The sequence below is a fragment of the Trematomus bernacchii genome, unplaced genomic scaffold (genome assembly GCF_902827165.1).
Source record: "Trematomus bernacchii unplaced genomic scaffold, fTreBer1.1, whole genome shotgun sequence".
Classification (NCBI taxonomy): domain Eukaryota; kingdom Metazoa; phylum Chordata; class Actinopteri; order Perciformes; family Nototheniidae; genus Trematomus; species Trematomus bernacchii.
Genome location: NW_022987662.1, coordinates 4,676 through 144,834, shown reverse-complemented (window position 1 = coordinate 144,834; position 140,159 = coordinate 4,676). Strand labels below are relative to the sequence as shown.

Genomic DNA, 140,159 nt, shown 5'->3' with positions numbered 1-140,159 from the left:
CTCTGTTTTTTCAAGGGCAGATTCTGTGAGAACAGCACCATCTACAGGCCTGGCATATGTACTACAGCGTCTCCAGCGCTTTCGAACGGCAATGGCCCTGGCTGTCTCCTCCTGATTGGTGGAGTTGGCCCAATAGCCGTAGCGCCACCGTCCTGACGTCAGGACAGTGTTCAAATCTGGATCAGTTTTTATCAGATCCGTTGCAGCCCCTTTTTTAGAGATTTGGGTATGGAGGAAAATAGAGAGGGTTGTGTTTTCTGACACTTGGTGAGTTCCCTGGAACACCGGGACACATATTCATGTATAAAAGACGTACAAAAGTGCATTTTGCATGATAGGTCCCCTTTAAATATATAACGCAGATAAAAGTTAGTTGATCATTTAACAATGGAAAATGATTGGTTGATTCTGATTGATTCTTAATGTTGAATGGTTGGCCTTTCAATATCCAAAACACCAAATATTTACAAGTTCGATCATTACAAATGGGTTGATTTGCAACTTTTGCTTATTTTGTGTCGACTATAACTGAATATGCAGGCTTTTTGAATATTGATACGACAAACCAAGACGTTTTAATGACAGAAATCGACATGGGAAAGAAGAAAAAAGATTGGAAAATACGTGCAGCCCTAATACTGTTTACTGTAGAAAAGTCAGTAAAGGAAAGACAAGGAGGGAATATGAAATCCGCAGGGTATTAAAACAATGTTATCAGCAATGTAAACCAACTTCATGTTACCTAATGTGTCTTCAGAAAAAGCAGAAATATTCATTTATCAGTTTGACTTGAAGAGCTTCTTGTACATTACTGCACTGCTGTGATGATAGCATGTAAGTCAGTGTGAATGAACTCTTCTGCTGCCAAAACCTCCTGGTTGCTAATTGCTTCTGTTACAACCTGCTGACTTCAGACCGGCTGAGGCAGGCGTGACAACATGAAAACACTCTGAGACACGCCTCAGGCCAAAACGTTTGCCCACTCTCTCTTCTCTTTTGTCTCTTTTCAAAAATGGTAGAAGGAATTTTCTGGAAAGCTATTCTTCGATAATATTGTGATTCTCGCATGAACTTGAATTGCACAAATGTAGGACTGTATCCGTCTAGTCAGTTAGCATGCTCATTTAATTAGATGTTGCTGCAAGACAATACATAGACTTCTCTGACCTTACATCATCACTATAGGATAGCGCTCCAACACATTGTACGTGAAGGGGCGGGACATCTTTAAGCGGTTGACCAATCACAACAGAGCCGGCCAGCTAACCAATCAGAGTAGACTGGGCTCTGGTTTCAGACAGAGGGTGAAAAGAGGTGCTGCAGCACAGGCAGTATGAGAAAAATAAAGAGCTTTTTGAGCATTAAAGCATGGAGACATGTCACAGTAGAGACACTACATACAATTATTAACTTGAAAATGAACATAATAGGCACACTTTAACACATAAGACATTAGACCTTGATATAATATACCAAGTCTAATATACTCAGAGTCTACTTCCTGCCTTCTAGCGGTCAGCGTCACTTGCATTACGCGGTTTTAAAATACATTATTTTTCGAAAAAGCAGTGTTTGACATTTTTGGTCCTCTACCGAAACACTGAGATATGCCGACTTAATGCACATCCAGACAACAAGATAAACAGCCGAGGACCTACAACATACGTGTCCTGCCAGATCTGTGGAGCCATCGCTATGCCGTGTGTGGGGAAATGTCATTGTTCAGCGCCTGGAGCAGGCATGTCAGACACTATACAGATCTCCCTTTGTTTGGCTTATCCTGACAGGACTAATTCATCACTGTTGGCTTAGCCTTCAGCACGAGCACCACCACCGCAACATTTCCACCGGATTAATGCTCGTACGCTTTTCCACATCTCCTCTGGCTTGCTCCTTTCCTTTCTTGCATCCTTTATGATTTTCCTTTTGTTGCATTCTCTGTTGCACTCATCTGCACTATGTACATCATCTTTTTTTATATATATATCCTGCTTACTTGAAGTAAACGGTTATTTTGTGTTTTTTTGTAAATTATTGAGTGTTCTTGCATTTTAATGTGTGAGTTTTTTATACCTCGGGACTGTGAGAAACAGTATGTCGATATTTCTGTGTGTTCAAACATATTTTGAGATTGACAATAAAGTTGACTTTGACTGTTAACTCCAATCTTCTAGTATCTTTCTTCATTGTGTCTTAATGCTTTCCTTTTATACTCAGTCTTCACTTTGTTTACATATTCCTGCTCATCCTTTTTGGGCCCATTGACCTTTTTCCACATTATTCTACTGTACCAAAGCCTTACTACCATTGTGATAAAATGACATTATTTACACACAATTAAATACTTAATACACAATGTTAGTACAGTTGGGGGTTGGAGAGAATCAGGGGCTACAGGGTAATGTAAATTGGTTGTTTTGTTGGGTGAGTGTTAAACCAAAATAAATACACAACTGTACACAAAGAAATACATAATCAGTGCATTGCTTTGCTTAAAAACACTGTACAATTAAAGGATAATAAGGATTAACATTTTGCCTTCACATTTTTACATTGATATTTTATTCTTTCTTATGTTTACTCAAATAAAAATTATATGAACTGTTATTTAAAGTCATATTAAGGCTAATAAGACTTGATGTTTGCTGCTGCCATTAAATAAATCAAATACATTTCAATATCTTACATTGTCAGTTTTATTCTTGTATTTTTGTCCTATTGTGTTTAAGTGTTTTTTCTTGACTGTTTTTACATGTATTTCAAAGTAATCCTGATGTTGGTAGTGTTTTTTGTAAAGCACTTTGAATTGCCTTTAGCCAAAATGTGCCATATAAATAAACGTAACTTATAGAAAAGCCATTTATCTTCAGGTTTCGCTCACTGAGCATCTGATCTACTTAGTTGGCGACCAAGCTCATAGAATTACTGTGTATCTCTCTAGATGCAGTACATCATCTCTGACCTTATTAACGGTCCCGTTATCTGGGTTAAACTGACGCTGATGTGTGTATTACATGCATACAAGCATGCTTTTCTCCCAGGCTACTAAACCATGATGAATGGAGGATTATTGTTGTTCTCCCTGCAGATATACATCTCCTGTCATTATGATGAAAGCATGGTGAATAACAGCCTGTGCCCTCACTGTCTTCAGTATTGATGACCCAGCATGTCTACTGGGAGACAGCGATGCATCTTGTATGATAAGCAGATTTGTTGAGGAACATATAATCCTTTTAAGGCCATATTCATATTGTTTTTCCAAGACAGACATCACAAGTAAAACAGTACAAGGATAATACCGAGGCACAGACAAGAAAAAACATTTGAAGTATGGGGTGAGGGAGGTTTTAAAGTGTTAATTGAATTACGCAGTGTCCACACGGCAGCGTGCGTTGAAGCTTGCCGGTGGGCGTGTCTGAAACTCGACCAACAACCAATCACATGAATCTCCCGCCCCGGACACACAAGCACGCGGTTTGATTGGCTAGAGCTTGTACTGGCATATGATTTGATTGCTTGACGCTTCCGTCGAAGCTTCAAAAGTTGAACTTTTCTCAACTTTTGAAGTGAGCAAAGCGAAGCGACGGAACCACAATGCAGTTCGGCAAAGCGTGACGTCACCCCATTCAAAGTGAATGGGAAGAAGCGTTGAAGCTTCAACGCACGCCGCCGTGTGGACGGGCCGTGACATGCATGTTTTGTTTTCAACAGGTTGAGTATCTAGAGCAGGGGTGTCAAACTCAATTTCATCGTGGGCCACATCAGCATTATGGTTGCACTCAAAGGGCTGGTTGTAACTTTAAGACTATATAAAAATATATATATAAATATTTAATTATATAAAATAATGTATTATATTACATTATTGCCTCTGCATTGGATTATTATCGGATAGGGTAATAACTTAAGTATTGCAAGTCTCTTCAGTGAGAAAGTCAAAGTGATTTAAAAAGAAAAGGCACATTTTGAAAAAAAAAGTAAAATTTTGATGAAAAAAATAAAATTTTGAAGAAAAAGAGTTAAATTCTGAGAAAAAAAGGCATATTTGAGATGCATTGTGGGACATGTAGTTTATGGGCAACGTGCTTCTTTAAATCGGCCTGTAACCGTATAATAAACATATTATATGCAAGCTCTTATGGGGCCACATGAAATGAAGTCAGAGGCCGGATTTGGCCCCCGGGCCTTGAGTTTGGCACCCCTGATCTATAGGAACACAAGCATGCACATCAGTACATTGTTCTCTATAGACATACATGTATTGACTTGTTGTCCTTATTCTTGATGGAGTCTCAACACGAGTCTCAAAGTATTCACCCTGTGTGTCAATATGAGGCCAAGAGTGAATTTTATGGGTCCAATAATGTCTTTTATTACAAAGAGAGGCGGCCATGATCATTTGAGTCCATGCAGGAATGACCGAAGTGTATCCCATAAACTGTGACCTTCCCTATCCAGATATGACAGACAGGAGGGGTTCAGATCTGTATTCATGTTTAAGTTCATGTCTGTGTTTGTGTTTGACTGCCAGTAGAAATATTGGTTATAAAAACATTGGAAATACCACACTCAACACCTCAGACGCACCGTGTGTTTTACTTCAAAAGAGGAGCAATGGTCAGAAAAAAGTGCTGCTTGAGTTTTGGAATAAAAGTAAAGAGGGTGCTTTTCTCTCGAAGGCTCAGTGAGGATGCGAGGCAAGGCAAGTTTATTTATACAGCACCGTTCAACACAAGGCAATTCAAAGTGCTTTACAAAAATGAAAGACATTAAGAGCATTAAGAAACACATTATGAAAAGACATTTAAAAACACTAATTTGAAAGCAAAGATACATGACTTAAAGCTACAGTGCAGTGTGAGATACACACATCTGAAATGTTTAGCTTTGACTCAATCATTGCTAACTTTTTAGCAGAAATAGTTTTCTTTGACCTCACTTTCTTTCTACTTTCTTTTTTAACTCATCCTTTAGTTATTTCAAGTGTTTCATGCTAAACGAACCCCCCTTTGGAACATTATAATAAAAAAGAAGAGTTATTACGTCACAGCGTATACTTCAGCGGAATATCAAAACAGCGGCCCGGGGTGCAAAACGCATCAATGACAGCGACCCTCTACCACACAAAACATTAACAACACCATTTATATAAACACCTATCATAACAGGGCACCCACAGCCAAGTAACAATTAGAAATGAATGAAGTCGGCACGGCGGCCCACATTGAAAATGACTTAGGCCTACCTTTGATGATCAAATCACTTAAACACAAAGTCCATCCTCCTGTCCTTTTGGATGAAGCACTTGATGGCGGGGTCATGCAGCTGATCCTTTGCCACTCCAATTTATCATTGTAACTCAATCTTGGAAATGACTCGGTTAGTAATTTCGCAACGATGTCATCACTATCACTGACATGAGCCATCATGAACAAACTTATGCTAATCATAAATCTATCGATCATAAATCTATCGATTCGATTTATGATTCGAAAATAATAAAAGTAGGGTAGACATGTGGATATTATCCGGCTGAACAAAACGTGCATTTATCTAACAGGTTCGTTTTCCACAGACCTTATTTCGAGCTATTACATCCATGAGAAATCCCATTGCTTTTCTGTCGAGGGAACCCGAGCGCAGCTTACTTCCGGGTTAGGACGCATCACTGCACCACATAAACCTCACAGCGGGCGGAACTTGTCATAAAGTCCGCGAAAATAAAGCCCACCCATTTAGAGGGAAGATATGATTGGTCAATTGTACTGTCATTTGACATTACTCTCTCGTTGAGTTACTATAGCGGGCCCTCTGTGAATGGGGGGGACCAACAAGCTCTCCCGTCTTCACAGTAACTCGCAGAGACGGCATTTAACCCTTCACATTCCAACAGAAACTGAACAGGCAGATTCGAAGGATTTATTTATTTGGAAATGTTATTTTAAATACAATTAAATCAAGTTATTTTGGTAAAACTAATGAAAAATGTAACAAAAAAAATATATAAAAATTAATATTTTAAAAAAAATTTTTTTTTAATGTTTTCTCACAGAGGGCCTAGTGGACTCTGACGGCTCGCCACTGTTATAATCTGACCCCATGGTACCTGTTAGTTTTCGCCAAAACTATTCCTCTTTTAAATGCACATTAGTGAAGTTTAAATTGTCTTTTCTAGGACTTTTTGGGTGTCCTCCACGAACCAGGGTCTTGAAACCAAAACGGCACACGTAGGGGACTTTAACCCTCCTGTTGTCTTCGGGTCAAATCTGACCGATTTACTACTTTCATCAATCATAACTTTTTTGTTTTACATTCGATTGCATTAAGGCTTTATGATATCCTTCACAGTAGACATTTGAACATATAAAATGGCTGATCACCACTTTCATTGCATTTTGGATGATTTAGTCAACTTTGTAACATCCATGGTGTTCCCGGTCAAAAATGACCGCCATAAAGAAAAGGAATTAGTAACCATCCGGATCAGATCAAACACACACACAAACACCCACACCCACATACTCTAGATGTGTCCCCCCCCCCCCCCCTTATGTGCCCAATCCCCCCATGTTAATCACACCTGGCACACACACACACAGAACAATTTGACACATTTCCCGCTCTTATGTGCCCATCCCCCCACATGGATCACACCTGGCACACGCAATACATGTTCAGTGTCTAATCTTTGTATATTTACTGCAGTTGTTCATGTATACCAGTAGTCTGATACAATATTTACAGTTTGAAAGGGTGTTAAATGAAATTTGGTGATGATTAATGGTTTTTGTGTTAATGTAATAGCAGTTAAAACAGGACCGGTCAAATTTGACCGCGAACACCAAAGTAAGGAGGGGGGAAACGAAGACAATAGGAGGGTTAACCACCTACGAGGGGACTTTAACCCCAATACATGATGCAGGGTAATGTTACCAACAGAACATTTATCCAAAAATCAACTCTTAATCCAAGTCAAGCCTTTGAGGAGCAAGTAAGAGTTGAGTCTTAAAGAGCCTTTGTTATGCCTATGGGGTTTTTCCTTTCCTGTATATAAGTTTGTGTGAATGTAAATGGTCTGTAAAGGCTAAAATCCCAAAGTTATCTGTCAAAAGAGGTACAAAATACAAATAAGAACCTGAAAATTAGCATTATATGTCCTCTTTAAGTCTTTAATCATAGGGTTAACAGGTAGAACTCAGTATAATGTATATGGTATCATGTGTGTTTATGTGTGTGTTTGTTTTTATTCTAATACACTTTAACTCAGGTGCAATAGGCGCTTTCACACCGGAGTATTTTTCCCGTATACTTTTCCCAGAAATAGTTCCGATAGTTCCTGTGATGTTGCATTCACACCAAACATTTTTTTTTCTTTTCGGGAACCTTTTCAGTCCCTGCTAGAGAGGTGGAACTTTCCTGGGGGAAAAAAGGTTCCAATTTCTGATTGGCTGGGCGGATTGCAAACCACGGCCCGTAAAACTCTGAAAAGTTTTTGTGAAGCCGCCATTTTATTTCCTCGCATTAGCATTATTAGCATTAGCATTAGCCCAGCGCACAAACGCAGAGAGACTAACTTATGGCAACACAAAATAAAACGTGGGATCGGTGGAGTGATGAGGAGGTGTTGGCGCTTCTGGCGATTTACCCGGGGCTTCGGGTGGCGATTTACTGCCACCCGAAGTCCCGGACTCCAGGGGGCTCCGGGACTTCGGGTGGCAGTATACGCCGTGAAGTTGTTTGCGGCCTGCCAGTAAACCCAAAGCAGAAGAAGAAGAAGTGACGTCAGCGGCTTCATTTGCGTAATCCTCCCTCAGGGACTTATTCCGGTGTGAACGCGATTTACTAGATAGTTCCGGGGAAATAAAAGTTCCGGGAACTATTCCTGGGAAAAGTACTTGGTGTGAAAGCGCCTCTTGTCTTGTAAACATGCTTCTGTAACACAACTATTTCCCAATTTGGAATCCATAAAGTATATTGTATCTAATCTAAAACAGTGTTTAAAAGCATGCAGGTGTTTATATGTGTTTTTCTACTTTAAATATAAGGCACGTTGTCATTTTTTTTAATGTAATTCATACAAAGCTACGAAACAGAGCCATAAATATCACATATTATAAAACCATAATCTGTAATAACAACATCTCATAAAACACATTTGCTTTCTTTCTTTTCTCCGTCAACCTTGAAACCACCCCCTTTATATTAAATATAGCAATGAAGACCTTGACACAACATAAACACATGGAATAGGATTATTTAAATGAGGTTCATGTTGCAGCATGTGTGTGTTAACCTATGTAAATACTCTCTGTCTGCTTTTATAAACGCTGCCTATTCTACTTACCCTATATTTATAGTTTCATTAAATATCTTTACGGTTCCCCACATGCCAATTACAGCTTTGATAGTGACCATATAAAACCAACGTTAATGAGGAATATGCTGTTTGTTTGTGTAAACACATTTTCACAAATCAGCAGTTAATAAGGGGGAACTTCTCTCTGTGTATGCTGATCATTATGTTGTTTTAGCACACTAACCAGTCATTGAACAGGGAAATGTCACCACTTTGCTTACTGTCAGTTTGCATAAATCACATTTTGTGGATATAGTATTATGTTTATCCTATCTGCTGTAAAATAAAAAGGCTTTGCTTTGTTTTCCAAGAGGAAAAGCAACAATCAGTAGACCTTCAAATTATCATAAATCAGCAGTTGGGCGATTTGCTGATCAACAGAACATATTTTGATAGTTGATTAAATGACAAAATATCAATACTTGCTACAAATGGAGATTTTGCTGCCTTTTTGGGGACATATATATATATATATATATATATATATATATATATATATATATATATATATATATATATGTATATTTCAAAATTTGAATCTGGAAGTTTGACAAAATAAGCTATTTGAATATGTCCAGCAAATTTCGGACAAAACCTTTATAAATAAGACGAATAAATAATTCTTACTTAATTCACTTTTTTATTTGAATGTAGATTTCCGACTGCAGTTGTTTGACCTACAGTCTGTTCATTTAATTGAAACAGCATAGTTGCAGCTTTCAACCATACCATAGGATATGAAACATAGCCCTGAATTAAAATGAGAAATGGGGGAACTTTACTATAATTCAGAAAACAGATGCTGTGCACATCTTTTCTGCGGCCAGGGCAGCTTTTTTGTACAGTGTTGTCTCCTTATGTGACGTAGATCTTATTGCTGCACGTAATCAAACAGCTGGCTGCTTTAAAGGTGCCCCATTATACTGTTTATCATCAATATATTATAGGTCTCAGATATATACAGAACATGTCTCTGAAGTGTTTGGCTCCAAACACTAAACAGATCATTGCAGCATCCCATAATCCCCTCTGTTTCAGCCCTGTTTCAAAAGTGCTGATTCTCTGTCTGTTACTTCAGATGAAAATAAGGAGCCCCTCCCCACGCCCCTCTGAGAGATATTTGGTTAAAAAGAACACAATGGTGCTCTAGGAGGAGATTCAGGTGATAAGGTGGGGGGGGGGGGGGTTACCTTGGTTGGTGATTGGCTAATGGTTACTCAAGCCAACACATCGTTATGACATCATAAAGTGGCCAAAATCTGATCAGCTCATTTTCAGACAGGTTTTTATAGAAATGGATCAGGACAAAAAGAGAGAGAATCTTTGTTCCTGAAACTTTCAGAGTCTCTTTCCACAGAGGGGACACATGTTGATGTAGAAGAGACATGAAGAAGAGGGGACACATGTTGATGTAGAAGAGACATGAAGAAGAGGGGACACATGTTGATGTAGAAGAGACATGAAGAAGAGGGGACACATGTTGATGTAGAAGAGACATGAAGAAGAGGGGACACATGTTGATGTAGAAGAGACATGAAGAAGAGGGGACACATGTTGATGTAGAAGAGACATGAAGAAGAGGGGACACATGTTGATGTAGAAGAGACATGAAGAAGTGCATTTTGCACAATAGGTGACCTTTAAATAAAACACAATTACCTCAATGTTTCCAGCTTTGGTTTGGAAACTAACTCAAACAGCACCTGCATGAAAAGTGCCTTCAAACACTTTCTCATCTGAGCACCAAATGTGACAAACGCCTAAATTAAAGAGACATGCCGTCATAGTAGCTGTCATTTTAAACATATGTTGAGTACCTGCAGACGCTATATGTGCGTGTTTAATGCTGTTTTAAGGCCTTCCTTTTTTTCTGATAAATTAAAAGTTGTCTGAAGTTTTTGGAAGACGATATAAATTGCTGCTCATTGGTTGTATCTGACAGATTCTTGACTGTTCTTATTACAACTTTATGAATTCATACTTAAAAGAAAACCATCAGGACGAAATCAACAGTGAAGGCAATAAGAGAGGAAAGAACATGAAAGAACGGCCGAAAAAACTTCAAAGCAGAAGATAAAAAGAAAGGAGTCCTGGACAATTAATCTGAGGTTATTAACAGACGCTTTTTGTGCAGCAGTGGGGTTTTGAGAAGTGATTTAAAAGATTAAACAGATTTAGCAGTCAGAGATGATCAGGCAGGTTCATTTAAAGCTGAGGGAATTTCTTTGTGTTCCACAATGTAAAGTGAATGTGATCCTGGTCGGGAGCTGTTTGCACGAAGAAGCTGTCAACTTTAACCTGTTAAGCCCTGAGCCTGTTTTTCAGGTCTCAGGCTCGAAAATGACATTCCCAGAACAAATGACCATATCTTCCCTTCTAAAAGGGTTAAATTAATAATCTTTTTTTTCAAAGTAATGATAAGCCTGTGAGTTGGATGTAGAAGAGTCAGAATCAATATAGATGTTTTTTTATTTTAAAGAAAATTCAGATTTTACATAGTAAAAAACTGTAAATTATAGTGTCCGTTAATTTGTACTTATAGTGAAAACCACCCTTGGATGATGGGTTAGTAGACTAAAAGCTTTAGGAATCCAAAATACAACATATAATAAGTACCCTGTATCAAGATTGATGCAAAACAAGTGACATTTGACATTTTTAGAGATATTTAGCTAAAAGAAACCACTTCTGGGGTCATTTGGGTGGATTTTCCATATCTCTGGCCCCCCTTGCTCGATTTTGATGGTTGACACCTCTTTCTGACCGTTAGAGCCAATAGAATCGAAGGGGGAGTCCCCCACACACACACGTTGTGAAGAGAAAAGGTGGGGGCTTCGCGCATGTAATTTTCCATCAGAGTGAACCTATCTCTAGCTTTGACATCTGGAAACGGAAAAGCAGTTTTAATGCTTATGGATTATCAGAAATCATTTCAAAGGGACACAGACACATTAGATTAACCTATGGATTAACTTCAGCAGCGTTGTTATCATTTTAATGCCACCTGTTTTGATGTCCGTTTTTGCTTACAACGTCGCAAATACGTATAATTCAGTGGTAATGTCAGTGTCAATCGATTCTGTGTCACCTCATGATGTGAATCGATGTGTTGGATGTGGAGAAAAGATAAATAATAAGGTTTTGTGAGTGATATTCGGTGCAGTAAGGTGTTAGTGTAGTGATCACTGATTCATACACTGGGGTTACATAATTCAATCCGGGAACTACAGGTTGGGGGTATTGTTTCCGCCCGGACATATATGTTGACGGTACCTCCGGGGTACCTACTGTGTGTCCTCCTCTTTCACTTTCTCTTCTCCTCTTTCCTGCAACCCGACAGCACGTCGATTTCTGCTCTCCAATAAAGAGAGATTTGCAACTCTGATACACCGCCTCCGTCTCCCTTCTCTCGGCACTACATTGGTGACCCTGACATAAGTCTCGCGAAGGATCCGAGACTGACTCGAACACGGCAAGAAGCGCAGCTTCTCTCGAAATGCCGGAGATTCTTGGAGACGTCCGTGGCTGCCTCGTGCGCTCGGACTGAGGCTCGGTGCGCCCCACGGAATGGCTGGGAACGTCGCTCACCATTCCCGCTTCGTCTCGGCACTGGAGGGCAGCAAGCCTTCCTGCTACGAGGAGACGATGCACGACCTGCTAGGTATGGAGGAACCCGACTTCTACCTCGTGGGGCTGTTTCTTCGGGACATGCGGCTGCATGTCCAGGCTGCGCTAGCTAACACGGCTAGTGTTGAGCCCCACGCTTTGGCCGAAGAAGCTTGCCGGTTCTTCCTGGCCGCCCGGCGATTTACCCCAATGGTGCTTGCCACTGCAAGCTGCAGCACCTTCCCTGGTAAGGGCACGCCGCCTAGCAGGGGCTCCGGGGACGACGACGACAGCGACTACCGGCCGTCGAGACCGGCTGGCCTCGACGGCTAACGACAGCTAGCCACGACAGCTAACGGCTAGCTGCTACCAGCGGCTAGCGACGACTGCTAGCAACGGCTGACGATGTCTAGCAGCTACCGGCGGCTATCGACATCCGACTGTTTTTTTTTTGTTTTTGTTTTTTGTGGTGCCGGAGAGGAGGTTTGATCAAGTCTGGTCGGCCTCGCGTGGATCCTCTCGCTATTTCGCCCACCTGTTTTTGATCGTGGACGGGACGACCATTTTTGAGCTTTTTCTGGTGTCTGAGAGGAGGTTCGACCATGTCTGGTCGGCCTCGTGTGGACCCTCTCGCTGTTTTCACCACCTCGACGGCGGTTTCGGACGTCACACGGTGGCGCGCTTCTGGACCCCGTCTCGCCTCTTCCCTCGCCTCGGCGGTTCCGGACGTCGCCCATGCCTTCATCGGCCCGTGGGTGGCGCGCTTCGGGACCCTGCCTGGCCTCGCCTCTTCCCTCGCCTCGGCGGTTCCGGACGTCGCCCATGCCTTCATCGGCCTGTGGGTGGCGCGCTTCGGGACCCTGCCTGGCCTCGCCTCTTCCCTCGCCTCGGCGGTTCCGGACGTCGCCCATGCCTTCATCGGCCCGTGGGTGGTGCGCTTCGGGGCCCTGCCTGGCCTCACCTCTAACCGCGGCTCACGGTTCGCCTCGACGGCGCCCCGTCTGGCCTCTCCCCTGTCCACGGCTCCTTCCTCCCGAGGACTTCGTGCCCGCCGCCGCTGTGCCTTCGCCTGCGGCCGGGCAGTGCTCCTCCCTGCTGGGGACCACCGGGTTTTTTTTTTTTTTTTTTTTTTTTTTTTTTTTTTTCACGCCCGTCCCCTGGTCTCGACACAGCGACCCTGCTTTCTGCGGCCCCCTGACGACGGCCCGTTCCGGCCCGCCGCCCGCCCTCCGGTGGGGATGCCCTCGCCTTCGTTGGGGCCCCTACCCTCTCCTGCGGCCCCCTTCCGACGGCCCGTTCCATGGCCCGCCCTCCTCGGCCCCTGTGGTGCTTCCTCCCGACGCGAGGATTGTGTCCATGGTTGAATTCTGGGAGGGCTTGTGTAGTGATCACTGATTCATACACTGGGGTTACATAATTCAATCCGGGAACTACAGGTTGGGGGTATTGTTTCCGCCCGGACATATATGTTGACGGTACCTCCGGGGTACCTACTGTGTGTCCTCCTCTTTCACTTTCTCTTCTCCTCTTTCCTGCAACCCGACAGCACGTCGATTTCTGCTCTCCAATAAAGAGAGATTTGCAACTCTGATACACCGCCTCCGTCTCCCTTCTCTCGGCACTACATTAGCATGTTTCGCTCATTGCTAATTCAGAGGCTCAGTGTTAGCATTGTGGGTTTTCTTTTGAAAAAAAATAAAAATGATCAGTTAGATGAGTTTCTTCCCGTTACATGGATATAAAACATTCATAGTTTTATTAAATGAACATGCCCTCAGACACTGTTTCCTGCAAGATGTTGCGGCAGTACCCCGGTACCGGGGTCTCTCGGGCTTAACAGGTTAACTGAACAGAAAAAAAATCTGAACAAATACTTGAATTATCTATGAAATTGCAATATTGACCTCACCTCCCCCAGTTTGTTTCAACGCCGTCACGCCATACCATTTACCCTCATATGAAAATAATGGATCAGTCCATGTGTCATCTGCATTGAGGGAATGACATCACAAAAGCCTTCTGAAGAAAAGGCGGCAAAGAAAACCAAGGGTGAGTATATTCACTTACCTATATTTCATTTTTTTTATTGCCAGATTAAGATTGAGAAGCTCAAAATGTCAACTCTGTTACATGAATTACTAATAGTAAATCATTGTTTATAAAAAAATAAACAATAGTTTTGCAAAATATTACAATGTTGTAATGTCCTTAACTTCCATGTGGTGCCATATCTTAGCTAAACAAGGTCTCATGGCTACTTTTTGTCAAAAACTTCAACCCCGTCACATTCAACCCCGTCACATTCAACCCCGTCACATCCAACCCCGTCACATCCAACCCCGTCACATCCAACCCCGTCACATTCTTTCAAGGAAATTCCTAGTCATTATTTGGATTTTTTTCCCTGAGGTGGGAAAATGAGTTTTCTCAAAGGTTTAAGTAGTCCACTACCAGATGTTATGATTAAAAATGCAATATTTTTGGTTTTACTTTTCAAAAATGTAAAGACCCAAAAGGCACCCGATTCAGAGAATCACCCAGATGCACTTTGAGTTTAAAGAGGATTGTGAGCATTGATGAGAGCAGCGCTACGTCACTGTCTGGTAAAATGATGGTCCCGCCCCCTTTTCTGGTAAAAAATAAACAAAGAATCGACGTCAAGCGATATTTTGATCATGCCCTAAATGCTGCTGTGTCTTGTTTTGCATGTCAACCACAAGAAAAAGCTGCACATTTAGGATTTTCTTTACTTTTACTTAGAAAACAAAAACGGTGAAAGAAGAGATTTGTGTCTCCAGGCTGTCCACAGAGAATCATAAACAATCAGACCCAGTCAGTCAGCTTATGAGGTTAACATCAATCATCAAAGTAGTGACTGTAAATGCTGCATTCAGATATAAAACAAGTAGTCTCCATGTTAAATATGAACAGAAATCTTAGTTTTATTGTATCTCATGCATAACAACATTTATGTGATGACACTGTACATAAACATAGTGGCCCATATTTATCTTTTCTTATCCTTGAGGGTTTTTTCACTCACAAGTTGAAGCTTTCCATCACGTCTCCTTATCTTCCTTATAGTTCCCTCCTGTCTCTTACACTTTCACAACGTTATCAATTTGCTTGTTTTTTTTATCAGAAAACAAAGCGGGTGAGTATGACAAGGACAAAGAAGTGTGTGTATGTGTGTGTGTGTGTGTGTGTGTGTGTGTGTGTGTGTGTGTGTGTGTGTGTGTGTGCGTCTCCTTATCTTGTCTCTCTAGTTGTACACCATAGGTTATGTATTACAGTTCACTTCCAGTTTTGAGGGGTCAATAATGAACGTTACCATTATTAATATACAATAAATCATCTTTGAGTCTGCCTGTCTGGTGGAAACAATGATGTAATCTTTGGAAAGGCAATGAGATGTTTTACTGAACGAGTTTGGAGGTCAGACGGTGCTAATCTAGACGATTCTTGTGAGGCACTTAAAAGATGTTCAAAATAAGTCATAGAAAGGTTGAAAAGATAGAAGAAACCACAGACTTTCCCCTCACCATCCACAGCTTCTTACATGATGGCTGAAATCAGACCTTACATAAATCAGCTGAATGTACTGAACTATTATCGAAGCAGTACCCAATATCAACTATCAATGTTTAACGAATTGATGAGCTTACATTGACTGCTTTCACATTTTTGAATGTTGTAATCATCCCTGGTCAACGGGCGAAACATGTCCACTGAATCAGGGTTAAAAATACTAAATAAAAACACCAGAAACTGGAATAAACAACTATTTGGATAATCAATTAACTGCTCTTTTAATTACCACACATTCACTGGTTCCTACTTTCTCCTTCAATGTGAATATATTTGCTTCTTTCCTGTCTTTTGCATCAATAACTAAAAATGTTTTGACTGGACACAATCAATCGGAAGATATCACTTCAACCATTTTTCTACAATATGATTAACTAATTGACTTGAAGAGAGAGAGAGGATGATGAAGAGAGGAGAGAGGAAGATGAAGAGAGGAGAGAGGTGAGAGGATGATGGAGAGAGGTAAAGAGGTGGTTTAAACTTTCACAATTCAATCAACAGATGACATTTGGACACATAAGCCCCGTCTGTAAGCTTCCTTTGTTTTCAGAACATCTCAAATATATGATCACATTAAATCCTGAATAACTTGCAAAAGCTCCAAATCCTCAATGACATTTTCTGTTTCCTGGAAAGTCAGAACAACATCAGGTACGGCAGGTGTCTTCTCCCCCTTCTGTTTAAAAACTGCAGGAGTTTCTGCTGAAATCACAGCGGTAACCCAACACCAACACCAATCGCTCCATGGCGCTACAGATTTGTCAAAGTCTTCTCTGTCACACTGCGGGGGGGGAAACCAGAGAAGCATGAGGGAATGTGAACTTCAACAAACTATCAATCCCACTATCTTTGGGCTGTTCTCATGTTTGATTCATAGATGCAGCAGAAGTTCAAGACTTACACAACAAGCAGAGATCAGACGATCTAAAGTTGGAGCTGGTTTGAAACAAGAACTGTATCTGAACGAAGAAAGATTAAAGTTCAAAAGACTGTGAGTAGGTATTTAATGTATCTTCACAGTTGGGGGACTGATTGAGAGCTTCTTGCTTTTTTGGTTGATTTATTGTCTAGTCAACTGACACTAAAATAGATTACATTAGCGAGCAACTCATTATTTAAGTCAATTTCAAACCAAAATGCCAATTATATTAAAGGTCCCATGTCATGGCCATTTCTACTGATCATAATTCCATTGTTGAGGTCTACTAGAATAGATTTAAATTGTTCAATGTTCCAAACTCACATTGGTTTCTCATATAGCATCTCTGTATAGTATGTGTATTCACCATCTGTCCTAAACGCCTTATTGGAGCTCCTGCCCCCCCCCTCCCTGTGAGCCCAGTGTGCTCTGATTGGTCGGGACGTTGCGAGGCTCGTTGCTGCGAGCTGCGGATAGGTTTCCGGGTCGGCGATACAGCGAGAACAAGCGAAACTCATCCTGAGCACACACAAACACTCACAGCCGAAGTAAAAACAATAAGTGTGGCTTGATATTGAGTAAGAAAAAGGTTTATAACGCTGTGAGAATGGGTCTGCGGAGAGCATTTCTCCGCCATCCCAACTCGTCTATTACCAACCAGGGAGCTCTATGCAAGTCAATGGGGACTCCCTGTTAGTTAGCCAAGGGATCCTGGTGTGTGAGGTGCTCCGTGGATTGGTCCATTTGGGCCAATCCGGTCATTTGTTGTTGATTTGGGTGTTCACACGTCAGAGAACCCAGGAAGCAAACAATGGAAAATGAGAAATCTCCAACGAGGCGTTCTGGGGCAGCATAGACAGGTCTTTTCTGTGTTAGAGTTTTACTCGCTACAGGGTGTACTTTGAGGGTTTGTGACTCTGCAGACCGTTTACATGCATAAAAACCTTCATAACACACAAGGGGACGGGTAATAACCGGAAAAGCATGACATGGGACCTTTAAGCATTTTTGTGATATCACTTTCCTAATGTTCCGGTTTTCTTAGTCTTTCATGACATTCATTTGAATCTCTTTGGGTTTTGAACCGTTATCAAACCAAATTAGACTTTTGTAGACTTCACCTTAAGCTCTAACAAGTCAAAACTATTTTCCAATGTTTTATGGACCACATTATTGATCGGTAAATCAAGAATATAAACAACTGATTAATCAGAAATGGTGATATGTGTTCAGTGATGACGTTTATTTGGGGGTAGCATCTTCTTGGTTACCTCAACAAAAAACCAATTGCATTTTAAATTATTGCACAAAGTCAGATCTGTGGAAAACAAATGTTTATTATATATTTTCACATTTTGATCAATGAGTTAGTCTCCATGTGTTTCAACAACTCTTATGACTTCTTAAGGGTAAATGCAATTGTTCGAAGTAAAAAGCTAACGTTAGGCTGGAGTAACTAAACAGTCACATGACGTCACAACCTAAAGCATGCTCAACAAAACATTGACTTTGAGACAAGAGAGCGCTAAAATGCTGACTCATTACCGGGTTAAGGACTCATTCCTGCACCACTTTATTAGAGGTCCTATAAGCGAAGAAAACCTGAAACTGCTAATAGCATGAAGTTACAAAACATACAACTTTCCATATTTAGACAAATATTCGGATTCTGAAGCAGAAATCATAAGCGAGGACTTGTGTGTGGCAGCGAGGGAATGATGAAGAGAGGTGAGAGGATGATGAAGAGAGGTGAGAGGATGATGAAGAGAGGAGAGAGGTGAGAGGATGATGAATATGGAGCTGAAGAGGGTCCCAGGTGTATTGCTGCATGGCAGGGGAGGACAAAGGCAGACAGGATGATGAAGAAAGGAGAGAGGTGAGAGGATGATGAAGAGAGGTGAGAGGATGATGAAGAGAGGAGACAGGATGATGAAGGGAGGAGAGAGGATGATGTGTGATGATGGGAAACAGGTGACAGAGCAATAGAGGGAAATAGATGACGGGTTGAAGGAGGAACAGAGGCCTAATCACTGCTGGCGTCGATGCCCAGGCCCCGAGCATATTTTGATGCAATATTCAGCGATAGCACACGCAACCATGGCAACAGAGAAATGCATCCCATCGTTACAAATTCAGACGCAGTAGGAATCTGGTTTTCTGACAGGAAATCTGCTCCACACAGGGGGCGACGATGAATAATGAATTCAGCATCAGAAACAAAACTGTCTCTGCTCAAAAAGCTGCTTCATGTAAAATAAATCTTCTTTTTGGTGGAAACATGTGAGAGTCGTTCCCGAGTTGGTGCTATAGCAGAAGAAAGAAAGTAGAAAGTTAACCGACAGCGCTCTATTCATTTTCTTTAATAAGTTAAATGCCAAACATTCACTTGATGAAGGCAAAGATGTAATTTTTCTTTTTGCTGTACCTCATGGTAAACTCAATTTCTGATGGAAAGAAAAATAACAAAGCTAGCTAATCTGTAAAATATCTACTTTATTTGAGTTTATTTTGCACTTAAGTTAGACTTTAAACAAGCCCTATTATTCTTGTTGGGGTTTTCCCTTTACTGTAGTGTGTTATATATACGTTTTTGTGCATGTAAATCAGGGATGGGCAAATGGCATGCGGCCCACACCTCCTCTTTTTGCGGCCCTCAGATTAATTTATAAACAACGTAATTAATAAAAAAATATATATATATATTTTTTTTTTTTACTTGTAGTACTGATACCGTCCACTAGACTCCTAGTTACGTCGCGAGCTGCGTACATGATTTCGTTCGGCAACCAAATACCGCAAAATAATCTGTGACGCGTTTGTGTGTATTGTGTTTGTTTCCTCGGGGAAACACTCACAAGAAACACCGGCTGTTGTTATGCCTGCTGTGACGTTAAGTTACTCCGTTCTCCGCTTGTAATTATGCCGTTACAAGCTTCAAAGTTGTATTTATCATCTGAATTTCGCGAAATAAGTTTAATATTCTAAAAACCAAGACTTTGTTTATTTGAAATCAGATGAAAACAAACTGTCACGGACCCTGCCGTGTTATCTGATTACTATACGCTTTTCATTCATAATGTCAGCGGGAGGGAGGGGGAGCGGCGCTGAGGAACAGCAGAGTGCGGGTTGACAGGTGTCTGTGTTGACATTCCCCTTATTGTGCCTCAGCAGAGACAGGCGGCAAGTGTCTTAGGTTCAAGTTAGACAACTAATGTCTGGGTTAGTGTTCATGACTTCATGTTTATGTCATCTTAATGGTTAATCTCAATGCACACACATTTCCGTGCTTTCCAATAGTTTAACATTGTTTTATTGCACTGTTAAATAACCTGTTCAATACAAACATGCCACTTGTAAACATTAAATAACATTTCTGTGAACTGATATTTGTTTAGTGAGCTTATTACAGGATGTTCCCTGAAAGATTGTAAAATGTCAATGAAGATGTCAGACTTAGTATATTTGTTAATAATTACAATACATGGAATTTGTGTGTGTGCTAAGAGAATCTGCGGCCCCCTGGTGGCCAGTACATACATTATGTGGCCCCCACCACCATCCAAGTTGCCCATCGCTGATGTAAATGGTCTGTTAAGGCAAACATATTGCTGTGTTACTCTCAAACACACTCTCCTCCTCCCCCTCCTCTCCTCCCCCCCCTGAAACACCTCATGACTCTAAACCAAATCAGTGTTTGTGAGAAGGGTGTGTACTTGCAAGGTCTGCAGACGTCATAGAAAGCAGGTTCAATTCCCAGACATTGATACGAGGTGAATATCACGGAGGACACAAAACTGATTATTTCTGCAGCTCGCGTAGACACCCAGCTATTCTTCAACTTTGAAAGCTTGTACTTCACAGAAAATGTGCTGTAAAACCTAAAAAACCAGCCGCTGTGAAAAGGGTAACTCATTTTTAAATCAGAGAAAAGGAGAGCCAGGCCTGGGAATAGAAATATATTTTGCAGTAAGAGTGAATGCATGTGTATTTATTGCCTGGCTGCTGTGGGCCTTGTGTGTTAGCAGGAGATATTGTGTCTATTATTGCAATTGCTATATTGAAAGCGTAGTCTAAACGCCCAGCCTACCGATTACTCAACTGAAAAATGAATATGTGGATTAAATGCTTTTTTGCTTTTCAGCAGGGAAAGCCGAGCGCAGAATAGACTGGAGTGTGAAATCCCAGAATTGGAATTTAATAGGAAGAATTCAGCTTGTTTGGACAGGCAAAGTGCATTTGGACATTGTGTGTTTGCCCACTGTGACCAAGTTTATTAGCAGGAGTTTGTGCAGAGTAATAAAAGTAGAGATCCGTGTGCCATAACACGCACTGAACCAGAAGAGAGGAGGGGGAGGGGGAATAAACATGCAAACACACGCAAACAGCAGATTCATAAAGCCTCTGAACATGCATGCAAAGACAATAAAAGAAAAACACATGAATGCTTACACACACAAAGTTAAGTCCATGAAGTTTACACACGCAAGATCTACCTACATGCAACCGGCGTAAGATAAGATAAACCTTTTTTTATCCCCGTCGGGAAATTCAGATGATGTTGCAGAAAAAGCAATAAGAGTGAACCACAGGATAGGACAGGTAAGACTTCACACAAGGATAATTAGAATAGCATAATGTCTGGGTGATATATCAATGTTATATGGAATGGATATCCTCTTCATTTTTGGATACCGTAATATCTGGAAAAAATGCTTCTCCAAAAACAAGTTAAACAATAATGAAAACAAGCTGTTTTCACTTGAAATAAGTACAAAAATCTGCCAATAGAACAAGTGAAAATTAGCTTGCTAAGATTTCTTGAAATAAGAAGGGATATTTAGATGAATCACATCTTGTAATTAGCTGGGAGAACTCATTTTGAACTATATTTGACCAGAATCAGGAGATGTTGTGTTACAATATAAGCCGTAAATGCTCAAAAGTGTTCTGTTTTCTGATGTTAGTTGGTGATTTTCTAATAAATATGTAAAGAAATATGCGTTTCATCGGAGATACAACTCAAAATAAGATTATTTGACTTAACAAGATGATGCATTGTCTAAAAACAAGACCCGATATCTCACTGCGGTGTCACTTCGGAAGTCATGTCTTATATCAGGTGGAGGAGAATAAGAACCCAGACACGACGGCGTTTGTTGCTACGTTTGTAGGACTTCCACAGAAGGTACAAAGCAGCAATAGTTGTTATATCCTCCATAGTCAAGGACAGAAATAACCAAAACGATCTTGCATGGAAGTGTAAACAACCTCAACTGTCCGTCAACGGCGCGGCGCGTCAACGGTATGTCTGTTTTGAATGACGCGATAAAACAAACAGCAAGCCGCGGTGAAACTTGAGCGATGCTATTATTTGCATTGCGTCCGGTGTGAACGCAGCATTACAATATCGTCACAATAATCATTCTTAAACATTGTGATATTTGATATACAATAATAAGATCGAACATATAAATGAACAACGGTTTACCATCAAACAGATATGATTAAATATGAATATAAATATATTTCCGGTAGGTAGAGCAAGTTATATGTGCATACGGTGCAGGTTGTTGATGTTTTAAACAATTTAAAGTGGGGGTCAAGCCTATATATTGGAGCTTAATGGCTTCTGTCACAAGATTGATGGAGAGAAAGACAGATAATCAGACAGACCGTAAGACAGAAAGACAGAGAGACAGACAGAGAGGTGGTAGTCGGGGGACAGAAGGGAGCGAACTGCCTGAGAGACGGTATCTTTCTGAGAGGTAAAGCAGTGAAGGCGCTCACCCAGAAAACAGAAAGTGAAAGGTGTGTTAGAGAGGGACGGTGGATAAAAGGTGATCCTCTCTCACTCCCAATCCCCCAGTGGTCACACAGGCCAAAATAAAAGTCTGAGTGCTGAGGCAGGAGGAGGAGGGGCCGCTCACCGCTGAAGTGTCTGCATTGTTGACATCTACTGTAAGTAGAAAGAAACAAAAAGGAGTGTGAGGCTTTTCAGCCAATGTGCAAAAGAAGTGATGTTTCAGGCTTCGAGACAACAGTCTACTCACTTGCTCTCCAATTATCACAATTAATATCAATAATAGTTCAAGTTATTTCTCATTTTATTATAGAATCAAATCAAATCAGGTTTTATTTATATAGCACATTTAAAAGCGATTTTTGGTCGAGCCAAAGTGCTGTACATTACTACAATCACAATAAACGACAATAAATTACAACAGATATACATAAAAAATAGAAGATAGGTTGCAAAAGACATTAAACCATGAGATTGTATTCAGAACTATTTCAACTATACAGAACAGATTACTTTGACCAGAAATAGCTACCTGGTGGAAATGACTTAGCAATACATAATCCAGAAAAGAATAGCACCCATTTTGAAGTATTATGTCGCCCCACACTAGATGATGAGATGAAATGATTCCTGGTGATGATGTTGAAGTATGATTGATTTGATTTTAATGATAAGAAAGTTATGAACTAAATTCAGAAGCAAATGTTACTCAAATAAAAAGCCTCAGTGTTTAACAAACGTCTGCACCCTTTTGCTTCTTGTCCTCCATCACCAGCCTCACAGCAGGTGGTTTGCGTGATAGAAGAAGAAGAAGAAGCCATTTCTTCTCATGAGGATTACTTCTGTTTTGGGATATGCTGCCTACTACGACTGATTTCCTCTGAGACCGCATATTTCCAAGCATTACAGCCAACCACCAGATGCTTCTATATCAAGCCACTCATGCACATATACATCTGAAAAATGACATATGGCAGAGGAAGGATAATCATAACACCATCAATTCTGCTTCCCCGCGAACAATTACCTTTTCTATTCATCAAGATCCAAAGCCATTTGCTTGTTCAGACAGAATCAGCCAGGGACGGAGAGGACGCCAACACAGACAGACAAATGATGTAAGCTGCGGATTACGACTGAAATAATTGTGCCCTTTGTGACTTCAGCTGCTTCTCATTGCATACTCATTGATCTGGATCGCTCAAAAACAATAAACAAACATCTGACTCTAGGAGACATTTCGGAGGAAGAGTGAGAGAGAAAACTGGCCTTCTTAATAGCTTCTTCAAAGTGAATCAGTGAAGCAAAGTGACTTTACAGCCCCAACCCTCCCATTCTGCAGAAAATGTGATTTTCACAGAGAAATGTTTCCTATAAAAAAGGAGTTGTTGTTTGTCAGCTCTCATTAAGGCAGACAGATTTTGTCTCTTCCTGGCGTGGCAAAGCTGTGATCAGTGTTGCCGTGTTATACATGTAAATACTGTCACATTGCACAAATGGAGAGGATGTTTCCTTGAAAGCCGAACAGCGTTCCCTACATTTAATGAATTATTTAAAGCTACGAGGCCAACATGACGTGTGCAGCGCTCAAATATAGGTGCACTGAATGAGATTGCATGTACACTGGCAATCAGAGAGACATCTGCGAGTGCAAACAGTGAGAAGTAAGCAGATGTATAATAGATGTATGTAAATCTAATTTGTGTGGCAGAAGAAATGCATTGTACCTCTGAACTCTCCCTGTCACAAAAGCACAGCGGACGATATATAATTCCAGACATGTGCAGGTAATATAATTGTCCCTGCAGGAGCTCATTCCACAACATAATTGTGGTGTTTCCATAAAATCCCCACGTTAAATAAAGAGATTCCCCGTTGTGCGAGGTAAACGCTGATAGGGGAAGGGGTTTCTCCTCTCCTCTCCTTTTTGGCATTCTTCCTATCACTGCTCAACATAATGTGTAATTACTGCTAGACTGAAACGTACCCGGGCAATTAGTTTGTAGTTTAGTTAAACTCTATTGGTTGCCTCCATCAAGAACATTTGTATGGAGATTGTTTTTTCACCTACCTGTCTAACAATGACATTTTCAGTTTCATCAAAGTCATTTTAAAAAACAGCACAATGTTCACAAGCTTTGTCTGTTATGCTTATTGTGGTTTTCCCTCTTCCTGTAGTTTGGTGTATATGTTTGTGTGCATGTAAAAGGTCTGCAAAGGCTAACATCCTAACCAATCAGAGCAGACTGGGCTCTGGTTTCAGACAGAGGGTGAAAAGAGGTGCTGCAGCACAGGCAGTATGAGAAAAATAAAGAGCTTTTTGAACATTAAAGCCTATAGGCACAAAATACTAATATGAACATGAAAATGAGCATTAATATGTCCTCTTTAATATGTGAAGCACGTTGCACTAAAGGCCATTCCAGGTCAATTATGTCACAAAAGGGATTTTCCAATCAGCTGTCAAAAGCCAAACATGACACCGATACGGACGCCAACATGAACCCAATGACGAGCAGTTTGTCACCGAGTAATGAACACTGTTGACGCAGTGATATATGAATACCTCCATCATCTCAGAGACAATCATGGCAAGCTTCCAATTCTGATGTATGACTAACATTGACCACAAGCATTGATCCGATCCACTGTTCATTATTTTTGTACCATTGCTTTGTGTGTAGTTTCTCTAATATTTCCTCTGATCCTCCACCCCCGCCCCACTCCTCACAAAATGCCCTTTGAGACAGGCGCAGAGATCTTTATTCATTATCATAATCCCCTGGTCATGTCTCCTGAATACATTGCCATTTGAAACCAAGCATGCGTGCGTCATTATAATAGGCCTTACCCTGAAACTAAAAAGTTAACCGAGGAAAAAGGAGCAGAGTCTGAAATGTGGCACGTTTTTCTTTTTTTAAATCCAATCCAAAGATAAAACCATTTACAAAATGAATAGTCAGTTTCAGAGAAGTGCTGGTGGCGCTTATTAATCAAGACGTTTTTCAGGATGAACGATTCGGGAGGCTTAGCGATTTTTTTCTAAGTTATTAGAAGAGGGGAATGACTCTCCATACATATACAGTGATACTTTGTGATGATCCCAAATGATGTAGACTAATACGGAATCACATCCTCACTGAAAGCTAGTCCTGAAGGAGCCAACGAAATGTCAGACACATTTAGAAACAGCCAATTGAGCTATTACAGAACCACCGGTGATAACGGCTGGTTTGATGAGATCTCACTTGGCATGCAGGTCCATAAATTCAGCAGAGAATTACATCCACATCCTTCAGCGGAAAACTTTATGGTAACCTGACGTGTCCTGCAAGTCAAATGAATAATCTAAATATCACAGTTACATTTCATAGGCTAGACTCAAGGGTAGTCCTTAGTATAATTTAAAGTACCGTTGATTTATATTAACATGTATGATTTATCTAAATCTAATATGTCAGTGAGATATACTTATTATACAACGCTACTCTACTTTTAGCTTTGGCATCATTTCATTTGTGGATATATAACGTTATCAGAAAAAATTAGGTAAGAGTTTTTGGTCGAGCAGGTGGATACCAAACCAGAGTTTAAAAAAGGTAGGTTAAGATCAGATTTAGATTCTGCTTTATGTACTCTTCATGTGTAATTAGGCAACTGTTGATGCTTGGGATTTTCGGGGATTGTAAACCCCTTTATGGCAAATCTTGAACTATACAAACAATGTCCCGATCCGATCACGTGATCGGGGATCGGAGCCGATCACGTGATTTTCAAAAGATCGGAATCGGGAGAAAAAAATCGGGGATCGGGAATTTTTTTTTTTTTTTTTTTTTTTTTTTAATAAAATATTTTTATTATTTTATTTAATGTTACAAAACAAAAATGACCATGTTCACATCTTAAAGTCATCCTGAGGCCTTAGTTTTGGTTTAAAATTACACAACATCATGTATGTGTTGCTTCTTTTGGGCTTGTTTTCATAGACCTGGTTGCTTATTTCTCTCAAATCTGGCAACAGAGTGGGCAGGGCGCAGTGTCTAAGGCCCTGGCCCCACGATTTTATGAGGCCAGAAAAACTGTGAATTAGGACCCGCCGGCCGGTACTAGGCCAAGTGGAAACGCAACCAAAGACGGGCCGCTGACGTCACAGCCCTCTTAAACCGGGCTGCGGGCTGTAGTGGAAACGCGCCATAATAGTAGCAGTAAGCTAACGAGAGGCTACGTTCAGCTGGTGACTCGGGAGTCGGGACAGAGAAAATGTCAGGAGTTTGGAAGTATTATAAAATTGAAAGCGAAGGCAGTGTAACAGCCAGATGCAATGTTTGCAAGGCGGAGGTTCCGCGTGGTGGAAAGAACAGAGCTACGTTCAACACGACCAATCTAATACGCCACCTGAGAAACAAATACCAACAACAACACGACGAGTACACAGCGGCCACTCAGGTAACGGCACTGAAACAACCAACACTTTCAGAGACTTTTAAAAGGAAAGAGAAACTGCCCCAGAACAGTGAAAAGGCCAAAAACATAACAGCCAAGATAGCTGAATTCATCACGTTGGATGACCAGCCGTTATCTGTGGTGGAGAACGTGAGGTTTAAGGGACAACTTGAATGCTTTTTTTCCTTTTTTTTTCTCTTAATGCATTGCATAAAGATCGGATCGGGAAAAATCGGTATCGGCAGATTGTCAAAATCAAATGATCGGAATCGGATCGGGAGCAAAAAAAGGTGATCGGGACATCCCTACAAACAACATTAAATTGCTTTTTTTCCCCAGTCGCAATGTCCGGTTTTAAGGATTATCAGCTCGTTTCGGAGAGCTTCTGAAAAAATAAAATCAAGGCACCTGTAAGTAATATCTTTAGTTTTTTACCTTGATTACTAATGCGTATTATGCGTAATGTACACCTAGTTTTAATCAGTAGATACAGTTAGTTACTGTAGGGTATGTTAGCCCTGAGGTAGGATTAGCTGAAAAGAGTCCAGGAAGCTTATTTACAAGTTAACAGCGTGTAATTAAACAATGATACGATGATACAATGAAATTGCAAGAAGGTCACAGCTGTGCTCTTCCTTCCTCCGTTGGCGTGGGGCATGGATGTATAATAAGAACTGGATACAGCGTGGGAGGCGGGGTCTCGTTCTTTCCTATGAGAGCTGCTCATTGGCGCATGAAGCCAAAATGGCCCAACTTTTGAGAGAGCGAAACGTCAAAGATTACCCGTCATGCCTGGCTGTCAGAGCAGAAGAACCCGTATGTGCGCTCACAGAGCATGCGCCCCTTAAGCCCCGCCCCCCGAGCTCCCACTCTCCGCTCAATAGAATGAATGGAGAGAGAAAATAAATCTAGATTCGGCTTTGAGTGCATTTTACAACTTTAAGGACTGAATGATTCTAATAAAGGCTATCAAATAGTTCATACTGGGTAGATTATTTAGTTTAAAAAAAAGTATCCGCTGATTTACAGACGTCTCTTTCCCCATGTTAGTCAATGGGAAAAAGTCTTTCTGGGCCCAGGGACGTCACGGACTGATACGGAAATTGTAGTACCGCCATTTGGACACAACGAATATTGGGCATTCGTTGTGTCCAAATGGCGGTACTACAAGTGATGTTTCCATCACATGTTAAGTCTTCTCCCATTGGTCGGCGTTGACGGGGGCGGGTCCAAGGCACGTTCTGTTCTTTTGATGTTAGTTTTACAATATTCTAATATCTGTTGGTCATTTAAACATTCCCTAATAATAGTATTGCAGTGTCAATAAGTGAGGGTTAAAGACAGTGTGTTTAGTGTGCAACACCACGTGTCATTTATCCTTACATTCCCGTACACAAAACATGATATTAGCTACATGCTAATGCTAACCGGAAGTTGACAACATTTACTCGCGAAAACCGGAAGTCGAGTGTTTGAACATCCGGTTTTCAGAATAAAGCAGCTTTAAATTAGAACAGTGTGTTAATTTAAAGTTACAGCACATAATATTGATTTTATCTTCTTACATTACCGTGCTAATTGAACAGGCTCTGTTGCCTACTTCCTCTGCAGCAACTTATTTTCTCCATCAACCCTGATGCCAAATGAGACAAATTCATCTTCAACAGTCAAGCTCACATTACTCCCTGATCATTAAAGTGGGGGGAAATGTGTTGAAGCATGGCAGAACCTCCTTTGCCAAACGTAATTGGTTATTGCATGGCTGACACATCTGCATGAAGGGAAATTATTTTTCTTTTTCTCCTGCCCGACCCCTTTTCATATGTTATGTTCTCGCTCTGCACCTCCAGCTACCGTGTCCCAGAATGCACTGTGCAGCAAAGTGCTCACTTCCTCATATGAAATGAATGGAGATGGAATTGGTCGTTTGCCAGGTTGTGTTGCGTGGTGTTCACTTTACAGGTAATGGCCGTGGCTGTGATTGATTCATTTTTGAAGACGTTGTCATTGGTGACATTTTCAGCTACAACCTCCAGTGCGGAGACATCATACTTTGAGTCCTTTAAACAGCTATGAGAGTCAGGTAATGGCCCGATGCAGATCTACCTGGGCAGAATCCAATCGCAAGCAGAGCCAGAATCTCATTTAGTGTAATTAAAGCTTTAAAAAAAAAAGGGCCTGAATGTGTTATATATGTTCGACTCAAGGATGAATCCATCTTGGGCAATTAAAATATCGTAAGGGTAGAGTCCTTTAAAACTGAAAAAAAGGTGGCCGTGTAGATGAGGGAATGATGTAAAGAAGGTTGTAAAGCACAGTTAAAATGTGCTTTATTATAGATTTCCCCATCTCCTGAACATAGCAAGTCATATGTCGTCGTGTCACGTAGTTATGAGCGACTGATACAATGCTGAAAGGTAAGCATGACCAATGGAAGAAATGGAGAGATAGCTTCAGAGGCTTAGTCTTGGTATGGAGCACAACACAGATCTACAAAAACATCCCTCTGCATTTTTCATGTATTATTCATATTTCTAACCTTACACGCAAGACACAAATAAATGTACATTATACAATATTGTTTGTTACAGACCTGAGATGAAAATGGCTTTAAGATAATGAGACTTGGAAAAAGATTATATTTTACATAGCTCATAGTCAGATGTAAGTTTATTGTCCATTTATCAGTAAATGTCTGCTTTTTGTCCCACTTACATATTAAGTTTTCATTATCTGACTTCCAAATATTAGATTTTTTTATTACATTTGATTGATTTATTTTTCAAAAGGAGAAGGATTCCTCTCCCAGGACGGACTGATTTGAATTAGACATTGTGTTTATCGGATAAACAACGTAATAAAATGACAACATAGACAATAAATGAAAAAATGATAATAAAAAGGCTGTGTTTTTTGTTGTTGCTTTCTTGATTTGGTCTGGACATGAGTGGCTTTGATTTGATTGGTTCCTGTGTAACAGTTAATCAGGTGATTGTTGAGTTGGGATACGTTGCCTTCTCTGCAGAGCTTCCTACGCTGAGAAAATACTGCTAGCACTCTGCAATCTATCAAAGTGTATGAGGCTAAATGCACACACAGTCATGTCACGTACACTTAAATGCTGCACACACACACACACACATCTGGGACTCGGCCCGTCGCCAAGCACAACTCTTGTGACTGTGTGTGTAGAGGTTAAAAAACCTGAATGCAGAGGGAGCCATCTATAGGGGGGTTCCTAATCGCCACACAAAGGGCTTCTCTTGGTCTGCACCCATCACATTTCACTTTGTGTGTAATGTAATCTCTTTAATATCCCGGTCAGTCCTTTCAACCCCAGAAATGCTTAGACAGACGTTTTTACCATAATTGCCTCATAGATCAGGGCTACAGTATCCAGGTGCTGCACATCAGCCAATCACAGCCTCAGATAAGAGCTAACGCTGCCTCTCAAGGTGAGTGTATGCATGTGTGTGTGTGTGTGTGTGTGTGTGTGTGTGTGTGTGTGTGTGTGTGTGTGTGTGTGTGTGTGTGTGTGTGTGTGTGTGTGTGTGTGTGTGTGTGTGTGTGTGTGGAGGGGGAGGGGTCAATTCAAAACAGCTGTAGCTGCTGCTGGATGTCAGGCACCGTTTGGCCCCCCTTAGCTGCTCGGTTTGATAAAATCTGAACTCTGTAGTTATGTGCCCTTGATTTACATGCTATCTCTGCCCAGCTGGGCCTCTTTATGCCTGTCAGGAATAGTGAGGTCATGAGCTTTAACCTGTGAATATTATTTCTTTAAAAAAGGGCTTTTTGGGTTTTCTCTTTACTGTAGTGTGTTGTGTTTTTGTGCATGTAAATGTTCTGCAAAGGCTAAAATCCCCGGTTGGAACATAGTGACATCCCTATGTAACACTTGCGCTTCTATTGGGTAGCGCTCCAACACATTGTCCATGATAAGCTAAGGGGCGGGACATCTCTGAGCGGTTGACCAATCACAACAGAGCCAGCCAGCTAACCAATCAGAGCAGACTGGGCTCTGGTTTCAGACAGAGGGTGAAAAGAGGTGCTGCAGCACAGGCAGTATGAGAAAAATAAAGAGCTTTTTGAACATTAAGGCATGGAGACATGTCCCAGTAGACGCACAACAATATTTAATAAAGATATCATTTATTTTATTTAAGTACTTTATGTGTCATGTTCTACAGTTCACCAAAGGCACGCTATTGTTCCTGTGTGTCAGAAATCAGCATGTCAAAGAAATGTGATTATTTGCCATCTGAAAAGTGAGGTGAGCTCTGTTTTGTAATATAACTTGACCACATGGAAAGAACAGGAATGGAGGTCTTTGGTGTAATGATCCCGACATCATTACTCAGTCGTGGGTTTCTCTCGCAGGTCCAGATCAATGTGTCATACAGTAACTGCTTTCTCCATGCTTTTTAAACCTCAGCATTTCATTCTGCACACTGGCAGTCTCAAATTAAATGATTTAGTCCACAGAGACATAACCCTGCTGGAACAGGGCTAGCTAGGGATTTTACAGGTTCTGAAAAACTGTATAAATCAGGTCTCAGATGTCTCGCTGCCAGGTTCTAGGAACGACCTTGGGTATGGGATACTGTATTTAGAGTAAAGGCATTTAGCTGAATTTACAGCCACAAATATCAAAAGCTAAGAGGAAGGATCAGGTAATTAAAAGGGTACATACAAAGCAATTAAGAAAGTGTTGGAACATTAGCAGCTGTATGTGATTTCACTGCATGAAATACATTACTATATAATTTAGAAATATGATTGAGCAGTTCAGCAGCAAGGCAAAGTTGGACATATGTGAGTGATAGAGCCGTTTAACTGAAGTATGGACCAAAGGAGAAATAATGAAGGGAAAATTAAGAACGTATGTGATGTACGCAATTTAATAATGCTTCATTAATTATACACTAACGCTGAAGAAATGATATGACCAGCTTCTGAGCTCCTGCAGGGAGAAAAATAAACAAAACACCTTTTCTCTCTTGGTGTATTTCTTAATTTTTGTGTTTCTTTCAACTTCCTCTACCTCTGATTTTTCTCTTTGTACCTTTATTTTCTAACTCCCTAAGTACTTCTCTTAATTTGCATATCTCCCCTTTTTTCTTTCACTCTCATGGCCCTCTTACTTAAATGTCTATCCTCCTCAATTCACTTTTCATGCCTCCTTGTCTTTCTCAATCCAGTGTTGAGAAGGTTAATCTAAAGTGCTCCAAAACGTCCTGCTCCTATATCCCAGCTCTCCCACGCATACATAGAAATGCATTCACTTGATCAAACATCAGCAACTAATTCACCCAATTCCATTGAGAGTTCCCTCTATAGGCTTCATCTACAAAGGCGCAAGATTACAGTTGCAGACACCGCCTGATTGTATCGCCCTCGCACCAACCTTGAGAAAACTAATTGTAAAACATCAAGGTGAGAGAAGCAGTTGCTGCATTTGCAATGAAGGCCTGATCCAAGTCCCCGGACAGGAGAGCAGATCTGCGAGGATTCGGGGGGGGATATACGCCATAAGGAGAAGAGGAACAAGATCCAGATGCCCACTAGGTCAATCGAAGGATAACATGGAGTTAAGAATCGGCACCGTCAAGGACGTCTAAGTGAAATCGATTTCTGCGAGTCCGATCTAAGGGAATTTGAATCGACAGCTCCACTGTGGCTGGACTCAGCAGAAACTTGCAGAACTGCTGGTTTCTGAGTTTTTGCTGCAAGAGTTGTGTAGGCAATTGGGGCAAAAAAAGCATCCAGCTGGGAGTGAATTCAATACCTGCAACTGTACAGCTGACTAAAAGATAACACTTGGTTTTTTTGCACAATCATTCCTTGTGAATCCAAACCTTAATAAAGAGGATATATATACTGCTCATTTTCAGGTTCATATTCATATGTAGTGTCTCTACTGGGACATGTCTCCATGCTTTAATGTTCAAAAAGCTCTTTATCTCCCTCATACTGCCTGTGCTGCAGCACCTCTTTTCACCCTCTGTCTGAAACTAGAGCCCAGTCTGCTCTGATTGGTTAGCTGGCGTGTTGTGATGTCCCGCCCCTTAGCCCATCACGTACAATGTGTTGGAGCGCTAGTCAATAGAAGCACGAGTGTTACATAGTGATGTTTTTATGTCACAGAAGTACACAACGGAGCCCAATGGAGGCCTTCTGTATGTTTTTGAAGCACAAATTGAATGTTTTCTGTTGAGTTCAAGATGTCTAAATTGTCCAATTGGAAATGGAGTAGGCTTCCCATAAAAAAAAGATTTGTAGCCTACCGTATCTAACCTTTTCTGGCTTATAAATGTATGGGTATTAAGTTCCTCTTGTAACAGCATATTCTGTGTTAAATAAAGTGAAATAAAAGTCCAAGTGTGACTGGGCAGATACAACATCTTTTATAAATCAAATGTAGATTTTACCATTAGGAAGGTGTAGACTAAATATAGGATCCAACTTAATCCTACAATTAAACGTTACATCTTTATCCTGAGTGTGAAGGAGCCAAGAAAGAAAACATGTCACTGAAAAAAGGTGTTTTCTTAAAGTAAACGTTTAGTAAGTAGTTTGCCCTTTGCTGAACGTCATCCTGTCTTTCTCCAATGTTCTCTCCATAGCTGTTCTATCAAATAAAAAGGCACAAAAGGCCACAAAATAAATGCTGTAGTTCAAATGATGATATTAACTCAGCATATTGTCTGTAGCTTAATTTGATTCCCAGAACAACCCCGAGCCCGACCTCCCAGCTCTCACTGTGCCAGGACTGTTTCTTTGACTTTGGCTAACACAATTCCAATATCTGAGGGCACTTAAAACCAGATTATGCTTCTCCCGCTTTCCACAACAGAGCCTGACAGTCTGATGCTAAGTAAGTTAAGTGATTTGCTCCTGAATTAATATAGTCGTTGAATAATCTAATTAGTGTGCGCTTACAACGACTGTCAGACTTTGTTAGAGTTTCCTCCTCCGCTCCCAGAGGACAGGAGGTTGTAAGCCATAAGACACACAAGGAAAAGCAGGGGTATTAATCAAACACACACCTGCATTTCATGGACCCATTTCTCATTCCAAGAATCATGCACATAAATCTAAATGCACTCGTTCCCAGTTACTTATGGTGCACTGGTATATTTACAGTGAAGCTGAAAGGGGTCAAATACCCTACCACTTCTATAAATCACCACTCTGTTGACATAAACATCAGTTTTTCAGGGTTTTGTAAAACACAAAGCACTTTCTCTTGTGCTGTTCTGAGGCATGGTGCAAATAAAGTTCAGGCACCAATTAACAGAAGTGTTTAGATTTCATTGCATTAAGGCTTTATGATATCCTTCACAGTAGACATACACACACACACACACACACACACACACACACACACACACACACACACACACACACACACACACACACACACACACACACACACACACACACACACACACACACACACACACACACACACACACACACACACACACCACACACACACACACACACACACACACACACACACACACACACCACACACACACACACACACACACACACACACACACACACACACACACACACACACACACACACACACACACACACACACACACACACACACACACACACACACACACACACACCATCCCCTTATGTGCCCACCCCCCCCACATGGATCACACCTGGCACACGCAATACATGTTCAGTGTCTATTCTTTGTATATGTACTGCAGTTGTTCATGTATACCAGTAGTCTGATACAATATTTACAGTTTGAAAGGGTGTTAAATGAAATGTGGTGATGATTAATGGTTTTTGTGTTAATGTAATTTGACCGTGAACACCAAAGTAAGGGGGGGGGAAAACGAAGACAATAGGAGGGTTAAACTTCTGTATGTCACCAGACACGATGTTAAATATGAGGAAAGCGCAACAAAATATGAGCAATTGAACAATGTGACACTGCATGACTAAATATATTCTATTTTAAGTGCTGCTAGGTTTAAAATCGTCTGAATCTGGTTTTGGTTTTTAATGGACATAATGTCATAGGAAGTCAAAACTCCTATGTTGTTTTTCACAAGCACAGATATCCATGAAGAACTATTTCCATTATTCAGTCGACTCAAGATGCTTTTCAACAGGAAAACAATGAGATTATTCTCCTCACAGACTTAGGAAACTTGTGTCTCTACTTTCTTAAACGCATGCAAGGACACCCTTCAAGGTGAGGAACAGTCCGCGAGAGGAATTTCATTAAAACAAAAAAGGCAATTATTATGTGAGTGTAGGAAGCATCATGTGTTCACCCCCTGCTGCTGAGGTCACACATCAACATCATGACCCGTCCTATTCATTAGGGCCCATCAGGGGAACTTCTCTGGCATCACATTCAACTTTTCCGTTGTTTAAAACGCACGGCTGGAAAGTAAGATGGAGTAATTGGTAAAGAAGTGAGTTGGATATGTGAAGGATTGTTTGGAAAGAATATTTAAGTAGCCCACAGAGGTGTTGAAACTCCTTCACATTAACTCAGTATGTCACGGTGGCTCCAATACAAATGCAAAAGCTACTGCAGCGTAAAATAACTTTTATTTGTCTGAAACTTACCTGAAAAGAATTACAAGTTTACAAGTCCCCTCAATTGAACACATGAATAGACAATAATTGTCAATTTGTTAACTAGAAATCTGTCAAGTCACAGCATCTCATCATTTATAAAACTGCTCATACTACCTGTTAAAGGTCCCATGTCATGCTTTTCCGGTTATTACCCGTCCCCTTGTGTGGTATGAAGGTTTTTATGCATGTAAACGGTCTGCAGAGTCAAAAACCCTCAAAGTACACCCTGTAGCGAGTAAAACTCTAACACGGAAAAGACCTGTCTATGCTGCCCCAGAACGCCTCGTTGGAGATTTCTCTTTTTCCATTTGTTTCTTCCTGGTACCAAGTGACGTACCGACAACCAAATGGACCAATCCGTGGAGCTCCTCACCCACACACACTCACTCAGCCTTATCTTTTCTCAGCTGCGAATCCACGATACTCCGCAAAGGGCGGAGCAGCGAGCCCCGCAACGTCCCGCCAACACGGCACCCAGACCCCACGCAGCATTCTCATCTGTTTGTCATTACTGCTGGTGTCATTTTCTGGTTGCTATGAAACGCAATTGTAACACATTGGGCTCATTGGGAGGGGGGGGCAGGAGCTCCAACAAGGCGTGTAGGACAGAGAGTGAATACACATACTATACAGAGATGCTGTATGAGAAACCAATGTGATTTTGGAACTTTGAACAATGTAAATCTATTCTAGTAGACCTCAACAATGGAATTATGATCAGTAGAAATGGCCATGACATGGGACCTTTAATACTGTTTATACTTGATCTTTTCATATCTATCATATTTATATACTTATATGCACTATTACACTGGACTTGCTTGTGTTGCACTTCTGTTAAGATGCTTACTGCATTTCAGACACTGAAATAAAGTGATTTGAAGGGTTAGAGTTGAAAATGTTGCCTGAAGTTGTCCAGATTGCTCATAAAAGCAACATGAATGTTGTTGTTTTGCTTTCCAACGGTCAGCTGGTTGCAGATACTCGTTAAAACATATATGTGTTAAGTGAATTGAAATGGAAATATGAATTGCAATAGCCTCAGAGACCCATGTCCTGTGTCTCTGAGACAAGTTGATGGAGTAGGATTCAATGAGCAATCTAAAGCTACAACTGTAGGCAGCGCACAACAAGGCAATCCAATACAGGGCTGCTGTTACTGCCCGCATGGATGGATGATTGTATATTTAGCAGACGTGGCAACAAGCTCTCTACCGTAGAACACACACACACACACACACACACACACAACCAACCGTTGCAGTGATGTGTTGAGGCACACTACCACAGCAGTATTTTTTATTATTTAGAAAATGTACTCATTTGTCTTTTTCAAATGTTTTATTTGAGTTTGAGTTTGCACATCTATAAACTAAACAATTATTAAAGATATGATATGTAGAAAAATACACTTTTAACTACACTCGGATACATACAAAAATATAAAATGAACGGGAGAATTAGCATAATATTTTTCTTGCATTTTATGTATTTGTACTGCTATGTGTGTACATTTCATTTTCTTAATGTTTCATGTGAGGGACTGCGGATGGAAAGTAGCTCAAAGCTAAATCCGGCATATTTACACTTGGCATATTTATTGTTTTAAGTGTTCTTTAATGTGCAATGTCCCTACCAAATAAACGATTAAAATAAAAATTAAATAAATATGTCCTCTTAAACTTCTGTATGTCAACAGACACGATGTTAAATATGAGGAAAGTGCAACAAAATATGAGCAATATTAATAGAAATCCACATACGCACTAGGGCTTACCCGAATATCCGAATATTCGTTCGTTGGAGTACTATTCGGGTTTCAATTTCGTTTTTGTTTTTTTCACACTGTAGATGCTGGAAAACAGTTGCAGTGAGGCAAACTACCACAGCAGTATTTTTTATTATTTAGAAAATGTACTTTTGCAGAGGATTTCCTGGCCTTTCCGGAGGTCCAAACCTCCACCCTCAAGGTCACCACCACCCTCACATCATTTGTGACAACTAAGATGAAAGAGATGTGCTGAAATACCACTGATCTCTGTAAGGCGGCATTTTAGGCTTGACAATAACTCAGAAAGACTGCTTTGTTTTTCGCTTTGCTCTGTGGATGTGCCAGTAGCTGTTTGGACCATCGAAAATAGAAAAAGACTTTGATGGAAGCACGTGTAAAAACTGCTGCTGGCTTTGCCCAGGCCTCAATTTGAGCAAAACTGGAAAAAGAAAGCTCAAAAGCAAACAACTGGAGGAAGGAAATGTTCTTACTTTTGGGGATGAGTCCAGTTATTTGATAGAAAACCTCTCTCAACAGCAGATTGAGGATTCCCTGCCACTAACTTTATGATTCTCTTTTTGCATATTTTCCTTTTTGTTTATTTGCTGGTCGGGGGACGATAAAGCTTATTGAATTGAATTGTGCTCTCAAAACCAATACCATCAGACTCCAGCGAGCAGAGCGACTTTATATTCAGTGGTGTCCAATCTTAAGCTGAATAAAAAGTCTGCAGGTTTTTATTCCAACTAAAAACACTTCGCAGTAAGTGATTTCACATTTTTTTATTTCCTCTCTACTTCAAGATACTAATGTGTAAAAATAGCTTCTACTGTCGAATAACGGCATCCAAACAATCACCACAAAGGCTTTGAATTACTGAATTACTCCAAGGACCACAAAAAATCTAGCCCAAGTTTGTTTATGGGTGTTTGGAGGTGCCTGCACATGATAAATGGAGGCGGTTCAGGGATTGTATAGCTAACAGACTTGTAAGGAAGTCTTTGGCCCATAAATCGAATGCCAGTAAATTCTATATCTTGTGTTTCTGTAGACTTAAAAAAAGATTAAAAAAATCAAGGAATTCACAATATCTTTTCATAATAACTCTGTAAAAGATACTATATATTAATTAACTGTTATTTCCTTGACAGAGATCTACAGTGGTCCAAAAACACATTGAGAAATCACCTCAAGTGCAACTACTACCAAGTAGAAAAAAAAAAAGTGTAGAAATGTGCAATAAAGGTTTTAGTTTTTACTTTGCATGCATGTTGTCCTTATGGGCCACCATACTGACCTACAATCTTCAAAGGGTGCGTTTCACTTCGGTTAAATGGATACCTTGCGTCCCTCACTTGCGTAGTTTCCCTGCGACTAGTCCCTCCCACCAGGGAAGCATGGAGAGACGCAGAGAAACCACGAGAAGCAGGGAAATGAGTTTTAAGAGCAATGGGACGTCGTTTCCTCCGGAGCGTCACGTGAAGCGACGTCCGTTTGTGATGACACAGCTGATCGTCTGACAGCAGCCAGATCAGTGCATGCGCTGCATCGTCCAATCAGTGAGCGATACACAGTAAGGGGGCGGGGCGAGTGTATGAGGATTTCACCGGAGGATGGTCTGGTAGTTCCTCGATTATCGCTCCTCCGTTATCGCTCCTCGATCCTCGGTCCTCCGGCAGAAACAAGGCCACTGGGACGCTACTCAAGATGGCGCAGACAAATCAACTTCCGGTGATACCGAGCCCGAGGAGCGAGGAAATGAAAAATAAGAGAAGGGAGACGCACCCATACACATAAACAAAGTGCAATGTCCTCTCCACAACTTTCCTTGGTTCTAATAAAAGACAATAACTAAAGAAACCAGCATAGATACATTTAGAATACATTTTTTTACTCGAACAAACCTGCAGACAAATTCACAAAACTTGAGTCCACAGTTTGTCTGCAGTTTTCTCTTTTCAGGCTGTACAAAGAACCACAAAACCTTCATAGAAACGTAGCCTTAGTGAGGCTTTAAGGACAGTAATTCACTAGCTGCTGATCACAGCATTCTCTAAAGAGCATTTCGAGATTTTCCCATTTCTCTCTGAAAAATGATAGGAAACCGTTTAGAGATATTTTGGTGAGTAAATTAAACTCAATCTGTAAAACCAGAGGGACTACAAAAAAGTGAGTGTTCCCATCTTTGCCAGTGGATAATACGCCCATGAAAAATGAGCTACTTGCCCAAATCTGTGTCGTTGCCAAATTCCTTTAAAACAAAAATGCAAATCAGTCAGTTTAGTCTAGTTTAGTGTGTAATTTGTATTCTTTGTAATGAGGACTGATTTAAACAAAAGCTGGCAACACATTACACACTCTGTTTGTTAGTTAGTTACACAGAAAAGCTTGAAAATGCCTGTTATATTGAGCATTATTTCTCCTTAAAACCATTGCTATGTTGTATAGAACACATCTTTGACAACTGATTATAATGAATGTGTTGGTGTAAGAACCTGTTCCATTGAAAGTCATCTTTACTCTGCTGTTTGAGGACTATTAGCTCAGAACTAATTAGCTGCATTGGTTTTTACTTACTTAAGCTTCATGGCCTTTTCCTATGGAGCTGTTTCCTCACAGTGAGCCTCTGGGATTTCCTTTCTCCAGTCAAGTGTGTTCGAGTCCAAGCAAGCGTTTTATGAAATGGAATTTGAGCTGGGGTGAAAGGGTTTTTTGTTAAAAAATAAAAAACGTTTTACTTTCAGATCAAAATGCCTGAATACCTCCCTGCCCAAATGCTTCAGTGCCACTCATCCTGCCTATGCAGAGCTGGAAACAGAATGAAATCATGATATTTACGAGGATATTGCAGTACGTTTTTCACTCTGACAGTATAGGGGGGAAAAACACACCAATGCCAAAATGCAAGTATGTCCTCTGCCAGGAGCAAAATAATCACATTAGTCTCTTTTCATGTCTCCTCCCACCACCTCCATCTCTGTCTTCTTTCCCACAGTCATTACGTCTCAATGATCCCCTCTCTCTCGCTGCCAAAGAGCCTCTCTCTTCAACAGTAATTCTCATTAATTATCCCTGCAAGCATGTCTCAGCGCCAGAGAGCCCGGGGGGGCGAGCCTCGGTCAGACCTCCCTGTTCCTGTTGGGGAGGGAACAGGCAGGAGGTCAGGCATCTTTACCTCCCATCACGCAGCAGAGCTGAACTTTATCTAAGAGCAGGAGCCAGATTTATGACTTGGGTCCACTAAATGTGGAGTGAGGTGTACATTTGAAGGAGAGAGTTGGTTTTATTTGGACTGAAGATACGAGCCAACACTGAGAGGTACCAATCAGAACTGAGAAATCTGTGTTAAAATCCACTTCTTGAAGCAAACAATACAACTTTGGGGTGCATTCTTCCTCCATGATCATCATTATCTGATATTTGTACAAGAATAAGAAGAATTGGGATGAAACCCTCTGTAATGGTCACACATGCAGAGCACACAGCACACACATTGACATTTGTGTGGGCAGCTATTGTACAGCGCCCGGGAGCAATGGGAGTGAGGGGGGAAGGGGGATGTCCGGTGCCTTGCTCAAGGGCCCCACGGCAGGGCAGGAGGTGGACTGGGACCTCTCCAAGTAGCAGTCCACACTACATACTTTTAAGTCTGTTCGGGGACTTGAACCAGCGACCCTACGGCTCCCAGTCCAAGCCCCTACTGACTGAGCCACTGCCGGACAAACTTAATATTCAGTTTTTTATAAATGAAATACTGCAGTTGTATTGCCCATGACTTGATTGAAGGTTATGGCGCCTTGAAACCATCTCAGAGCTGAACTTTATCCAACAGATGGAGGCCAATTCATGACCTCATCTGCCATAAAGTGGTGTTATGTAAACATTTGAAGGCAAAAATTGGTTTTATTTAGACTGAAGTTACCAACGGTATTTAGTAGCTTTTTGAATACATTTCTTTACTCTTTTGTGTAACGTATATAGTCGATTGATTGCACTTCCTTCTTAATATTTTACAATTAAATTGGATTCAAGTTGCTTTCGGTGAATTGATATGCAACTGAATGGGTTAAATTAGTGTTTAGTTTCATCTCATATCGATCGCAGGCCCTGAAGTTGAGACTGGTATCCTGGGAGACTTTTTGCTAACAGCAAATATTGTACCGTTTTCCAAAGAATAAATACGATCTCATGATGAAACTTGTGATTTAAACCCCCTAGCATCAATGCAATAACAATGAGTTGAGATATCAGAATAAGCATCAATAGATAAGAGCTTAAACGGGTACACAATTAATGCAACCCTGTAGTATCAAATAAACCGAATGTGGCATCAAAAGTTCCTACACTTGTACAGGGAGATGCTGTCAGACAGACACTATTTCAAATGAAATGCAGGTATCCACATTGCACTTACAGAGTATCTCTCGAGGACAAATGGTGTCAGAGCAGATAGTGGGATTACACAAACTACAAGGATCAGACAAACGCTCCCTCTAGACGAAATGAAAGATAACACAGAGGGAGCAAAACATCCGTGGAGGATTAGAGAAGTGTTAGCTCTCATGAGTATATGATGACACTCGGGATAATATAAGAATCCAATCTGCATCGGCACAGCTTCATAATCCGCCACCTTCCTGGCCCCTGTCCACCAGGCGGGGATGCTTTCCTCATTGCTATGACAACATTACATCCGCAAATACAAGACGTGCCTGAGAGGCCACAGCGTATCATTAGCGGATAATGAAAAATCCAGTAAGGGGAGGAGGGTCAGATTTGTATGCATTCAATGTCATCCTTTTTCCCCACAAAGGATTGTTAGATTGAACCACAAGTCATTTCATTGTCAGCCAACTTCTCCCTTATTAAATATAGAGCCAGTAGGATCTGATAAAGCTGAGAACAAGCTGCCGTGTGGCCATTCCTCCACAAAACACCTCCAGCCGCCGAGGGGGATGTATTATCTTGCGAAATGAGACGTATAAATCTAAACCCGGCAATCCACCTGATGTGCAGCGGAAGATAATTATTCAGTTATGCATATTAAAAATCACAAAAAGTTATGGCTGGGAGCAGACAATGTCATCTTGTGAAAGTATGCAACATTGATAAGCAGCAGAGGGCCATCAGTACATGGATATGAGTTTAATGTGAGCAGCGGCAAACAGAGGCTCAGTTTAGATGTGATTATGATAGGAATAATAGAAACTGAAGATGTCAAATTGGTCTGAGCTGAAATGTTTTGAAGTCGTGTGGAGTAAATAATCTCTCCTATGTGGGGCAATTGTCCTATTTAATTTCTCATGAAACAAATATGACAAATAAATCTGGTTATGAGTGTGCGATACATGTTTAAAACCAACATACATTCAACATGAGACAGGTTTACCGTGAGCAAATAGGAAACCTCTCAAGAGCAAAAGACTAAATGATATGAGGAAATGAGCCCCAAACTCTGGTCAGTTCATAACAAACATTCAAACATGGGTATATAATCACAATGTTAACAACATTGAGTGAAACAAGCCAAAAGCAAAAGGGAAAGCAGCAGGAAATAGAGATTTAGATGCAGCAGATGCCAAGACATTAACCATAAAAACAACCACATCACATTGCACAAAAAACGTAAGAAAAGAGCCAAAACATCAACTCTGAATGTGCACTTTAGTGAGAGCAAACACTCACCTGGGTGAAGTGTTAATCTTCTGTATCCAAGTGGAGATACATGCAGTGTTAGGCTGGAATTAAAGCATTTGGGGGAAAATGCTGCAACATCTGTTCAACCCGTATCACATGTAAACACTTGTGCATGATTGTAGAGTAATCTTATTTCACTCCAATGAATATAAGCAGTTTGAAAACATAATGCATTTCACAAGCTGAACAACCAGCAAGAGAAGTATTCATTTACTCTCACAACCAATGAAAACAAAGCACATTTTTGTTTGCAGATTATCTGACAGCAGATGCCAACTATAAAACAAATGCAGTGCAAGACGGGGATACAAACATGTGGGGAAATGCTGCATAACCTGTCCAACTGAACAAATATCACATAATACTTGTCAGGGAATAATTTGCCCTGCATGTCCTCTTTCGCCCTCTGACGCAGATGCCCAGCCCTGGGCAGCATGCTATCTCCCTTAAGGAGGGGCTGCCCTAGCAAGTTCTTGTTGTTACCAGTTCATGACCGGGCAACTCTCTGTCAGAGATAGTCATCGTTGTGGGACACCTGGAACACATCCTTCTCTGGGTGTAGATGACCCCGAGCCATAAGCGACAACAAATGTGATTCAGTGTCCTCAGCTGTTTAGTCTATCTATGGAAGAATGTTGATTATTACACTCTGAACTAGTTAAAACCTGGAGCTACAGGAGGGTGCTTCAGAATTGATTGTGGCATCTCAACAGTGTGGTCAGACCGTGGCCCGTGACATGTCTTGTGAATTCTCCGGCCGAAGCTCCAAATAAACCGTCAGTGTTTGCCATCAAAGCTCCAGCTCTCCTCGTGTCTCTCTGAGTCCTGACTCCTATTGCTTCAGAAGTTTCCACCACAAATCAGCGTTTTCATTTAACCAGCTCAAAGCACCGTTTATCACAAGCCAAACAACCAATAAAAACCCTGCAAGCATTTCATTCACTTTCAATACCAATGAAAACAAAGCACATGTTTGCAGATTATTAGAGTGCAGATGCAAAGACATAACAACAGATCTGAGAGAGTGAACAACAACCAGTCATATGACACAGCATAAAACTGATTCAAACAAAACATCCGCGTTAAATGTGCACTTGTTTAATAAAAGCAGGAAACACTAAGCTTGGTAAGGAGATCATTTTCTGTATCACAATACTGAAAGCATGCTAGGATAGACTGGAATTAAAACGTCTGGGGAAATGCTGCAATACCCCTTCAACTCTAAAATCACGTATACTTAAAACATGAGTTCTCATATTTCACCACAACGCCTCACAAGCCAAACAACCCGCAAAAGAAAAAGCTAAGCCACTGCAAGAATTTGATTTCTTATAAATACGAATGAAAACAAAGCACATGGATAGAAGGACAGCAGTATAATTGTGCGGGTTATCAGACAGCAGATACTAAAGCTTAAAGCACAAAGCACATATTTGAGAGCGAAACAACAAGCAGCCTTATGACAGAGCAGAAAACAGATGAACACAGCCACTGTTAATGTACACTTCTTTAATGAAAGCAGCAACACTTACCTTGAGGAGTGCCAACACATGCAGTGATATACTGGGATTAAAGCATTTCAGGAAACATAATATATATATGTTTAACCCATTTCACGTATAATCATATTTTACAACAATGTGTATCACTAACATGATAGCATTCATAGCATGGCACACGTTAAACAAACAGCATCTCAACCACAAAGCATTGATTCACAATCAATACCAATAAAAACAAAGCACACAGGGCTAGAATCGCATCAGGGTCATTTTGCAGATTGCCTGGGAGCAGACTATGCCAAGAAGTAATGCACAAAACACATCTGAACGAGCCAATCAACAACCAGAAATCGTCCTCTCTTACTGTGCACCTGTTTAATGAATGCAGCAACAATGTACCTGACAACCAAACAACCAGCAGCAGCTCAACCACAAAGCATTGCTTCACAATCAATACCAATAAAAACAACATTGATAGATTTGCAGGATCATTTTGCAGAGGAAACAGACTTAATATATAAACTATAAAACACATCTGAGAGATCAACCAGCCGTATTACACATCAGAATATGATCAAAACACTTAACCCTTAGATGCATAAGTGGGTCGTTTTTCGCTTCACTAAACTAGCTTTCTTGCAGTAAAAAATACAAAAGCTTGGTCAAAGCATGAAGAAAAAACATAGCATCAGAGCTAGCAACAAATGAGTCCTACCTGTATGTAGTCCGTCAGTTTTGAAGGGTTGCATATTGTTAAAGTCCAGCTTCATCTTTCTCCAAATTGTCCCGACTTCTTGCTCCTCGGACCACGTTTCATGCACTTCATTGTAGCGAAGAAAAGTTCATTTTAAATCCAACTTGTGTTGAACTCTGCTAGCTGCAGCATCACCATGCTAACGTTAATTGTTTTGCAACTAATTCAGTCAATTTCACCTCCAGCCAGCTGTTTCTCCAACTTCTTCAAGTTCTCGGTTGCTTTAATCAAGTTTCCACGAGTCACTTCCTCTTTGTCATCAATTATCAAAGCCTAAATAATCCTTAAATGTTCCACCAGTAAAAGGTAGCAAAAAATAGATGAAGACCCTGTAGTCGCTCGTTAATTACCTGCCTCCTCACAGGTGCGGCAACAAGCTGCAGAGGAAATGCCCGGATGTAAAAATAATAGATTAAGATACAATGATAAAAGTGGTCTATTAGCTCAAACTGCAACATTTATGCATCAATAATTAAAACCCAACATTAAAGTAGACATTTTACTGAAATCAGTCAATTTTATGTTTGGTACTTATATCTATTTTTGATGCTAATAGCCTACTTTCAGGTGTTTCCCTACTAGAAAACAACTGGACTGCCTGCTGTGAAGGTCCTCGGATGGGTGTTATGGTAAAAATAATATCAACAGTGTTAAAGTTTAGTCATTTAAATGGGTTGCATTTTGTACACACAGATGTTCAATTGTGTCATGGATTTGCCAAAAAGTAGTTTAGAGTACTTGATGGGGCTTTTAGGTTTTTTATGGTTAACTAAATTTGAAATTGAGTTAACCATCAGTCAGTTATAGTTAGTTTAGTTTTTTAGTAACTTGTAAATCAACAAAAGGAAATAAACTACTAAGTAAAAGTGTAATTCAAAAGGAGTCATTTTCTATTATTTTGTAATGTTATTGTTTACCCAAGTGTTTATTTTAAAGACATAATGAAATATATTTTTTCCTACAACAAGATGACCTGTTTATACTGACAGCTGAAGATTAATACAATTTCTTCACTACAAAAACTATGCAGCTTTACACACTTCCTGTGAAAAAGCCTGAGCCAATAACAATCAAGATACATCAGAATGTGTTCAGCCATTTCCCCATGGGGCTGAGTTACTACACATGATCATTAGAACACTTGACAGCTTCTTTACACGAACAGATTACCTGCAAAATCGCTCTGTTTGACAACATACTAATGACAACAAGAAGGCTCAAATTGTTTTTTTATTAATTGCCGTATTTATTTACAGTCCTTGAAGGAGGCTGACTTGTATCATGAATGATATCAGGGCTGTTTATTGAACATAAGTGGTTGAGATGGTGGCAGTTATTTCCCGGCCCCATTTAGAGAGGGAACACTGAAGGTTGAAGCAAATTTGTTTCCATGGTCCAATCTGGAGCCGAGCACTCGCTTGATCATGTTGACATTTAGCTTGAAAACAGAGGTCACTCCACTGCCAATGTGGATTGAAATTAAATTGGTTTTAAAATGGTGTTTGTTCAATTTTTCAACACAAATCTGGTCGCAATTCAAAAGGGTTATTGTGCGCTTTGAAGAGGCCCTATTACGCTTTTGATGGATTTCCCTTTTCCTGTAGTGATATCGTTTTTAGTGCATGTAAATGGTCTGCAAAGGCTTTAATCCCAAAGTTCTCTCCAGAGGGAGTTTCTCTCCCACACACTCCCCCTCGGCCTGAAACGCCTCCATTGGACTCCTTTGTTTATCACTGTGTAAAACATGCACTCCTATTGGCTAGCGCTCCAACACATTGTACGTGATATGCTAAGGGGCGGGACATCTCTAAGTGGTTGACCAAACACAACAGAGCCGGCCAGTTAACCAATCAGAGCAGACTTGGGTTTCAGACAGAGGGTGAAAAGAGGTGCTGCAGAACAGGCAGTATGAGAAAAATAAAGAGCTTTTTGAACATTAAAGCATGGAGACCTGTCGCAGTAGAGACACTACATACTGATATGAACCCAAAATGAGCAGAATATGTCCTCTTTAAGAGAAGAGGTCAGCACTCTTGCCAGAAAACAGGAAGTTATTGGTTAAATAATTAGAATGCTTATTGAATCCTCAGATTATATCAGATATCATCAAATTGTGCTTCCCAAATCTCACATTTTAGCTCTTGTCTCCAGAAAGTATTGCATTTTGTTTTATTGAGACAGGGGGAGAAATTGCTTTCTTTTCATTTTCTTTGTTGAATTTAGTTCTGCACAGTTACATCAATTCATCTTGGAGAACCAAGAGAAGAGTCCTGCTGCTGCGAGGCTCTGACAACAAACAAAGTTATGTTTCAAACAGTGCTTTTTTTTCCAACCATAAATGTCCAGTGTAGTTGCAGTGGTAATCTTTCAATAGAGTTATGTTACCTAACATTGGCAATACAAAAGTAAGATACTGTGCAACAAACAAACACAAATATGACACGTGAATCATGAGATTTAGCATCATTTTTTGGACCTTGATAAAAGTAGTTTGAGGGTGAAAAATCTTAAAGGAAACCTATCATGCTATATTTAAATGATATATTGTAGGGCCATACCTATATAAGGTATATTTATATGTTTCTGTTTTCAAAATACCAAACAGATCATGCATTTTAGCCATGCCTCATTTCGCTCTATGTGCTGTTTGCTGTCTATGGGTCTGATTCTGCTGACCACGCCCCCCTGCAGGAGAGGGGAGCCGTGCTCTGATCAGCTGCTGGGCTGTCAGAAGAGGGGGAGAAAAAGAGATCTCCGTCCTCCGTGTTTTATTATATAGAGTCGTTATTCATTTGTTTTAAAGCTCAATAAATAACAAAGAAGACCTTTGACCGGCACTTTTCTAATTTTGTCCGGAAGATTTAAACTTTAACGGACATCTTGACCGGCGAAACAAACTGAAACTGAAACTCTGCCGCACGGTCCCCTCGTTCCTTGGAAGAGGCGGAGAGGTGGGTGTTTGTCATCTGCTGGTGGACTAACCGGAGAGAATTACAGTGCTTGCCTCGACGGGGAGGGATTGCATTGAATTACAGTAAAGCAGCGGGAGCAACCGCTTGCCTCGGGGAGGGAGAAAAAAAGCCACGGCGGAGAATAAACAGAAGGGTAACCATGGTAACCAAGTCTTCTTCGCTGCTTTTGTGACAGACTACAGCGCCACTTACAGGCCTGGCATATGTACTACAGCGTCTCCAGCGCTTTCGAACGGCAATGGCCGTGGCTGTCTCCTCCTGATTGGTGGAGTTGGCCCAATAGCCGTAGCGCCACCGTCCTGACGTCAGGACAGTGTTCAAATCTGGATCAGTTTTTATCAGATCCGTTGCAGCCCCTTTTTTAGAGATTTGGGTATGGAGGAAAATAGAGAGGGTTGTGTTTTCTGACACTTGGTGAGTTCCCTGGAACACCGGGGACACATATTCATGTATAAAAGACGTACAAAAGTGCATTTTGCATGATAGGTCCCCTTTAACTTTAGCTTTAATAAAAGCTAGTAAGCGGACCTTGTTGAAGAAGACATTTAGTTATGTATCAGCTAAGTCTCAAACACACTCTCTTTTTTACTTATTCACTAACTGTGATTTGTTGGATTGACACTTGTGGATTTACAAATTTGATTTGATAAGAACCTTAATTGTCGACTGAATAATGTTATATATGTTGATATTCCTTCACACCCCTCTGCAGCACCATGTTACACAACACACATATTTAATTTAACAGAGTGTCTATTTGCACCCGGGTGTAAATAGCATTGTTAGCTACGGACACCAGGATGTAAATAGCATTGTTAACTACGGACACCCGGGTGTAAATAGCATTGTTAGCTACGGACACCCGGGTGTAAATAGGATCTGCCATTTATTATTATGAATTTTAAAATAACAGAGATAATGAGAAACTATATTATAGACCTCTTGAAGAGAACAGATTCACTGATTAAAGAGGACATGACAGATGACATTAAATGGTGATAATAAAAAAAAACAACGAGGCTTTTTTGCAGTAATAATTATGCTTTGTTATGTTAAAGCTTAAAATTGCAGACATGTTCAGGGTGCAATAAAAAGTCTAAGGATAGAAGTTTAAAACCAAACTCGTCTTTTTATTTGCAGAAATAACAGTTTGCACATCTGAAACTCTGACAGTTTGTTGAATGTGTATTTCAATATTATTAAACAACTTCGTACAGACATAGTCTTTGTGAGAGACTGTTTATTTTATCCAAGACAACATGAGCGATGGCAGCACAGCCTTTTCCCCAAACACAGCGATGGTAGCCTTTCAAAAGTGGGACAGAAGAAGCCTCACAACATTATATTTAGGCAGATATACTCAGGAGTGACATTCGAGCCGTTGACAGATGGTCATTGGTTCTTGTTGCAGTGCAGTGCTATACATGTGACTTAACCTTCTCTTTCTTGCAAAGAATAAACAAAAGGCTGATACACAAGATAAAGCGGATGGAACTGTAATGGCACAATTCAAACACACCACCAACGATTTGTTTTGACACACTATTTTACATTCATGAATGAAGCTTGGGTCTACAATCTATCTTAATACAATAATGTGTGTGTGTGTGTGTGCGTGCTTGCGTGCGTGCTTGCGTGCGTGCTTGCGTGTGTGTGAAGATCCTTGTTTGCAGTACCAAGACGTTTTTCTTTTATTTATTTATTTTAAAAACTACAAAAGATTAGACAGGTATGTGGGGTAAGCCAGTCTTAGTTTTCTTTAGTGTAATCCAGCTTCACAGAACATAGGGAGTTACTTATTGTAAGCTTTAAAAAGTACCACCAAAGGACTAGAAATCAGAAGATTTGTGTTCGCTTATAATGTTTTCAAAGATAGCAGTAAATTGTCCGATATATAAAGCAGTGACAACATTGTCGGTAGTTTTAATTTGTCAAAGGAAATGTATCTGTCTTTGAAGCTCTGTTAACAAACAGACTAATTATGTTCACTCTAAGTTTTCCAAGTAATGTGTCCTTGTAGCAGTTTAATACTTAGAGAACAGGACATTTTTATGGAACAGATGAATTAGGATGTCTATCTAAAGTCTGACTATTAGCCTGCCACTGATCCGTCAGTTTTTTAAGGACGCACTAGTTTAAGACAAGTTTGTCAGACAATACTTAGTCCATTGCTGACTTAACAATCTCCCTGTCATTTTGGATTTTTCTGCAGAAAATGTTCTCATCACTTCTCCAAGAAATGTCATCCAATTTTTCCACATGCTTTTGTGAAGTCTTGAATGAATTGTGCAACTTGAACAACATTTTCATGACACATGCTCATATGAATAGTGAACTATTCTTTTATTGACGTTTAACTGTTTAAATTGCCAAACCTAAGTGGTCATGAGTATATCTCATTTCAAAAGTTGCACAATTCATCAGTTAGCAGGTACTCCTAAAACATCAGCGTAATTGTTTATCACAATTTGATGCAGATCCTGAATTTAGATGCAAATCAAAAACGTCTACATATTTTTTGTTGCAGTCTTGGTGCATGCTGACTGCTTTATATTTGCATACACTGTTTTTATATTCGGACTTATCTAGAACAACTTCATTTTTTCACGCATGCTTCTCATTTTTGCCGTCGTTCCCATGCGTTTTTGTTGCAGAACTCTTGTAAGCTGTGTGTCAGTCAAACATATCAAGCAGCTGTAGCCACTTATAGGCTTTATGCTCATGTTGTGGTAGCTGGCAGTTTTATCGCAGCGAGACATGTCACTTCAGCTCAGGAGCCGGGTCGCTGTAGCTGGAAGGCCTCATCCCTGACTCAGTCCTCTGCTGAGAGCACAGCAAGGTCATGTTGCTCCAGCACACACACACACACACACACACACACACACACGCACACACACACACACACACACACACACACACACTCTGGAGGAACAGCTTCTGCCAGGCGGCTCCACAGCAGCACTGCGCCTGTTTGGATGATCTCAGCTTATGCTCTCCAAGCTCCCTCTCTGTCTCAGTGTAACTGCAGAACACAGATCAGTGTGAGGCTGTCAGCAAGGCCGCAGTAAACCTCACTCTCTACGAAACACACCGATAGCACTCACAGATAGTGTGCTTTTAAATTACATAACAAGTTATTTGTCACTTCAAAACATCTTCATCGCAGGTGCAAAATATGTTGTATGCGGAAGAAAAGGGGCTTGAACCTATCCCTATAATTCACTTTGAAAGTGTGATGATGTGTTTTTGTAGGGCGACCAGTTAGCATCAGATGATCCCCCTAAATAAAAAGCCATTGCGATTTTTCCTTTGGATTTTTAAATATTGTAGAAAATAAGATCAGTTGCAAACACAAATGTAAGATGCTGTCCTGGAGTCCAATGTGTTTTACAGTAGGATAATGTCCACGTAATGACACCACTTGAATTGTTTTTGAAGCGTAAATGCAATCAGCAGAAGTAAAAAGCTAACGTGAGGCTAGTAACTACAGCACGGTCACATGACTTCACGTCACAACTGATAAGATAGAGGTGGTTAATTTTCAGCATGATGACATTTAGTGCAGTATATTAACTGTATTTAATGTCGTAGAATAAAACGTTAACATTTCTTCAGCTGGTGGTAATCACGGAGCTTATTTTAGGCATTAAACCAAAAATATATTAATAAACTGTTGACTTAGAGACAAGGAAACCGGAAGTGGTGAAATGCTTACTAATTTCCGTGTTTTGGGACTCATTCCTGCACCACTGAATAGCTTTCATTCTGATTATGGTGGACTTACCATAAACGTCAATGAGTATTTATGATTCAACAATGTGACTTTTTAATTGACTGACCTTTCAGGCTAATTTAATCAGTTACACTTAACATTAAAACTTCTTTTAGTGCTTAAAACCCCCTGAAGTCTGAACTATTTTCAACCCTTACACTTCAGCGGATACTTCAACTCACACTCGAAACGACACTTCAACTTCTTTTAATTCCAGCTTCAGTTGTTTTTCGGCAACCACTTCATCTTCAATCAGTATTTCCAATGTGCCAAGTTCAAAATGTTTCCACTAAGCACCACAAAATGGCTGCTCTATATGATGACTGATCCCTGAGTCTTCATCTTGTCTGATTTTTTATGATGACTTGACTTTCGGCTGAGGTCAAAGCTGGTAGCGTGTCGCTCCCCTTTTCTGTATTCTAATTAGCATAAAATACAATTTAAATGTCAAAGAAATCCTCTTTGCCTAAAGTGGCACCATGCTGCCTCTCACATTAAGTCATTTCTGTTTCCAATAGCCAGGGGACAGAGTTTAGCTGTTTAGTCATGACCGAACACGAGTGTTAAAGGAAAAGCTTAAATAATGAGCTTTACATAAACCAGCCAGAGCCAGAATACAAAGATAGATTACTTTCATGATTCTGTTTGGTAAATAAAAAACAACTGTAATTTATTCCATTTTATACTCGCTTTTAAAAAAAATCCACCCTTTCATTTACATTGCTTTTACCTTTCAGCCTGGCACCCAATAACATTTATACCCAGTCTTTTATTCAACCCATTGTTCTATTGTTTTTTGAAAGACCATTGATCCACTCAGGAAGCGACTCTGTGTTTTGTAGGTACTCATTAGAAATATAGCTCATTAAAATTCCGCCATAAACAGGACCAAAACCTTTTACAAAATAGTTGGAGTTAAAGGGAACCTATTATGCTTGTGTATTTTGTTCCTCTCCTGTGACATGTCTCCATGCTTTAATGTTCAAAAAGCTCTTTATTTTTCACATACTGCCTGTGCTGCTGCACCTCTTTTCACCCTCTGTCTGAAACCAGAGCCCAGTCTGCTCTGATTGGTTAGCTGGCCGGCTCTGTGGTGATTGGTCAACTGCTTACAGATGTCCCGCCCCTTAGTCTATCACGTACAATGTGTTGGAGTGCTAGCCAATAGAAGCTTGAGTGTTACACAGTGATGTCACTGTTACGAAAGTAAACAAAATAATTCAATGGTGGCGCTTGTTGGAGGGAACACAGGGATTTTAGCCTTTGCAGACCATTAACATGCACAAAAACCTATACAACACACTACAGGAAAGTAACAACCTAAACAAGCAGAATAGGGCCCCTTTAAGCATGTTGTGTTTGTTTTTCATGGGTTTGTATTGCTGTCAAACCCTCACTTTGCATCCAAGGTGAATGCATTCAAATGAAAGCATAAAAGGAAAAACACTAATGTATTTACTCATGCAAAATACTCGAAAACACAATGATAGGCAACACATTTATTGTGTTTGTTTGTTTTTGACGATTTCAATAACAATTCTCTTGTGTTATTCCCAACCGTTACCCATGGAAAGGCATTGAAAATTTGACAAACGGTGAAGGTGAGAAGCAAGTTAGTCTTTCAGCAAAAACAGTAAGGTACCTGAAGTAGGAGCAGCTGTGCTAGCTCTGCTGTGCTGAAGCTGGATGAGGAACAGCGCTGCACTTGACTACCAATCTAGCACCCTTGGGAAGGGGTGTAGATTTTGAATGAGCTTGATATCCACTGAATGGGAAATAAATGCGTCTCCTAAGTACCTGTCAGAGACGCGAGCGGAGCAGCAGCTGTGTTACGCTTCACTCAAAGCTTTTTAAAGTATCTTTGGCTGAATACGAGGAATGTAGAGGTTATTGAATAAGCTCGTAAATGCTCACATAAATACACCACAGATTACATTTTCATTTGACGTTTAAGACATTTAGCCGACGCTTTAATCTAGAGGAATTTAAAGTAGAATAAAGCCTAAAATAAATTACCTTCAACTGCAGTATCACCCACAAGTAAAACATCAGGATCTAATGATGATCTATTGGTTTTAAAAACACATAGAAAGGATTTTAATAACATCTTTATAATGAAAGAAAGTGAAGTCTAAAATGTGAAAACAGCCATCAATAGAAAGCTAATTTTCCGACTGATAGAGACTTTAATCAAATCTGTTTTTAGTTCAATGTCAGCTCACAGATATGGCCTCTTTTTCCTGGAAAAGTGTCAAGCTTTTTATAAAGAGAGGTTTATGTGAGTCAGACTAGGAGAGAGTGCTTTGAGCTAAATGTCAATGACAGCATGCTAACCACATGATGCTACGTGCCATGGTGCCCCTGAGCAAGGCGCTGTCCCTACACTGCTCCCCGAGCGCCGACCGAATGGCTGCTCACTGCTCCTAATACTAGGATGGGTCAAATGCAGAGATCTGTCCGGCAGTGGCTCAATCAGTAGGGGCTTGGACTGGGATCCGTAGGGTCGCCGGTTCAAGTCCCCGACCAGACCTAAATATGGAGTGTGGACTGCTACTTGGAGAGGTCCCAGTTCACCTCCTGCCCTGCCGTGGTGCCCTTGAGCAAGGCACCAGACAACCCCCTTCCCCCCTCACTCCCATTGCTCCCCGGGCGCTGTACAATAGCTGCCCACTGCTCCTAGTACTAGACTCCTGGTACTAGGATGGGTTAAAAGCAGAGAACACATGTCACTGTGTGCTGTGTGCTCTGCATGTGTGACCATTACAGAGGGGTTCATCTCTCCGACTCTATCTATCTATCTAACCACATGATGCTAACATGCCCACAGTGACAGGGCTAACATGTGTAGCATAAAGTTAACCATCTTAGTTAAGCTTCTGAATGTATGCTATTATTACTTAGATTAAAACAGAGTGAGCATGTGAAGCTGATGGGAAGATAATTCATTTTACATTTGGTCCTGAAAGGCTTGGACAAGATTTAATGATGGTGAAAAATAAAAAGTCAGGAGATTTCAGATCAATACTTTTCATTTCCTTGATAATCATAGTTCAAGAAAACACTCACCGTAATGTGAACTCAAAGCTTTTAACAGTATCTTCATTACCAGATGCCATTAAAGTGAATTAATTAATAATCCACTGAGCTTGTAAAAACACCATAAACATGTACACAGAATACAAAACATCTTGCAAAAGCAAAAACTATTTCATCTCTATCTGACCAAATAAATAGCTCTTTCTGCACGCCAACTGCACATAATGCTCTCAGAAAAAGCACTGTTATCTAGCTTGTTTGCCATTTTAATTTCAACCATTTTGGAAAAAAAGACAATGAACAAGACTGCAAAGTGAATGGTGTTTTGTTTCAGTAGGACTTTAGAGTATAATCACTTTACTGTTGCTTAAGATGACATGAACATTGTTGCTGTACCTTATTGTAAACATTACACGGAGTAATAGAATTACTCAAAAGCCTTTTCCTCTAAGTCTCTCTCCATTGTGGTGCAAACTAAAGAGACAACCTGAATCATATGTATAGTGTTCAAGCTCTAATTTCTAAGTGATCTAATTTGTTACAGGTGTTTTCACTGGGTGCGGGTGATTGATAATTAAGTGTGGTTTTTCAACAGCACTGTTTAGCAAACATAACACAGGCTTTCAGTTTTTAATTATGTGTTTAATTAAGATGCCATATGTGTAGTTTACAGCAAAACGTGTGTTTTAGTATTTGAAACTTAGGCGGATAATGTGCTTTTCTTTTTAGAATATCCAGTTAACAGATTCTAACTCGTGGTCGTTTAAACTTGTACTTAACATTTTCCACATGTGATCCGATTTGAGTGTGTGTGTGTATGTGTGTGTGTGTGTGTGTGTGTGTGTGTGTGTGTGTGTGTGTGTGTGTGTGTGTGTGTGTGTGTGTGTGTGTGTGTGTGTGTGTGTGTGTGTGTGTGTGGTGTTTGAGAGCACTGTGGCTCCTCAGATTGAGTCATAAAACAGGTAAACTCACGACCGTGCGATAGTTCGGCTCATCTGTATCACTGTGTCAAACTAAGTTTAGACTATGGTTAGTGTAAGATCATGATTTTCATTATAAAAATAAATAGAACCCATGTGAAACTGTTCTTCATCAATTTGGACCAGAGTGAAACATCCAGACAAAAATAATTTCATAACTTTAAAGTATGCCACCACCAGATCAACATTTCCCCTGTGAAAATGTTATAAAGAGGACATATTCTGCTCATTTTCAGGTTCATATCAGTATTTAGTGTCTCTACTGGGACATGTCTCCATGCTTTAATGTTCAAAAAGCTCTTTATTGTTCTCATACACACACTCTTATTGTTCACCTCTTCTCACCCTCTGTCTGAAACCAGCATCTGTATGACAACATTGACAGCTTGTGGGAGAAAGGGACAACAACAGTCAGTGTCTTTCCACTATATTTTATTCACGTACAGATGTTGTTTCCTGCTGTTTAATAAGCATTACAGCCTCACAGAGCCAGATACTTGATGTCTTGTTCCACTGAAAAAGAACACACCGATATATTTTGCTCCGTCCACCGAGAGAGATGTGGCAGCCGCTCAGAGATCTATTGTGCATTGTCCACGGTAAGCTGGCCTGCGGTCAATCTTTACAAGTCATTAGAAGACGTACACACACACACACACACACACAGACACACACACACACACACACACACACACACACACACGCACACATACAGTCTTTGTTGTGACTATACGCTGACTAAGCAACTTTGGTCTTTTTTACAGTTTGTTTGTTGGCTTGTCTGATGCTGACTTTGCATCTTGCAGCCAAATGAAATTATTGTGACACAACATGTACAAGCCTTAACAACAGCTCGCTGTGCCAATATCTGGTAGTGAAGTTATACACCCAGAGTAAAGAACATTGCAATGTGTGTTTGCACAAAAACATGGAAACAGGGGGGGGGGGGGAGGAAGGGTCGGTTGTTTTATTTTTCTTAACCAGTTCAAACGTTTTACACCAATTACTATGGCACAATCAGATGAATTATTGATAAGTCACAGCTTTCAGCGATAATCACTCAGGGTCACTAGTTGAGGCAGGGGTTGTTTTGTTATCAAGGGGCGCACTTTGGTTGTGATATAGATTATTCAGAGCAGGCTGATCAAAACACTCCATTTTTGTAATCATTATCCAAAGTGACCTTCAACTCCCAGACATCCTATTCCATCAGCTTTTCTATAAGCCAGCACAAACAGTGTTGGGCCACTTCACACATGATTTAACATGGATTTCAAACACACTGTGTGATAACAGTCACTTTTTTCAATGTACCACTTGTAAATGATCCTTTACCTTCAATCTGTATTTAGCATGATATAACAGCGTTAGCTAGGAGTCAGACAGAATATCATGGACTGTAGTTTAGTGTGCTTTACAAAAACATAACGTTTGCATCGATGGCTTCCGGACTGTTTGGGCAATGTTTCCATCAACAACGTTTAAGTCAATCACGTTTCCGTCAACAACGTTTCAGTCAATCACGTTTCCGTCAACAAGGTTTCCAACGTTTCTTTTGATGGCTTCCGGACTGTTTGGGTCGACAAGGAATGCACTAAGAGTTTCACCATGTCTTCATCATGTCTTCATCATGTCTTCATCATGAACCTGAGTCTTCATAATGTCTTCATAATGAGCCTGAGTCTTCATCATGTCTTCATCATGAGCCTGAGTCTTCATCATGAGCCTGAGTCTTCATCATGTCTTCATCATGAGCCTGAGTCTTCATCATGAGCCTGAGTCTTCATCATGAGCCTGAGTCTTCATCATGAGCCTGAGTCTTCATCATGAGCCTGAGTCTTCATCATAAGCCTGAGTCTTCATCATGTCTTCATCATGAGTCTGAGTCTTCATCATAAGCCTGAGTCTTCATCATGAGCCTGAGTCTTCATCATGAGCCTGAGTCTTCACCATGAGCCTGAGTCTTCATCATGAGCCTGAGTCTTCACCATGAGCCTGAGTCTTCATCATGAGCCTGAGTCTTCATCATGAGCCTGAGTCTTCATCATGAGCCTGAGTCTTCACCATGAGCCTGAGTCTTCATCATGAGCCTGAGTCTTCATCATGAGCCTGAGTCTTCATCATGATACCTGATGACAACAAACGGGGAAGATTTCAGATACCAGAGAACTAGGTTATGATGTCACGAGACCAGTTTGATGCATTATTCAAAATGTTGAACCAATTTCCACAATTCAGTTGATCCTGCTGAACAGCTGGCAGCACAGTAGAAACATGCTGCCTAGGGGGAACATCATCTTTTTTAAACCACGCTCACGTCTCTCTTCTAGCTCATCTTCATTCATATATACAGAACTCACCTCTTTTGAGCTTTTGATGGCTGCGAAGAAGGGAGAAAATTCAGTGTTGAGAAAAAACGTTTACAACCGAGAACAGGTTTGGTGTGTAAACATCAGGGATTACAATGAAGGGTGTATGTATTCTTTAACATCCGGGATTAAAAAACAACACTTGTCAACCAGAGACATGCAGTATACATGTAGTAGCAATACTACAACAGCTAGATGCTCATGCTATCTGACATCAGTGACATACTGAACCCTCTGAAGATCTGCACCGCCTCTGATCACAGCTGACCCAAGAGAGCAACCACATGCAACGCTTTGAAGGGAAGACATCTACCGGGGTTTGAGGCTTCCATACAAATCCTCAATTAACACATCCACTATGGGATTGTGGCAAAAATGTTTTCCGTTATCAGTACCATCACCTCAACAATGCAGTAGCCAAAAAAGAGGGTATTTTCCCCAGTGGTAAAATAACCAATACAACATTATTCATCAGTGACATATCTCAATAATAACTTGTTATAAGTCATGATCCTCAGAGGTTGAATCATTCAGACGTTGATAATTCTCTGGCTTTTCCTCTCTAAACCATCAGCAGGGCAGGATTTTCATTTCAGTGAATTCCTAAACATCCCTTACCTCTGTTATGTATTCCAATTATTTGTCATGACTTCCCACTTTGACAAGGGGTGATGTGTCTTGACAAGTGTTGGATGAATTGCATTGAAAATGAGTCAGAAATGCATGATGGGTTGTAATAACTTGGGTGATCCCTTAACGTTTCAATATCAAGTCAACATGTTGATTCGTCCAATACTTTGGTTTATAACCCAATATTGACTTTATGAGTAAGATAGCAAACAGTCTCCATTTTACATATATGGTTATTTTTGGAATGTGCTGTTTATGATTGGTATTCTCCCACAATGCAATGCAGAAAGGCCATTTATGAGCACGCAGCTAAGAAAATATAATTGTGGAGACTGTGGAAACATTTCCAGAAAGTTCTTTAAAAAATCATAAACCCTTGTTTGGGGCTGTTTCAGTTGAGTTGTGCATGTGACATTGCTCTTATTGAACCACTTCCTGTCTAAATATGTTGATTTATTAGTATACTTACTACTAGTCAAAGTCAAAGTCAACTTTATTGTCAATCTTTCAGTTTGTGTGTACAGACAGAGAGATCTAAATAGCGTTTCCCACAATCCCAAATACAAATATATATAACAAATATGTATAACATATGTATATCCTATATATACACAATCAACAGACATATTTATACATATGCACACATTAAGACATACATAAAAGCACAACAATCAATATATACAAAATAACAGTCACTTCAATAACTTCGAGAAATGTGCATTAGTGCAAGATTGTCCATAGCAGCTAACATTACATTATGACAATTATCACATATACTGTAATAAGTATACATTATGGATTTGCGATACCAAAATAGTCTTGTTTTCGGTTGTGTACACACTGTTGTAGTGACCCACAATAATCATAAAGACATCTACAAACACACCCTTTGTCAGTTAGACAGAGCTTCTGTCTGGTGGAGAAGTCTGGAGAATCGGGGTGGAATCAGCGCTTTAATCCTTACACGACACCCATCACTTGCACCAGTTAACTCAACGCTGCATGACCAGCCAAGTGTGAGAGCCCCGCCTCACATCAGATCGCTGCTGTCACTGGATGATGGACGATCTTGTCCTTCAGGCTGAGTGGCTGGGCTACAACTCTGTCATGTACAATAGTGTTGAGGACACCACATGCAAGAGGAGCAACAGTATTTGTTGAGCAATGTAAGCAAAGGGAGGTCATGGCATTTCAAGAAGAGTAAATATAGTTTCCTGCAATGTGAGGATTTTAGGCAAGGGAAGTTTATTTATATAGCACACACACACACACACACACACACACACACAACAACAACAACAAGGCAATTTAAAATCCTTAATATTACATTTAAACAAATAAAAAAACAGATACATGTTCCCTAGAATAGTAAAAATACTTTCAAGCAATGTGAGGGTTTTAGGCAAGGCAACAATGCACTTCAAAATCATTAAGATTACATTTAAATAAATGAAAGAACAGTAGAAAAAAGCCAAGAAAATACAACTAAAATAAGCTGAAATACGATAAAACGGGTTTAATATACAAGAAATACAAGCTGTAGTGACGTTGAAGATATAAATAGAGGTTTGATTTAATAAAAAGCAGCAGCAGAATAGTTTTGTCATCCATTTCAAATTAACTTGAGGAAAATAATACATGAACTTGAACTGAATAAGTACAACTTGTGTGCATACTCAAGTATATTTTTATTCTAACACCATTCTTATAAATATCATCTCGTACAAATAAGTCAGGCATACAAGGGAAGGCATAATAAATGAATGCTTCTTTTTCTTTTTTTTACAGTGTCAGCCCACTGGCATTGAGCAACCGTACCAAATGTCCAAATGTGATTTAAAATACAGAGGAATACATGAATACATGAAAATACACGAAGACAATAGGACTCTGCTGCTGTGCCAGTGGGAAACTTCAATTTGAATGCACACAACATAATCACACACATGATTTTTTTGAACATGTGTCCCTGGAAGCTTGCAGCAAAATAAAAAAAAGAGTCATTTGGATGACTGAGTAATTCCTGGGAACTGCAACAGGAACATTGGCTGATGCAGAAGAAGTCCTTGGGCGTGAACTGGGGATGAGTGTGCAGAGATGTGGTGGTCTTATAGTTTATTTAACATCAGTTCAGCTAGCACAGTAGTGGAGCAAAAGTTCAAAAAGCATTAGAGTTATGTTGGATTTTTCTTTTATTTGACACGGGTGCGTTCACACCAGCCTTTTATAGTCCGGTTGAATCGAACCCTGGTGCGTTTAGCCGCTTGGTGCGGTTCGTTTGGGTCGGTGTGAACACAGTCCGAGACCTCTGAAGTGAACTAAACAACCGGACTCTGGTCCACCTAAAAGAGGTGGTCTCGGAGCGCTTGCAAGTGAACTCTGGAGCGGTTCATCGCTGGTGTGAACACAGTCCGCACCAAAACATAGGAAGTGTAGTATTTACGCGTCACAAGAACGCGGATGTCTTCAAAATCTTTAGCGAAAGACTCTTTCGCTAAAGATTTTGAAGACATCCGCGGTTGTTTAGGAAGCAGAATGAAGTGTTGAACAGTGTCGTAACAGTAAAAATGCTCCGTCAACTATACATAAAAGTCAGAGCCACCTGCCGTCGGTGAAACCCCCTCCTGACTGCAGAACGTCTCTCATTATATGTGTTATAATGTTTTTTAACGGACGTTGTCTGATTATGTAATCATATGCGCGGGCCGCTAGAGTCTGTTGATCTCCAGATTAACAACAGCATGAAAATAACCTGCCGAAAGTGCCGATGCTCCATGGCGGAGGCTCCGGTAGAAATTGTCGGGATTTGCGTTTGTACCCCCTTAATGTCTGACCAATTGTTGAACAGCATTTCCGTGCACATGACTTGTGTTTGTCCGTTTGAGTTTTGCCCGTGTGAACGCAAACCGAACCTTCTGAGAAATGCAACAATGTAACAAACTGTCGTCTGGTGCGCACCAGAGAAGTGACTATTAGGTGTGAATGCGACCTTATGATTCAAGTGGACTTAAACAGCAGCACAGATGCAAACTTAAAGTGGACCTATAATGCTATATTTGAATAATATAGTGTAGGACCATACCTATATAAGGCATATTTATACTTTTTTTTTTTCAAAATACCAAACGAACGGCAATGGCCGTGGCTGTCTCCTCCTGATTGGTGGAGTTGGCTCAATAGCCGTAGCGCCACCGTCCTGACGTCAGGACAGTGTTCAAATCTGGATCAGTTTTTATCAGATCCGTTGCAGCCCCTTTTTTAGAGATTTGGGTATGGAGGAAAATAGAGAGGGTTGTGTTTTCTGACACTTGGTGAGTTCCCTGGAACACCGGGGACACATATTCATGTATAAAAGACGTACAAAAGTGCATTTTGCATGATAGGTCCCCTTTAAGCAGTAATGTAATCTCTCTAAGTCGACAAACATTTAAAAGTAATTTGAAAATAATTATTTCCTCATTTAAAACAGAAGCTGGCTCTTATTTCTTTGCAGAAATTACAACTGTTGCTGCCAGGTTGGACCAGCTGTAGCAAGCTCCACTCGCTAATTCACATTATCAATGTTTAATTGGACATTTTGGACATTTTTTATCTTTTTGGCTGACTCGTGTGTAAATCATAACCCTGCAGAATGAGGATGTGTTTGGCATAGTCACCTCGGGTAAACTTCCCTAAATCTAACCAAGAGGAGAACAGATGCTCACACATTGATCAAGTAGCATTGGGATCGATGTTACACTGACTTCTACACAGTCAGTCTGACTTTGTTTTTTTCTTTAGTGTAAACCTGCATTCCCAAAAAATAATGGTTGTAATAAAGTTGAGCTCCTTGACCTTAGATGCTATGCTAGGTTTTGTAAGCACAATATGTTGAAAAATACATGACCCTCCATTCTCTTTATAAACCTAGTGTCTCTCGTACTAATTCCCAAAGCATCGTTGTGGAGAAACTGCCCTGCCTTGTTGTCATTGGACAATCAATTGTTCAATTTGAGCCACAAAGGAAATACATGTTCTTAAATGAGACTAATTTGCTGCTATTCTATTCTGCTGAGGGATTACTAGCTTGCTGAAACAAACATACAATAAAAATGATACCTAAGGCACTTTGAAATTAAATATAACATGACATTTTAAATCCTAACAGATATCAAAATACATTTGTATGGCCTGCTTATACATGCTTAATGGTGCCCCATAGCTTTAAATGACGTTCATTCTAGGTCTATGTTACAATGACTATGAGTCAGACAGCTGCTTGCTATACTGTATAACTCGAAAGCTACAAACGTGGAAAAATAAACACACATTAGGTTTCCTGCCAGAGTTTCATTACCTACTTACTTGAACACACATCCTGTTCGACCCTGTTTCACGAATGAACAAACAAACAAAACTGAAACTGAAAATTGGACTGATGATGGTGGTTTGCATGCTACTGTACATGTATATGTCTGATTAACAGGTTAGCAGCACATTAAACAACATGTAGAGTCTAAAATATAACTATGATAAGTTCAAATGCTGAACACACTGTCCATCCGTGGCTTGTAAGCTAGAGATCAAGTTTTTTTTAACTTTCCCCTCAAGGCAGAGATCACCTTATACAACCCTCCAGCCGCTAAGACAAAAGGGAGCATTTCTGAAAGTTCCCCAAAGATTTTGTTTTCCATATAGACAGTACATGATTACTAACCAAATCCAAGAAACACGAAATAAACATGTTAACATTGTTTTTAACGCAAAAAGGGACGACTGAATGTGATTTTTCTTTACCACTTTACTGTGTTAAACAGTTCTCAGAGGTTGCTCAAACAGTGACCCTTCATCATGAATCTGCTCTATGGTCGGATTGACAAACTAACTAACTGACAAAAGTGTCCCTCCCCCGAACATCCTCCCTGTCATTTACAACCCAGCCTCACACTGATGATGCGTGGGGCGGTAATGGGAGTTGATGCTGCATCGTTAGTTGTGCGTGTGTGTGTCTGCTAATCGCCTAATAATTGGATGCGATTGCAGGACGTAGGTCTTGAAGATGAATTACTGTCAGCCGAGCCGAGCGCACAGCAGGTAGGTGGCAGATGCTGCAGGTGCTGAGCTGGGGAGTGTCTGGTTTCCTGCTGGTGTCACACACACACACACAAACACACAAACACACACACCCATAAGACATGCATGAATACAAAGACGTTAGAGGCACACATGATTTGCATTCATGCTTCAACATGACAGGCTTGCATACCAGATTCAAACATACGAGAGATCTTACACGATATGTAAGTGTGAGAGGAACAATGTGTGCCTTAGGACACACACACACACACACACTCTGACACACACTGGTAAGGCAGTCACATGGGACTGCCATTGAAACAGAGCTTATATAGAAGCATGCCACCATGGAGAGGTTCTCTGCTCGCGGCTGCAGACTGCTAAGGGAAGCATGCCTAATCTACTCTCTATGAGAAGTGGCAGCCGCACTGTTTCAGGAAAAGGATTCTTGCCATGTCCTTTTGTTCTTTCATTGTGATTTGCACTTCATTGTCAGCACACACACCCTCCCCCCTTCAGAGCTGTCATCCTGCAGAGTGGAACTCAATAATAAAACTGATGAGAACTGCACTCCAGGATTTATTCCAACTAAATGACTTCCTAATCAGGGTTTTTCATTTATGTTTCAGACTGGCTGAGGAAGCGAAAAAATCTCACTACAGAAAAGTATGGTTAACTATATATAGATTGTGCCTTAAAGCTACTCACTTATGTGTAAACGGAAACCCTATCCATCAGTATAAAACACACAGTGAGGGTGGAACAAACTACTTCTAATGAGAACACATTTTAAATGAAACAATCCCAGTTCATTTGAATGACAATATATATATCCCTTTTGAGGAGCCACGAGATGAATCAGACGGGTTGCGAGACGGATAGGAAAGTAAACAAAATGATTATGTATGTAATTATTTCATCAAAGAGGGCTCAATTAGATTGTTCAAATATAGCAACACACAGGAACAATATAAACGGATGTCAGATCTTAGAGAAAGTTTAATTAGATTAGATTCAATCAAAACATTTTTATTCAGCAGAGTCTTGTCTCACAATCACATCCGTGCCCCTGTGTCTTCTGACTTCAATGTCCCCAGTTTACCGCTCTGTGTGAATGTGTGTGTGTCCTGTTCCTGTCTTGCCAGTCATCTGGGCCCCACCTACCAGCATACCTGACTCCATCAGCTCTTCAACCAAAGTTATACTAACCCTTCCCTTTAACTCTTCTGTCATGATCTTGGTTTTTGTGTTTAATGTTTCCGGTTTTATTTTGAAATGTGTTTCCTCATTGTGTCTGGTTTACTTCCTGTCTTATAGTTTTCCCGCCTGTGTGATTGTCTGATTGTGTTCACCTGCTGCCTTTGTGTTTCTGCCTGCCTTCTCCAGCTGTATCTTGTCTCTGTGATTAGTCTTGTGTGTACATAGTCCTGTCTTCCCTTGTGTTCATTGTTGGCTCGTCCATGTTGTTCCTATCTATGGTCCTGTCTCTTTTCCCTGAGATCCTGCCCGTCTTCATGATTTTGTTCCTCTTGCTCTCCGGTTTGTGCATGTCCGTTTTTTTGCTTTCTTTGTTTATCTCGCTTTTTGTTAAATATACCTACCATCTTATTTTGTTCTGCTCTTGTGTCCAACTTCCTGCAAAACCCTGACAGTTCAGTCCCAGTGTATAAGGCCTTTAGCTGGACTATCTTTTGAGACGAGTGTTTCTCGGGTTCTTGTTTTCCAACTTAAAGGTCCCCCTATTATACTGTTTTTCATCAATATATTATAGGTATATATACAGAACATGTCTCTGATTGGCTGAAACACCAAACAGATCATTGCAGCATCCCATAATCCCCTCTGTTTCAGCCCTGTTTCAAAAGTGCTGATTCTCTGTCTGTTACTTTAGATGAAAATAAGGAGCCCCTCTGAGAGATATTTGGTTACAAAGAACACAATGGTGCTCTAGGAGGAGATTCAGGTGATAAGGTGTGGGGGGGGGGGGGTTACCTTGGTTGGTGATTGGCTAATGGTTACACAAGCCAAAACATCGTTATGACATCATAAAGTGGCCAAAATTTGATCAGCTCATTTTCAGACAGGTTTTTATATAAATGGATCAGGACAAAAAGAGAGAGAATCTTTTTTCCTGAAACTTTCAGAGTCTCTTTACACAGAGGGGACACATGTTGATGTAGAAGAGACATGAAGAAGAGGGGGACACATGCTGATGTAGAAGAGACATGAAGAAGAGGGGACACATGCTGATGTAGAAGAGACATGAAGAAGACGGGGACACATGTTGATGTAGAAGAGACATGAAGAAGAGGGGACACATGTTGATGTAGAAGAGACATGAAGAAGAGGGGACACATGTTGATGTAGAAGAGACATGAAGAAGAGGGGACACATGTTGATGTAGAAGAGACATGAAGAAGAGGGGGACACATGTTGATGTAGAAGAGGACATGAAGAAGAGGGGACACATGTTGATGTAGAAGAGACATGAAGAAGAGGGGACACATGTTGATGAGGAAGAGACATGAAGAAGAGGGGACACATGTTGATGAGGAAGAGACATGAAGAAGAGGGGACACATGTTGATGAAGAAGAGACATGAAGAAGAGGGGACACATGTTGATGAAGAAGAGACATGAAGAAGAGGGGACACATGTTGATGAAGAAGAGACATGAAGAAGAGGGGACACATGTTGATGTAGAAGAGACATGAAGAAGAGGGGACACATGTTGATGTAGAAGAGACATGAAGAAGAGGGGACACATGTTGATGTAGAAGAGACATGAAGAAGAGGGGACACATGTTGATGTAGAAGAGACATGAAGAAGAGGGGACACATGTTGATGTGGAAGAGACATGAAGAAGTGGATTTAGCATATTAGGTGACCTTTAATGCCTGTTCGTTCGCTGTGCTCCAGGATTACTGTCTGTCTGCCTGCTCGTCTGTCAGTCCGCCCGCCTGCCAACAATCTCCCCAGCTTCCTCGGCCGATAGCTGCCCAGCCGCTCTCCATTCATCCACTTCCCTCAACCCATCTCCAGCTACAGTCACCGCTGCAAAAACAGTTAAACATCATGTGCCTCTTTGGCCAAATCCCAATGTGCCAAACACTCTGGGACTTGAATAATGTCACCTGCTAGGGCTTGAGTGCCAGAGGCTGTAAGGGCTTAAAATGATGTGATCAGGAATAACACTTTACTAACACGTTTCCTTGACAATACAATTACATACAATTGTGGGTTCAGGACTTTTTATTTGCCTTTTTTCATGGACTGACTGTCGATTTGAATGTTTTTTAGGCTTTACAGATTGGACAAGAGGCAATTGTCCCATAATCTATTTACTTGATTTTGCAAACACATTTTTAAGTTGTTGCTCTTGCTCCTCTGTTTACCTTCTTACCTCCCTTCTTTAGCTCCGAAAAACCCTGCATTCAATGTCACAACACTGAAGTTGTGGGTAATTCCCATAGGAAAAGTCTGCAAAAATGTGGATTTACGGAAAGTGTGCATAAAAGGCTTAAAATGTATGTGAGAGAGCACTCTTGCACTTGACGATTTGACAGTAGGATGGCCTTAAGCCCTCACGGACATTTCAGAAAAACGCCTCAAAGTGTGTTCGTGTGGACGAGCGAGACACTGGGATTTGGCCTCAAAGTGTGTTAGTGTGGACAAGCGAGACACTGGGATTTGGCCTCAAAGTGTGTTAGTGTGGACAAGCGAGACACTGGGATTTGGCCTTTGTCTCTGTTCTTCATTTGGCCTCAAAGTGTGTTAGTGTGGACAAGCGAGACACTGGGATTTGGCCTTTGTCTCTGTTCTTCATTTGGGTCCAGCTTCAAACTAAGCTAACACATGTCAACATCCAAAGCAGCATCCAAGCAATGCCCATTGGCCGAAAGCCCTTTGTTTTTCTGCAAAACCGGAGAAAAGAACTCTTTGGATGACCTGGTTATAACCCACTGATATGCAGCCATTTCTGATGAGTCACCACTAGATGTTGCTTCACTTTAAGGAGTCACACTCCAAGAACATTTAGGAAAACTGATGACAGAGTTTCATCAACACAGGGCTCAGTTACCAGTTTTGCAGCAGTCTGAACATCACACAAAGACTGCTCAGTACGCAGACTTAATTTAATGGTGTGTGTAATTACCCAAGCTGGCATCTTTTGAGCTGCACTGGCCTCCTATTGGTTCTGATCAGTCCAAAGGATGTCTTCATCAAACACATTCTTCCATTTCTTTTTATTGTTGAAATGAAATGAAATGAACAGTGTTGGAAATTCCTGTTTTATCCGTTCCACTGCTTTGTTCATTTGAAGGCATCATAGAAATAATTTTTGTCCAAAAACATTTCAGGAGACGAGGCTGAGGTTTGTCATTGTCAATGTGTTTTACAAAATGATTTAGAAAGCTCGGTATTCTGCAACGCTCTTGTTTTGTTGTCAAGGACCTCTCATCTCCTACCAGGTGCTCACACTCAACAGCTTTGCAGGGCTGCAGTTTTCACAGCTCTTCCCTGGAGAAACACCCTTCAAATGTCTCTTTCAGCAACCCTGGATGACTTTTGCAACCTATTGTTTGGGATAAAGAAGTCTTCTGATTTTTGTCGGATTTATTTTAGTGCTGTTGTGACTCCTGAAAGTAAATGTTTTTCTTCCCTGAACTCACATTCCAAGGCCATGTTTTGGTACAGGTAGCACAATCAGATATGAAATATGCAAAATTCCGACACAGATACAGTATCTGCTAAAAGTTTAACAGCATCTGAAGATGATAGGTCTGCAAATCGGGAGGGGAATTCTTGTTGGAGTTTCTCACAGCTCAATCTGAATTAATTGGGTTGGTTCATCCTTGCTAAAACATGATATGATGTTTTTGTGGCTTGTTGTGGAGGTTCTTACTTGGGACTGAGGATTGTGAAAGAAAATATTTGAATATGTGCAGAGAATTATCACCAGATTGCTCAATGTCTGCAACATAACAATTAATATTACATATTGATTGAAACCAAAAAAAACAACAATCTCCCCACTGAATTTTCTGAAGGGAATACATTATGAAGTCTATTTATAGCTATTAAATATAAATAATTAAATATGCATTACCCTACATATTTAATGTTCCTTTCAGATTATTGAGTGTACCGCATATATTAAAAATGTACAGAAGAAAACCCTTTTTTTATTCTGTTTTGTTGTTAGTATTATCTGATTTTCTTCCGTATTTTTTGATTTTTTTCTCTGGACAGGAAGTCCTAAAAGCAGAATTGTTTGACTACGATCAGTTGAGCTAAGTTAACAGCAACTATAGGTAGCATGGCCCAAAAAATATTCGAGGATACGTGTCTTATTTTCTCTCATCGTAACTTTTTTAGGTGAAAGAGAAACATGAAGATGAGAGAAATCAGTTGAAGGACCACAGGGTATACATGACTCTGGCCATGTGTTTAATAAACATCTTAAAACAGGCCACTTGTTATTTTGTTCCAGTAATGGTCCCTCTTTCTTTTAGCCTCTTGCAGCTCAAAATTAACATATTTTTCTTGCTCTCAAAATAATTTGATTTCTGTCAGGGACGAGGGGAATAGATTGCAGGGGAACTACAAGTCTCAACCCAATTAGTGACCTCGTTCGCTGAGCACACATCCCCCTCCTCTTCCTCTCTTCATCACACTTTCCATTCACTACCACTCTTTATACTCCTCTAACCTCCAAAGCCTGTCTTTTCTTCTCTGCTGGACTTTCTGTTCTCCTACTTCTCTCCTGTTTCTCTCTTTTTCTTTTTCTGCACAAATGAGTCCATTCTGCCCGGGGGATGAGACCACGGTGGTTAAATCAGATTGGGGCGAGGTTATATTTGGACTGTGGCATGAGAGAGAGAGCGAGACAGAGAGGGAGGGAGAGACGAGCATCAAACAGCTGGGTGATGACTGCATGGCCTATTTTACATCAGCAAATTGGCTGAAAGTGGATTCCCAGGGTGCGCTGAGCTGACAATATTAGTCATATCAGTTTAATAAAAACCTCAAACTCATTTGAAGCCGCCTGCCTAATTACCACATGGGTAAAACATTTGAAGAGTGATGATAATAAACATTCATTGATGAGTGTACCCCTCAAATATCTTTGCTCCCAATGGTTTGACACTGCTTGCCCCTGACTTAGATCAACAGGAAGATTAGAGCAAATGAAGCCCATTAAGTCAACCATGTAAATACACATGAATGACTGTTACACTATTTTTATTTCTGTGTGTGAGGGTCACCTAAGCTTGTTTTCAGAATTTAGAGACTAAAAAAAGAGTCATTTTGATGTTATTTCTTTTTTTTCAGTAGACCTTGAGGTGTTACCTGGAAATCACAACATCACCTCGCCAAATTCCATGATTCATACTTACGTAATAACATGAGGTTTGCTGACTCGTTAAGAAAATAACTATGGATGCCAGGAGGGGCCATGGTGGACTTGGCAGAACTGAGACCTGAGACCAGACTCAAGAGCAGATTTCAACTTCTAGCTAATGTAAAAAACACTGAAATGTTCCAATCAGACCAAAAGATCATATTAAAGAGGACATGTAATGCTCATTTTCAGGTTTCATATCAGTATGTAGTGTCTCTACTTTAAAGAGTCCTCTCCTGCTGATGTTCAGGTGTATATCAGTATGTAGTGTCTCTACTGGGACATGTCTCCATGCTTTAATGTTCAAAAAGCGCTTTATTTTTCTCATTCTGCCTGTCCTGCAGCTCCTCTTTTCACCCTCTGTCTGAAACCAGAGCCCACTCTGCTCTGATTGGTTAGCTGGCCGGCTCTGTTGTGATTGGTCAACAGCTTCGAGATGCACAAAAACCCTATAGAGAGGCGAAGTCCCTCCCTTTCCGGGGGACCTCCATGGGACCTTATTTCGGAAAAATTATGTATTGAAGTCAAAAGTCTGTTTGAATTGTGCCACGAATATGATGTTTGTCAATTTAAAAGATAATTTTGCAAGTCAAAAAAATTGAAATGTGTCGTAAAACTGTGAAGTAAAACCGCTCAATGAACTACATCTCCCGTCTCGCACCACACACCAAGACGGCCTCTCGGTCACGTTGGCACATTTCACTTCTTTCTCTCAGAATGAGGCGGAAAGTATTAAAAGAGGTGAAAATCACTCCAAGTCTGGGCATGCTGAGAGCTGTACATACACACAAGGGGAGTTAGTTGGTTCCGTAAGAGCCAGCATGCGGGACCGGGATTCTGGGATTTGTAGTCTTTCTAGTTGCGTATTTTTCATAGTCTTATATTTCAACAGTTTTACGACAAGACTTTTTTGACATGGAAATTATTTTTGAAGATTGACAAACATCATATGTGTAATTCGTGGCACAATTCAAACGGGATCGAAAGATAGGGCGGGACTTCGCCTCTCTATACTGTATAACACACCACAGGAAAGGGAAAACCCCCAAAAGCATAATATGGCAACTTTAAAGTACTATTTACATCCTAGAAAGCATTCAAGTTGAGAATAAATGGACATTGTGGGTTTTGTGTATAGGGAAAGCTCTTTTAAAAGTCAAACTGATCTGTGCAAACATTTGATATACACAGGGCTGCTCCTGGCCAACTAGCCCCACGCAAAGTTATATGATGAGGCCGCGAGCGTCGACGGGGGGTGGGGGGGGTGCTAGTGGAGCTCAGTTGAGGCTCCCTCCGCAAGATGAGGCCCCACGCAGTCTGCGTGATCTGCGTGTACGGAGGGGCGACCCTGGATATACATCTTTTTTTTTCAGGGACGGTAGGGCTATCATTATAACTTACAGCAATGTCGAATTATACTTATATGATTATAAAAACAAAAGAAAACCCAAAATGGAACTTGAATCCTACACATGTTTATTAGATAACATATAGCACAAGACTTTTGCATTTTACAATGTATTCTTCTAGGACTTTGCTATCAGGGGAGAAAAATGCAATGTGTGGCAAACCCACATCAAACACTTTTAGATATCTTTCATTCAAGTCTTTATTCATTTATTCTAAAAAGTTAGTAGTTCCATTGCTGACCTGACCTGACCACTGCTATTTAACTGCTATTTAAATTCATCAGGTTTTAGATTGACTTCCTCAAAATCCAAGAGTCAGGACTTCTTCTTTCTGTAGCTGCCATCCATCAAAAAACTGTTCATAAATCATGGAGGCGGAGGAGGCAAACAGACGGACTCTCACACCAACGCCGCCTCAGAAGACCAGAATTCATTGCAACTTAATAAGAATGACATCTTGTTGCTACAGCTTTGAAGCCTTCGTGTGTTTATCTCCTTTGAACAGCCACATCCAGAGTAGCTTATGAATTTAAAACCGACCATCCAGTACATTATGTATAGAAGGAAGTTTTCACTTTCAGTGGAGTTTCACGAGTATGGATGTGACTGATAATTTTGATTTTTATTACCTGGGACTGCCAACATCAGTGGATTTAGTGGAGCGTTTGCCCTTGGGGTTTGCTCACTGTCATAATGGTTTATGATGACACAAATGTCCAATATCTTTCTTTTAATTGCAACATAGAGTCTGACGCGAGCAGATAGTATCGGAAAGTACGTCAAGATATCATCTAAAATACCTCCTAGGGAGCGCTGGATTAAAGATGTTAGAGTGTAGGGGTATGCAAAGGGGATTTTTCTTTGAGTGATCTTTAAAAGTGGGTTTACCCTCCAATACCTCTCGACAAGTTTTACCAGCATCACAACAAAGGATTATTTATTCTCCCCCACCTAGAAAACCCACGGGGAAATGGTGTTCCTTTTGATGCATATATTATCAACAGTTACTCAGGTTGAAAACAAATCCCAGTGAAAAAGCTAACTTTGATGAAATGACGCAGGAATGAAGGCCGGGTTGTCAAAACTGTTTCCACAAGAGACTCATAGTTCAATATTGAGATGCCATACATTTCATCCAAGAATTTAATTTTCTGCATGAATCGCAGAGTGAGAAAGTAATCATACGGGCGCGTGTCATCATTTAGACAAGTTGTCATCCCAGAATTACAATTTCAATATGGCAGCACGCATCTGTCATCCCCAGATTAGACTTTCCATCACTGCGGTTCCTCTCCAGCAGGTGAGGAGCATTGTATAGCTGCAAATATCAATTGTAAAGCCATGGCAGCTATTTGTAATAAACAATATGCCCGTTAATGTATGGAATATAAAAGTAAATGCTCAACAAAATATGTTTACACATTCAAATGACACAGAGAAGAAGATTTATTCAGTCTGAAAACAGGAGCATGCACTCATCAGAATCCATAATAGCAGGGAACAAGATGGATTTTTCTTTCTTTCCTCCCTTTGCTGTGAACTAATTCCAATCTCTATTTAAGTTTAAATTGCATGTTTCATTCGTATAACTGACTGGTTCCTCAAACTATTATTAGTCACCAGCTCAGACAATTGAAATGATTGCCATTTATCGCACACTCGCACACAGACTAGGAAAGATCAACGATCTCATCAGAATAAGTACATGTGTGCACTGATGCATGTGTGCATGTGCAAATGCATTGTTAAGCCGAATAATAACAACTACCCTGAGGTGGCAGTAGCCCAATTCATATGGAGATGGCTTGAAAACCAGGAGGGTCACTGGTTCATATTCCCAAACGGAACAAATATGGAGAAATCTTTCCATTATTCCATATGTGGATGTAATGTTTATTCCACCACACTGGAACAAATGCTGCTCCAAAAACAAGTTAAACAATAATGAAAAGAAGCTGTTTTCACTTCAAATAAGTACAAAAATCTGCCAAAAGAACAAGTGAATATTAGCTTGGTAAGATTTCTTGAAATAAGAAGGGATATTTAGATAAATCAGATCTTGTAATTAGCTGGGAGAACTCATTTTGAACTATATTTGTCCAGAATCAGGAGATGTTGTGTTACAAAATAAGCCTCAAATGCTCAAAGGTGTTCTGTTTTATGATGTTAGTTGATGATTGTCTAATAAATATGTAAACAAATATGTGTTTCATCTGAGATACAACTCAAAATAAGATTATTTGACTTGAAGGTGGGGTATGTAATTTTGGAGAAACCAGCTCGAGTGTGCTAGAATTTGAAAACACACAACCGGAAAAAATCTGCCCCTTCCTTCAGACTTCCTTACAGAGCCCCTCCTCCAACACACACGAACGCGCACATGACCAATGAGGGCACGAGATAAGTTTGTGCACAGATTGAAGGCTGACAGGCAGGTAGGCCATCCAGTTATTTTAGCCGGGCCGGCTCAAATGATTGGTCGTGCTTTTTACAGCGCCACGGCTTCCACAGATGACATTTTTTTATGTATTTCTTGTCAAAGCATTTAATGTATTCATTGCTATCGGGATGTTAAGAGCATTCCATGGAATATAACAAAAAGTGTTTCTGAAATAAATTACATACCCCACCTTTAACAAGATGATGCATTGTCTAAAAACAAGACCCGATATCTCACTGCAGTGTCACTTCTGAAGTTATTGTGTCGTATATCAGGTGTAGAGACATATTCTGACTAGATATTAGACAAAGTTACTTGGCAAGATCTCAAGTTTTTGTAGTGTAGGAATGCGTATTTCTTCAAAAGAAAGGAGATGTCATCTTCAGTGGTAGTCAACTGTGCATTGTGTTTTTTTCTTTATCATTGTGAGTAAAAAGAAAACCAGGACATGCATGAGTTAAAACAACTCGTTGATAAATATTATAACTCTGCTTTAGCCGGGGTTTAGCGGCTCCCTTTTTCAACATCAAATGCTTGGTGATTAGTTACCAAACATTCCCCATTTCTTCACGTGACACGGTCAGAGGGTAAGCCCATGAGGAATGTCATGCTGTGGGGAAACATTAAAGCCCCAAAAAACTGTCTTTTGCTCCACAATCTTGTTCATGCATTTCTTTACTAATAAAAAAGTTGCAATAAATGATAAATGTATGTACTTGTATGACTAAGGCCTTGCAGGGCACTAAGACTTTATTAAAGCGTTCCATTGTTGTTGTTTTTTAGATACTCTCATTATTTTTGAAATATTAACTCATTGTTTTTGATAAACCAACTCATTATTTTCAGGTCTTTAATTATTTTGGTATACACCCCTCATTATTTTTGATAAAGTTTTTCATTAATTGGACAAAATAATTTACATAATCTGACTAATTTTTTTATATTAACTGTTTATTTTGATATGTAACTAATTATTTTTGAGATACTAATCATTATTTTTAGATACTGACTCATACATTTGAGAAACTAACTCATTATTTTGAGGCGTTAGTCATCCTTTTTGACAACTGTTGTCATTATTTGGATACCAACTCATCAGTTTCAGATACTAACCCATTATTTATAAAGTTCACATTTTTTCAAGACACTTGGTCATTATTCTGAGATACTTACTCATTATTGTAAAGACTCATTACTCTGAGACTCAAAGTCAATCTTTTGAGAAAGTTTCTTATACTTTTGAGATAGGCTGTAATTCATTATTCCAAGAGTCCTTCCAAGTCATTATGAGAACGTGTTTCATTATAATGACACGTGTGTATTTGTTCATCGAATTGGCATAATTGAGCATCCACGCAATTAAATGTTAGTCATGTTATTTTAATGTGTGAAGAAATACACTTAATCTTAAAACCCCACCGTGGGCTGTCCTTCCTGTGGAACTGTTTGCGGAACATAAAGCTGTTTGCTCGGCTGTCAGAAGCTTTATACCCGGCCGTTGGTAAGAAACGCCCCCTGTGTTCCAACCAATCACAGGGCCGAAACGGATTGGCTCTTCTGGGCTGTCAGTCACGCATATCCTCCGTTGCTTCCTGTGTGAGATCGTGGATTCAGTTTGTCTGCAGCGAGTCTCCGGTATGGGCAGCTGCCTCACTCCTCAACTTTTTTACCAGGGATTTAACCACAGTTGTGCTCCATTTGTCACGGTTGTATACCACCTATACATGGATTTGTGAACGGAATAACCCGAAAGTGCGCTTATCCGAGCGTTTGAATTCATTTTTTGTTGTTAAAAAAAGGAAGAGGAGAAAATGCCAGTTGCAACTCTTCTGCCTTTTACCGCGACCCCGAATAGGAAGTCTGCCAGCCCGACCTCTTTCAGGTTGACAGAGAAATTCATCTTGTTATTAGTGTTTAGTGCTTTTATTACCCTGTGTTTCGGGGCTATTTTCTTCCTGCCGGACTCGTCGAAGCTGCTCAGTGGAGTTTTCTTTCATTCCTCCGCGGTGGAGACCAACACCCGCACCGGTCCGGACAGCAGCGACCCGGGATCGGCTGGAAACGACGAGAGGGTCCTGGCCAAAATCAAGAACGACCATGAAAAAGCTCTGCTAGAGGCCAAGGATACTCTACAGAAACGACCGGACGAGATTAAGAAGGACATTTTGAATGACAAAAAGAAACTTCTTTCTGAGGCTAAGGGTCACGGTGGTAATGATGTCAATAATTTACCTTTTGTTGTGTATCACCGACCCCCTGGAGCTACTGGACACGAACCTCTGGACCCAGAAACCAAGGAGAGACGCGCTAAGATCAAAGAGGTAAGAATCTGTTGAACGCACGCGCTGTTTGGACGTAACGCCAAACTCCGGCAAAACAACTGACATTTATATATTTCCATAGAGTACTACAGGTTGTGTTCATTATAAAACATGATTTAACAGTCAACATGAAAGGTTAACACCTCCTCTATAATTCGGCGTAAATATAATACACAAATGAGCCCTAAATTGCCCGAAATTGTAACTTTTACATCATGTGATTTTAATGTTTCCTTAGCTTATGACAGTTGGTTTTAATGCTTAAACACGACTCAACAGTTAACATGCATGTGTCACACCCCCTCTTTAATACGGCGCATATATAATACACAAATGAGCCCTAAATTATACGAAAATTGAACTTTTACATAATGTTCGCGTGTTATCTCGAAAGTCCTCTCCGCCGATATTCCTCGGAGAGCGGTGCTTACGATAGTGCACCAAGTATACAACTTGCTTTTTTATTGCAACAAAGTAAACCATAGTGTATCACTTGTAGCCGAATTGCTCAGAAATGTAGTCTTGTTGAGTTAAATACCGTACACTATGTTTCGACATCAACGCACACCTCAAGGTGAATATGACACGTTGATTTTACGTTTTTTTCAACGGGATTTGGCGTGGCAGAGGTTTTTCTTTCCACGAAATTTCCCAGCAGTCAGTTTCTGGGGAAATCCAAGGAATGCACGCAGGAGCCACTGCCCCCCTCCGGGCTTATATACCTGCCTTTCAGGTTTCCAGTGTCAGGGGAATATATGATAAACCAGATTAGTTGTCACCACAGTGGTAACCCCTTGTTATCATCGTTGTGGAAGATTGAACACACCTTTAGCCTGTCACACACCATAACATATGACCTAGATTTAGAGTGTGCGCCACAGTTCATTCCCCTGAGGATTGGGAATTTTAAGATGAACCTGCTCCGTTTGAAAGCTTGATTTATTTATAGGATTATTACCAATTGTCACTAATTTGAAATCATAATTGAGTCCGTTTATTTACTGAGATAATGTCAAAGACCCCCTTGTATTTTACTTTTATTCAATAGCTTTTGTGCCCTCTGATCTTTTTCAATATTGTAAAGCCTGCAGCAGGTTGAAAAACACCAACAGGTAGCATGTCTGGCATTATTGTGTTCACTGCCCAGTGTGTGTGTGTGTGTGTGTGTGTGTGTAGTGGGAAACAAGAAAAAAGCCCAGAGGTCTCAGGTGGTTTCGGGTGGCTGCTGGTGGTGTTCAGTCACACTCCTGCTGCATTATCTGTGCTGTTCTTATTATCTCAGTTCCTGATGTGCTCAATAGGAATTTAAATGTAGAATGAGATATGTAAAATATCTTCAGTGATGTATTGAAAAGGAGTTTTACTGATGGGGTTTTTGGTGAGCAGTTATCGTAGATCTGTTCACTGAGGTGTCTTGATTTCCATTTACTCATTCGGGTGGTTAACTGGTAGTCTCATGCATAGGACCAATGAGTCAGTGAGCAGATTTAAAATAAATATGTAATTACCATTCTTTTGAGTGATATTGCAATTGGGTAAGAGTCATGATAATGGAGGGAATGATCATTACTGCAACCGAAAAAATATTAAAAGAATTATTTTTTTTCCTAAGTCTCTACCATTTGTAGACCGGCTGAACTGTAATTCAGAATGGTATTTTTGCACATATTTCGTATTTAACAAGTATGTGATTTTGGTTTTGCATGTGTCCATTTTGCGATTTTTACAACATTCATATAATTTTTCAGCCCTATTGTCCTGACTGAGCACATGTGTCGGGTGTAAAGACATTCAGATGGACTGATATTAGCCTTTCATTGAAGATCCTTTGAAATTGAGATAACTGAAAGTCATTTCAGCCCAGAGCGGACTTGAAAGAGGTCGGGAAATGAATTCTTGGAACAATCTCTGTACTGTCTGCAAGGCTATTTTCAGTTCTGACAAAATGAAATAGGATAATGATGTATTTGACTGAAAACCCGAGTATCAATAAAGCAATCATATTCGAGTAGCACTTTTTTGAAAAGATTATGAAAAGCAATAATTGGTTCAGGCATTAAAATCGAATTTATCCAGAAAATCCTATCCGTTATGACCCTTTCAAGACCCCTGAGACTGAACTTTATGGCAATATTATGTTAAACCATACCATGTGTAATCAATATATCACTGAGGTGTCGTTGTAAACACTGCCCTGAATGCTAAAAAAAGATATTTGCGTGTATTTGGTATTAAAAAGGCAATGTTTGAGATGCTGATGGGATACGTTTCTCAGCTTAAGATGGCATCTCTTGATACTGAAAGGTCATGCTGTCAACCACAAGAAGCAGGTTTTAAACCCATCATGTCAACGGGAGGCCATACTGTGTACAAATCACAGTTGTTTTGCCTATAGAGTACATCCTCCTGCCATCTGATTATACCACAGAACTAATGTATGTGTCATCTTATCGACGTAGTATAAACACACTATCCCATAATTGAGGACTTCAGTTGAATACGGTATCAAATTTAAAAAAACACAAGTATTCATTTCAAAAGACTTAGGCTACTTCCATGTCTTCTTAGTCCACCTTAAACGCTTGTGTTTAAGGTGGAATAAAATGGCATTATCTCAGTTTTTAGTCTTAAATTCTAATAGCGATACATTCCCTTAACTTAAAGCCCCCATTGTGAATGTATCACACCCGACAGAACCTCTTTATCCCATATCTCCTCCCTCCCAGCTGGGTGTGGATGTTTGGATATTTAACTGTGAACTGGATGGCTTTTAAACAACAACAGTGGGCCCGGAGGAAAATCAACACCACATTGGTCACATTGAAAAAGCTGCTGTCTTGACGATTGTTTGTTTGCTAACAGCAGCAATCAATGTTTATTAAGTGCAGTGTGTTGTGTTGCTATGGGCTATTTTTTGGGAACATTTCCAAATATTACGTTCATATAAATATTAACAAAAAATAACACTGGGTGCTGCTTCTTTTTTTCTTTTTTTATGTTAGCCCAAGCAGCAACACTGACATTCAAATTTAGGTCAAAACTTGTTTTTCTACAGTTTCTTTTTTAAACATTTTGCCTTCATCAGCTGATGATCTGCAGTTGGATTCAGCTGGAAAGCATATTTAAACAAACAAAAAGCTTATACTTGTGATCACATGCTGATACCAGGGATGCTCCGATCAGGGTTTTTGGGGCCGATCACCGGAATCATAATCGGCCGATACCGATCGCCAATCTGATCATAGGGTGGGTGGGGGCTATGGGGATCTTCCATTTAAAGTGTTGTTTTGTGAATTGAGTAGCGGAGTTTCCGTTAGCCGGTAATTACTGGACTATGACCGGTAATATATGCTGATGTTTAAAACTCAGTTAATGGGGCTCTTTTTTATATTGCTTCAGTTTATAATCGTAACCAATCGAAAAGTTCAAATTAATCTTTCATTAAATGATGCGCTTCAACAAACAACATCATTATTAGATTCAAATTAAGTACATTATTCAAGTTTACATTAACTTTGGATAATAACACGGGAGAAATAAACGGAGCCTCTCTCCCTCTCTCCTGACAGCCTGTCAGTATCGTCTCATGCAGCTCACTGATCCAGTAATGAGTGACCCGACAGTGAAGAATAAATATATGTATAACTAGTTTAGCTTGTTCCAGAGGTAGATCAAATAGCTAAGTGTGTTAGGTCTAACTCTTAGTGTGTGTTTTGCTCCGCTCTGCGGTCCGTCACAGCGGGTGGAGCTGCAGGATTTCTGCTTCACACACGTTGCATACCGCTATTTTACTGTCTTTTTCGGACACCTTAAAAAACTGCCAGACTGGTGAAGCCATCTTGGCGATCTTGTTTTGCCGCGCACAGAGAAACGTCTATAAATGTATTATACGTCATCTGATCGGCTCTCCTGATCGGCCTTTATAGAGAGCACCGATCGAACTATTAAGAGTGAATATCGGCCGATCGATCGGAGCTTCCCTAGCTGATACCTTTGCAAAACTGTCACCAGAATTTGGAAACCAAACTGGTTCAGCTGTGTTGAATTTTTTATTGAGGAAACAGGTCACTGAAAGGTTAGTTAAAGTGCTATCCTAAGCAAATGTGCTTTCCTGTGGCACTTCATCTTTATATTCTGTGCAGCAGGCTCTTAACAGTGTAATAGATATGATTACCCTCACTTATCACATTGATCATGGCAGCTAAAAGTATTCCTTTGTAAACAGCATCAAGCAAATCACCTCAAGATATTGACTACCATTTATATAAGACATATTTGTTGCCAATTATCCAGAGCTTTGACACTGTCTTTTCATCCGTTAACTCTTTTTAAGATGGTGAGGGTTACAGTTTGTCATGGATAGAAAAAACAAGATTGTCCAGCTGCTACTAGCTCAAAATAAACCAACAGTGTTGCAGAAATCGTCCATAACAGTGCGTTATTCTATGACTTTAAATGCAAACCAACCTGATGGAGCAACTAATGAACACATTTGAACGTTTGGAGAGACTGTAATTCTTTGAAGTGCAAGACGGAGATACAACAGAAGTGTGTTGTTTATCTACAGCGTGTATCAAACACAGGGTTTGTCAAACATGCTCAAGTTATGGGTTGGTCAGATGCAATTTGGCGACTTAAAGACTCAAAAACATAACGTAATGCTCGATAAACTGATCTCCAAAAAGCTTATTGACTAGGAAGATTTTTGAAAAGCAGATCTATATTTTAACAAATGGAGGTTATTTAAAATCTTTCACTAAAACCAAGGAAAATAGAAAACCCCATGACTTATTAATGTATGTTTAAGCATTGATATACAATGTAAGTCTAATGGATTCCTGTAGAGTTTCGATCAGTTCTCAAATGAATATCTTTAAAACACTCATCTAGCAGCAAAGCACATTTGATACGAGATGTTAAGAGTAAACGTTGTCCACTGTGTCAACACATCTCTTCCGTTAACTGTCAAGTTACATTTATTCCTCTGTGTATAATAAGGGAGATGCCATTACAATAATTCAATAAGAAGTGGCTACCTCAAACCTGTTCAGCCTAAGGTAAATATTAACCTAGCAGTGTTATGTCTCTTCTGATTAAACAGCAATGGGGCTTATAAGAACTGTCAGAAAATGTACGTTTTCCCTGGTGACAGTGTTGACTTTGGCCTGGCAGTTGTGCTTGTTATTAAATGAAAAACCTGCAGCTATGTTCTGCTTTTGATTGGAGATAATTGGTCTTTCTGGTTCAGTACATTTGAGGTATTCAGTTCCCCTTCCGAGAAACAGTCAAAACATCCATAAAACAAATGTATGATGCCCCCTATTATTATCAACAAGCTACAACATGTTGGACTCTTCACTAGCTTAACAATGTTTTCGTGCTTTTGGACAAGCTGTACTTGTAATTGTTGTAGTAAATTAAAGTTGAATATGAACTTGTTACAGGAGTTCCATACACGCTATAATCTAGGCTTTTGGCATTTATTGGAACGACACTATGCCAATAAATATCACTAATGTAGTAATTGTTTATCGCATAATCACATTCGACTTAGTTTTTATAGCAAAAGTTTTAGAAGTCATAATCGTAATGCCAAGTCATAGATTTGTATGGCAACATCAGAAAAGTGTTCCAGTAGGAATAAAAGCAGAACTAATAGATTTACATTGACACACAATGAATATTCTTCCTGTTCTCGCTTTGATGAGTACTTTGACTAAAATAGCCTTTGGTTAACTTGAGTATAATTATCCAAGGACAAGAATGATGACATAAATAGTATCACTTGTCGTGAGTGATGCGAAAAGGCATATTATTATCACGTTATTCAGATATTTTAAGCTGTATTTTCTACATGGATGCATCGACAACTCAAGGTTTTTCCCTAGATCTTTATAGAAATGTTTCACTTTCAGCTCATGAAGCCAATAACTCCACTCAATCGTAGCCTTACATGCACCCCTTGACCCCTTGGATGGCCTGTTGGTATTAAGTACAAGAATCTGAACTTATTTGAAGACAAAGTTCTGTGATACCATCTTCTTACTCTCTGCCATCTGACCCAGTTATCCAGGGATCTGCCCTGCTGTGAGGGGCATGCTGCAGGGGCCACTCTGTAAAAGATAAACGTCTTGTTGTGAGGGACCGCCACAATCCCACAATCAGCTAAATCTGTTTGTCTGTTCCAAATCAATGGCTCTCTGGAGATCCCCTCCTCTCTTTGGTCTCTCTGTGAGAGGCTTTGGAGGCGAGAGCAGAGGGGGGTAATAATAAAAACCTGGGCTGATAAACAGGGGAAATCAGGCTAGATCAAGGGGTCGATGCTGGATGCTAGAACTCCTGAGTTGTTTGGTACAGCAAACAACCTTCCTCTCTGGTACCAAGATCTTATAACGGCTTGAAATAGATTAGATTTCAGGGTTGATACCATTCATAGCACCTGGAATATTATGATATATGGAGCAGTGTTTTCCCATGAAGCAATATTGGGCTGTCATGGGATAAGATGTAGTTTGTTGTATTCTTTTAAGAAGTTACATCATACAATCATATTGAATTATGTTATTTTTATACAGGGTGTCCGTGGGGTCTTAAAAAGTATTAAAAGTTGATAAATGAATTTAGCGAAAATGAAGGCTATTAAAAAGTATTAAACGGCATTTTCCAAGGTATTACATTTTGTAGCTTGTTTTCAATAAGTATATAAATTGTCCAAAGAGGTTGTATTCTACAGTCTGCCTGAATGTAATCATTGCGTAGGTGTGTAGTTTATTTATGGCATCCCGTTGGATTTGACGTCATCTGAACAGGACATCGCACGCTCACTGCTTGATAGCGCGCGAAGGTCCGTTTACGCCGGTTGTTAAACAACATCGTTATGGGGAAATGCAAGTTTGCGTCCAAATGGTTGGAAGATAAGGAGGAAGGACAATCAATACTGTATATAGTCAATGTGAGGTAAAGTGTGTCGCCAATGTAACCGGTTAAAACTCAAAGTGGCGAGGAGGTCTTCAAGTGTATGGAAAGGCTCTTAAAAAAGGTCTTTAAAAGGTATTACATTTGACTTCAGGATTCCTGCATACACCCTGTTATATTATTTTAATGGGCGACCTGTAATTCCGCCATTTTAAACTGCAAAGTCCAACTGAAACTGAATTTACTTGGGTAATTCTGCCCAGAAATTCAGTTGAATTCTGTGGTTTAGTAGTGTAGGCTACTTAGGGAATTACCGTCCCTCACAATGCCAAATGTAGATTTGTTGAACCTGCGTCATATTCACACTTCCTGTTTGAAAGGGTATCATTATAGGTGCTGGACCTTTGCCTGACTGGTGTCGAAACCAAATCGTTAAGCTCTTGAGAAAAACATCTACGTTTAAGTGACGCAAATCTGCAGTTTCTTTTGAAAAGTGACACCTACTTCAATGGCAGTAATGTCGGTTATAAACTGGTTGTTAACAGTTAATACACTGGGAACCCCCCTTTGAAACTCCCTTGAGGCCCCTGGGGAAACCTGAATGAGCTCTACGCAACACACAGGTGAAACTCTTGTCTTAGTGGCAGCATTTCTTTATTATAATGACAGACTGGTTGCTAATTAATACACAAAGTCTCACCTTTTGTGCTCTGAGCCACCGCTGCTGTTCTATTCTGTCATCCTCCTTGTGTGTGTGTGTGTGTCTGACATGTGATGAGGTGGAGCTTGTTGCTGCTTGAGTATGCAGATGAGATGCAAATGAACATTTAACCAGCCATAAGGACGGTGTGTTTGCAGTATTTACTCCTTAAAGCTCAGCATCCTAAAGGACAATTGCTTAACGCCCTGTCAGCCTCTGTCAGCACCTCTTCTTCAATGACATGCAAACACACAACGGAGGAGACTGTAACCAGTGGCTTGTTAGAACACACACACATGCATGCACACACACATGATGTTCAGAGAGCTGTGGATTAGTAAAGGTTTCTCCTCACTGTCTAAAGCCGACTGTCAAAGCAAAGATGAAACATCAATCTTCCCTCTCCCTTTTTACATCTCTTCATGCATGTCATTTCTCTCCCCCCTTCCTCCCTTTTCTCCTCTTCACTCCCTGCATTTGATTTCTCCTTTCCTTGTTCTTGCTTTGCTGTCTTCAGGATACAGTTCAGTTATTTGTGCCCACTCCCAACACAATTGTTCCTGCCACTGTGTGAGCCTATGTGGGTGCGTCTTTGCAAGCGTGCATGCATGCATTTCACCAAAAAAGCCATTTTGCCGCTTCGCCAACCTTCAGGGCCAGAAATAGAAGTCTCTGTTTCTGTCTCTTTCTGTGCCTTTTTCAGTCTAACTTGGCAGCCGTATTTCGCTATCGACCATTTTAACTAATTGCCTCTTGTTCACTGGTTCCACTTATTTTCTAAGAATGGCCACTAGACGTGTGTTGTCAGATGGAGTTATTGCCGTCAGTTGGCCCTCCAGGTGCTTTATTTAACTGTCTAATGGCTCTAATGGCTGTGTCTGACGCCAGCACTACTGCTTCCTGCACAGGTGTGTGTGTGTAGGTACATTCATGTATTTGTGTTAATGCACACCTAGAACTCCTTTCAGTCTTCCAACAATGGAAGCCCTGTTCAATTCCAATGCAACTTTTAGTAAAAGTGTAGAGAAGACATCAATAATGTGCAACCTTTTATGCCAATTATCTGAATGAGAGCCCAAGCATAACGAAATGACTGATGAAAACTAGGGCTGTGCAATTAATCGTATTTTAATCGCAATTACGAATTTGGCCTGCCACAATTACGAAAACAACTTAATCAACAAAAAAAAATATTTTGCTTTGCTAGGTTGTGACATATTTGATCTAATTTATTTTTGGTCTAATTTATTTTTATTTATCATATTTATATATGTAGCTTGTTGAAGTGCGCTCCAAAATATTGTTGATCTTGTTTATTGGGCATATATTATTTTGATATTATTTATTTAAATATAAATGTATCATTTATTTTTGTATTGGTTTTTCAGTTGAATTATACGTTCAGGGTAATCAACAGTTCAAAAGAGACTGTTCAAATTATTATGTATTTGTTTTAAATAAATGGATGTTTTCAAAGTCAATGAATAATCGTATTTAATAATCGTGATATCAATTATTGACCAAAATAATCGTGATTATGATTTTTGCCATAATCGAGCAGCCCTAATGAAAACACTTTTTAAAATGTGATAAAGGATGGAAATTCAGCATGTAAACATTCTTCTGATGCTCTTTATTGTTATAACTAGAGTATACTCTGTCATTGCTCAATCCACATGTTAGAGACCTGTACAGTGTATGGATGACACTAGAGATATATATAATATAATAATGTAATGATATGTAGAAATATGTAATATTTTGGTTAAGGGAAAATATTTCCAATTTGAATTCACTAATCGGTAAGATTGAAGAACACTTTCACATTTGGTTAACTGTGTGTATGTAAATGACCCAAGTTATGAATTGGAAATGACCCAGAGAATACTGTAATATATTACAAACCACCAGCTTTCCATAACGACATGTCATGCTGTACCGTTAGCCCTAGGCCTGGGAGCGAGTGATGAATATTGTAATGGTGTTATAAAGTCACTGTAAATATATAGTCCTAGTGGTAAGGCTGCAAGGCTTTTATAAATCCCATTATTAGTATGGAAAGTTAGTCAGTGTGGATGGATTGGTCCGGGGGTTTGCTTTGGGGGTCGGGGATGAATGTACTCGTTCCAAGTCTTTCATTTGTTGCCTCCTGGCTCTCTAGGATGGAATATAGACTCCAGAGTGACTGATAGGGTCATTTTGCATATATACACACTCTAGCTGTCAGTGCACGTCTTCTATGTGTCCTGTAGACCTTTGCAAAGTCCAATATTAGCCCGCGGCAAAACAGAACCCCCCCACCTCACACAGCCCTGAGACGGTGGTGCATTACTCTTTATTGTGCATGCATCGTATCCGTCTCGGAGGTATATGTAGTGCTTTACTGGATCCACTCTCCCAGCTCCGCTCCTGCTCATGCATAGTCATTGAGCATTGATTTGGAAAGTCGTGGCGCAAAAATAAATTGTTATTAATTTAACTTAGTAATATTTGTGCTATAGGTCAAGGCGAGAGCAAGCCTAAAAGAGCGGATGGGGACATTATTCATGCAAATACAACTGACTAGGCTTATACATTATTCAAACTGATATATGCAAACACAATACTTACTGCCGCTCTTGGTTTTCAGACAACAAAGCCTAATGAATCCTGATTTAATCACATTCTTAAATAAATGTGATAGTGAAGATGTAACAAAATAAAAAGCCAAAACAAATAAGTTATTTTCAATCATAAAAAAGATTTGTTAATTACATGTATATCTTTATAAAGAATGTGTATTAATTAAGGTTCCATAGTTTTTCTAACCCGTTGTTGGATATCCATATCTTGGGAAGCTTTGACAAATTTGTGGTGATTCCTCCACAATTCTAAGAGTATTGGCGAATAAGTGCATGACCACCTTGAGTTTAATTGTGTGTTTTTAAGTACCGTGTGCATAGACGTGCCATGTAACACATTTTATTCACATTAAGATTTAAGGCTGCACAAATATTTCAATTTTAATCGCGACCACAATTTTAGCCTCCAGTACATGATCCAAACGAATATAAAATGAATATTTGTTAATTAGCAAAATGTAGCACAGCGGGAAAGTGAAGGGAGTGCTCTTTTGATTTAATTTGTGGTTCAACGTTTTGGTACAATTTGTAAATTGAATGGAAGTGAAAGCAGTTTCTTTAAATGCAAAGTACGATACAAATATGTAATCCTTCTCAAGATTGAATCAAAGAAGCATACAGTCAAGTGCTCAACGTGTGCCAATGAAGTAAAAGAACATCATTTGTTGCCCATGCTATGTGGCTGTGTTGTGCATGTGGAGGTTGTCAGCTCATGTTGCAGTGCCTCTAACTTACACTACACAGCGTGAAAGTGCCTGAAAAAGCTAGCTAAATCAAACGTCAATAACGAGTAATCGATAGCCCTTCAAGCTCCCTCTACGCACGGTTTGAAGCACCTCAGTTTGATGCTGCACTCCACTCTCTCCTCCACTTACAGATTTAAAGCATTAAGAGAGCTTGCTAACCCTAACCCGACCATTTTCAAAAACCAAACATAAACTGGTCAACTATCAAAGGACAGGTCCAAAGAGAGGCATATTGTTCTGCTGGCTCAATATCACAACATAGATTTTTAAAGTTGGGCAAAGGGAAGTCTTGTGGTGTTTCTGCTTCCCCCTCTCAGACCTCCTGTATGTACAGCCTGACATTTACAGCTAAGGGTGAACTTTGGAGTTTTGCTTTTCTTTCCGAATTCTATCAATACACCACAGGTTGGGTATGGACCATGGATTTCTGTATAGTGTGTGTGTGTGTGTGTGAGTGTGTTGTCCGGTCTTCCTGCTGTGACCAGTCGCCTATTGACTAACTCCAGCTCTACACATGTGAACATGTTTTATTGGTGCCCGAAGGAGTTAGGAGTTCTGAGTTCTCCCTGATTTGGTTTAAAAAAAAAACATACACCCTGCAGATATGTCTTCCATTTTGTGGAAGTGGCTTCTCCTGTAAACTCCTTGTGGCTAAACATCAGATATATCCTTTATTTTGGAAAGGGCATCATTACAGACAAGGTTTGAAAATCTACTTAATGAATTTGATCATATTTTAGAGAGAAACCTGCCCTGTTTTATTCCTCCATGTAACATGTTGGCTGCTGTTTCTTGTTAATGAACACTCTACTTGTTCTCCATCTGTTTCACATTAAAACACTTCCAGATGCTCAAAAGGCACAATCACTATCCCTTCACTACAATGTTTTTTACTGCAGGAAGAGTGTGAGATCCGTTCCAGTAGCCCACAGATAGTCTGTTTCCCTTTTTCAACACGGCCATTATTTGACTACATACGTTATTTGGATTCAGGGACATGCAAAACAGAATTGTAGAGCACAGTGCGGGGCCAGATGAGGCATGTGTGAAGCTTTTTGGATCATTAGCAGTCTACACTAGGATTGCAGGAATATTAGCATGCCTTTTGTTAAAGACATTGATGTATGCTCCTTAGCAGAGCGGCCTCATGGGACTGGGTGAACACGCATGTTAAATCTATGGGCCGGCGTTGCCAGTAATGACCATGCTTTGTTCATTTGTCGTATCGTTTAGATTAGTGAGGCTGAAAGGTGCAATTTGTCTTGCCTTGCTCAGAGCTAACACACGGCTAGCTCATTAGCATGCAAAAGGTGATTAATTGCATTTACAATCGCCTCTGTGTTGTGTAATATAGGAGAGTGATCACAAATGGCATGAAATAAGATGAAAAGGGGATACATTGTCGTTTAGTTTAAGAGGTGTTTTGGAGTCGTGTTAATATTTCTGAGCTTTGGTTAAGGGTGAAGAGGCGTTAAATGGCTTTAAGTAGATTGTTTAAGGGTAAATCAATACTTCTTCTCTAGTCTATTGACCTTTTCTTGATATCTCTGCTTCAGTCAGGCTAGAGGAGCGTATGCTAGAGTGTAAAAGGCTGAATAGCAATGACGACAGGAATAGAGAACAATGCTTTTCTTAGAGCCTAATCAGTGTTCAATGAACACCATTTCTCTCTGATAAAGGGTTACTTGCCTCCATGGGTTTATAGAATTCTGCATTTGAAACCCATTGGATTAGGTGGAAGCAGACCAATGGGAAAATGTGTGTAATCACCCATTTGACAGCCAATGGTTCATCCATGACATAAAGGAAAAAGGAGCAGTGCTACGGCAAATGTATTAACTTAAAAAGACTTATCAGTAGGGCCTACATTTTGACTTCCTCTAGCAGCCTTAGTTAACCTGGCCAGGTGTGGCACATAAACAGGATCCAAGTAAGAAGACTGCACCTTTATCTGTGGCACACTGAAACGCCATTTCATTCTTCGTGCCAGGAGCAACAAGTTGCAGCACATTTTCATATTTTGCTAACCAGAAGTTCATGTGAAGGGATTTGTTATTGTCTCACAGAACCGGTGTTTCTGGGTGTGGGTTCACAGAGAGGGAATAAGAGTATCTATCTCACAGGAAGAAGAAAGGAGAAGTCCTGTTATGGATGTGTTAGCTGAGTTAGAGTTGACATACTCTAACTGTAGTTTGTTCAAGGTCAATGCTTTGTGTATAAGGGGTGAGACAAATAATCAATATAGTGATGTGTTTTCTTGCAAGGCTAAAGTAGTTTGCAGGGTTTGTTTTTCCTGTACTGCAGACTGGTCTCTATCAGGTTACTTAGCACTGTGCATTTAGACAACTTACTGCAAGATGAAAGAAAACACAACTAGTTAATGACTCGTAAATACATCATTCTTTAACTGCGTTCACATACAGAAATGAGAACGTAAAAATCATTAATTTACACAAAGAAACACGTCTGAAATCAACTTAAATTCATGTCAGATTGCTGGTTTTGTGAAAGATGTCCAAACCTTCCCGACTAGATTTTTCTTACATGCTTAAACTAGGAAACCGGCCAAAATTCAAACTATTATACACACACAGATCTGTTGTTTGAGATGAGCACTGTGTGTATGTTCTGCATATCATATTTCCCTATTCGGAGTTATGTTACTGCATACTCTTCATGTTCCTGTTCATTCACTGGTTTGTTTTGGAGTGGACTGACCCACCTGTTTGCAAAGGCACGTCTCAGATGTTCAGAAATATATAAAACAGCCTGTGTGAAGGCCAACAGCAGAAATTTGCCATTTCACATTCTGCCAACACGTTGATAATGTATTCTTGGCAAATACAAGCTCCTAGGTTTTGGCACAAACAACCGGCTGGCAGCTTTCACATGCTTTAGCCCGTTTGAATTTGGAAACCTTTAGGCTGCGAGCCTCCGGGGTGGATGACATTTTTTTCACGAAGCCTTGTAGCCCAGGGATGGAGATGGAGGAAAATGCTCTTGGTTATTCAATATTAACATGTCTCGAACGCTCCAGGGCTCAAGGCCGGCTGACTCTCTCTCCTTAATCCAATTCGACCCAGAATCATAAACTGTCAATCACACATACTCCATTTCGTTTTCAATCTCCCTATCCTGCCTCATCTTCTGTTTCAATGTGAGGGCTAGAATTTCAATCCTGCGAGCTCTACCGTCCTGCATATTGTATCAGCTGAGGACTCGATAATCTCTCGATAGGTTTTGAGGTTTTTTTTCGGAAACACTGATGTTGATAGATTAATCCTCCTGGCATCTAATTTCTTATAGAAATTGGAGAATAAAAGTCAGCAAAGTGATTTTTTTGCAAGACAATTTGGTCTCACATGTTATGTTTACTTCCTGTCCAAGGACTCTTATCGTCATGCTGTCTGTTAAGTAAGGTCTTTATCTATCTCCAAATCACCAGCTAATTCGAGCTACAGGACATCGTAACCTTGAGGCAGGTTTTACATATACTTGGAAGTCATTTCCCTCAGTTGCGTTTGCAGTTTTTCCGTAATTAGAGTCTGATTTTCTAATGTTGGAGGTAATTACACAATCAGCAAATGGGACTGCCCTCTGGTCACGCTCTGCAAGTGACAGAGAGACTAAAAGTTGCGGTTTGGCCGTGGAGGAATTTGTGTGAGATCAGCTAGTTCATAAGTGCATTGATGCTGAGACAGAAATATCTTTTAATGAAGCAATGGTATTCCAATACTTTTACCAAGGACACAATTCAGCTGAGAAAAGACAAAAACAGATTGCTTATAAAGATCCATCCCACCTCCATATAAATGTCTTGCAGAATAGTGCCAGAGTGCATTAGCATCTCAGTGAATGCCAATTTTAACGACCACACAGCCATAACTCCCTGTTGGCTCGTTGTTTTGGCTTTTATAAAAATAATCATTTGCTGTTACTGCTGTGTTTCTCTTTCTTAGACACTTTTGCCTTGTCCATACTCTATTGTTACTGCTTTTAAGTTACCTGGGAACTTCCATTCAAAACAACATTACAATTTTTTGTAAACTATATGAAATAAGCTGCAGATTTTTACTTGACCTCCACACCATGATGATTAGGGTTGGGTACGTTTTGGATTTCGACGATTCCAGTTCTACTTAACGAATCAGTTGGCGACTGTGGCTGAGAGGGAGTGCAGTCGACTTTCAATCAGAAGGTTGTGGGGTTGATTAAATCCCAAACCTCACAGTCTAGTCGATGTTTCCTTGGGCCCCAAGTGGCTCCCGATGGCGAGGCCAACGCTGTATGAATGTGTGTTTTAATGGAATATTACTTGAGCAAAAGTGGTCCATTGCTCATTATGAAAGGGTGTGATGATTACTTGTGGGATGTAAAGCAATTTGAGGGGTTGTAAAGACTAGATAAAGCGCTATTTAAATACATTCCATTTACCATTCCTGTTTACAAGTCAATATTGAAAGGAACCTAAATTCTTGTGTGCCCAGTATTGAGCGTTTTTAGATTTGGTTCACTTCCCTCACCCTAATGATGATATATGATCCTGCCTCACTCTATGAACAAAGGTGATGTGCACTTAACTTTAAAACACAAGTGACGATGAAACTGAAACTCCTGAAATTAATGGGTTTGTTCAAATAAAGGTTGAGAGGTGAGTCTAGTACGGCACCTCCTCTCCCCCCCCCCCCCCCTCAGTGGTTTGTACTCCAGCTGTGAAGCAGTTTGTTTTCCTCCCAGACACATGCGTTGGCAGTGTGGCTGCTGTGTGCCCAGTTCAATTTACCAGGAGAGAGGCAAGCCAAGTACACAAGCTAAATAATTCAGCCTGCGTCCTGCAGCAGCGCTAAGGGGGGAAGAGGAGGAGGGTGTGTTATAATAGATACTGGTCATTATGCACAGCTGTATACTGCACATTTTACTAATCATTCATTTGAATGGACTTGATATGCAGGGGCTGTGAAAGTGCGCATTTCGCGAACATAATTGGAAATATTGTTTCAGACATGCAGTCATTAATTTGATGATTGAAAAGGTCAACAGTAAAGACATGAAGAGGAACAAAAGGACACAGTGAGACGTAAAGGTCTTTATTAACTCACGGGCTATTGAACCTCTGTTTTATTTGTTCATTAAAGCTTATTGTAGTTGTTCATTTATCTTTTAACTTTGTCCAATTTCATGCCCCTCAAAGCGTCGTTTCAGTTCAAAAAGCCTTTGAAACTCATTTGAGAGCACGACGGGGCACCTTTATTTACTGTTGAAAGCATGGTAATTATATTAATTAAAAATATTCTCATTCTAATGTTTTAATACATTCAATTCAGACCCATGGTGTTGCTATTGTAGCGTTAAATCGGCCCTGCATAATCATATCAAAGGTGAATCACTGTGACTGGGCCATATCTGATTACAAATAAAATACTTATCAACAAACTATCACATCAGTTTTGCCACAGTCTAAAGACACTCTCACAATCACAGACTAGTGCAGGGGTGTCAAACTCAATTTCATCACGAGCCACATCAGCATTATGGTTGCACTCAAAGGGCCGGTTGTAACTTTAAGACTATATAAAAAAACATATATAAATATTTAATATATAAAATAATGTATTATATTACATTATTGCCTCTGCATTGGATTATTATCAGATAGGATAATAACTTTATAATTAACTACGTCTGAAAGCAGAAGTCTAGGGAAAATAATTGCAAGTCTCTTCAGTAAGAATGTCACAAAATGATTTGAAAAGAAAAGCCAAAATTGAAAAAAAATAAGTGACATTTTGAAAAAAAAGTTAAATTCTGAGAAAAAGGCAAATTTTAAGAAATTGGCATATTTTGAAGAAAAAAAAGTTAAATTCCGAGAAGTCTCTTGAAATGATTTAAAAAGAAAAGCCAAATTCGGAGAAAAAAAGCATATTTTGAAGAAAAAAAAAGACTAATTTGAGATGCATTGTGGGACATGTAGTTTATGGGCAACGTGCTTCTGTAAAGCGGCATGTAACCGTATAATGAACATATTATATTCTTTGCCAGCTCTTGTGGGGCCACATCAAATGAAGTCGCGGGCCGGATTTGGCCCCCGGGCCCCCTGGTCTAGTGTAAAGTCAACACCTGTTTTTTGTACTGTGAACCTGAGTGTTAACACACATCTACAAGACCGTAATAATCCAAGCCCTGTGGCACTAAATAGAGCAAACCCTGCACCTACTTTTGCTTTAGTGCCTTTTTCTTATGTAATACACTTTTATCTTGTCAGAGCAGACAAATGCAAGTGTGTCTAATACCATTTAAGAAATACCTAAATGAGCCAGTAAGCACATGTTGAGTCAGCTTGCACAACACCAAGGCTGAAGTACCGTGTCCTCCCACAGTTTGAATTCCAGAAGTTGTTGCCCTCACTGAATGGTGTTTTTACTTTAATGGACATATCAATACACCTGCCTACTGCAGAGGGCTTCCAAACACAGGGAAGGAGATTATGCAGCGTTCAAGAAACTGCCTCTTTGGACTTGCAGGATTGGCATTGCAGAGGACATAGTTCATTAGGTAATTTGTCTTTCATGAGACGGCGAGACATCCATTACAACCCGTAAACAGGATTGAATTTGATAGACGATCCAATAAAACCTACCCTCGCATAAAATTCTTAAGCTCACTATAGTTGAAATCCACCCTAGGAGCTGCTGGTGTTCTTTTTAAAGCTGCCTCACAAATCCACGTCTGAAAAATGAAGATAAGGATTGAACTGATCTGTTGCTCAAAAAAAGTAAGACAGGATTTGGGCTTCTCCCACCACTGCACTAAAATGGAAGACTCCTTAAAGGGTTTTAGCTGGCTGAAGAAGACTCATTGCTTAACTTCCTGGTACAAAAGAGGGCACGAAGGTTTCCAGATGAGAATTCACAGAGCGATATCTCTTACAGCATCTTAATGACTTGAATGAAAATGTAACTGCAGATAAAACCCTTGTTTTTGTAAGAATAAATGGACTACAACTGGACTGACTTAGCAATCGCACATCATTTTAACAATAAAAGGTGATTTTATCATCACCTTAAGCTTGTTAAATGATTTGCAGTGAGCAAATGGATGCTATTTGTTTAATTTAATGAGGGTCCTTCTTAACATTGTGCATTCAATTTATCAGGTGAACATAATGCACTCAATTAAATTCACAATACACTGCATGTACTTATGAGGTTTAACAACTAAAGGCTTGATCCTCTAAGTCTAAGGGTTGAGTAAATAACATTTTTTTTAAAGATATTTGTAATTGAGTAGGCAGTCTTCTATGATATCAGATTACACAGTTTAAACTATAATGCAAATTGTGCAGTAATTACGCCTATCTCGGTATCTCCAGGTAATACATGTGTGTAAAAGATTAGAAAATGCCTTTTTTAATATGTGGCTTAATCAGTCTGGAGTGGAGCGAATCTAATTTGGCCCGCTTTGTAGTGGAGACGTTGGGTAATTATTACATTAGATGTCATTACCAAGAAATATTAGACGCTTGTGATTATGGCAAAAAGAAATAACATAGATGGAGGAAACGGAACAATCCCAGCGATTTTCGTTTTATGTTTGAGTGGCTTTTGAATCGTGGATCAACCCACAGTGTGCTGGTTGGGTGGGTGCAGTGTAAATCTTATTGCTTATAGGCTCCATTTATTGTGATTGTAGAAGTAATAGGATAAGCAGACAGTGATTTTTTCAGACTGATTATTGACCATGGCGATGGAACATCTAACAAACCTGGGATAGCAACTGAACGTAAACACAGAAAACGTATCGACCACTGTTATTTTATTGGTTGATTTTGTATATAAAGCACTTCTTCAAGCCTCTTAAATGTAAATATGTGCTGTTTTTCTTTGCATTCTCTTATAATAGAAGGAATAGTTTGGAACTGGTCCTGTTTGTTGATCTTAACAAGACATTTGATGTCACCTTGGACTGTGGGAAACTGTGAAAAATGTTACTTTAGACTAAACTATTCTACTTGGAGAAAATAACTGGAATATTCACCTGTAATGAAAACAATAATTTGTTGTTGGTGAGGGCCAGTTTCTTTGTCACAGTATTGTTTGAAAGTGCCTTTTAGTGACGAGGTTAAAGCTGTAATAATATGGACAATAGGGCTGTACGAAAAAAAACAATTTCGTTATTCGGATATTCGTTTCTTTTCGTTTTTTTAATTTTATTTGAATTGATTGAAAACTCCAATATCAACGTAAGAGCTTGTGCCTCTTCGGGGGGTGCTAACACTTAACCATAGCCATAACCATAACCATCTTACTTTTTCTCCATAAACGTTATCGTTTATTTTCTCTGTCTTTATATGTAGATCTTACTTTTTCTCCGTTAATCTCCGTCACGTTGTTTCCATAGCAACAACAACTTCCTGTCAACAGTGCTAACTCTCCTTCAAAATAAAAGCATGTCCATACAAAATAGGAAGCCAAGCCAAATTACACTTAAGACATATTACATTACATGTCACTTGTTAGACGCTTTTATCCAAAGCGACTTACATACTCAATACTGTGGACAATCCCCACATATACAACTGCAACGAAAGTAACAAACACAATGCAATATCCATTTCAAAGAACACAAATTGGGTTAGATACATTCTCAAATAACTATAAAACAACAATACTGTAGAATAACAAAATGAATGCCGTGAATAAACCGAAATACACGTGTTGAAGCGGTTCGCTGCTGATTACTACGCACCTCCCCCTGCGCGGGCCGAATATTCGCTGCTGATTACTACCGAATATCCGGAGCCTGAAAAATGGTATTCGGGACAGCCCTAATGGACAAGGAGACAAAAAGGCGTTTTAATTTGTTTCTGTCAAATAGCCAGAATGGTTTCCAAATGTTCCCCCTCAATCCATCCAATTCATATTCTGTAGTTATTCTCCGTTCCTTCACCACCAGTCATTTAAATGGAGCACAGGGTGTATTTTCTGGCATTCTCTCCTGTTACGTCCTCATCTCTGCCAACATGTTAAACAAATGACTGATGAGCTCAAGTTCTGCCTGCCTGCTCTCCGGCCTGCTGTGAAGAGGCGGGAATGGAGAGAGGGAGGGAGAGGAAAATCAATCTGCCTTTCACTAAGTCTTTATTAGTTTGCCTTTTGTCAAGCGCCTGGGTCAAACCCAATTGGGCTGCTTCCTAAAGGGAAAGGTCAGGTCAATAAATGTGTGTGTGGTCTGAATGGTGCAGTTGTGCAAACTTATCCCTGTGTGGTTAGAGAGGGAGTGTTTAGTACTCTACATGCATGACGGATGGTGAAATTGGGAAAGTACAAACCTTGTGTACACCTTGTTAGATAAGCTAGGGTTAGGGTTGCTTATTTTCAAAAGTTGTCAACTGGAAATGAAGCTTTAATTTGAATTGGCATTTCTCCTCAAAGTTATACATATATCTATTGTTATGGTTTTTGAGCTACGCTTCTTCAACCGCTCCCTTGATTAGATATAACACATTTTGAAAAAGTCATAGTTCCTTAACACTTGCTTTTCAGCTTTTATTGCTCCATTTCTGAGCGGATAATGAAAGTAATCATATCACCAAGACTTCAGTGTTCGTGTTTCATTTTAACGTCTCTGTTGTCGATAACTGTTGCTCCCTACAGAGTGCTGTTTTACTGCCAGAACTGGGTTTTTAACCAAACAATCAGTCGCAGATATAGATTTCATCTCCTCTCTCCTCTCCTCCCCAGGCAGCCGTCAGCTAATATTGATTAGTGTGTAATGTTGCTTATCAGGTTGGCTTGCTCTGTTGAACGTGTTATCTGCACTGAGCACTGTTCAACACCAATCAGCCTATTGGGAACGATGCGTTTTATGACCCCGATCAGGTCAGTGAGTCTCGGCTTGTTAGGAGTGAGAGGATCTATGAAATCAACACCAGGTCTGATGGCAGCGTTTCCGCCAGGGGGGCGTCTTGCCGTCATTTGACGCCCTTATTCAGCTCGGGACGCCCTGAACTCGAGCCAAGGGCGTCCAAAAATATAAATAATTCGAGAGAAGATCGAGAGTTTTTATCGCTTGAAATAACGAAAAGGAAAAAGGACAAGGACATCCCTCTGTTGGAGGGGCAAAGGAGTCTGGTGGGATTCTTTTCGGAGTATTGAAGATCGTTTCCTCGACATTGGCGGTGCCTGCTACAGCACAACACGGAACGTGCGCGATTTGGACGCGATGAGCGGGGGGGTGGGGTTCGAGTGGAGCGAGCACCAGAGCCTCGCAGCGAGCACCAGAGCCTCGCAGCGAGCACCAGAGCACCAGAGCACCAGAGCCTCGCAGCGAGCACCAGAGCCTCGCAGCGAGCACCAGAGCCTCGCAGCGAGCACCAGAGCCTCGCAGCGAGCACCAGAGCACCAGAGCACCAGAGCACCAGAGCACCAGAGCACCAGAGCACCAGAGCACCAGAGCACCAGAGCACCAGAGCACCAGAGCACCAGAGCACCAGAGCACCAGAGCACCAGAGCACCAGAGCACCAGAGCACCAGAGCCTCGCAGCGAGCACCAGAGCCTCGCAGCGAGCACCAGAGCCTCGCAGCGAGCACCAGAGCACCAGAGCACCAGAGCCTCGCAGCGAGCACCAGAGCCTCGCAGCGAGCACCAGAGCCTCGCAGCGAGCACCAGAGCACCAGAGCACCAGAGCACCAGAGCACCAGAGCACCAGAGCACCAGAGCACCAGAGCACCAGAGCACCAGAGCACCAGAGCACCAGAGCCTCGCAGCGAGCACCAGAGCCTCGCAGCGAGCACCAGAGCCTCGCAGCGAGCACCAGAGCACCAGAGCACCAGAGCCTCGCAGCGAGCACCAGAGCCTCGCAGCGAGCACAGAGCACCAGAGCAGCACATCAGAGCATCAGAGCACCAGAGCACCAGAGCAGCACATCAGAGCATCAGAGCACCAGAGCACCAGAGCACCAGAGCACCAGAGCACCAGAGCACCAGAGCACCAGAGCACAGACACCAGAGCACCAGAGCCTCGCAGCGAGCACCAGAGCCTCGCAGCGAGCACCAGAGCCTCGCAGCGAGCACCAGAGCACCAGAGCACCAGAGCCTCGCAGCGAGCACCAGAGCCTCGCAGCGAGCACCAGAGCCTCGCAGCGAGCACCAGAGCACCAGAGCACCAGAGCACCAGAGCACCAGAGCACCAGAGCACCAGAGCACCAGAGCACCAGAGCACCAGAGCACCAGAGCCTCGCAGCGAGCACCAGAGCCTCGCAGCAGCGAAACTGAGGCTCCGTGGTAAACTGTGGTAACATGAAGAGCCGTTTGGCTGCCGAAAGCTATCGGGGTGGACGCCCTCTCAGCCCTGGTCGGGCGGAAACACTGTCTGATGGGGAATTAATTTTTTACGGGGCTGAATTTATCGATGTAGATTTTACTCAATGAATGATCATAGTTAAGTCAATGGTGGACAGTGAAGTAAAGCTCTGCGTTTACATTGATAAACAGGTTATGAAGAGGATGGCCATATTTCCCCCGGATTTTATGATAAACATATTGAATTCTGTGCTCTATATGCTGTCTGTATCTGTCTCTGTTTGACTGATGATAGCAATTTGACCTTTTCATATTATCACTTGGGAATCATAGTAAATGGCTACATCAATGTGAGACGACAGTGTGGCCTTTGCTCTATCTGATGATGGAAATCCACAGGCACCATCTTTGCCAGAATACACAGAGCAGGACACAAACAATACCTGTAAATGGATGCATTTATCATGAATTAACCATTTGAATTATGCTAGTATCACCCTTCTCAAAGCCTGTTGCTGGTCTGCTTTGCTTCCATACGGCAAATAAACACATAGAGTTTAAATGGAAGTGGACCTAGACCCTTGTTCTGCTTGTTTGAGTGCACCATAGTTCAATAGACAGCTTTCACACCCGACTAAACAAACCAAATGCACCAGATTTTCTTTAAACTGATGTTAGATGTGAAAACTCAATATTGTCTTCGAATCAGTTCACTTATACACACTCCAGCCTCCACTGTCTGGGCTAGAAACCATTGCATTGCTGGTCTGTTCTTGAGGGAAAATCAATTATTGCTTTTGGAGATAATGATCCCGAACTACATGCCGCTGTGAATTGAATCCTCAGCGTTAGTATGCTGGTGCATTTCTTTTATTCCATTCAGCTGAAAAGCCTCGAACAGCCTGGGTTCTTGTTTCATTGCTAACATGTGGAGCCTGACATTTCAGAAGGAATGTTTTCGGGGTACGCTTGGGGCTTGTTACAAAGATGTGAAACCTAATGCCAAATCAGATCAGTTAAATAAATGCATCTATCGTTGTTGCTCACTGTGCCATTTCCTATTTCTCTTAAATATACAACTTCCCCCTTAAACCTTTACTCAAAATGGGTTTACGATATTATGTTTTGAAGTGTTTGGGAAGGTCTGAACTGGGAGATACGCTTGGTTTATTGAACAAGGGGAACAAAAGCAAGATCATTTGTTTCTTTACTGGTTGACTGCGTCTTCAAACTATAACTCTGAACCCTATTCCCATAGCAGAACGTACTAGATACTATGATATCCTGTTTGCTTTGTAAAACTGACTCATTCATTATTGAACTTATTTGTCTTACAAAAACATGAACATGAAATATAACTTGTTTTCCGCAAATTGTAGTTGTTGGAAGTTTTTCACTCCGTGTGTTGTGGTCGTTCTTGATTTTTTTTTGATAGTTTCACGGACAGCTGCTTCAAGTTTTCGCTGGTAGCGGTACAGCAGCTGCAGCTGGCCATCATGGAAACAAAATATAAAACCCACTTTACTGTCAACACAGGCTATAGGGAGGCAGCATCTTTTTCCAGCAATTCTGACCCATATATGGCTGCTGTGCTGAAATACTAAACCGCTTAGGAAATCCCTCACTGATCCCTGAAGAACTGGTCCCTAGGCGGAGAGATGGATATTGTCCTCTGTCTCTGAGCTGTGAGAACATTTGAGGAGACGAGGTGGAAAACGGTTAGTTGGTGAGTTTTATTCCAGACGGCATGAGTCAAAAAGTAGGGCCGCTGTGGGCTCTATCTTTTAAAGATTTACACCGAATCACTCTGGCAACAAAAACCTTGTTTTCTGCACACAGGAATTGGGATGGGAATAAGAAGGTCAGCCAAGGAGAATATGTGTTTCACTTCTGTTTGTCTGGTTGTGTGTCTGTTTGTTTATCTGTCTGTTTTCCAGCGATATATCGGAAAAAACAGTGGATCACTTTTCAGGAAACTTATTGAAAGGGTGTAGCAAGAGCCAAGGAACAAGCTGGATTTGCATCAGGAGCTGACGCTGTTATCCAAAGTGACTAACAACAATATAACAATACTAACTAATCATACATATTTACTTCAATTTCTATTCAACAAAAGGGAAATATATAAAACTGTTTCATATTTGCAGTATAAAACATGGATTGGGTTAAATTCATGGTTGAGTTCTTTATACTGTTTCTATAGTCTTATCCCCACGGATAGCCAAACCTGAAATGTTAATACAAATCCTCAATCCATGACCGAGAAACTGAGATTTAAATCAAGCAATATCGACCGCAGTCATCATCATTTTGCTGATGGAGGTTGGTGCGCTCCCACTGTGGATTTTGGCTTTAATATCTCTGGTTCAATTTCCCCCCCACGTCTTCTCTCTGTGGGTGAATGTCTTTTTGATGAAGGTTTTGAAACACAGATAATTCCAAAGTTTGCGGTGAATAATATTACTTATTTTAGAATAGTAGTTTTGATCCAGTGGATATATAAAGTGCACTAAAGCATATACAGTATTGACATTGTAATTTCTACCTCCCACTTATAGCTCATCCACTGATTGAATAATGTCTGTATTTTCAAGCAAATACAAAGACTTACAATTGCAATCAATCTACTCTCAGAAATGCATTTCCTTGAAATGATCGTGTTACTTGGATGACAATAACAAACACAAGTATCATGTTCACTGTGATGAATTACATCACTCAAGCAACTTCCTGGGAATAGATTTTTATACCAAATGGGAAACAAATGGCTGCCTACGAGGCAAAGAAAAAAGAAAACTTACAGAACAGAATTACTGAACATTGCAGCTCTGTTTGAGAAATGATTATCAGTCGTATAAAGTATATATGATGTATAGTGAAACAACAATACAGATGATCTTTCACCACTTAACCCTTAGATGCATAAGTGGGTCTTTTTTTACCCGGTGAGGTGGTTTTCTTGAAGTATCTTTGTAATTACATTTTTTTATCATTTTATATTCCAGCTATTCCTCAAAAAACATGTTTTGGATATCATGCCATTTTAAATTTACATTTTATACATTTTAAGAAATTGTAGTTTTTGTATTACTACCCAAGCTTCCATAAGTGGGTCTTTTTTGACCCGGTGAGGTGGTTTTCTTGAAGTATCTTTGTAATTACATTTTTTTTTTATCATTTCATATTCCAGCTATTCCTCAAAAAACATGTTTTGGATATCATGCCATTCAAATTTTCAATATACATTTTAAGAAATTGTAGTTTTTGTATTACTACCCCAAGCTTCCATAAGTGGCCAAAAATGACCCGCATGCATTTTCTATGGGAACATGTTTTTTTTCAAAATGTAAAAAAAATGTCTAAAATTATAAACAGAGAAAAATTTAATATAAAATATTTCTAGTGTGAACCAAAATATAATACTAAATATTATACAAGTGATTTTTCTTAACCAAAATGACAAAAATTGCATAAAAACACATATTATTCTAATACGGGTCCTTTTTGACCCACTTGTGGAAGAGTGTAGGGTCCAGTCACTTGTGCATCTAAGGCTAAGTAACAAATGTACTACTTTGTGCACAGTGATTTCTCACATTTTACTTCCCTATCTTTTATACAGCTTGTATTTGTTTTCAGCCTTTAGTCGCCTCGTCCAGTCATGCTTTTTCACTTCTGCAAAATCCTGTTTCAGTTGCTTTCCCACACCGGAGAGAAAGTTGCCCCTTCATTTCCCCGTCATTAAACCGCAGCCCACTGAGGAAATGGCTGCACCTGGGTTAGTGCCCATTGTCCTTGCACATTTGTAATTCTAATTATGTATACCTGGAGTCATTTGCATGCCACACTTCGGTTAATACTACACACAGGTGGAACAAAATGTGCCTCTGCTCTTGTGCTGTTCCTGGGAAAGACTGTCCAAGCGCAGGTGCAAGACATAGCACTGATAAAGGCTGCATTCCATTAGGTTGTGCCCGGTATTTGTGAATGCTGGCATCTAATTGGACAGAGCCTTCATTATTGTTGTTGACTTTTTGTGCCGTAGATGGTGAACATGTCTGTTGTCAGATAGATGCATTGGAAAAGTGTTTAGTCTGCCATTTGTCTTAAAGTTAGATGCATTTGAGCTCAAGGGTATTATAATCATAGCCCTCCCCCACACTGCATCTTCCCCTAAAACTTGCCTTGTGAAGTTTTATTAGCACTTCCCTTTTCCATATGTTTTACCACACTGTTTCCAAGCCTGTCAGCTGTTTAATGGTGTACTGGTCGATACAGTAGGACCCCACGATTTAGGAAAAAACAAAAACAAATTGCTATTATTTCAACAATTGCAATATGATAGTGGAGAGAGATTCATCATCATCATCAAAACATTTTTAATTCAGATTTTTAAATATGACAACACCCCAATAAGATTCACGAAGCTTTAAAGTAAGGGCCAAGACATTAAACATAAAGTATTTTTATCAACAATCTATCTAGAATTGGAGAAGGTCCATGTATTATACAGAAACATTACAAGCCAAAAACATACCTTACATTAACCAAAAAACCCTAAAAACTACTAATGCGGGCCACATTCGCATCATGGTTGCACTCAAAGGGCCAGTTGTAACTTTAAGACTATATAAAAATACATATATAAATATTTAATATATATCAAATAATGTATTATATTACATTATTGCCTCTGCATTGGATTATTATTGGATAGGGTAATAACTTAATCATTAACTACGTCTGAAAGCAGAAGTCTAGGGCAAATAATTGCAAGTCTCTTCAGTGAGAATGTCACAAAATGATTTAAATAGAAAAGCCACATTCTGAGAAAAAGGCAAATTCTAAGAAATTGGCATATTTTGAAGAAAAAAAAGTTAAATTCTGAGAAAAAAAGGCATATTTGAGATGCATTGTGGGACATGTAGTTTATGGGCCAGTAAGCATATGTTGAGTCAGCTTGCACAACATCAAGGCTGTAGTACCGTGTCCTCCCACAGTTTAACACAGTAACTACGGCAATTGCAAGTCATGGGCAATTGCAAGTCTCTTCAGTAAGAATGTCACAAAATGATTTAAAAAGAAAAGCCAAATTCTGGAGATAAAAAAAGGTGACATTTTGAGGGAAAAAAGTGAAATTTTGGGGAAAAAAGTAACATTTTGAAAAAAAGCTACTTTAAAAAAAAAAAGTAACACTGAAAAAAAAAGGGACATGTAGTTTATGGGCAACGTGCTTCTGTAAAGTAGCATGTAACCGTATAATAAACATATATATTATTTGCAAGCTCTTATGGGGCCACATCAAATGAAGTCGGGTAAAATGGGTAAAATATAATAAACACAGACAGATTATACAGGTAAACGTGTGTAGAAGTCTCCAGCCTATTTTTGGATACTTTTTGGAAAATTATAATCTATATATTTTTTTTAAGAGGATCTGTACCAAACAAAGATATATCATTGAGTCTGTAGTTGGTATGCCAGGTCTTCTCTGCAGCTTTACAGTACTTCATTCAAAAATGATATTAAGATGTATTTTTCCTGTGACAAATAGTGTGCCTCCTGTGATATGAATATTGAACTAGTCCATATTGCTATATGATCACATTTGGATAAATGGTGCAGTGTAGCAAAGTGGTTCACAACATGTTCCCCTTTATTCATATAGATGCATCCACAGGGTCTGGCATATTTCAAATTGTCATTTCTATTTCATGATGTCTAATGTTTTCAGACCTTGCATCCTCCATGTCTGTCTGCCTTTAAGATCTCCAATTTCTCTTCTATTTCCCCCGAAAAACATAGACTTCATGGTATCTGGGGTTTGCATGAGGCAAGCAGCCTTATTTTTGAAGCTTGTTTTTGCCGAGTTGATCATAGTGAATGTTTAATGTTCTTTCTTCCCCATAGGAGGCTGTGTGTGTGTATCTGTGTGTCTGCTGGAGTGAATTAGCAGCAGAGCATGTCTGGACTTGGAGATAGGGTTGAGAGAGACGCAGTCATATTTGTTACAGAGGTGTACACAGTCTCTTACATCCCCACATACAGAGAGGGGGTGGATATATAGAGAGAGAGATTAAATGCAGGATAGCATAAACACAGACAGGCCTGGTAAACAACCCCGGAGCAGCCGCATGAAGAAATCCAAAACCATGTAACAACTAACAGAAAAACTCGATCAATTTGAACTTTTTGTGAAATCAAAATGCATGCGTCTCGCTGCTTTCTCTTTGCCCCGTTGTTTCTGAAAAATTCTGCTTATGAGCTGCTGCTGTTTTGGTTCACTCTCTAGACTATTCATACACTCCGAGCTGTACTTTCTGCAAAGATGAAAGTGTATATAGGTAAGAAAAATACATAAGCAGCCGCATCAGAAATAATAAACAGCATGTTTTTGCTACTCTCACAAAGCGACTGCTGTAATAATGGCAGCGAGTCAACTGCTCATATTTTATTAAAGCTTGGAAGATTTGCTCTTCCCTGCACCTGCTACATTCTAGGTCGTCCTGAAAAGCTGTTCATGTTAATCGCATTAAGAGGAACTCACATGTTTTTTATAACGGCTGTGAATGAAATGAAAAGGAAACTGTTTTCTGGTGAAGCTCATTATGTGCTCAGTATGTTAGATTTCTATCAGTCGATGTAGATTTTAATCATGTTTCCTGTTTCTGAATTACTCAATCATAATTCCACCACAGTTTTTAGTAAGATGAAAACTATTGCAGTGGTTTTTTAACACGCATATGATTCTGTAGTTGAAGACATTATGGGACATGCTGAGGAAAATGCCTAAAATGTTGTCAGAAGAGTCCCTCATTTCACAACTGCTACTATTGTGTGTTTTCCAATACATGGCAACCTAACTCTAAAACAACTGAATGAATTAAATGAACCCTGGATTTTTATTTTCTGATCAGATATTTTAAGTATTTGTTTAATTATTTTTCCACACTGTAGGCAGAATGTCCTGCTTCCAATCCTAATCACCCTGCATTTCGTGCCCCGGCCATTTCTCTCTCAGTATCTCTCTCAGTTTTATCTTCCCTCGTTGAGATGGCAGGAAGTGGAGCATCTGTACGTCCCCACACTCGCACTTGAGTGCTTTTATTTTTTGGCAGGCACATAGTGTTCATGTGTGTGTCCTCATGCCGTTTGGTGTGATGTCCTTATCTGCCCAACAACCATGTTGTTACCTAGTTGGCCTCTTTCTGTCTCCCTGACTCCCCCCCTCTGTCTCACACACAATGCACCTGTTACAAGGGCGTTAGTCACAAGTGGTTCACCCGAGACAAACTAAAAGAGGACTCGCAGGAGGTTTCACCACAGCAGCCCCTGGAGGAAGTCTCTAACACACACACACACACACACACACACACACACACACCTTCCCCCTCCCCTGTATTACACACATTCCCTCAGTTACAGGTTACTCGGGGGCCCCCTGGAGCAAACAGGGATCATTAACCCCTCGATCTTTGCACAGCAGTTAATGATTTGCCATCATCCCACTGTGTGGGTGAGTGTGTGTACAAACAGCAGAGTTAAGTACACACTCTGAATCAATGCCAGGTTATAATTTGGGGGACATTTAATGGAGGCCACAGTGGACTTGTGAACCTCAGCGTCAGTTTGCCATCGGTTAGGCCTGATTGTACTATTGTTATTGCATATACTTAATGTTAGTAGAATGCTATTCATTGTGTTGCCTACGGAGCACCTGTAAGACCCCTGAAAGATTTGATTTGTGAGACATTTCTTACCCATTAAGGACCTTTTCAAAATCAGTCCTTTATTTATCACTGGGGAGAAATTGGATAAGGATCACTAGTGCATTCACAACATGTATTGAGTCTTACCCGACCCCTAATATTTAAAGGAGACCTATCATGCAAAATGCACTTTTTGATGCATAAACATGTGTCCCCGGTGCGTCAGGGAACTCACGCAGCGTCAGAAAATAAAACCCTCTCTTTTCCTCCGTACCCAAATCTCTAAAAACGGGGCTACAACGGAGCTGATCCAGATTTGCGTCCGATATGACGTAATATCGGAAATGTGGACCCACGGCCCTATCAGGAAGTTGCTATCAGAAACAATGCCCGACTGTTTTGGACGTAATATGGTCGGTGTTTACATTAGCATCGCTAACACTCAGAGCTAACCTGTACTGGAGAGCATGTGTGTGAAGAAGCAGGAAATAAAAAGGAACTCACCTTGTGGTATAACCGGCAAGAGAGAAAGCCTTTGAGCTCCATACTGTTTCAGAAACAATCCTTGATAATCCATGATATGGCGTTTCATCACGGCAGTATTTAGTTTAGACAGTAGCTGCCGGGTCCCGCATGAGCTCAGACCCCTCCTTTTTTTTTTTTAATCAATTTTAATTTTTTGTAAAGCTTTATACCCCAAATCAGCACTTTTGAAACAGGAAGTGAAATAGAGGGATATGAGGCATGGCTAGAATGGGTGATCTGTTTGGTATTTTGAGCAAAACACTTCATAGACATGTTTTTATATATATTTTTATATATCTGAAACCTATGCTATTGCCTAAAAATAGCATGATAGGTGCAATTTAAGTTTTCAATGCATCAACATGTTTTGAGAAGTTAAAACTTGAGACCAAAATCTCCCCAAGGTGTTCATTAAATTGAAATCTGAGCCCGTGTTTATTAACTGCTGGAAGTGAAGTAAGCAAAAGATGAAAGAAGCAAACCCTTCACTTTTGCTCCTCATCATATACTTGAGAACATATATCAGGCTTGTTTTGAATTAAATATGCTCTTTATTGTAACACAGCTCTGTACGTCTCTTTAGTAATAATATATTATCTGAAGAAATGTGTGTAACCCAGAAAGAAGACGGTCTTCCCCTAGTGTTCTCCTGCTGCCGTTTCCTTGTAAGCTGTCATCTCCAAATGCACGGATGACAGATACTATTTTATATTTGACTAAATTGCAGTTATTATTGTTCTCTTTCAATTGTTCCCCTTTCCCAGAAGCCGAATATATGCCCTGCTCCAGTTATGTTTCATTTCTGTGGCTCAACAGTAGAATATCTTTTAGAGGTTTGATGAATTAAAGTCTTAGTCGCTGTGAAGGCTGTTGGACAGATTGCATCATTTTCATACTCGTCAATAAACCCAATACTCCCCTTCTGCTTCTTATTGACGCATGTGCATTCGTCATCTTCTTCTATCCGTCTCTTTCTCAGAAACAAGTTGAAGCATAGCAATGAGCCCTTAACATAGTCATCTATTTGAGTAAGTAGGTTTTAAAGTATTGTTTTACTAGGCTTCATACATTAGCTGGTACATTCTTCTCATTGTGGCTAAAAAGGCTTTGAAACGGTCATTTTTCACAGAAATATTGTTTTTCTGGTGTCAAAATGTTTGAATCAAGGTGGTTTAATTACTTGATTGACTTAGTTTGCATGCACATATGTACTTCGCTCAGAATACAAACGCATGTCTTTTCATAACGTATGAGTAAAACATAACAAAAAAATTAAATACTAGCAATAATACAAATGAAAACACAAACATATTTAAGGTTGATTTAAGCCAATTACAAGGCAGTGATGTGCAGAGGAGACTAAGATATGGCCTCATAATGATCTTAAAGTTCTGTTATATATAGTGGAGGCTTGTGGCGCAGTGGACTAGTGCGTTGGTGTTCGGATCAGGGGTTCAAACCCCACTGCAGTCAGCATGTCGTTGTGTCCCTGAGACACTTCACCCCAAATTGCTCCTGTGGGGATTGTCCACAGTATTGAGTATGTAAGTCGCTTTGGATAAAAGCGTCTAACAAGTAACATGTAATGTAATATTGAAGATACTTTTTTGTTCCCCTAGCCTTGCACAAAAGGGAATACATAACATAAGGTAAAAACGACTGCATCTATAGCTTGCAGGACATTGTTAATCTTAACATTGTTATTGTCTGAGAATGAGTAATGGTATATGTATCCCTAGTATCCTAGTAATCCTCACATTGATGTAGTTATGTGTGTGCCAGAGAGTCAATTCATTCTCTGCTGCTAAGTGTTAGCATGATGTAACACAGTGTGCTGTCCTGCTGACAGGAAACAGGTGTGTGTGTGTGTGTGTGTGTGTGTGTGTGTGTGTGTGTGTGTGTGTGTGTGTGTGTGTGTGTGTGTGTGTGTGTGTGTGTGTGTGTGTGTGTGTGTATGTGTGTGTGTGTGTGTGTGTGTGTGTGTGTGTGTGTGTGTGTGTGTGTGTGTGTGTGTGTGTGTGTGTGTGTGTGTGTGTGTGTGTGTGTGTGTGTGTGTGTGTGTGTGTGTGTGTGTGTGTGTGTGTGTGTGTGTGTGTGGTGTGTGTGTGTGTGTGTGTGTGTGTGTGTGTGTGTGTGTGTGTGTGTGTGTGTGTGTGTGTGTGTGTGTGTGTGTGTGTGTGTGTGTGTGTGTGTGTGTGTGTGTGTGTGTGTGTGTGTGTGTGTGTGTGTGTGTGTGTGTGTGTGTGTGTGTGTGTGTGTGTGTAAAATGGGCTGAGAGGAGAGGTGGAGCAGGGACAAACAGAGAATAGGAATGCATTGAGGAGCGAATAGATTATCAACACACCTCACGCAGCCTTCCTGTTCAAAATAATCTCATCCAGCGCCGGTGTGTTTCCACGCTCTGGAGATGAGAGGAGGTGTGTTGGTACTTAAGATCTTCCTGCTAGATTACACTTGATGTTTGTGCCCCAGAAAGCCAGTGCACCTTAAACACGCAGCCTATTAGCATACGGAGACTGTGTGTCTGAAATAGCTTCAGCCAGCAGATCCTAATACCAGCGGTCAGCCAGGAGAGTCCTGAGCAGATAATCCAATTACAGCCGACACATGGAGATCCTGAGCAATGAATCCTATAACAATGAACACACTGGGAATGTTTATGGTTTGGGCCCCACATGAACACACTGCGTTAGAGAACAGCACGCCTTACTCACCGATATACTGTGATCGCTAAACTGTTATTTTGATGGCAATGTTTGCAAATCCTTTCCAGGTTTTAGACCCTAATATTGCAACAAATGTCTAAATGTTGTCTCACAATTTGGGCTAGGTAAATTGCAGTATATTGGCAGACTCATTTCGTTTTAAGGTGTTTGGATTACCTGTTGCAAAACACAAGCAACTTTAAGATGTGACCTTGGCTTAATAAAGACCATTTTATTTCCCCATTTCTTTTATAGACTGAATTATATCTCAGTTAATCAAAAACAAAAACCCAGCAACCTGTGGATCGAGGTGTCACTGTGCTCAGCCTCCACTTGATCTTGTGAGGGTCTCTTTTTAATGGCGGTTGTAATCGAGTGCAGCCTTTCACCGTGTGGGTATTAAAAACTCATTCATATTTTATTGCAACTCACTTTAGCTCTTATCCGTTGTACGAGACAGGTAGCAGTACTGAAGAAACAACTGAACTGGTTTCCTGATGGACTGAAAGACTAAATTGATCCTTTTATTGTCTAGTTTACGGGCGACAGGTCACACTGAGAGAGCGACTCATTGACACACTGGTTTACCATCTGCTCTGGTCGTTTGGGTTGTAATTCTCAGTTAAAGTGAGCTTACTAACAATGACTCAGCAGGGGGGGTTACCTTGGTTGCTGATTGGCTAATGGTTAGACAAGCCAAACAAATCGTTATGACATCATAAAGTGGCCAAAATCTGATCAGCTCATTTTCAGACATGTTTTTATATAAATGGATCAGGACAAAAAGAGAGAGAATCTTTGTTCCTGAAACTTTCAGAGCCTTTTTACACAGAGGGGACACATGTTGATGTAGAAGAGACATGGAGAAGAGGGGACACATGTTGATGTAGAAGAGACATGAAGAAGAGGGGACACATGTTGATGTAGAAGAGACATGAAGAAGAGGGGACACATGTTGATGTAGAAGAGACATGGAGAAGAGGGGACACATGTTGATGTAGAAGAGACATGAAGAAGAGGGGGACACATGTTGATGTAGAAGAGACATGAAGAAGAGGGGACACATGTTGATGAAGAAGAGGGGGACACATGCTGATGTAGAAGAGACATGAAGAAGAGGGGACACATGTTGATGTAGAAGAGACATGAAGAAGAGGGGACACATGTTGATGTAGAAGAGACATGAAGAAGAGGGGACATGTAAGAAGAGGGGACACATGTTGATGTAGAAGAGACATGAAGAAGAGGGGACACATGTTGATGTAGAAGAGACATGAAGAAGAGGGGACACATGTTGATGTAGAAGAGACATGAAGAAGAGGGGACACATGTTGATGTAGAAGAGACATGAGGAAGAGGGGACACATGTTGATGTAGAAGAGACATGAAGAAGAGGGGACACATGTTGATGTAGAAGAGACATGAAGAAGAGGGGACACATGTTGATGTAGAAGAGACATGAAGAAGAGGGGACACATGTTGATGTAGAAGAGACATGAAGAAGAGGGGGGACACATGTTGAGGTAGAAGAGACATGAAGAAGAGGGGACGCATGTTGAGGTAGAAGAGACATGAAAAAGTGGATTTTGCATAATAGGTTTTTTTGTGAAGTTGTAATTCATCAGTTTGTAGCAAAGATTTGAGTAGATAAAAATACATCATGTTATTTATTCAACTAGTAACTAAGTGTCCTATAGGTTAGACGTCATATAGGTTAACACCTGAAACACCTGTGGTTAACACAAGCTAAAGAGATCTGAACATGTTCTTCTATAACATGAAATACATCATTTTATTCCTTACTTATGAATGTCTGAAGCATCTACGTGTCATACAGTCAGTGGTTTCCAGTAAGTGACTAAATAACACGACTAAATGTCATCCCCCTGTGCATTAACCGCCTTTAGTTTACCGGTAGTGACTGTGAAGTATTTCCTTTATAGCCTAACGTTAGCTTTTTACTTTTGCCGATCGCATTTACGCCTCAAATTCATAAAAGCTGTGTTAATAAGTGTAGATTTTCCTTCTGAACCATACGTATAACTATAACTAAAGTGTGTTTGCCACAGAATTTTGAAAACAATTGGAAAAATCCAATCCCATTTTGTTGATTTTCACTTCTCAGGTTGGCCTACAAAAACACATCCTCCTGCACCACTCTATAGGTGACAGTGTCGTGCCAAAATGACAGTGGCCCACTATCAGTGTGTGCACAGATACTCCGTCTGAAGGTGTAGGATAAAGGGTGTTAGTGCGTATAATCCTGTTGCAGGGTCTGGAAAGAGACGCATTGAAACCTGGATTAGCAGGACAGACAAATGTGGAGCTGGAGGAGGAGCCACTTCTGAAATGAGAGTCTGGGTGTTAGATTGGAAACGAGTGTTCACGGTGCTATAAAGCCCCCCCAGCCAGCGCCAGATTAAAATAAGATGGAACTTCAATGATTACCGCTGGGGGAATTGGGTTCTATCAGCAGCAGATAATGGGACTCGGCACAGGAAAATGTTCCCTTTCACAGGGAATCGAGGGATATCTGGGTTTGACTTTTTAGCAGAAATGAGCCAATCAATCATCCAGATTGATCATAACGGACTGACAGACGTTTAGAATAGGTTACATTCCAGATAATGTGTTGACATGTTGTTCTCGTGGTTACTTATTGATTTCAGTGTGATGTTGAATTGTGCAAACAAATAGGTCCTTAATGTCAGAGCTTCAGGCCCAATCTGCCACTTCTGGGATTGGATTTTTTGTCATTGAGTTTTTCAGTAGAGACAGATCAAGTCGTGAGAATTGGATCTGGGATAGCGGTATCAGGCATGGGTGCTCACGCAGACTGTGTTGTAAGAATTGAAAGGAGTTGCGTCAGTAAATAAATGGATAACTCCACAGTGATGTTGGCACAAAGAGTTTGATTTAAATGTCTCTAAAGTCATGAATTACTGGTTACTAAACATTGTGAAGAATACTAATATAAAATGTAGTTCGTCTCAGATTCTTTTCTATATCTAAGGTTATCAAATGTTCACTTAAAGTAACCCTACAGGAAATGTTCACATGACTTAGCAGCAGACCGGAGTTGCTTAATACATCAGCCACTTGGAAATGTGGTAACTGCTTTTATAATGAATCAGGTCAATCAAGCAGGTTTTTTATTAAAAATGCCTCAAGTTCATGACGTCCAGCTTTTCAAATATGAGTGGTTGCTTGTTCTAAAATTAAACTAAACTGAATAATTTCAGGTGTTAAAGTGATTAATGCCACAAGATCTTTCGTACATGGATTGCTGATGCTTGATTTCATTTACCATGATTATTTGATGACACAAACAAAATGTATTACTGTTTTTATGTATATGTCCACCAATAAGGAACAAAAAACTATCTTCCTTCCGGGTTGTTTTGAAACCGTGTTTTTTAATGATATAAGACACTTGTGTTTACCTATAGTTTTTGTTTAAAAAATAAAGCATATCTGTAGAACAAAATGTCATTATCCAATTCTCTTCTCAAGCCTCGGAACATCCGGTATCTTTGAGACAAACAACCCACCGTTTTGCTTTAAAAAAACGACTTAACTGTCTTTGTCACAGCTCAGAGTTGATTGTCCTCTATTCATTTCTCCTCTCTTCCTCCTCCTCCTCCTCCCTTACAGATGATGAAACACGCGTGGGACAGCTACCGGCGCTACGCCTGGGGTTCCAATGAGCTCAGGCCCGTCTCCAAGACAGGCCACTCCAGCAATCTATTTGGTGAGTGTGAGACCAAATACACACACACACACACACACACACACACACACACACACACACACACACGATTGATCTCTTGTCCCTGCCACCAGCAGCCTTGACCTTTAGATTAGCAGCCAAATTGGCCGTCAGTAAGAGTCATCCATCTATGAATGCCTCTAAATGTCAACTTTATCATATATTTTGATTCTGTTTGTGCTGCTTGCCGATTGTTGGTGTTTCTACTCGGACTGATCCTCCTCCAGTTGGATTCTGTCTGTATGTGTGTGTGTGTGTGTGTGTGTGTGTGTGTGTGTGTAGCAGAAGCAAATTAAACTAGGATACTAACTGCATCATTTTAAAGTCCTTTTCTTATCCCACTCAGCTACAAAAACACACACACACACAGACTCTACATGTGGCTCGTAGCGCTGTCTCTTTGTGTTTATTTGGCTGAGATAGTTGGCTTAAAAGCTGGACTCGGATAATTGCCGCCAAAGTAAACACGGAGCTTAAAGAAGAGAATCCTGCAGCTCTGTTACCACGGCACATGAGCCAATGGCAGAGGGTCAATACAACTCATTAAAATCACATTTCATCTGCAGTGTATTTGGTTTTCTCCCTAATTGTGCCAAGGTATAAAGGGAACCGTGACTTGAAAGTGTTGAGGTAAAACAGCCTCTTATATATTTTAAAAGGAGTCCTGACACTTCTGATGTAGCCAATTAGAGGATACCATCTTGTAAGTGATATCATATTTAGAATAACTCTTTAATGAGACAGTCAGGTGTAGTGTGTGTACTCCAATCCAAGTGTTGTTTGTACACATGAGTATGTAATTCTTTCTGACTGATTGGATTAATAAGAGCGGGAATTGTGTGTGTGTGTGTGTGTGTGTGTGTGGTGTGTGTGTGTGTGTGTGTGGTGTGTGGGTGTGTGTGTGTGTGTGTGTGTTGTGTGTGTGTGTGGTGTGTGTGTGTGTGTGTGTGTGTGTGTGTGTGTGTGTGTGTGTCAGTTTAGAGCAGCTCTTGACTAGATGCGATGGCATTCAAAGAGGTGTCTGTGCGCCCACTGCTGATAAGAGAAATCACCAAATAAACTTGTGATACGGTTTGAATTTTTTCTACGTGTTTATTTTTATTTCTTTAATGTTCCCCTTTTATGTCAAGATGCAGGTCTGTGTCAGAGTACCAATATAGTTCCTTCTAGATAATCTACAGTAAACTGCCTCGAATTACTAGTGGAAATAAGAGGAAAGATGGCCATGTTTCAAATTGGTGTGAATAGGATATGTTTATCTTGGTGACATTATCACCTTGTTAACATTTCAGTAAACAGTTGTTCATTGACACATCCATCAGACGTGTGTTTCTGCTATTGTAACGGGAGTATAAGGTCCCCTTCTAGATCTGTTTGCTTCACTCTTTAAGGAATTAAGTGGCTCTATAGCTGCTAAATGCTCCATTCAGCTAGTTGTTTGGTGTTGTGCTAGTGGCTTAGAGTGCTTTTCTGCTGGAATTAGGTTAATGTGAGCAGTGGGAGTGGACCCAAACAGTGCAGTGTTTGGCCGTTAAACCAAAACAAAGAGCTCAGAGACACTAAAATACTTTTAAGACTTGAGGGAAACTGTAGAGTTAAGTGTTCCCAACCACAAGTAACCAATGTCACTTCATACACAGCCATTCAATTGATTCCTAATATAAAATGATGAATTTGTGCAGCTGTTGAGAACATTTAAAGTGGACCTATCATGCTATATTTGAATAATATAGTGTAGGACCATACCTATATAAGGCATATTTATACTTTTTTTTTTTTCAAAATACCAAACAGATCATGCATTTTAGCCATGCCTCATTTTGCTCAATTTGACATTTTTTATCCCTGTTTTAGCAAGGGCTGATTCTGTGAGAACAGCACCACCTACAGGCCTGGCATATGTACTACAGCAATGGCCGTGGCTGTCTCCTCCTGATTGGTGGAGTTGGCCCAATAGCCGTAGCGCCACCGTCCTGACGTCAGGACAGTGTTCAAATCTGGATCAGTTTTTATCAGATCCGTTGCAGCCCCTTTTTTAGAGATTTGGGTATGGAGGAAAATAGAGAGGGTTGTGTTTTCTGACACTTGGTGAGTTCCCTGGAACACCGGGGACACATATTCATGTATAAAAGACGTACAAAAGTGCACTTTGCATGATAGGTCCCCTTTAAGTAATGACAAAAGTTCATCTGATGTACGTATGCACTATTCTAATGCATCAACAACTACACTATTCTGAACCTTCAACGTGGCACAAACATTAGCAACACAAAACCTCACCTCCCCTTCACCTGCTATTAGTTTTTAAAGTCTCATATCAACAAACCTAAGCATACATTTTGTATTTTGATTGCAGCAGTTGACCTCCAAGGGATGTGATTGGCTGTTTATTGTGATATTTTATGTGCAGATGTGTTGGTTTGTTTAGAGATTACAGAATGAGTTTTCTGTCTAATCTTAGCAGTCATTTCTGAACATCATGTCTCTGAACTCTTTCTGTATCTTTCATCATCAGTTCACAGAGTTTGCATTGTTTGTGTCAAGGTGCTATAGCTGAAACGTTGATTTTCCTGTATCTACTTTGTTTCTGGAACAACATCAAGTGACATTATGACAGTACTTTGCGCATATATAAGCAGGGTGTTACAAACAATGTTGGAAGCCACAGTCTTGGGTCAGGACTGTGTTGTTTGATTCAGGAAGTTAAATGGCTCCTCTGATGTTTAGCCTCCTTTATGTCTCTTTACAACAAACTGTTTGTAAAGCTTTACCTGTCAAAAGAGGATAGACAGGTCACCGGTCTACTGCACACACACAGAGAAAGGACCATCTTTTCTGGTATACTGAGGTAAACACTTTTTATGCAACAAGATACATTTGTTGTCAAGACTTCACCTTGTATCTTGTAATGAAAGAAAGCAATGGCTTGTGTCAAATGTGGTACAAAAGCCCTATAGTGTAGTATTGAAAAAAGGGTGTTTCTCATTGAAGTACCTATGATTGAAATGCATAATTTCAGTCCTCACCCTGGGGAAAATGCCAAAAACCCCACTAAGTCAATTCCATTATACAGTGTGGAAGATTTACAGGGCTCATTTTTAATGATTTCCTTCTTATGTTTAATGAGGAAATTCAATCAGCTTTGTGTAAATTCCATCCACTGTTTCATTACTGGAATTTATCATATGTAAATGCAGGAAGAAAGAGGAAAGCAGCTGTGTGAATACTAATTGTTAGATTAGCCTGTGTAGCTCCTTGTGTTAGTCTCTCTCTCTGTTCGCCGTCTCTCTCCATCCCTCATGACGCCGCTATAGAAAAGTAAATAGGTTTTAGTCGACTGCTTCCTCAGACCTACTCCCATCAGTAAATAAAGACAGCTTGGCCTCGGGGCCTCGTAACAGCCGTTTCCAACTCCTATAGAACATGATGTATGATGATAATATTAGCCTGACCTGGAATATTATGCAATAAAGCCACTTTCCATACCTGAGGCTATTTCCCTGATTCACAGTTAGCTGGATTCAAACTGACCAGAGGGAAGTGGGAATATAACGTTTGCTCTTTGGAGTTAGAAGGTTCAGCATTTCATTTTAAAATTGATCCACATAAACATGATACATACTGTATTACCAGACCTCTCCATAAGGCATGGCTATATAGAACTATTTATATTAATATGACACAAGCTTGCCTCAGAGGACTCTCGTGTTTATTTCCCACATTAATCATATTCATGCAACTATAGATTTGTATTACTTTCTCAATTAGTCTATGAATTATTCGGTGAATCAAGGTTCTTTAAGAGGATATCTACTAATTGCTTGTTTAGTCCGACCAACTATATACTCAAATATATTACATTTTGTATCACCAAAAGACAAAGAAAGAAAGAAAGAAAGAAAGAAAGCAAATCCACAGAATTGAGGGAATGTGAGCTGATTATCTGTCAATTAACTAATCCCCTAATCATTTAATCCGTAGTGTTAGGGAATAATTTGCTAAGGTATTCAACCTTTGACACAGTTCCTCATTTTCTGTCTCTTTCCCATGGCATAGGTCTACGGCCTTGGGTATCGCTGCTATCTCTCTTAAGGAGGGGCAGCTGGGGCGCATTGTTGTTGCCAGCTTATGACCGAGCACAAGCCGACATGAGATAGTTTACTGTTCAGAGACATCTAGAAGCCCTTCTTTTTAGGGACGTAGGTTCCCTGGTGCACATTATTTTCTATGGACGACAGCAGTTAGATTCAGGGTCCATATTTGTGTAGTCTCGCTGATGAAGAATGTTGATTATTCCACTCTGAACTAGTTAAAACCTCGAGCGACAGAAGGGTTCTTCAGAATCGATTGTGGCACCATGACATGTCTTGTGAATTCTCCGGCCGAAGCTCCAAATAAACCGTCCGTGTTTGCCATCAAAGCTCCAGCTCTCCTCGTGTCTCTCTGAGTCCTGACTCCAATTGCTTCAGAAGAAGTTTCCCCCACACTTAGTATATAATATATACAGTTCTGTAGTCCTTTCACAGTCAACTATATCTTCTAAAAATAAAAAAATCATACTCTTATCTCAATAAACTCGATATACTAGTGCCAATGTTTATGATAACACAGGATGATGGGTCAGAAAAGGTTGGGAAATCCTTAGTTGTGCAAGATGGACCTATTATTTCCAGTTAACGACTTGAGAATGGATTTTTAAACAATCTTTTATTAAGACTGGACAACCCATAGTTATACTCTTCAGAGAGGTTAAATGGGAACGTTGCTGATGGGCTGGATCTCTATTTATGGGCGATGGGGGAGGTTGAATCTGTCCCTTCTGTTGTCATTTCCTTGAAGGAAACCAACTCTTGCTCCAGCTGTGCTTCCTTTGACTGGATGTTGCTCCAAATTCAAACACATTTTAATGCACTCTTTTCCATTTTTGATTACAGTATAGCATTTATCTACTAAACACTTGAAGACAGTTATTGCTCAACTCCTGACGAACACTAACACCCATAGCTCTTCCCAAAATGTTGGCAGGCAACTGTGTTTATATTCTCAACCTACTACTTTGGCAGACAACCAACTATCATTCGGGTATGTTTCATGAAACGCTATTACAAAATATGTTTGTCCATTTCAACAGCAAACACTTCAATAGCAAAGAGCAAGAGATATGAGCACAATGCCATCTGCTTGTTATCTTCCATTAGCGTTGACCATATTCAATCAGCGTCTAATTTAATAACTGTGTGTATATCCTTAGTTAATGTAGGCAGCTTTGAATTCGAGGCATTAAGTCTTTGTTGTAAATAAAGCGTTAGAGGGAAGTGTACAGGCTGTGTTCAGTATTTGACAAATTGTTTAAAAGGTCAAGGCGCTGAATAAATGACTCTGGACGTGAAACACATTCACAGTAGTAAATAAGTGCTGACAAACAGAAATTGTAGATGGGTTTGTCCTGAGAAAACCTTCCATTGATCGATTTTAATAGTCTTTTACTTGGATGGCTGTTTAAGTTATAATCCACTTAATATGTTACATTTTAAAAGGATGAGTTCAAGGGCTTAAACATAATGTAATCCAATATATTTTTGTTTCATTTTAAAGGACCTTCAGGGATCCAACAATCCAAAAAGTTTAAATATCAATAACACTACAGGATGATAATAATATATTTGTGCAGCACTAGTACCGTGGGTAATCTGTCTCAGAAGACAAGCTAATTAATTATATACAGCATCAGTATAAGTGACATCTTAGGTCTAAATCAAAATCGCATTCAATAACCGTAACATATTGTATACAGATTTCAAATGAAGTGCTCTGCTGCAATAATAATTGAATTGCACATTGATTAGGTATCTGAAGGGCAGACTGATTACGCTTCCCTCCAACGTCTGGCCTCCTGTAACAGCTTTTCGTCGTGGTGCAACAATTTCAGTCACAAACAATATTTCACCCAGAATCCTTTGCATTTACCCGCTTGTCAACACTGCTCCATGAATACAGTTTGTGCAGCTCACATATGATCCGTCTAGTAATGTACACGCTGACTGATAGTGACATGTTGGACCCAACATCAATAATAATATTCTGCCAAGTTGATTGATTATTTGTTTCAAGTGTAGGATGTTCTCTGTGTTACTTTAGGGCTACAGTATGTGTCGTAATCTTAAGAGGACGTTTAATGCTCATTTTTAGGTTCATATTTGTAGTTGGTGCCTCAACTGGGACATGTCTCCATGCTTTAATGTTCAAAAAGCTCTTTATTTTTCTCATACTGCCTGTGCTGCAGCACCTCTTTTCACCCTCTGTCTGAAACCAGAGCCCAGTCTGCTCTGATTGGTTAGCTAGCCGGCTCTGTTTGGTCGACCGCTTCAAGATGTCCGTTCCCTTAGCCTATCACGTATAATGTGTTGGAGCGCAAGCCAATAGAAGAGTGAGTGTTACATAGTGATGTCAGTGTTTTACGGACTTTGGGATTTTAGCCTTTGCAGACCTTTCACATGAACAAGTAACATGTAATGTAATGAACAAAAACCTATATAACACACTACAGGAAAGGGTAAACCCCCCAAAATATAATTTGGCCCCTTCAAATGTAATATGCCCTCATCTTCATGTCCTAATCTGCTTCTTTGTTGCTTTTGAAGGACAATAAGGCAATCCTTTATCAGCTGTCAAACATCAGCTTCCTGCCCCTGGAGATATTGTAGATATACCCCTTTTTTTTTTTTTAAATCTAAAATTAAATACACCTAGAGGCGACCGTGGCATCCATCTCTCCTCCTGTCATTTCCAATCCCTGTCTCCATCTCTTAGCACTCAGCTCAGCTGTCTATAACCAGCACACTGCTATTGAGGCTGACGCACAAGAACGGTTATATCTTTCTGTTTCTAAATCCAGTGCAGGTGAAATCCAGTTGGGATATTGCTGTTCGCCGACAGACACATTCAGCATACTTTGAGTCAAGAAGAGTCCATGACCTGCAGAATATAGATGATAGAAAAGAAAGACCAAGAGAGGGTGAAAAAGTCAGATTTTATAACGTCTTCAAATTATATATTTTTGGGTTAAAGCAACATTTTTGAATGACTTATTCTTGCAAAGGAACTCTAGCACACATTTTCCTGAACTTCTCTCAGAACAGCCCACAAGGTCTTTGTCCACACAGATCTGTCTGAACATAATAACTTAAACATCCCCTGGAATAAAATGACCTTTCTAAGATAAGATTCTCCAGCTCATCAGGAGCTCATTTGGAGCTCACTGTCTGTGATTGTCAGCCTTAAGATGCTCCCTGACTCATGTTAGACATTATGGAGTTTAATTTAATCACAGCCCCATTATACGCCAATGAGCCAGAGGTGGAGTTTGTACCAAGGCCTTATCATTGAATCCAGTTCCAAAGGACATGCTGGCTACAAGATTTCTGTAATGTAGTACACTGATGCACTGTTCTAAGATCAATGAATGCATTATGGGAATGCATTTTCAGTTTTATAATCTGGTATTAACCGTTCCTTATTAACGTGGCATGCTGTTTAATGTGGGTTGTATTCTCTCTAATACAAATATTTATCACAAGAGAATTTAATTTAATTTGAGACCTACATTGGGATAGCACTACAATGGTTGACTTAGAAACAGTGCCAGGGAGAAGAAGCTATTTCCATATGTAATAATTAATGAGTCATGTATTACATTTTCTATGTCACTTGCCCAACATTGGACAGGATATTTATTTCATTTGTGGAAAAAGGCAAGAAATGCATGTTGCTATCGATTAGCCACCAATTTATAAAAGGAAATCACAACACTTTGCATACTTATCAGTTAGCTGTTTAGTAATCTTACTGCCCTTTATTTGAGTCTGTCGTCTAAGGCCCCGTCCACACGGAGACGATATCAGTTGAATCCGCTAACGTTCTCTATCGTATAGACGGTTCGTCCACACGAGCCCAAATCCGATACACTTTGATAACGGCTCCCAAGGTGGGTAGGTCTGGGGACGAAACGCTTGCGGCTCCGTGTGTACGCCCTATACGATCATTTCCTGAAATCGATGACGCCATAGCCCCGCCTCTCCCCACCTCTCCTGCTCACCCCCGCGTCATTGCTGATGCGTTTCGCCAACAACAACAACAACAATGGCGGATCACAGGGTTGCGTTCGTGCTCCAGACGCTACCGACCATGATACAAATTTTAGTGCAACATTTACAACTCCTCTACCACAACCATCAGCAACAATAATAATATAATATAATTCCTCTCGGTTGTCAGTAGTGTTTCCTGTCGGTTGTGTTACCTCTCCGTTGTGTTTGCTGCAGGTCCTCTCTTTAATTGAGACTCTTGACAGACCACTGGTTGTGCTCCTCAGCAGCCAAACAAGCTAAAGGTTGAAATACTGCCTCTCAATCTGGCCCACGGCAATAACTGGAAGGCACTCATGTGTTCAACCAACCAAAAAAAACTCCCCGTGGGTTGTGTGAGAGTGTGTATGGTGTGTGTGTTTTTTTTCTGTCTAAAATAAACACACTTCACTGGGCCACAGCACAGTAAAGGTCACTACTGGTGTCTCCAGTTGGTGTGTGTGTGTGTGTGTGTGTGTGTGTGTGTGTGTGTGTGTGTGTGTGTGTGTGTGTGTGTGTGTGTGTGTGTGTGTGTGTGTGTGTGTGTGTGTGTGTGTGTGTGTGTGTGTGTGTGTGTGTGTGTGTGTGTGTGTGTGTGTGTGTGTGTGTGTGTGTGTGTGTGTGTGTGTGTGTGTGTGTGTGTGTGTGTGTGTGTGTGTGTGTGTGTGTGTGTGTGTGTGTGTGTGTGTGTGTGTGTGTGTTGTGTGTGTGTGTGTGTGTGTGTGTGTGTGTGTGTGTGTGTGTGTTTGTGTGTGTGTGTGTGTGTGTGTGTGTGTGTGTGTGTGTGTGTGTGTGTGTGTGTTGTGGTGTGTGTGTGTGTGTGTGTGTGTGTTGTGTGTGTGTGTTGGTGTGTGTGTGTGTATAAAAACTCAGGAGACACCTCCAATCTGACTACGCTGAAAACAACACCAATTTTGACAAATAGACTTCACCCTGGTCTCGGTGCACATAACTTACACGTGTTGTAAATGACACATACAGGATTATATTGGAACTAGACTCATAAATCTCTGTGGCTAATATATTTTAGCTTTTTGCAGAGACTGTAAGTGAACACTGGTTTGTATGTCCACCAATAAATAAGTAACCATGATCACAGAAACATTGAGTTTATTTTTTAAATGTTCCTCTACGTACAAATGTGGACTTTCTTTTGTATTTATCGTATACTGAGTTTATGTTATTTAAGACAAAATCAGTCATAGTTGAATTGCCCTCAAAAAAATCTATCAGGCTATAAATAATAAATAGCTTTTGAGCGAAAGGCTAGCTGTAGGGTTTCAGACAATAACATTCTAAAACGTATTGGTATTTTGACGGATAATAATATTAAGACCATTGGGAGTAATTGCAAGTCATTCCTTATTTCTCCTCCCCCTCTTCCTGTGTGACTCAATGTCCACTGTTTGGGAAAAAGACTGTTATGTTGCCATGATAAACAACTACTCGACATTAACTCATGGGATTGTTTTTAAAAGGAAAAGAATGATATTACTTTCTCGAATTTGCTTAGATGAACAAGGCTAAAAATCTGTTTTTGGTGAGAATCAGAAACGGCTTTATTACCAGGTAGGTTGACACGTACGAGGAATTTGACTTGATGTCGTGGTGCATACATTACATTACATTACATTACATTACATGTTACTTGTTAGACGCTTCTATCCAAAGCGACTTACATACTCAATACTGTGGACAATCCCCACAGGAGCAATTTGGGGTGAAGTGTCTTGGCGGAGACAGGGACACAAAGACATGCTGACTGCAGTGGGGTTTGAACCTGTGACCCCCCTGATCCGAACACCAATGCACTAGCCCACTGCGCCACACGCCTCCCTACATTAAAGTAAAACAAACATTTAAAAACACAAATAGAGAACTAGAAAAATATTAAAAACAATAAAAAATATAGTGAAATATAACAGTATTTACATAGAAATGGAATAAAATATGGAATAAAAATCGGTAGTAATAAAAAAAAAAAAAAGAAAAGGAAAACAGATATTGTTGTGCATTAAAGGTGGGGTAGGTAATTTTGGAGAAACCAGCTCGAGTGCGCTAGAATTTGAAAATACACAGCCGGAACAAATCTGCCACTTCCTTACAGAGCCCCTCCTCCAACACACACGAACGCGCACATGACCAATGAGGGCACGAGATAAGTTTGTGCACAGATGGAAGGCTGACAGGCAGGTAGGCCATCCAGTTATTTTAGCCGGGCCGGCTCAAATGATTGGTCGTGCTTTTTACAGTACTACGGCTTCCACAGATGACATTTTTTTATGGATTTTTTTGTCAAAGCACTTAAGATATTCATTGCTATCGGGATGTTAAGAGCATTCCATGGAATATAACAAAAAGTGTATCTCGAGCCGGTTTCTTAAACTTACCTACCCCACCTTTAATGTAATGCAGAGTATAAGTTATAACATGTTTTTGTATACATTAAGCCAGTACTTTGACATTATGCTTCAACTCTCAGGGTAAAACAGCATGGAGGTTTTGCAGGTTTTGCCAACAGCATGTAGCTTCCATAATTAATTTTGTTTATTTCTGTCAACATCCTGTCATCCTCGTCCCTTTGCTCCTCGGGGTTAGCTAATTCACGCAGCGTCCCGGCAGCCTTTTAGGACTGTGGTTATTTTCTGGACAGTTGGATGGATCAGTAGCTGCAGGCAGTGCGAGGGAGCGAAAGGCTGAGCGTCTCCTGAGAGACACGCACTCTGCAGAGGAGGTTATCTGCTCGGCCCTGCCTGCAGCGCTTTAAAAGGCCATTGGATGAATGGCAGCCTTTGCCACAGATGCTGCCAGGGTTTTGTGATGACCTCTTTTTCTTTATGTTATTTTTCCCCTCCTGTCTCCTGTGGCCTTCCCTTCATGGCGGCCCTCTCAATGTCTGTTCTGCTCCTCATCCCCTGCAGTGATGATGCCGCTGCTCCTTGCATCGTTTTACTAAAGTGACAGGAGAAATACCCGGACATAGTAAAGCCACTTTCTTTACATTCAAGGCCTTTACACACGGATAAACAACTCCAAACCGTGAAATACTCAGCTGAACATTATATGTCTGGAGCTTTTATTGTGAAAGGTATACATAGAAGGAATTTATCCAATTTGCTGGTTGGTAAAGGTTGAAATAAGTAACAACGTTTGCTGTCTTGGTTCAACCTACAGAGTTTTTGTAGGAAAAAATCACAACAGATGCCTTTTTTTCTGACGCCGTAATATAAGCGTTCTGAGTCAATGTATTAATGCACGAAACAAATACCTCCAGTGTGTAACAGCCTTAACACTTGACCTTCAGGTGTCCTGTGTATGCCGCATTATAATCAACAGTTACAGTCCATATAGATAGCTCAGTGATCACAGAACCACAAAGATCTTTGGTTTTTTACTACCAGGTACATTTTGGTCAAACCAGGTATTCTATTCCTACTGTTTCATTTCTGTTGTGTGTCCTCTGAATAGTTGTTTTAGTTGTTTTGCTGATTTTGGTTATAACTCATTAGACCATTATTTAAAGGTCCCATGTCATGGCCATTTCCACTAATCATATTTCCATTGTTGAGGTCTACTAAAATAGATTGTTCAATTTTCCAAACTCACATTGGTTTCTCATACAGCATCTCTGTATAGTATGTGTATTCACTCTCTGTCCTAAACGGCTTGTTGGAGCTCCTGCCCCCCCCCCCCCCCTCCCTGTGAGCCCAGTGTGCTCTGATTGGTCGGGACGTTGCGAGGCTCGCTGCTCAGTGAGCTGGCTTACTGGTGTGGTTTCCGGGTCGGAGATACAGCGGGACAGCGCGAAACTCATCCTGAGCACACACAAACACTCACAGCCAAAGTAAAAACAATAAGTGTGGCTTGATATTGAGTAAGAAAAAGGTTTATAACGCTGTGAGAATGGGTCTGCGGAGAGCATTTCTCCGCGATCCCAACTCGTCTATTACCAACCAGGGAGCTCTATGCAAGTCAATGGGACTCCCTGTTAGTTGAAAATGTACGCTAAAGGTCCTGGTGTGTGAGGAGCTCCGCGGATTGGTCCATTTTGGTTCCGGGAACTGCATGACGTCACTTGGTTCCCGGAAGAAACAAATGGAAAAAGAAAATCTCCAACGAGGCGTTCTGGGGCAGCATAGACAGGTCTTTTCTGTGTTAGAGTTTTACTCGCTACAGGGTGCACTTTGAGGGTTTGTGACTCTGCAGACCTAAATGCATAAAAACCTTCATAACACACAAGGGGACGGGTAATAACCAGAAAAGCAGGACATGGGCCCTTTAATGTGTCTCAGCTTTTTTCTGCTAGCTTTTTGGACTGGATGTACTCTAGAGACGAGTGCACCACTACCACTAATTTAACTTAAAACCTCTAATGTATTTTCATCTCTTTTATGGCTCTACGAAGACATGAGTGTGTTCTAAGGGCTGAGAGAGGGAAAAGGAGGGGTTGTAGCTTAAAGAAATGTGGAGTGATGAAGTATAAGACCTTCAGAAGCTTTTCCGTAACGACTAAAGTCAGCATTGTGGCAGCATTTCTCTTTATCTTTAAAGTATTGGTTTTCTTGGCTTCAACCAGCGCTTCACAACAACCATGGCAGCACAGATAAAAGCAAAGCGCAAGGACTCGTTGCAAAAGCCTTGTAAATACATTCTGCCTTTCAATTCTGTTGCATTGCCTGGATAAGTCAAGCTACAGCTGATTTGAAAATAAAGTAGACGTATAGAAGCCACTGATAAAGGTCAAACTCTTAGAAGTCCAAATGACAAGGAATATACTTTTGAGGAAAGTTTCTTCAGATGTTACTTTTAGGGAACTTTTAGGTCTTAAGAGGGAGGTTTTCTCACACTGAAAACAAGCACTTCAGCCTACATTGTGAAAGAGCTTTGGGTGAGAAGACCAAGAGACCTTAAAAAGTCCAAGACATCTGAAGTTTGTTTTTTTGAGTGCACTGGAGGCCAATGGAGAGAGGAGAGGAGTAGCATGGTCTCAATTGTTTCTTCAATCAAATCCTTGTAATGGTACCCACTTCAGCTGGAGGACTTTGTTAGTCATGCTTAGAAAAGACAAAAGTCCTTGAAACATTTCAAACCAAGTGAATACAACTTAAACTGATATAAAAAAAAAAAAAACAGCAGATAAGGATCAGGTGTCTTTCAGGATGGCAAATGAGGCGTTTGAACATAACGTGTGTTTTGCTGCAATCAGAGTGAAATGCATGGCTTCGTCTGGGTCACAACCCCATCATTGTGTCACACCACATTTGATTCAGCGTTCCTGTTTCCTGCCAGCCTCTCTGTCGCTACAGCACAGCTACAAAATATTGTTATCATCCACCAGTCAGGAAGGCTAATGTTTTTGGTGTCTTCCTATTTCCAGACGAGTCATTTGGTTGGTTATTTAATTTGACATCCAGTCCTGGGCTGCAGCCTCGGCTCCCAACAACAGAGTGTGTGTCTGAATCAGATACTCCATCTCTGTAATTGAAATGGATGGAGTAATTCTGCCCTGGCTTTCCCTCAGGTTTTCCTTTAGGGTGTGTGTGTGTGTGTGTGTGTGTGTGGTGGGAGGGAGGTATGTGGTTGTGTCTGAAATGATGTAAATCACGCTCTGCACAGAGGTGGGTGGACAGGGGAGCACTGCAGCAGTTGAGATGGGTGGTATCCATCACACACACACACACACACACACACACACACACACACACACACACACACCTTGCAGCTCTGCCTTACACACTCATCTTCTGAGTCTATGTTTTAGAACCTTGAGTCTGCATCCAAATGAATCACAGACACTGACTTTATATCCCCCTTAAGGCCTCGAACAACCCACTGCAGCAGCACCGCCCATCTTCCTGATGAACACACACACACACACACACACACACACACACACACTCTCTCCTCAAAGTCTGGCTAGTCCCTTTAAGTTCCCACGCCTGAATAAACGAAGCAGACTGCAGTCCTTCCATCTTGTCTTGGGTGTAATATCACAGCTTTGCTTTAATCCCTCTTTTCTGTATTACTGTCAACACACACACACACACACACACACACACACTCACACACACAAGTGAAGCGTGGTAATGCCTTTCACTGTAACCTTGACAAAAAGTGTTGACGTTCGAGTATCTGGCAGCAGAAGCCAAAAGGTTAATACACTTTGGGATAGTGTGTGTGTGTGTGTGTTAGTGCGTGTGCAATGCTTTCTGCCTACGATAACACGATTAGCTCAAGGCTTAGCCATCACTTTTTCTCACCTCCCCTCTGTGACCTCTCACCAGATACAGTGTAGAGTCAACGCTGAGGTAGTGGGGCTAAATGGGATCAAAATGAGGGGTGTCGAGATCGGGATCAAAATGTAGGATTAAGGATTATTCCTGGAGTTTGCATTTAGTTAGCTTCACGATACGGGACACATGGGAAACTTTTTCTTAGCTTCGAATATTTCTTGGCTGTGGAAAGGCAGTGAGTTGAGGAGGAACTTCAGCAGGGGTTTATTTCTAAGACTGAATTTTAATGTGTTTTTTTTTTAATATCAGTGACACTTTGACTGCTGTCAGTCTTTTCAAGGCTGAGGCTGCTATTTTTGAGCTGAAGCTGCTGAGTCAGTGTGCGGGGTCGATTTTAATTTATCCGTCAGTAACACTGGAGCGAGGTTATGTTTGCAGCTGTCTGCTATCTGGCTGCTTGTTGTGTTCCAGGGTGGGAGAAATCCTAACGTTTAGGCCATTTTCTCAAAACCAGGTCATGTCTTAGTGCTGAAATGAAAATGATATTTCTGTTATGTTTTATCCTGTTTTTTTTATTTGATTGTTGGAAAACTCTGACCTTATTGCTTTTATCGACTATTTTATTAGCAATTTCAAAATGCAGAAAAACAATCATTGTGACTGCATTTTAGCAAGCTTGTAAGATATTGACCTGTTTCTCACATTTATTTAAGCCGTGTGTCCATGTTTTTTTTTACAGCATTACCATTTTAACTGGAAATGTATTACATATTGATTGATTTGATCAGATTGAGTGTGCTGTGAATTTAGTTTTTTAATGCCAGGAACAGACTACATAATGTTTTAGTATTTTGAGATTGAGTCACCATGTCAGATTAGTAGTTTATATATTTTTTAAAGCTTGCCCAAGAGACATGGCGGACTTCATGTTTGAAAACCACCTACCTGTCTGATCAGAAAGTTGGCAAACACCAATTATGATGGCACTAAAGGTGGTTCTAAAAAAGGATCAATTGTCACTAATTTAAGTTTTAAATGCAGATTTTTGTTTATTTTGTAAACAAGAAGTGCTTTACCGCCATATATTCTAAATGAAAGTCACAGAATATGGTGTAAATCTGACTGTAGAGCGAAACATGCCCAAATCTACTGTCATGATAATTTCACATCTTGATGAAAATACTATGAGCATGTTTTTTGGTATTTCAACAAAAAAAATAGTCAATATGGAATAAATGGTAAAGCCTAATATATTATATAAAGAAATTGTACATAGAACTAGCGGATGTCACAATATACACGATATAGAAAGATATATAAGATAGAAATTTGTATATAGTTTTGACAATTTATCCGTCATATTGCCAAGCCCTTTTTGAAGGTGTAGGTTTAGGAGGAGAACTCGCCCTTCTCAAGTTATTGAAAACACCACAAGTGCCTGCATTCAAAATGATGGGCAGTCGATAAATGTTTGAGGCAGGGACTTTTTGTGTGTGAAAAAGGACGAAGGTGGATGAATTGATCCGTCATTCACACACAATAAACTGCTGTGTGACTGAATAAAAGTGTTTTTGGACGTAATTGAAAGTGTGATGCTGACTAAGGGAAGCTTCAGGGTAAAGGGCGCCACAGATTGAGTCACATCTCATGCTGCCTATAGTTGTAAAGGCTGCCTTTTATTGTGGTTGGAGGAGCTTTTGTTCACATGGCCGCTGTGATATAATCCACAGATCTGTGCTCAGGCTGAATGGAGGGCTGTGAGCTCTGAATTACCGTGAAAAGGAATACGTGGAAACCTCACTGAGGAGCGCAGGGTGACCCGGAGCCGCAGGGTACCAATGAGGTCACGCTTTGTGTTCACATGACGTAAACCATGTGACGTTTACTGTTCCCAAAGCAAAGAAACCAATGTTCGATAAAAAAGCTTTTCAGAACCACATGGAGTGATACTTCTTACGCTTTGTCCAACATGATCCGGTACATTTATGATATAAGAACACGGCATAGTGGAATGCTCGATTCTTATTGGTCGATTTGGACAACTCAGAGGTTGTTAATACTCGCTAACACACCGCTGCTTAGGAGAACATGACCGTTGCTAAGGACGATAAAGGGACTGTGCCGTCATGTCATCCGCAGTAAGAAATTCGGTAAATGTAACGTCCGCTGTGGACAACAAACTTTAATTTTCTCCATCAGAAAACACCATGGAATATTTTGTAATATTCCTAATATAAATGCAGGCGAATTCAGTGCTTAATTGGGCTTAAGCATATATTAATACATTATGATATCCTATTTAAATGAAAGGCTTTATGCTCTTAGCCAACAAGTTGAGCCTGGCTGCTACATTGTGAGTATGTGAAGTCGTTAACTAGATGAATTACTGTAATCTTGTTAACAACAATTTAAGTCTACAGAGCTCTAATTTGGCTTAAAGCTTTAGGTAAATGGTAAAATACTGCTGATTTGTGGAAGAGCAAACAAAGAGAGGATTGTATCATTTATTCAGAGTGTCTAAGCAACAGCAGAGCGTGCTGAACATACATTGAAATACTTAAACACACAACAAAATGTTCCTTTAGGTATGGCACACGGTTCAAAATGGATCGATGTTAATTGACTGTTTTCCTGTATGAACACACACAGTTAATTGTTATTTTGTCACTGTCTATAGATTCACAATAGGATGTATACTTGTCTTCTAGACTGACCTCTGTCAACACAATCAGTAGTGTCTGTTTTCTGTGTGTTGTGTGTATTTGGCGATTGCTCTCAGTCACTTCGCAGCAGCACAGATTACAGCTCTGTCTGATTGTGTGAAGTGAAGGTTATTTTGTTCTGAACATCCAAACAACGCATCACACACACACACACATTCAAATTCACACTCACAGATAGAGACACACACACACACACACACACACACACACACACACACACAGACACAGATACACACATTCACAGTCACACATACACACATACACACACACATAGACACACACACACATTCAAATTCACAGTCACACACAGACACACACACACACACACACACACACACACATTCAAATTCACAGTCACACATAGACACACACATACACACATACACACATACACACACACACACACACACACACATAGACACACACACACACATAGACACACACACACACACACTCTCACTCACTCACTCACTCACTCACACTCTCTCACATACACGTACAAGTAAGATAGAATAAGTATACAAACATGGGAGTTTCAAGTAAAATGTCCAATTAAAGATAACAAAAATATAAATAAGATATATTTATATACAAACATAAAAAGTTGAAGTTAAATGTTCACATTGTACTACACCAGGGGTGCCCAACCAGTCGATCGCGGGGAGATTCCCAGTCAATCGCGAGATGTGTCTAAAAATAAAACAACAATATTCTGTTTTATCGTTAATGTCCTATAACATAATCTTCCTATGCCAGAATAATGCACTTGAACGCATCAAAGCTTTGTGATTGGCCGGCGTGACCCCATGTGTCGGGGCGTGGCTGGTGGGCAGTGGGCACTAGTTAGCTGACGTTGTCCGTGTCAACAGGAGTGACAGTCCGCACACACACAAGACCGCAATTATGGCAGAAGCAAAAAAGCCCAAAAATATATAATTTTCACTCCGAGTGGGAGGATGATTATTTTTGTATCTATTCCAATTCAAAGTCCATCTGTCTCTCATCTGCAATGCGAGCGTGGCTTTACCAAAGAAGGGTAATTTAGGAGCGGCATTTCAAAACGGTGCACAAACGCTACGAGACGGAATTCCCTCCTAATTCTGCCCTACGCTCTTCTGTTCGTTGCGTGCATATGTAACACAGTTAAACATGTGAATACATAATTATAAGTTTGTGAATGTTTAATACATAATAAGTTGTGAATTTTAAGAGATGAGATTGTTTCATTTAATATTTTAAATGAAACAATCCCCGCAGCGAGGCTCCCCCCCAGTTGACAGTTAAAAATTACACAATAGTAATTTTATGAAATAACACAGAATACAATAGGTATTTTTGTTCGTTAACTCCAGAGCCTTAAATTACATCTGCTTATCCAGACGTTTGTTTGACCTCTTTACTTTCTATTAGCAAAAGGTTAATAGAAAAAGACAAGTTGACTGTGAAAAGGAGAGCAATCAAAGGAAGCAAAGAAGGACTTAAACAAAAGAAAGGGAAGCATTTAAAAAGTAGCGAGGAAAGTTCAGGAGAGAAGAGAACATTAAATAAGGAGAAGCACTTGATGGATACCTCACTGGAGGAGAGGTGAATGGAGGAAGAGAAGCCAGTGGATGGATGGTGTTTGGAGGCACAGAGGAATAGACGGAGCGATGCTATTGGTTAATGACTTTTGGTCCTTCAGTCTCCCATTTCTTTCTGCCATCCCTCTCCCATCTGTCCTCATTCTCTGTCAGGGAGCAGGAAGGTAATGATTCTTCTTGTCTTCTGAGGACGCCGGCTCTCTCATTTCTCATCTCTCCGTCCCCATCTTTCCCAAAGTTTATAGGCGATGTCGGAAAGGGCGAGCATCGTACGAGCAAAGAGCATTGTTTACTTCTTCGTCATGTGAGCGTTTACAAGCTTCACCCCTGACATGCAACACTAGGATTAATGACATGAACAAGATATCCACCAAATATGAGAAGAACACTGAAAAAACATGTGTGTTATGTCGACATATTTCACATAACTGCATTTGGTTAGTTGGAAGCAAAGATCTTTTAAAACTGAATATAATTGCTTCCATCTAACCTTATACAGTTTCGGGACATCTGTTGACATAATACATTTAATAATACATTCCAGTGGCGAATCGTGTCTATCACAACTGGACCTCCTGTAGACACACACACACCCGCTGCCGCCGCCGCCCAAACTGTCAGTCCAAATGTACGCTCTCATTCAGTGCAATGGCCAGGGCATTCTATCAAGGATACAGAATACCTTGGTTGAAGGATATTCTACCCAGAGACCCAGAACAAGATCTGATTGGTTGCTTTCTTTTCTAACACAAAACCACTGAAATGCGTAGTGCATGGTCCGAGAAGGACAAACAAATCAACGTAACACTGTAATATTACAGATCAACAACACAGATACGATTCTCATTTATTCATTTTATATACATTTGATTACATTTTATTACATTTGATTACATTTTATTACATTTTATTGATATAATTAAATCGATTTTTTGTTTGTTTTATCTGAGTGTTCCAGGGTATTCTCTGAATACCTTGAAGGCCCTGACGGTTCGCCACTGATACATTCTGTTTTTCCAGTGTGGCTTCAAGGAAGGATGCATTGAACATAATCACTGGTAGCAACAGAAAAAACGATTGGAAAAAGCCAATCCCCAACACTTTTCTGAAGACGTAGTCAAACTGTGAGAGATAACACCGTTTTCTGGAAAAGAAACCTGTACATATGCTAGAATTCCAACAAGCCTACCACCTACAGAACATTTCACAAGGCCTGTCAACTATTGCTCTTTCTTTAGAGAAGCCTCCCAGACTCTCTCTACTCTCCCTCCTCCTCCTCCTCCTCCGTAACACTCGTGTTTCACAGAAGCCTCAGAGACGCTGCTGAGCCATCTGCTAACTCTCCATGCTCGCAAATAGAAATAAAACGCTCATCATCTCCGAGATCATCGGACTTTGCTCTCACAACCTCTCAGACCTCAGAGTAATGCTGTCTCCGTTTGTCTTAGTCCTCCCATCTGGACGCTCACAGCAGTCCTTGATCTGGTCACAAGATGAGTTCTTGATTCTCCTCTGACAGCATGACCCTGGACAAGCTGTCTGAGTAACATTTGCATTTTTGATCCCGAAGTAAATACAAGCCTTCGATGATTTCCTTTTAGTTTTACGACTGGAGCTTTTAGTGTCATCTTTGCCAAAAACAAGTGTTCTTCAGATTTAATACATTAAGTTAATGGTCATAAAGCCTACTAGCAATTGTCTTCGTGACAATTTTCTTTGTGTCGTGTTAGCTTTACACAACAACATGTGAATATATTTTTAACTTTTGATTTGAGTGTCATGTAACTTCTAAATGGACTGTCTTTAAGACCCCTCAAAGCACTTTACATACTACATGTCATTCACCCATTCACACCCATTCATACAGAGCAGTGTACCTTACTCTAGGACCTAACATTCACACACATTCACACACCGTTGGCCATGCCATCGGGAGCAACTCAGGGTTATCTTGCCCAAGGATACATCGACATGTTGACTGCTTGGGCTGGGATCAAACCCACAACCTTCTGGTTGAAAGACGCCCGCACTCCCTCGCAGCCACAGTCGCCCTTGAGGATGTATAATGTATAGAAGGTTATATTGTTTTCAAAGAATATAGAAGTATTCAGGATCTCTTAACTGTGGCAGATGTTAGTCGAATTGAACTTCAACATGAAAAATGAAAATCACAGTGTCAAAATATATCATTACTCATCACCAATACTTAAAAATCTGTCCTTTTCCCCTATAACATCTATTTTTATAATTGTAGCGTTGTTATTCTGGTCACTCTTTGACCATCTGTACAAAACCAACAGACATTCAGACACAGGGTGAGCAGTGAGTGGGAAGGAAGCGCAGTGACAAGACAATAGACTGGTGAGAAGTGTCCTCTCTTTGTCACTCTGGAGGCGTCAGTGCGGTGATAATGTGAGATGGATGGAAAACAGGAAGGACGAGACACGACAGCAGTAACTGGATCTGCTGACACCTTCGTCACACGCTCTCTCTTTCTCTCTTCAGGCATGACAAATGACACAAGTTTAATGTTGAGTCCGTTTCTGATTGATTATACTTTTATTGTACGATACTAATGGCCTTCTGGCTCCAGCAGCAAACTTCCAGACATGAAAGTGGTACAGATATTTGTATTTTACTACTGCTTGAGGACGAACACAGTAAGAATGACACATGATATGAATAAGGAAGTAACATATTGTGAAGGAAACTTACATCGATACTGGAAACATTTCATTTTTTCACAGTTTTTTTTTTTGCTGTTCCATAAGTGTTGATTGCACAATGTAATATAGAACAATGAAACCACAAGAATGTTCCCATACTGCCTGTTCTGCAGCACCTCGTTTCACCCTGCTCATTTCCAGGTTCATATATCAGTATGTAGTGCAGTGACCATCAACTGGCGGCCCGCGGGCCACATCCGGCCCGCCAGACATTCTCATCCGGCCCGCACGACGGGGGTGACTGTGGCGTTGGCGGAGTGGTTAGTGCGTTCGCCCCCCACTCATTTTTGTTTTACAACGTCTCGTGAGTAATGTGCAGTACCGGAGTCCAACAGAGAGGCAGCAGCTGCGGGACAGTAGCCGAGAAGTGATCCTTCGTTAGCTTGAAGAGTCTGCTAAGCTTTATGCGCTCCGCAGTACCTAAGCGTGCTCCACTAGCACCCCCAGCCCCCGCCCCCCCCCCCCCCGGTGAACAATTTAAAAATTCTGGGCTATATATAAAAATCGCTGGCCCGCGGAAGTGTCTATTGGATACATTTTGGCCCTTGGACAAATGTAGTTGGTGATCCCTGATGTAGTGTCTCTACTGGGACATGTCTCCATGCTTTAATGATCAGAAAGCTCTTTATTTTTCTCATACTGCCTGTGCTGCAGCACCTCTTTCCCCCCTCTGTCTGAAACCAGAGCCCATTCTGCTCTGATTGGTCAGCTGGCCGGCTCTGTTGTGATTGGTCAACCGCTTCGAGATGTCCCGCCCCCTTTAGTCTATGTCGTACAATTAGCTGGAGAGCTAGCCAATAGAAGCACGAGTATTACATATTTACTGTAAGCCTTTGTAGACCATTGACATGCACAAAGGCCCCTTTAAAGATGCAATATACTTTTGTATACTATAACATAAATGTTGATGAATTGTTCTGAATAAGTCTCGTATTTTGAGTCTTTATGCTTATCTCGGCTAATGAATTTTTCATTTCATCGTTTATTTGAACAGGGACAATGCACATTGATGAACACTTAAGACAAGTAATGCTTCAAGTGTAAATATGCCGGATTTTAGCTTTGAGCTAATTTCCATCCGTAGTCCCTCACATACAACATATAAGAATATGACAGTTATAAACATAGCAAAAATAAATACATGATATGCAAAAAGAGCAAGAGCAGCACACACAGGTATTTATGACATGGCAGTACAATGTAGCAGCTACGACATGTAAAGTGCAAGAGGAGATACAAGAGATACCTAGAGTGCAAGAGGAGATACCCCTGTGTTAAAGTGCATTTAGCGGTGATTGCACGTCTATTTGTTTCTCAACCATTCTTTGAGTTGACCTTTGAAGCTGAGAGTGGGACAATCCCGTATCTCAGTTGGGAGGCTATTCCAGAATGAGCTGCCTTTAATGGAGAGGACATTTTGTCCAAAAGTGGTCCGTCTGCGGTGGACTTCACAGTCTCCTCTGGTTTCTGACCTAGTGCAGCGTCCAGTGTCTTTTTTGTGGATGAATTCCCCTAAGGGAGGGGGGGGGGCAGTCCATGTAAACATTTATAAAAAAAACACATACTTTTAAAAGACTTAAAATTGTCAAAACTTTGGCTTTCTGTCAAAAACCTTGATAGCTCTCTTGTACAGCTGTTCTATGGGTTTCAGGTTTGTGGCACAAGCAAACGACCAGTTTGTCAAACAGTATTCAATGTGGGATAAAATCATACAGTGGAGGTATGACTTTGCAGCATTGACAGTTAAGAAAGGTCTAATTTGTTTAAAATGTTGCAAGTTGAATTTAATAGTGTTGGATACTTTCTTGATATGTTTCTTAAAAGTCAAGTTCGAGTCCAGTATGACTCCAAGATACTTGAAGTGGGAGACTAGTTCTATTTCTGCTCCCTTTAAAAACACGTTTCGATTTTGACTGGTCGTTTACTGAACATCACGCATACTGTTTTTTTTACGTTTAACTGTAAGCAAATGTTGTTCAGCCAGTGTTGAACCTTGTCCAAAGCATTTGAGAGACAGGATGAGATCATTTCAGTGTTTTTCCCGTGTATAAAGATGACCGCATCTAGCTATGTATCTGCCACGAAAATAGACAAATCTTCTCTTGAAAACTCCATTTAATATCCAGGTTTTCTTTTGAGGTTCAATGAATATTAGCATTACTATTTGCATCTATTGCTTTGTAACCAAAATCTGCTTCACAAATTAAAACAGATTAGTCATCCCACAGTTTTTTAAAACCAGAGTGATGGCCAGCAGTGTCTCTGAGCAGATGATGACTCAGCATTGTGTCTAATGGAAAGCTTTTAGCTGCCTTCGCTTCCTCCCACAGGGGGAGATACAATAAACCCACACCTTAAACAATACCAACCCTGCAGCTACCTGGCTTACATCTTATCTCTACACTTCATACTTATACTTTTTGTATCCGTACTTTACAACGTCTTTGTCGTCCTTTGCTTGTAATGTTTTCATTTCTCCTTTTTTTCTAACTCATTCTTGTTCCTCTTTCTTCACCACCCCATTCTTCCATTAAAATGTGTTGTTGGCTTTCCTGTCTCACCTCTAAGTGGTCAGATAGCTCGGAAATCTTGTCTTTGTTAGGAATGAAAGCTTTCCCGAGCGCTCGTGCTGCATGCTAAATGATTTATCCAGCTTCCCGGCACGTACACAGACTGAGGTGTTGTGGTATTGTTGGATTTGTTACATTTTTTAAATTAATGACAGACAGTGCTGGAATGATGTTTTTATCTGTCTTCTCTCCTGCTATGAGGCTAATATCTAGAGATTCGCAATACTCTCGATGTTTCATGAGTGCCAATAATCACTGCCTCTCGCCATCTGTCTAGCTAAATAATTTATTCCACCTTCAAAAATCTCTGAATTACTGCAGTTTTTTTACTTAATGAGACTGCTGCTAACACTTGTTGTCATTCATACTTATTAAAGTATTGGTAGTTTTTGCTCATCTTGAAAAGTGACGCTTACGTTTTTTTAAGACCAGCTTTTTTCCTAGTATTTTTAGCGAAGAGACGATATGTAAACCTTTCTATTTAAGACGCAACAACCTTCACTAATGTGTATTGAGAGATTTATTTCTAATCTTGATACCTGATTCTCTTGCAGGAAGTATAAAGGGTGCGACAATAGTGGATGCTCTGGATACTCTCTACATCATGGAGATGTTTGAAGAGTTTGACGCTGCTACGGACTGGGTGGAGAAGAACCTCGACTTTAATGTGGTAAGGAAGTGTGTGTGTGTGTGTGTGTGTGTGTGTGTGTGTGTGTGTGTGTGTGTGTGTGTGTGTGTGTGTGTGTGTGTGTGTGTGTGTGTGTGTGTGTGTGTGTGTGGTGTGTGTGCTGTGTGTGTGGTGTGTGTGTGTGTGTGTGTGTGTGTGTGTGTGTGTGTGTGTGTGTGTGTGTGTGTGTGTGTGTGTGTGTGTGTGTGTGTGTGTGTGTGTGTGTGTGTGTGTGTGTGTGTGTGTGTGTGTGTGTGTGTGTGTGTGTGTGTGTGTGTGTGTGGTGTGTGGTGTGTGTGTGTGTGTGTGTGTGTGTGTGTGTGTGGTGTGTGGTGTGTGTGTGTGTGTGTGTGTGTGTGTGTGTGTGGGTGTGTGTGTGTGTGTGTGTGTGGTGTGTGTGTGTGTGTGTGTGTGTGTGTGTGTGTGTGTGGTGTGTGTTCCCTCGTCCCCCTCCTCGTTTCTTGCTTTCCCCGCCGCCTTTGCCCGCCCCCTTTCCTCCCCGTCTTTGGCCGTCCCTCCCCCCCCCGCTCTCCCCTGTCTCCTGCGTTTCCGCCTCTCTTTGTCCTATTTTGTCCTCCCCTCTTTCTATTCTTCCCCCCCTTTTTTGCGGCGTTAGCCTCACTTGCCAAAATAAACGTTTGATCAGAGAAAGCGGGGGCAGGAAGTTTAATGTCAATATTACATGATGAAAGTATTACAACAAGATGTAATGGTTACAGAAGCCTGTTCAAGTGAAACTGACACATCTCTCTTGAAGTATCTATATATATTCTGTTGTCAGCTGTGTGTGTAACCAAACTGCGTCAAAGTAAACGTGATCAGTGTTGCATCGTGCCGTCACCAAGGACAACAACGGCACATGTTTCTCATTAAAACTCTGAGAAACTCTTGAACCGTTTGAAAGCTCCTTGCCAAGGACGTATGATTTGACGCATAACTCCCACGGCCCATAAACTATTTATCTAAAGCTTATAAAATGGAGAAAATGCTTGCTCAGCTTGGAAACTTGATGCCACTTTTGAAATGAAACCTTAAAGACATGTTAATTACTTTTAATGGCAAGAAAAAAGGAAACCATCTGACTTTAGAGATGATATCAAGCTTATAAAAACATGACTTGGCAAAAGCATTTAACACATACATAGTGAGATCCCCATGATACACATGCAGTTCTATTGGCTAGCGCTCCAACACATTGTACGAGATAGGCTAAGGGGCGGGACATCTCTAAGCGGTTGACCAATCACAACAGAGCCGGCCAACTAACCAACCAGAGCAGACTGGGCTCTGGTTTCAGACAGAGGGTGAAAAGAGGTGCTGCAGCACAGGCAGTATGAGAAAAATAAAGAGCTTTTTGAACATTAAAGCATGGAGACATGTCACAGTAGAGACACTACATACTGATATACACCTGAACATCAGCAGGAGAGGACTCTTTAAAGTAGAGACACTACATACTGATATACACCTGAACATCAGCAGGAGAGGACTCTTTAAAGTAGAGACACTACATACTGATATACACCTGAACATCAGCAGGAGAGGACTCTTTAAAGTAGAGACACTACATACTGATATGAACCTGATGAGCAGCATAGGGCCCCTTTAAGAGAGACGACACATGATAAGCAGGGAGATAGGTGATTGAATATTGAAAGCCAGAGTGAGTGAATGGAAAACTCTGAGTATGAAGAATCACTTTTCCTTAACTGTGTATGTTAGAGGAAGTGTGTGTGTGTTTTTTTGTGTGTGTGTGTGTGATCAGTGGTTGGATGGGAAAAGGCCTTGATGTTGCCGCAGTGTTCCATCCCCCTATCTAAGCTGGAAAATGAGTCATAAGATGTGAGAATTATAAATCACACTTTAAACTTCAATTAACTTTAATCAGATGTGTTCCTAACTTGCGCTCATAAGGCATTATAAATGCAATATGATGATTTTATAATCAGGAAATTATATAATGCACATAATGAGCTGCAAATTGCTGGGTGTTTAATATTTGATGTGGTTAATGCGTCCTTAATGACGTGATAGGAAACCTAATGTAATTTTCCGATGCCGGCATGATTACATTGTTAGAAACAATTATCTCGGCT

At 40.4% G+C, this 140,159-nt stretch overlaps 1 protein-coding gene across 1 annotated transcript; it reads left to right on the top strand.

The window, feature by feature from the left end:
• Positions 1 to 75,739: 75,739 nt before the first annotated feature.
• On the top strand, positions 75,740 to 138,066 carry man1a1 (mannosidase, alpha, class 1A, member 1; the record flags this gene model as incomplete). Its single annotated transcript, XM_034135606.1, is given in 3 exon segments — positions 75,740 to 76,451; positions 113,327 to 113,423; positions 137,951 to 138,066. Coding segments are annotated over 3 exon segments (723 nt in total), but the record flags the coding sequence as incomplete, so codon positions are not given.
• Between the last annotated feature and the right edge of the window lie 2,093 nt (positions 138,067 to 140,159).